The sequence below is a fragment of the Scardinius erythrophthalmus genome, assembly GCF_964197995.2.
Source record: "Scardinius erythrophthalmus genome assembly, chromosome: 15".
Classification (NCBI taxonomy): Eukaryota; Metazoa; Chordata; class Actinopteri; order Cypriniformes; family Leuciscidae; genus Scardinius; species Scardinius erythrophthalmus.
In genome coordinates, this window is record NC_138235.1 from 14,779,183 (window position 1) to 14,923,361 (window position 144,179).

Genomic DNA, 144,179 nt, shown 5'->3' on the forward strand with positions numbered 1-144,179 from the left:
AGCTTCCTCAAGAACCAATGAGGTTCATTCTCGTGTTACGCAGCACGTTTGAGCTTCCTCAAGAACCAATGAGGATCATTCTCGTGTTACGCATCACGTTTGAGCTTCTGCAAGAACCGATGAGGTTCATTCTCGTGTGACGCAGCACGTTTGAGCTTCCTCAAGAACCAATGAGGTTCATTCTCGTGTTACGCAGCACGTTTGAGCTTCCTCAAGAACCGATAAGGTTCATTCTCGTGTTACGCAGCACGTTTGAGCTTCCTCAAGAACCAATGAGGTTCATTCTCGTGTTACGCAGCACATTTGAGCTTCCTCAAGAACCAATGAGGTTCATCCTCGTGTTACGCAGCACGTTTGAGCTTCTGCAAGAACCGATGAGGTTCATTCTCGTGTGACGCAGCACGTTTGAGCTTCCTCAAGAACCAATGAGGTTCATTCTCGTGTGACGCAGCACATTTGAGCTTCCTCAAGAACCAATGAGGTTCATTCTCGTGTTACGCAGCACATTTGAGCTTCCTCAAGAACCAATGAGGTTCATTCTCGTGTTACGCAGCACATTTGAGCTTCCTCAAGAACCAATGAGGTTCATTCTCGTGTGACGCAGCACGTTTGAGCTTCCTCAAGAACCAATGAGGTTCATTCTCGTGTGACGCAGCACGTTTGAGCTTCCTCAAGAACCAATGAGGTTCATTCTCGTGTGACGCAGCACGTTTGAGCTTCCTCAAGAACCAATGAGGTTCATTCTCGTGTTACGCAGCACATTTGAGCTTCCTCAAGAACCAATGAGGTTCATTCTCGTGTTACGCAGCACATTTGAGCTTCCTCAAGAACCAATGAGGTTCATTCTCGTGTGACGCAGCACGTTTGAGCTTCCTCAAGAACCAATGAGGTTCATTCTCGTGTTACGCAGCACATTTGAGCTTCCTCAAGAACCAATGAGGTTCATTCTGGTGTTACGCAGCACGTTTGAGCTTCCTCAAGAACCAATGAGGTTCATTCTCGTGTTACGCAGCACATTTGAGCTTCCTCAAGAACCAATGAGGTTCATTCTCGTGTTACGCAGCACATTTGAGCTTCCTCAAGAACCAATGAGGTTCATTCTCGTGTTACGCAGCACGTTTGAGCTTCCTCAAGAACCAATGAGGTTCATTCTCGTGTTACGCAGCACATTTGAGCTTCCTCAAGAACCAATGAGGTTCATTCTCGTGTGACGCAGCACGTTTGAGCTTCCTCAAGAACCAATGAGGTTCATTCTCGTGTGACGCAGCACGTTTGAGCTTCCTCAAGAACCAATGAGGTTCATTCTCGTGTGACGCAGCACGTTTGAGCTTCCTCAAGAACCAATGAGGTTCATTCTCGTGTTACGCAGCACATTTGAGCTTCCTCAAGAACCAATGAGGTTCATTCTCGTGTTACGCAGCACATTTGAGCTTCCTCAAGAACCAATGAGGTTCATTCTCGTGTTACGCAGCACATTTGAGCTTCCTCAAGAACCAATGAGGTTCATTCTCGTGTTACGCAGCACATTTACATTTACATACATTTAGTCATTTAGCAGACGCTTTTATCCAAAGCGACTTACAAATTAGGACTAAATAAGCGAGTCATCTAAAAGAGGCAAAAACAACAACAACAACGCAAGGAGTGCTCAAAATACGAAGTTCAGACATTATTCAGAGTAGCATAAGCCTGATAAGTGATGTTTCAAAGGGAAAGGAATTTTTTTTTTTTTTTTTTTTTTTTTTTTTTATGAGGTTAAGTGCTCACGGAAGAGATGGGTTTTCAGCTGTCTTTTGAATGTTGTCAGGGATTCTGCTTTCCGGATGAGGGAGGGGAGTGCGTTCCACCAGCATGGAACTGTGAATGAGAATGTTCTGGAGAGTGATTTTGTGGCTCTCTGTGATGGAACCACGAGGCGTCGCTCGTTTTCCGATCGTAGGCGTCTGGTAGGGATGTAGGCTTGTAGGAGTGAGTGAAAGTAGGAGGGAGCTGAGCCTGTGACAGATCTGTAAGCAAGCGTCAATGCCTTGAACTTGATGCGAGCAGCGAGAGGTAGCCAGTGCAGAGAGATGAACAGTGGAGTGACGTGTGCCCTCTTGGGCTCGTTGAAGACAAGGCGAGCTGCAGCATTCTGGATCAACTGTAGGGGTTTTGTTGCACATGCTGGAAGTCCAGCCAGAAGAGCATTACAGTAGTCAAGCCTAGAAATGACCAGGGCCTGGACGAGAAGTTGTGTTGCATGCTCAGTTAGGAAAGGCCTGATCTTCCTGATGTTGTGCAGTGCAAACCTGCATGATCGAGCTGTCTTTGAAATGTGATCTGTGAAGGTCAGCTGGTCATCAAACGTTACTCCAAGGTTTCTGACCGACCTTGATGGGGTGATTGATGATGACTCTAGCTGGATGGTGTAGTCGTGCTGTAGAGACGGATTGGCAGGGAGGACGAGAAGCTCAGTCTTTGCCAGGTTGAGCTGCAGGTGATGTTCCTTCATCCATGTGGAGATGTCCGCCAGACAGCTTGATATCCGTGCAGCTACTGTGGGATCATCTGGTTGAAACGAGAGGGGGAGCTGTGTGTCATCAGCATAGCAGTGGTAGGAGAAGCCGTGTGCCTGTATGATGTGTCCCAGTGATGTGGTGTAGATGGAGAAGAGGAGGGGACCAAGAACTGAACCCTGAGGAACACCTGTGGTCAGCTGATGTGCTCTGGATACCTCGCCTCTCCATGCGACCCTGAAGGACCTACCTGTGAGATAGGACTCGAACCAGTGGAGAGGAGTTCCTGTGATGCCCAGTGCTGAGAGGCTGGACATAAGGATCTGATGATTCACTGTGTCGAAGGCAGCAGACAGATCCAGGAGAATGAGGACTGAAGATTTGGAAGCAGCTTTTGCGATCCGTAGGGCTTCTGTGACTGACAGTAGTGCAGTCTCAGTTGAATGCCCTTTCTTGAAGCCAGATTGGTTGACATCTAGCTGGTTGTTTAGAGACAAGAAGGATGTTACTTGGTTGAAAACAGCTCTTTCAAGTGTTTTCGCAATGAATGGTAGAAGAGAGATAGGTCTGTAATTCTCTACAGATGATGTGTTTAGCGTTGTTTTTTTAAGCAGTGGAGTAACCCGAGCCTGCTTGAAAGCTGTGGGGAAAGTGCCAGTATGGAGGGATGAGTTGATGATGTGTGTGAGTGATGGTAGAAGTATGGGAGAGATGGCTTGTAGAAGGTGTGAGGGGATGGGGTCTAGAGGGCAGGTGGTAGGATGACTGGAGAGGAGAAGTGTAGATACTTCTTCCTCGGTTAGCGAGGAAAAGGAGGACAGAGGAATATTGGCTGTGGAAGGGGTCGGTCTGGGTTCCTGTGTGTGTGGTGCTGAGAACTGACTGCTGATAGCTGTTGTTTTGTTGGTGAAGAAGTTCGCAAAATCGTCAGCAGTTACGGAGGAGGCGGGCGGTGGTGGGGGTGGACAGAGGAGGGAGTTGAATGTCTTGAAGAGTGATCGTGTGTTGGAGGAACTGTTGATCTTGTTGTGGAAGTAAGAAGATTTTGCCACATGAACATCAACAGAAAAGGACGAGAGGAGAGATTGATACATACTCAGGTCAGATGCATCTTTTGATTTGTTCCATTTCCTCTCCGCTGCCCTGAGTTTAGTCCGGTGTTCACGAAGAACCTCAGACAACCAGGGGTTGGAGGGAGTAGTGCGTGCTGGCCTGGAGGAGAGAGGGCAGAGAATGTCTAGAGAAGAGGTTAGAGTGGAGCATAAGGTGTCCGTTGCGGTATTCACATCCAGAGATGAGAATTGTGAGGGTGGGGGAAGAGAAGATGACACGGCAGAGGAAAGATGGGAGGGGGAAAGTGAGCGCAGGTTTTGCCTGAAAGTGACTGGTGGTGGGGTTGGTGGTGCAGGGGTAGAGAGTTGTAGGCTGAAAGTAATGAGGAAATGATCTGAAACATGGAGGGGTCTCACCAAAATGTTCTCTGTGGTGCAGTTGCGTGTGTAAACCAGGTCCAGTTGGTTGCCTGATTTGTGAGTACCTGAGGTGATGAGTCGTTTGAGATCGAAAGAGGTTAGGAGAGAGATGAAGTCTGTTGCATGCGGCTTTTCGAGATGGATGTTGAAGTCACCGAAGACTAGAAGTGGGGTGCCGTCCTCAGGGAAAGTGGACAGCAGCACATCCAGCTCATCTACAAAGTTACCCAGCTGACCTGGGGGGCGATAAATGACTACAATATGGATCTTAATGGGAGTTGTAAGTGTAATAGCATGATATTCAAATGAGTTGTTGTTGCATAGAGAAGAGAGCGTGGAGTATTTGCAATAGTTAGAAACGAGAAGCCCTGTACCCCCACCTCTCCCAGACTGGCGAGGGGAGTGGGAGAAGGAGAAATTGCTAGAAAGAGCAGCGGGGGTTGCTGAGTCTTCTGGACGAATCCAGGTCTCAGTCAAGCCCAAGATACTAAGAGTAGAATGAGAGGCAAAGGCTGGAATGAAGTCAGCTTTATTGACTGCTGACTGACAATTCCATAGACCCACGGAAAGAGAGAGAGGAGTGTATGAGGATGAGAGAATGGGACGCAGATTGGCAGTATTGCGCAGCCTTTTGCGAGTGATGAAAGGGCGTTGGCGAGAGATAACAGGAATGTGTTGAAAGCACATGTTGAGTAAGGTGAACAATAAGATAGAACGAGGGAAGGAAGAGGGAGAAGGAGATGCTTAAGTGCCTTTCTGGTGTCCTTGCTCGGTGGAGTCGCGCAGGTAGAGTCGATGGTCTTTACCCGAGTCGGTCTTCACACGATGAGGCTGAACACGAGAGCTGAACGCTTCCGCTGACGCTTCCGCGACAGCGCGCAAATTACACCGATATACTGATAATGCTTTCACCGCTTGAGTGAGTACAGCTGTTTCGGTCGGCCAATTAAGTGAATGACGCGAGAATGGGCCAAATCGAAAGTGCTAGGAGCAAAGGCTTACGTGCAAATTAGACTGCAACAATAATAAGTTTCACTCGCGGCTGTTTGTTTAATGTGGCAACGCGTCTAACTAAAATACAGAATTATGTGAAGTTAAAAATACTAAATAAGCAGAGAATCGAAGATGGCCTTACCTTGACTAAAATGCAGCACTGAAATAACAGGAGAACAGAGTATTCTAGAAAAACACACTTGCGCGCTCTTGCCGTGTCTCTTGTATGCTGTTCGCTTGTCCTGAAGGAATTTGAGCTTCCTCAAGAACCAATGAGGTTCATTCTCGTGTTACGCAGCACGTTTGAGCTTCCTCAAGAACCAATGAGGTTCATTCTCGTGTTATGCAGCACGTTTGAGCTTCCTCAAGAACCAATGAGGTTCATTCTGGTGTTACGCAGCACGTTTGAGCTTCCTCAAGAACCAATGAGGTTCATTCTTGTGTTACGCAGCACATTTGAGCTTCCTCAAGAACCAATGAGGTTCATCCTCGTGTTACGCAGCACGTTTGAGCTTCCTCAAGAACCAATGAGGTTCATTCTCGTGTTACGCAGCACGTTTGAGCTTCCTCAAGAACCAATGAGGTTCATTCTCGTGTTACGCAGCACGTTTGAGCTTCAGCAAGAACCAATGAGGTTCATTCTCGTGTTACGCAGCACGTTTGAGCTTCAGCAAGAACCAATGAGGTTCATTCTCGTGTTATGCAGCACGTTTGAGCTTCCTCAAGAACCGATGAGGTTCATTCTTGTGTTACGCAGCACATTTGAGCTTCCTCAAGAACCAATGAGGTTCATTCTCGTGTTACGCATCACATTTGAGCTTCCTCAAGAACCGATGAGGTTCATTCTTGTGTTACGCAGCACATTTGAGCTTCCTCAAGAACCAATGAGGTTCATTCTCGTGTTACGCAGCACGTTTGAGCTTCAGCAAGAACCAATGAGGATCATTCTCGTGTTACGCAGCACATTTGAGCTTCAGCAAGAACCGATGAGGTTCATTCTCGTGTTACGCACCATAAACAAAAGCTAAATTATCTATAATATGAAAGTAGAATTTTCACCTTTGAAGAATTTTGTTGGTCAATGTTTAATTTAATTTAGTTAACTAACCATAAATAAAGACGACTTTAAATCCGTATGCATCATATTTTCTCTTATGTACTAACAAATGCTAGAAAAATGAATACAACCCACAATAATTTCTGCAGTCATTGAAGCTAGCCAGTATATGTTCTGCACATCAACACTCTGGGGTCAAGTGAAAATACTACTCGTTTTTTTTGTTTGGGCAGTGTTATTTGCTTTTTGTAAAACTGAACGAAAGAAACCATAATTTTCGATTAGACAGATATAAAAAATGCACTTTAAATAAATGACACAGTCTTTTCACTGTTTTCATTGTACAATGACCAATTCGTTCATCCACAACAATTTTGTTATTTTACCTAAAGGATAACGACAATATACTCATGCGCTACCAGAACAGACAGATGGACAACCTGATTGAACTCCACAACAAAACTCCAGTTTGGAACGACGACACGGCTTCCTATGTCCTCAACTTCTCTGGACGGGTCACACAGGCCTCTGTCAAGAACTTCCAAATCGTCCACAGCAAAGACAGTGAGTGAGACTGCTGATATTGCCATTCCTGCCAATGTCCTTTACCTCTACAGCTGGGCTTACACAAATGTTACAACTTTTCAAAAGGACAAAATGTCACAAATTGAACATTTTTGTTCTAATTCTATATTATGCTGGAATTGTGCTGGTTTTGGAATTGTAACGATGAATGTAAAAACCCGAACCTTACTGTAAATGCTCTCTTTTTCAGATAGCTACATTGTGATGCAGTTTGGAAGGGTGGCAGACGATATGTTCACTCTGGACTATAATTACCCCATGTGTGCAGTTCAAGCCTTTGCTATCGCTCTGTCCAGCTTTGATGGCAAATTGGCCTGCGAATGAACATGAGGCACGGCATTATATGACCAAGAGTCACATCTTTGCAGTCAACACAGAATAACTTCATCATCAGTGTGGAAGATGAAGAAAGATGTGCTATCTGATAACGTGGGACATTTTTATAATTTTCGCTGTGCCTGAATGCGATTGGGATACATTTAGCTCAGATGCAGAACAAGAACTGACACCAATGCTAGGCATTACATATACACATGTGCTGCATAGATTCATGGGGTGACTGCAGGCTACATAAAATGACTGAAAGACTATTTGATTATATTGAGATTTATGAATGTGTGGATTTTTTTTATATCAAAAGTAAATGATGAATGCAAATCATTGTTTTTTATCTCAAACACCTGAGGTGCAAAACATATGGAAACATATATATATATATATATATATATATATATATATATATATATATATATATATATATATATATATATATATATATACACCCAGCTGTGGTCAGAATTAATGGCACCCCTGGTAAATATGATCAAATATGGCTGTAAAAAATAAATCTGCATTGTTTATCCTTTTGATCTTTCATTCAATAAAAGATCAAAAGGATAAACAATGCAGATTTATTTTTTTACAGCCATTTTTGATCATATTTACCAGGGGTGCCATTAATATATGTAAGGAATAATTGACGACAGGCCGTTGAATTATTAAAAAAATAATGCACACCCGAGGTGGTAATGCGGTCACGACGCGAAGCGGAGTGGCCGTTCACCTCGGGTGTGCATTATTTTTCTAATAATTCAACGGCCTGAAGTCAATTATTCCGCTTATACTACAGTTACCACACCTCGAAACATTGTTCAGATTATGTATTTCAAGACGTTTGTAAAGTTTTTGTCATTAAAACGCTCTTGTATGTAGGACTAATTTCTTACGCATCTAAACCAATGCCTCCGTTGCTAATTCCAAAACGAACTACTAATAAATAATAAATACTACCCGTTTCATTTTTTTTTTTTTTTTTTTTTTTTTTTTTGTTGTGTTTTTTTAAACAGTGAGACAAGCTGGAGGGGAAATGTGTAGCTGCAAACTACAACCATATTGTCCACACAAACAGGACTTTTGATTTATCACTGAGTAATTGTGATGAACTGGAGAAGTCGTCCTTAGGGTGGTGCTGTTTCAACAAGACGTTATGGTCTCAATACACCAGACTGCTGTGTGAATTCACAAGCTTCCAAGGTCTTCTCACCTGTTTAAATATGTCCAGTCTTCAACACACCCTCTCCACTATTTAATATTGTAATAAAAAGGAAAAATGAAAAATATTCCATCCAAATCCCCCCTTTGAGTATTGTGCACTTTAAAGTAGCAGTATAAAAAATAAAATTTTCATACAACCTGTCAGATATCATTGGAATAGCCTACATGTCCTGAGATATGATACTTATCTACAGTATGTGGCAGTCTTACTAAGCTTGTAAACACAGCAACCAAGAAGTGTAACACGTGGCCCGTGTTGACATTAACCAATGAAGTGATTTCGGGGCGGGACTAACTGTTTGATCGACCAATAGCAGATGGGGGGAGTGTCTGGGAAACCTCTTTGGAAACAGCTATTGATGCAATTACTTTTGATTGCTAGTGGTCATAGAAATTGCCCACAGCAGCTTAAATTAGGTGTGTTTTAATTTGATATTTAAAAAAATTATTTTTGTCTTGATACAGGTTTAATTTTTTTTTTTCGGTAAAAGATCGGTAACATTTTACATACACACTGTACAATACTGCTAGGCCTATTCTTTTATATTGAGCTACACAAACTAACAATGAACAGTTGTATTTTAATAACTAATGTTTACAAAGATATACTGTAACAGATGTATTGCTCATTGCTAGTTTATTAACTGATAAGACCTTATTGTGAGGTGTTACTTAAAATCTAATAAATACGGAATTTATAGCAAAATATAACATTCCTTAAAGCGATAGTTCACCCAAAAAATGCAAATTCTGTCATCATTTACTCACCCTTATGTTGTTCCAAACCTGAGTATTTTGAAAATGTTGTTAACCAGACAGTTGGAAGTTGCCATTGACTTCCATAGTATTTTGGTCTAGCTACCAGCATTCTTCAACATATCTTCTTTTTGTTCAACATAAGATAGAAACTCATAGGTTTGTAACAGTGAACTATCCCTTTAAGTCATTTATGGTCAAAATATTGTATTTATCAAGCTAGTTAGTTAGTCTAAAATAAATGAAAATGTGCTATGCTCGTGATGCACCTATAATGTCCCACATACTTGGCAAACTAGAATAAAATAGAATTAATTAATATGAAAATATATTTTTTTTTTGTTAGCTGAGTCAGTTATAGGACAGTCATGAGCCAGTCATGCCCAAAAAATGCAGTCTAAGTAGCATTCTAGGTTTTGAGAAACACACACACTCACTTTTTTTTTTAATTCTATTCTTTTTTTTTTTTTTTTTCTTTTTTTTTTGGGTTTTGAAGAATTGCAACTACAGTCAAGGGGGTACATTGAGTAAACAAACGAAAAAAAAAGAAAAAGAAAAAAAAAGACAAATATATAAGAGAAACACACGCACATACACACAGCCAATGAGCGCGTCTCAAGTGATGTCCACGCGTGAGATTTGCTCGTGAAGTTTGAGTGGGGTGGAGATTTCCCGCCTCCTTCTTCGTGACTCCTCCTCCAGCGCTCCGCTCGGGTTCGCCGTGATTTCATACCGAAGTCATACTTCACATTCCAGCTTTACTGTCAAATCAGGAGAAATATTTCTTCAAAAACACCAGCGTGGTTTGCATTTGTAAACGAGCTCATGAGATAGAGCTTGGAATCCATTTTTTTGCGCACAGTAGAGCAGAGGTTTGCGTTTAAGGTAAGTGCAAAACTCTTGTTGCTCCTTTGTTTCATGCAGTCACCGCGCTCGCGCTGCAGTTTTTACATCATTCTCATTTTTGGCATTTTTTCGGAGCTGCTTCAGTGATGTTGCATTACACACTTACACACGTGGGTTTACAGATGTAAACGTATTACTGATATTTCAAAACAAACATGCATCTGTAGAATAAGCACTGTATGCGTGTGAGAAAGTTTGTCGCCTACTACTAATTCAGTGGAGCAAATTATTTTAATCACATATGATTATGGTTTCATGGTTTGTATCTCTATGTATTTACAATACAATAGAGCAAATACAGCTTTTGTTTTGTTTTTTAACTAAATTGTGTCATCTTCTTTTCATTTTAATACATTTTAAGTTATGTTTTTATGCATATAGAATGATCAAATGTCTAGATTACCTTTTTTTGTATTTTCTAGTATACTTTTCTAGTATTTGTCTACATGCTGTAAGTAAGCTGTGTGTAATGCATAATTTAGTTTAGTCATTAAAACAGGGCCGCTGTACATGATAGGCCTAATCAGAAAACAAACAATTTAAAAAAAAAAATACTGTTTATGATATAAGAACAGAAGTTTAAATGGAAGTTTAAATAGTTTATTGTGCTCTACAAAGGTGAACCTGTGTAAATGTGTTTCAGGATGATTATTTTTGGTAAAGAATTAATGTAATATTGCAGCGTCTTTGTGTTTCATGTAGGTTAATGAGCTTTAAGCCTGTAAGAATTACTCATAAAACCCAGCCTATTCATGAAGAAATGAAAATCCTCCTTTCTCTCTTGAATTCTGATGCCCTGCATTGTGTGTATAAAATGATCAGTCTCTAGGATGATTCAGTTACAGCTGTTAGAGGGAGTGTGTCCATCCCATTCATCAGAAATATAGTCATTTAAGATCCCTTGCATCTTGGTTCAGTCATCACGCGTGTCAGTTCAACGCACCCCCTCAGTTTCGCCGTGCAGAGATTCAACAGGTTCTTCAGGTTGAGTAAGGTTACAGTGAGCAATCAAAGGAGAATTTCTTGTAACAAATGTGACCGAATATAACAGTGGTGCCAAGAAAAAAAAATCCAGACATTTCCTTCAAGAGCTCTTCTCTCACATTAATGGACTAACACATTAATAAAAAAAAATAATAAAGTTGCTGCCTTAAATTAGCCTAAGTACAATCAACTTGGATATTTAAGTCACTTCAACTTAAATTACATTAAACTGACTTTAAAAAATTGAGTTGAATCTTGTATAACTTATTAAAAAAAGTTGCCAATTACCTAACTTGTTTTTTTGAGTTAAAGCAATGTAAAAACATATGTTGTCATAACTGTAGAGGTTTCCAATTATATTCATCATTATTATTACAAGAATAACATCTTCATGATTGCCTTTTTTATTAGCAAGAACACCAAACAGTTCCACAGAAGTGGAGAATTGCATGATTTTTACACTATTATCTTCATTCACATGGGCAATAATATTATAGAAGGTTTTCTGAATATATTTACAATGTATTTCTTCTTTCTCTATGAAAAATAACCCAACGAGAAGGGGAATTTTCTTAACACAAGCTGTGAAGCTTCAAGAGGGCCATGAAAACATGACAAGTGTGTTCGGTGAGCTCACCGCTTTAAATAGCGTTGCAGTGTGTTTGTTGGGCTTCAGGCCGATACTCTGTGAGGAACGATAGCTTACTGATCCACACAAGCAGTTCTGTCATCCTTTAGGGCTATAGATTTGAGGGTTGACCCTCTTTTGTGTCTCTCGGCACCAGAAGACGTGGAGGTCAGTGGTGCGCCTGTAAATCCAGACTTCAAAATTGTCACTCTTTGTACAATTTCCTGTTGATCATCTGGTGTTGGTCGATTTAGTCTGAACTTAGACATGTGTGACGAATTCTTTCCTCATGCGGTGTACAACTGCATTGTTTTCTTAGCCATATGGAAGAATTCAAGTTCAGTTTTCTGGTAAAGGTCTGTCTGGAGGGCATTTTTAAGAGGTGCCCTCAAGACTGATGCTTTCTTCTAAAATCTCGTGAGTTGTCTCGCTAGACAGCGTTTTAAAAGTCTGTCATCATTTACTCACCCTCATGTTGTTCCAAATCTCATCTCCTGCATACAAATGAAGGTATTTTTTATATACTCCTATCATTTTTAATGAATCGAGCATTAAAGTCTTCTGTAGAGACTTGCAAAAGTAAACAAATGTAGGCTTTTAATCATATAACAGTTGATCAGTGCACATACAAAGAGCTCATCAAATAAACACGGAAGCTAATCCGTACTGGCTTGACGCGCGAGAACAAAAATCATTGGTTCTCGAGCATCAAACAAGTTTTTTTTATATGTACTATATGCTTATTCGAGTATCGCCTTGTTAGCATAGCAACGCTAGCATCAAACTCTATTGAAATCAGGTGAGTTGAGTCTCCGGAGCAGGGGAATGTTCTTGTGGAGTGTTTGTAGGATCTGTGATCATCTTCCTCAATGGTGATTTCACTTAAGTCTGGTTTCATTGGCTTTCGACAACTGTTGCCACGTGAATTGAAATGCTATGGAATGGCTACATATGTTGTTGGCCACATGTTAGCACTCACAAGCATGTTGGTCGGGATCTAGGGGTGTATGAATGTCTGGAGAGGAAATTGGGTGATGGACAGAGAGCATCTGGGACTCTGAGAGGAAGCCCCGTTGGAGATCATTATAATTCATATGTAAACATGCAATATAACTGATGGTTTAGGACGGCTGCACGTTAGGGTTTACAGCAGAGAAAACCACTAAAAAGCAAGGATTTGTGAAAGAGATGTTCTGTCATGCATCCAAAAGCTGAGTAAATTGTAGCTTTTGATGTCCCGTACTTTAAAGCAGGCATTCGTTGACCATTGGGCAATGATAATTCCAGAGAGGCAGGATCAGTTGCGATTTTAGAAATTACATTTCTGTAGTCCCTTTGCTCTTTCCACTCCCTAAAAATGGATCATATCTTTCTTTAGTGTGTTTGCACCTTTATTTAAAAAGATACCTGGTGTTGAGCTCCCTGACATATTGACCCTTGGTGCTCATGTGGGAAATGGGAGTTCAAATTCTGCTTGCAACATTCCTATTCATCTCTTCTTTGCCATATAATGTCTAGTCTTCTCTCTACTATCCCTATCAGTAAAAGCGGCAAAAACTTTAAAGATGAAGATCTCAGTTTCTTCCAATTTAGTCCGTTTCCTTTGCTCGGCAGAGCGAAAATGTGTCCAACTCGATCTCATGAGAAAATGGAACAAGAGGTGGCGATTTTGAATGAATTCATACATGTGAAATTGCACAAATTCATATGAAATCTTATGAATTCTTACATAATAGTATCCATTTGTATGGAATTTCAATGTTATTCATACAGAAATGTAATTTAAAAAAAAAAAATCCTGTCAGTGGGCCAAAGGCAGATCGTACTAAAACATATGAATGAGGATGTACGAATTCATTCAAATTGCCCTCAAATTTGCTAAAACATAAGTTACGTAATGCCATGAAAGTGTGTTGATATGTCCTATAATGTTTATACAACATCTCAAGTCAAGTAAGTGTGGACTTTCTTGTTTTCTTGTGATCCCAACATACGTTTTTTAGCGCAATTTTCCACCGGACAAATTGCGATTGTTAACTCATGATTTCTGTTCTGTGCGTCTGTGCGCACCAATCTTGCACTTCTATCTACTCCTCAACCAGACCACCTAGAGACTTCGGGTTTTCGGCATTATGTTAAGGAAGGTCTAATCTCGGGAACGCACAAAAAAAATCCAGGAAAAGTTTACTATCTCTTAGTGTTGTGATCCCATGAGGTGAGAAAATTGCGCTAAAACACTCACCGAGTTTTTATTACTTGTTTTTTTTTTTCATCTCAAGATTACGACTTGCTTTCTTGTGATCACAACATTGATAATGATAAAGTCATTGATAATGACTCACTTTTAACTTTATGATCAACAAACAAAATAATGAATAATAATAATTATAATAACAAATATTTTTCATGTTGGTTTGTTATGCGCAAAACCTGTGTCATTTCCAAAAGGTTATCATTTAGAGTGAAAAAATTGAATGATTAATGACTTCTTTTTCCAGTTTTTATTTAAGTGTTCATTGTGCAAAAATAACAATAAAATTGGATCAGTCGCTGCTGGTTTTTTTTTTTTTTAGTGACAAATCCAGTTTTATTTGTGTATTTAACATTTTTAAATGCTAGAAACCGATACGTGCTGGCAGTGTGCCTTCAGTTGACGGATGCCTCAGACAAAAATTCTAAAATTATTTTAGTTCCTTGGGTTCAACCCAATTTATTTTCTTTATTTCCTCATCCGTTTTAAAATAAAATGACATATATATGAGATATGAGATGTATAAATATATATACGTGTGTGTGTGTGTGTGTGTGTGTGTGTATATATATATATGTAAGTATTCCTTAAGTATGAAAAATGCAGTAAATTTAAATGATGCTCACTGAAGGAGCGGGGGTTTCCTTAGACTCTGAGAAAACTGCAGTAGCTGGTTGTACAGGTTTGACATGGGTTTGGTCCATGGAAGAAAGAGATAGGCACTTCAATCTTCCCTCTTTGTAACATGACTTTATCTCTTTTCTTGTCTTTCCAATGTAGAGTCTTTGACCTAGCATATGTAAAGTGCTTTATAGTGGTCAATGCCAAAGCTCGGCTGCCAGCTTTTTGGACGTGTTAGTGTAGTAGCTGTCCTGCTGTCCTGTTATCAAGGAAGATTTGATCATTTGATATTTGAATGTTGTGGTTATGCAGATTAGATACAAATGTGTTCCTGAAAGAGTTTAGGAGACGTTTTGTAATGTGTTACTCAAAGCCTCAAAGCATTTTGGTTTAGACATTTTTGAAGATCATACTCTAAAATAGGCAAAGCACTTCTCCTTGTAGGGCAGTGTTAGCAGGATCTTGTCAAGTTGCCTGGTGAAATAAAACACTTAAACCCATGTTGAAACAGCTTTTATATTCATATATTCTCTTAAACCATCAGAGAGTTCAGCATTGCTTGGCCATGCCTTAAAATGCCGTCCTTATCTGTAATCTGATCTAGGGCAGCAGCTGCTCGCCTACTTGTTGCCCTGTTGTTCTTTCTGAAAGGGTGTGTGTGCGAGTTGGTGAGGAGTGTGCAAGAGGAGAGTTGTTGATGAGCAAAGGCCTTTTCCCTGTTGACAAGCATTGCAGCTGTTTTTCCAAGTCTCCGAAGAGAACAGTCTCCTCCTGTCTGTGCTGCTTAACCCCTGTCAGATAAACCAAGACTGCATTGGTGAATTGCACTCAGGTTATGCTTAAACAACAACGATGGACTAAAAACGAAAACGTTTTTCTTTTGCATTTTTCGCGTAAAGGCGGTAACATTGTCAATCCCCGTTCACACGGATCCATGAAAACTATTAAAAACGCTGTATTATTCACGCCAGGCCAGTAGATGGCGATGCCACTTTGTAAAGAAACACTCCACGCCTATAGACTGAATACGTAATACACATCCGCATGAAGTCAACGTTTTCACAAATTCACGTTTTTGTAGTTTACATTGACATGATAGCAGTATTGTTTTCAAAAACTTGCACTTTGAAACCCTTTTTCAAAAGTTTGTGTTTTCAGGCCCCCAAAACTCCATTATCTTGTACATAAATGGCCAAAACGCATAAAGTTTTCCATTTTTAGTTAAAAATGGTGCTGTGTAAATGGACCATAAATATTTTGTTATTTATTCATCTTGCACCATGATATGCAGTATTAGCTCAGAATATATTGCCACAGTTAAATTTTGCTCTGATTTCTCTCATAAAAACATTTCTGGCTCAACTCAACTCAAAGTATCAATCAATCAGTTAATATATATTACATTACTATATAAAATAATTATATATATATATATATATATATATATATATATATATATATATATATATATATATATATATATATATATATATATATATATATATATATATATATATATATATATATATATATATATATATATATATATATATATAAACAGCGTAGTTTAAGGGCAGGAAAACAGTTACTATGATGGGTAAAGCTTTTACAATATACACTATTGTTCAAAACTTTTGTTTCAGTAAGCTTTTTTTTTTTTTTTTTGAAAGAAGTCTCTTAAGCCCTGTGTTTTTAAAACGCTGTTTCTTGCACAAGATCACAGAGGTCAAACACATCCGCCTAGCGTGTTCACTTAAAAAAGCAATGGTAAAGTAGTGCAGTGAAAAAAAAAATCATTGATACAGCTAACAATAGAACATTAGATTGTTCCTCATTGTTGTGTTCCCACTAGCTGCTCTAGCGAGGAGATAGACTTGGCAGACTGTGTACAGCTCACTCAGGGGAGGAGCTAAGCTAACAGGGCAGATTCTGTCTACAGTTGTGGGTGGAGCCTGTTACATTGTGATGTCACAACGTGACAGAAAACGCGACTTATGATTTATGGGGAATATATGAAAGGAGTGGGCGGATTTTTACCAATGGGTGGTCGTGTACACACTTCAAACTCACATTTATGTTCAAACACCATGTAAAAGTGAATAAGATAGGGTAAAGACTACATTTACTGACAGGAATGTTGTTCCGGGATCAATAAAATATCCAGGAACATGTCTTACCTTGGCAAAATCACGGTGACCAAGGCCCTGTTTACACTAGGTATTAAGATGCGTTTTGGTTGATCGGATAACAAGTGGACGACGCCTAACTTACAGGAGTAAACGAGTCTAAAACGCATGAGCTTGTCCACTTTTGACCACTTTCAGAGGTTGTTGAGAATACAATAGTGTTCAAACACCCACAAAAGGCCATCTAGGCTACTTTCCGCCTACTGACCTAGAGCATAAACATTAATGCAAGCTTTGTCGGCTGAAGACCCAAGTTTGGTTTGAAGATGAAAAATGTACCAAGCACATGGTAATGTGTTCTCTGACCATTCCTGATTTCGAACACACACTCACAGCGTTCGGCTGGTCTTGCGGCTGTCAGAGTAGAAACTAAAGCTGCTTCTCTCTGTGTTGGAGCCATTTGCTTTTCATATTTGGACTCAATGGACTGATTTTCATTAGTTTGCAAACATTTGCAAATGATCAGATAGAGTAAAGTAGTGTGAGTTTTTGGCGTGCTGTCCGGGGGAGGGCTCTGAGCTCGGAATGTGGCCCAAACCCAGAGTACTCCCCCGTATCTCTGGTTAGGATAGTAACCAGGCGAATGTGAGGAGACAATGTTGGAGGGATGCAGAAAAAACTGTTGAAGAATAAAGATGAGTCGGCTATGTATTTAAAGACCACATCTCATGCTTATTGGGTAGATCATTTGAATGTGCTCCTCCCAAACTTTGTTAATAAAACATCATTAATAATTTGAATATAATCAAGTTTATTTGAGTACTTGCTCTGTGGCGGGTGTGTGTGTGTGTAATTGCTATGGCTCAACTGTTTTCTATTCACTTTTATTCTGTGAAAAAAAAAATAATAATAATAATCTAAAATTCTATGCTATACAGACTCACTTGTCAATTGTTCTCCCCTATCTGGACAGCGGTTCATTAAAAATGTGCTGCAATATGTCGCCTGTTTTCCAAAGTCTTTTTTTGCTCAGACAAATGCACCCTCCCTTGTTTTTATAATAGCGCAATGTGATAGTTAAAGGTTTAGACAAGATGCTTCTTTAATGAACACTGGTTATCCATCAAGAGTGTTGGATGCTTTTGGTTTGTCACTTGATTCTGTAACCCGATGTCTCTTCAGAGGCCAGGCGCTGCTGGTGTTGGCAGGTGACCTTTTCATGATGTCTGCTCACAGATAAGGCAACTTGTTTCAAACCAAGGTCAATATTTACTCATCAGCAAACACAAGCACAACAATCCAAGTCTGCAGAAGGACCATCTTACTAAAATGTTTGATTATTATTCTTAAGCTGCTGGATTCCAAGTTTCGGGTTCTGAATTGTTTCAGGTCTAGTAAGCTGATATTTAATAAAGTAGACCTTTAGCATATTCATTCGTTTATTTGTGTGTTATTTGGCATTCAATAGTATGTTACCCAGGTCTTGATAGCGCGGGCTTGCAGGAGTGCTGTCTGTGTTATGAACCTAGTCCACGTAAAACAGCAGTATTGTCCTTGGGGAGCTCTGTGTGTTTCTTGAGCCTTAGTGGATGCCTAAATTGGTCAGGCAACCCTCACTCCCACTCCCACCCCCTATGATTTTCCTGTTCTTCAGGCCCTTTTTTGGACTGGGGTGCTCGTAAGTGAGAGGGAAGGGGAGAAGAGGACGGGAGGGGAAGGACAGGAGGTGTGAGTGACACAACAGATCTCCAGAGAGAGAGAGAGAGAGAGATGGACAGAGAGTGTGTTAGCGACACTGTAGCTTTCTTAATAAGGGCATGTCTGGAATGTCAGCCCTTCTCTCTCTCTGTAGGTCCATACCAGTGGTCTCCTCTAGTACCTCCTTATGATAACCGTTTTGGCTGTGTCTGAAATCCAGTTGTGGCTTTTCTTGCATATTTGCCATATTATGGTTATTACAGTCACTAGTTGGGATGTGTCCTAAAAAAAGTTGTTTAACTAAACAATTTGTAAATATTTCAGAGTTCGCACATCTGTGAATGAATGCTGACGTGGAATTGAGCTAGAAAAATGTAACTGGGAAAATGGTGTTTTCACCAGTTAATAATCCAAAATATAGTTAAAAATGGCTTCTTCTTTTTTTTGTCTTGACTCCTGAGAATGTTGCAGTATCATTGAATGAGGAGGACAGAGCGCTCACCAAATCCATGGCCACAAAAATGCTTTGTGGGCAGTTCTTATTAGTTTACTCTGTTTTTCAGATTCATTTTGCAAATGGCCTCAGTGACTTTGCTGAAGAATGAAGGCCTAAATGGTAATTTCCTTAAAGGTCCCATGACATGCTACTTTTTGTAGGCTTTAATATAGGCCTTAGTGGTCCCTAGTACTGTATCTGAAATCTCTTTCTAAAAATTCAGCCTCGGTGCAGAATTATAGCCACTACAAGCCAGTCCCAGAATGAGCTTCCTTAAGACAGGCCGTTTCGGTGTCTGTAGCTTTAAATACTAATGAGGAGGAGAAAGGCAGCGCAAGGTGGAGGGTGGGTGTGGCCTTGGCCATCTTGCGCAACGGTACCGTGGCGTGCATGTTTACGTTGGATATAGCAATGGCACGAAGACACGCAGTCTTTCAAGCATTTCAGTTTGACCCAGAATCTGATCCGGTTGGAGAAGCAACGGATGAAGAAGTTGCAACTCAGCGGCTCCAGCATTAAAAAATATTATGTCTGGATATGGTACTTTATTCGGATGGCTTACAGTTATTATCATGTAGCTAACGCTAACCTACTGTTGCCTTTTCATGAGAGATCTGTAACGTCTGTATTTATCTTATTACAATTACATCAAACTCTGCGATCTTGAAATGCGGATATCGCGCGCGCCATATAACCAACAGGAAAACGGTTATCCGAATAACAAAGAAGTGTACAACACTCGCGTTACAGTGTGTGTATTCACACACATACTTGATGCTGTCTACCTTTACATTAGCGCAAGTAACTGCATAGCTAATGTTACAGCCACATTCTACGTGTAACAATCTAGGTAACCATAAACAGTAAAGCAACACACATATATCATTAGTTGACTTACTGTTCCGAGGTGTGTAGCTGAGCCAAAGAGAGTGGTCCAGACTTTAGTTTCAGACGTTCAGCAAGCCCAGCTCTGTATTAACCCTTCGGTGTTCATTTGTACATCCAATTATTGAGCAATTGTTATGCTTCACTCGCTCAAAAGCCATGATATCTCTCGTGGACAAACTAAAATCGCGCGCGCGCGTTCGTTCCTACTTCCTAGCGCATTTTCTCATGGGCGGAAAATATTCTCTGGGCGGGCAAAGCAGAGACAGGGGAGGTAACATTCCTCCTTATAACGTCATAAAGAGGAGATTCAAGATCAGCGCGTATGAGCCTCCATTTTCTCAAAGGCAGAGAAAGATAGCAAAAGCTCGATTTACACCGATTGAAATTTCTAGAAACTTGGTGACCATATACAGGCTAGGGGAACTCATATTAATGTTAAAAAACCTCAGAAAGTGAAAATTTCATGTCATGGGACCTTTAAGATGAATGCCAGCCTGTTTGTTTTTAGAGAAGTTAGGGCCTCTTATTATAGATCACAAATTCTATATACTGTACACTACAGTTGAGAAGTTTAGGGTCAGTAAGATTTAAAAAAAAAAGAAATTAATACTTGTATTTAGCAAGGACACATTAAATTTATTAAAAATGACAGTAAAGACATTTATAATGTTACAAAAGATTTCTATTTCAAAAAAAGTTTCACAATTTCCACAAAAATATGTAGCAGCACAACTGTTTTCAATGTTGATAATAATAATAAAGGTTTCTTGAGCATCAAATCATTATATTAGAATGATTTCTGAAGGATCATGTGACACTGAAGACTGAAGTAATAATGCTGAAAATTCAGCTTTGATCACAGGAATAAATTACATTTTAAAATATATTCAAATAGAAAACAGTTACAGTATTTTGAAATGTTAACGTTTCATAATAGTAGTTTTTACTTTATTTTTGATCAAATGCAGCCTTGGTGAGCATTAGAGACTTCACCAACCCCAAACTTTTGAATGGCAGTACAGTAGAATAATGTTGATTTTGTTTATGTAGTGCATTGAAATGTTCATTTTGGGGTTGCAGTCACAAGATATTCAATATGATTTTGTTAACAGTATAAACAATTAAGAAAGTCAAATCAAGTCACCTTCATTTATATAGTGCTTTTTACAGTCCAGATTGTTTCAAAGCAGCTTTACAGTGATAATAGGAAATTAATTCAACAAATATTGTTTTGCATGGCTGTACAGCAGATCTAGAAGAAAGTCATTGTCTAGCTTAAGTAAGTTTTTAATTGATTAATTTCCATTGTAAAAATCATTCGTTATTAACTTAGGGGCCACTTACACAACACCGTTTCCAAATGAAAACAGAAATTTTTAATGCGTTCGGGCTGTTCATTTACACGACAGTGGCGGTTTGGTGGCCTGAGTACGCAAACTGTTTAATAGTTTAGAGTATTTTTAAAAGTGCAAGTTTGAAAGCGATACCGTTATCATAAACTTCAAAAACGTGAATCTGAACACGGTGATGGCATGCATTATATAAATATAAATATATCTATTGCGGTGACTTTAATGTGCTTTGAATTTGGCCAAGTTTGGTTCATTTTTGCAAATAATTTCTTTTGAACTGTCTGTTTCAGTTAATTGAATCAGTGATATCAGTTAGTTATATATAGTTATATATATATAGTTATAGATATCAGTCAAAAAAGGACACTATTGCATTAAGAAGATTTGGGAATTGCCAGCTTCCATTGTCTACTTTTACCCTGATGTTAGCCAATATTGCTCAGCCAGTCTTGTTGACACCAAGGCAATTTATTTAGTGCCTTCAGTAGATTCTCTTGATTTTCAATACCAGTGCTATTAATACTGTACCCTCCAGCTCACGAAAGCTGTAAAGCACGTCCTTGAAAATCTGATATCTCGTCACCTGAACTTCACTTGACATCAGGAGTCTGAAAAATCTGGCGCCTTGCTCGGCAGCTCGGTGTGTCCTCTGCTCCGACAGCCATTTTGTCTTTCCTGTCCAATTCTCCTCTTTCCGCCGTCGCATAATGGGATAAACTGATTGACGAGGCATATGCAAATGATTACATGATCCTGAAAGATTCTTTATTTAAAGTAGGGGTGGGAAAAGCTCCAGCTCCAAAGGGAGATTCATGATCACACCATCTGGACTGATAGTAACTGTCAACCCCTCCTATTGGTCTTGAGCCGTCTCAATTAACCAATCATTGTAAGACAGTCTGGAAGGGGCAGCTGATGCTCCTCTAAAGTCGGCTGGGAGACGTTTGACTTTTATTCGCTGAAAACCTTCCCCTCCAGTGATCTGTTAATTCAAGGACAATTGCGACCGGTTCAATAAGATGAATGATTCATCAGTTCATTCATACATTACACAAACTGTTCAGTCCGATTTGTGACTCAGACAAACTGGTTATTTGACTGACTTGTTTCTAGAGTTGACTCAATGATCTGTTGATCAACAGCTAACAGATTCTCAGTGAATAAAGACACAGAGTTTTATGTTGCTTTTTTTAATTTGTGGAGCTTACATTTGCAATGAAACGGATTATCGAAAAGAAAAAATGCAGTGTGGGACTTGGTTCTGTGCATCAGTTGCTGATTGGATGGAGGAAGATCTGAATGTGAGCTTGCAGCCACTTGTAAAAAAGGGGCGGGATTTAAGTGGACCAAATGATTCGAAAATTCACCGAAAGAGTTTTTTTAATTTAAAAATTATGAGTTCAAAAATGTTTTTTATTTATTTTTATGTATGAATCGTTCACACTGAGATAAATAACATGCATTTAGAAAATAGTTAATTTTTAATTTCCAATTTCATGCCCAATAGGGTGGGCGATATGACCAATTTCTTATTTTAAGATAACGCTAAATATCACAATATAGTTATTTTATCTCATTTCTGTTATTAAAAAAAGAAACAAAGAAGCAAAATACAAACAATAGGACAAATACAAAAATATGAATGAAACAAATTAAGTTTTTCAGGTACGTTTATTTAACTTGTAGTTAGAATTAGTACAGAAATTTACTAATAAAATATTGCATAGTCCTCACTCTATGAATTAAATATAAATGTATTATTATTAAAGTTAAATTAAGTTGTTCAGTCAAGAGCAGTAAGTTCTTTTGTTTTTCACATTAATGACACTGAGATACAGGTGTATTAGGCTACTGTCACTTTAAGACCAAATGCACAGATCCATTATACTGATACACATCCGGTTTACACCCAACTGTTTACATTCATTTAAAACAGAACCGGCTGTGTTTACATGAATACTCCACACGATGGGCATTGTGACATAACTGCGTGTGTATTCGACCATTCAAGCGCAATGAAAGAGAACTGAATTTGCAATCGCATGCTGAGAGAATTTTCTTTTTTAAATGGCAGAATTTAACATTTTTTAGTAAACTATTCTTTTGATATTGTGACCTCCTGTTTTAATGACATCTCTCTCTCTCTCTCCTAGTCCTGGGTGTGAGGGCTCACGTAGGGGCCCAGGTGGAGCCGCCACCATTGCAGCCAACGAGTGGAGCGCCAACGAGAGCCCGGAGGAGGGGCAGGAGGATGGAGTGGATGGGATGGACAAGGCCGGAATGGAAGGGGATGCGGAGGGTGTCTGGAGCCCTGACATCGAACAAAGTTTTCAGGAGGCTCTGGCCATTTATCCACCCTGTGGCCGCAGAAAGATCATACTTTCAGACGAAGGAAAAATGTATGGTGAGTCTCGGAGAGCTGAACACCCCCCAGCGAGAGTCGCTTGCTTGTTTTGTGCTCAGAACACTTTGCAGGCAAAGCATTAGAAACTTGAGAGAGTAGGACAGTTTGCTTGAAGTTGTTTTCTCCCTAAAACGGATCAGCTATTTATTGCAGCAGTGCTGTTGTTGGGAAAAAATGTAGTGAAACAAGGTAAGGACAAACAGGGCCAAGTCATGTTGTTGGAGTTTTATTGAAGTGAATCAGAGGGTGAACTTATGACACTCCCCACCTCCAGATTTTCCCGTTCTCACACGGGATCCACTGACAGGAATGCTGTGTCTCCCATTTAAGTCAGCATTCTCAGTAAAGCATGAGTCAGCCTCCTGAGTCAAGTGTGACATTTTTTTCATTACTGGCTGTATGATTCAGACATGACAATAAACAGACTCGATCCATTTCAGTCTCATCAACTGTTAAAAATACTTGATAATTTAAAGGAGTTGATTCATGTTTGTTTGGGTTTTATAGTGTATAAATTACTGCATATCTACATAGATGTGTCTGGCTTCTACCAAGTACAGCTTTTCTAAAAGCAGGTCAGTTTGTTACTGTTTACAGGGCAACTATAGTTAGAGAAACCAAACATTATCAGTTAAATATTTATTTTCTAGTTAAAAATGATGGATTATAATATGTAGAGTTCTAGGTTCTAAAATGTAGCCTTTAAGCCATTATTTATAGTCAGCGGTTGTTTGCACTAAGTGCAAATAGCATATTTTCTTTCTTAGTGATAGATTCTATTTACACTAAGTGAAAATAGTAGCATTTTCATAGTGATAAATGCTATTACACTATGTAAAAATAGCAGTATTTTCTTTGCAATAAGTGTAAATAGTTGTTAGATGTTATTTATACTTATAAATAGTGGCAGATACTATTTGCACCACAGTTGTATAGTACATTAAACAGTATGCAATAATAACGTGGTGTAAGTGATTATATTTATTCCAATTATTAAATGGATGCCACCTTATTGGGACAATAAAGCCCTCCCTACACCTACCCCAAACCTAACCGATAAACATGTCATTATTAAACAAACGTTAGACACTTTATTTCCACTTTTTGAATATTTTACTTCATTTTTATTGAAAATAAATGCCTTTCTGATCTGATATGTGATGGGAAAAGGGAGTAAAGCAAGTTCGGCAAAAGCGGATTCGAACTAGGGTCGATTTGCCTCAACTTTCTGCCACGCACCTTAAGCCTACACTATTGCTACTGTTGCCAATCCAGTGTCTTTTCGTATGTCCAGTGTCTTTTTTTATTTTTAGTAGGCGGAGTTAGTGTAAAAAGCCTCTGCCAACAACGCGGGCTATTTGCACTTAATTTAAATAGACACTCCATTATTTATATTAAGCAGAAATTTGTCACAAATATTGTACCTTTTATTTACAGTAAAACAGTAATATTGTGAAATATTATTTCAGTTTAAAATAACTGTTTTCTATTGTAATATATTTTAAAATGTAATTTATTCCTCTGATCAAAGCTGAATATTCAGCATCATTACTGCAGTCTTCAGTGTCACATGATCCTTCAGGAATCATTCTAATATGATGATTTGATGATCAAAAAATATTTCTGATTATTATCAATGTTGAATGTTGTGCTGCTATGTACTTTTGTGGAAAGAGTGATACTTTTATTCAGGATTCTTTGAACAGTGTTTACTGTCATTTTTGATCAGTTTAATGCATCTATGCTGAATGAAAGTATTCATTTCTTTAAAAAATATCTAATGGACCCCAAACTTTTAAACATTAGTGTATATAAAATCCAATTTTATGCTATAATTTTATTTGACCTCTATTGTATCATTCCAGGATTTGACATTGAGATTGACATTTTAGCGGTAGCTGTGTGAATGATGAGTGTGATTCACTACAGTTTAGGTTTTCGCAGAGCCCAACTGAAATATGTGTTGCAATCATTGTGAATAGTTTTGGGTCAGAAACAATTGGATAATTTTTTTATAGCAATTCGATTTGTGTTTTCACTATTGGTGTAATGCTGGTAAATTGACATTGTCTATACGAGCAGATACTCTAAAGCTGCGTTCACAAAAACCCAGCAATATTGCATGAGCTAGAAAGGACGTTGTTTATTGTCAATACAGTGTAGCGAATGATGATTTACAATTGTGTTGCAAGGTATGAAGTCACTTGCAAACCATTCAGCATTTTGTTGCCCAACGCAACAAACAAATTGAACCCATTGCAAAATCAGTGTGGGAAAATATTTTGCACTCATGCGATATTCACGTTTGCCTGCGAAAATGTGTCGAGCAATTAACGCACCTTGAGATAATACTTTTGACACATTTGTGATTTTACAAATCATTAGCACGAATACTCAGTAATTAGTAAGAACTGGGCCAGGATTAGACTATGTAACATCGATAAACTAAGCTTTATGACTTACCCCTAATCCTTTTGTTATCTGACTGTGGAACGCATCAGGATTTAATATATGATTGCTGGCACAAATGAGCTCAGTTGGCTTTGGGGTGTTTTGACCTTTGCCCCTCTCTGTAGAAAAGGCTTATGGAGTCCGGCCCATATTCTTTTCTTTTTTCCCTTGGCTTGAAGGGGACACACATTCCACAACTCCGTGGCCTTGTCCTCGGCTGTAATACTCCACCCACGTCTGTCACACAAGCTCTAATCCCCCTCGCAACAGATGAGGAAGGTTTGTTTCAACAGCCATGCATTTTGTCCTTTTGTGGTAGCATGGGCTGTCAGGATCCGTTCACTCTGTGTGTCCGCTTATGTTACCCCGCAGAGGCCCTTGGGCCCTCTCTCTTCTCTCCGTATGACAAGATCATCCCCTTCCACTCTCTTTACAAACAACCCTTTCTCGGACCAGTTACGTTACTCCTGCCAGGACCCTGATGTCAATCTCCAAAAGCGAACAGCGTCTCCTGATATGCCCCCTCTCTCTTCCACCCCCAGTGCACACAAGTTCATTGGCCGCAATGTATACTTTGACTAGACAGCACTAAAATAGTCTGGCTATCTGATGCAGGCAGAAGAGAACTGGCCTAGTGACTTTGTGGATTTGGTTTTTGTGCGCCCAGGGTTTGCTATAGACATTTTTCGAAGTTGTCACCAGATGTCTAAACACAGTTTAGTCAAATAAACATAAACCTCTGGATGAAACGTGAGGTATTTTTGAATACGATTGAGAAAATAGTTGGATCTAAGCGTTCACATGCTTAAAAGTCAGCATGAAATGGAAGATACGACAGTCTTCCCTATTGCACAAGAAAAATGTAGGGCTGGACTTAATTTTGTCCATGTGGGATTGGATGATTGGTTGTGGTTTGCTATTGGTTGATCTCATGTGAGTGACAGTTTGCCCCACCCTCACATTATCAGAGAGGAGATGTCCCTGCAAGAGGGAGGGGAAGTTCTTTTGATTTAAAGACTACGAGGGCTCAAATTGTTTAAAAATAATATTTGAATTGGATTTTAGAAGTAGAGATGAAATAAACCTTGCTTTTTTGTAGTTAATCGAAGATAGGCTAATTCTCATTCTAGCCCGTATAGTGTACATATCCGGGCCTCATCTGGGCCAACTATTGCAAATATGGCTCAGTTCTGGCAGCGGCAATGGCCGTATCTGGCCCACACACATCAAGCCGGTTTCAGTTTTAGTTGTTGCTTGCTGTGTGTGACCCGGATGTTGCCTGTGTGACCTTTTCCGCTGCCAGAACTGAGCCATATTTGCCATAGTTGGCCCAGCTGAGGCTATTGCCAGCCACACTCAGGTTGAGTCAACGCCGTCATTCCATGCGGTATGTGGGCCAGAACGTGGGAGATGTGGGCCACAAGTGGGCCAGATGTCATTTGCTATCTAGGAGAGAGCATTTGATTGGACAAAACTGCAGCATGAGTCATCAATATTTTAGGTCTATTTTTCTTAAAGTGAAAGTAGACTAACAGTTTTGTGGCCATAGACCAGCAGTTTAAAATTTGTTTTAAATTTAGTATTAAATGTGCTAAAAATGAATTTCGCCATCGTTTATGGATACACTAGCAGATAGGCTCGAAGCTTAAGTTATTTTTTCATTTCATCTCATCATTCATGCCTTAAAATGCTATCTGTGTAAGCAGGTCACTATATTTTGGATTATAAATGTTTTATGTTTTGCCTCAGGACACTGCATGATGTGGAAACTGAAGGATCGAGTTTTATTTTGTCCTGATCCCTAGCATTTAGTGGCCATTAATGTTCCTCAGAGCTTCATTACTCACTGCAAAACTCCTGCTGTCTTCTAGAAAAAAGCAGCTCTTCTAAAAAAAGTTCACTTTCATTGCACCGTGGGAAGACTGGTTAAACAATCTGATCTTCCCATCCAGGACCTGGCTGCTATAATGAGCTTGATGTGTCATCCTGCACCTGTGATGTCTTGCCAGGTTTCTTTTTTAAAGTCTCAACCTGCAATCATTTTAGTTTATTGCCAGTGTGTCAAAGCTGTTGGGTTTGAGGAATACAATATCAATGCTAACGCTTAGCAAATGATTTCAAGGTCTTTTCTGAATTAGGCTAATTTGTGGCTCTGTTCATCATTATGCGTCCTTTTATGTTAGTAGCTTTTTATTGAACTTGTTGATAGTTACGGTCGTGTTTCCTCATGAAGTTTTGAATTAGAACCATCTCAGATAGGGCGCATGACATCATCTCAGTTGCACAAGCTTCCCAGATGTGATGGATCTTCTGAGGAGATTTCACTGAGAACTGCTGCTGAGAGAAATGAGCTAATTTGCAAGGGATGGGTATAAATGTCTGGACCTTGAGGCACCAGTTATTGAATATTGTGCCATGATGCTCAATTGCATGATGCTGGTTTGAGTCTGGCTTGTGACATTTACTTTCTCCCTCTTTACTTTATACATTTGAACTCTTCCCCGCCATCGATCAAATTTTCCGTCATTTATGACAAAACCCTTTGCCGCCATTGACACGATTTTCCGGCAAACCCATGTTTTCACTTTTTAATAGTTATTTGAAACTTAGCAAACTGGCAACTCCAGTAGTAATGAAAAGATTGATCTTAAACTGTCATGGAAACTAGCATCGACATCTGGAGAGATGCATTATGGGTATTCACTAGCCGTTGAGTGAACATTGGTTGTACACTTTTTATTGCAGTGGATTGTGAGATTGAATGAGTTTACTCGATAACGTCCACTATGGTTACGGACATCACTCCAAATGGATACCCCCTCAATTAGTGCCCTGTTGGGTATGGGGGTGATTTCGGACATAGCCCAGGGCTGTATTTAACTCTATTTTTAGACACTCGCGAACTTCCCTAAGCACTTGCCCTTGGTGGAATCCCCGCCACCAATTTGAAGTGCACTCAACTTTGCTAAGTGGGCATGGTAAGTTTATTTGGACAGACCCTCGACCCCTCAATTTTGATAGAGGGAGTGAGTCTACTCATATGTTAACTGCAGGTAGATTCATAGACCACAATACAACGTGATTATGATGTCACAACTGATGTTTTGATCATTGTTCTGAATCCGATCTGGGTGAGGTCTTTGACCAAAATGTGATCATCTTCAGCTTTTTTTTGTTTTTTATATATACATTGAATGTTTAGATATTCATACAACAAAATATTCTGGGGGTCATTAAATATTTGTGAACATGATCAAAAATGCTTGCGCTGGCAAATTAAAAATAAAACACTGCCTGGGAAAGAGTTAAGTGTGACCTAAGTGTCCAAAATTGTTACTCTTAATCAGTATGATAAAAAGAAAAAGAAAAGGAAAGTACTGAAGAAAACAACGAACGTAATGGGACAGACTACAGCGAACTGGGGAGGAGCAGAGGTTGAGAACTGAAGTGTCAGTAGGAGGAGGTTTGTCAAAAATAAGGGTGTGGACACTGTCCTTCGGTGTTTTAAAGGGTTCGAAGGGTTTCATTTAAGGAAGAGAGACTTAATGCTGCAGGATCTGTGTTATTCAGGTGTTCTCCACTTTAGATAATTGCTAGCCTGAAGTGATATTGTGAGATGGTATCATTTGAAAATGTTTTCGCCCTTTTAATCTCTCTCAGTGCAGATGGGCCAACTGTCCAGTTGCCTCCTGCTCCAACTTGCATGTTTTGAAAATGTAGGTGTGTGTCCGTATCTGTTTCAGAACAAGTTGAAACATGTTCTACAGGATTTCCAGTGGTTCAGACAGGATCTTCCAGAAATATCTATCTACGTGTGCATGTAAATGCCTATCTACGTCATATTGCTAATCTACGTAATATTTCTAATGACTATTTACTTAACTTCAGTATTGTCTTCTGGTACTGGGTGAGCTTATAATTGCATGTCTTTCCCTGAATCTCAAGAAATCACCTCAAGAAACTGTTTCTGTATTAGGTAATCCAAGTTTTTATTCTGTCCTCTTCCACAACATACAGTTATATACTAAGAGTGTAAATATGTGACATATTTATCGTTCCGAAGGTATGTTGTAAATAAATCACATATTTTAGTTGACACTTTGCCGTAGGCCATTGTGTACTTAAAGGTGCACCAAGGAACTATTGTCCACTTTCTAAAAAGTATTTTTATCTTTACTTATAAATATATTGGTAACACTTTACAAGTTTAATTCATTAACATTTGCTAATGCATTGGGTATCATTTACTTAAAATGAACAACTTTTACAGTATTTATTAATCTAATGTTAAAGGGTTAGTTCTCCCAAAAATGAAAATTCTGTCATTAATTACTCAACCTCATATTTTTCCAAATCCGTAATGCCCGGTGCGATTTTGGGCTGTCGTAGCCTACGGTTCAATTGGTGTCATCATCGTACATTCTACATATATGTCGAAACCAAGTTTATTAGATCAGTGCGTACAGTGTGATTTAGGATTGCTGAAATTGCACAGTCTGTAAGCAGGCATAAGACATTCATTCATCTTCGGAACACAAATTAAGATATTTTTACTGAAACCTGAGAGTTTTAGGACCCTCCATTGACAGCCTTCGCAACTACCACTTTAAAGCCCAAGAAAGATAGTAAAGACTTCATGAAAGGAATCCATGTGACTCCAGTGGTTGAACCTCAATTTTTTAAGTGATGCGAGTGCTTTGTTTTCACAAAAAAATTATAAGAAATTTATTGTAAATATACTTTATTTACAAAATATCTCCAACACGTGTTCAAGTAACAATGCCTAGCCTCGCGTCCACACAACACGCATGTGTCTTGGTGGTCTCGTTAATGCAAGTTAGAGGTGAATATTTTGTAAATAAAAATAAGTTTTTTAGTTTTTTTGGGGTTTTTTTTGCCATTAGGTCATGACTGCCCCCACATATGCATTATAAAATGATTAGTAGTATGAACCCTTGCATAAGATGAAGTATCCAATCAGCCAGGCCAAGAAAATATATTTTAGGTTACATGGGGCGACTCACCTCTCATGCTGGCAGCCATGCTAAGATTATACGAGCATCTGAACACTGCTTACTTGATCTCAGTCACTCCTATTATCAGACACTTTCCATTGCGGAATAAGTCATGCCTAGGGTTGCTTTATAAATGCATCATTTAAAAAAAATCGAAATTTTATTTGCAAATGCTGCATCCGTGACTGTAGGTGTCAGTATAAGATGGCAACAGTTCTGTGAGAGTGTAATTTGGATGACATGGCACCTGTTTTTGATCAGCCATTGGTTTGGTTTGGTTTTTCCTCTGTTTGGCAGTTTCCAGTCTTTTACTGCAGGAAAAAAAATAACAACAGGTGGGTGGTGGGAAGGTTATTAAAACGCAGGTGGTTTTCGTCAATAAACATACGCACTTAAACAGGGTGAACTTTGGGAGGAAACTTTCAAGGTGAAAAAATATCTTTGAAAGAGAGGGTAAATAGAAGAGGTAAGGTGCTAATCATCATCCTCACTGACTTTTTTCTACAGGCTTCTTGCCAAGTGACCCACAGGACAAGTCCAAAAAGTCTTGCAATTAGTTTAGCACTTCTAAAGTATGTCAACAAGACCTTCACCTTCAAATGCTTGACAATATGGTACAAAAACATATGCAAACACCTTTCACTCGCCATGGCGATCCATCTCACAAACTTATCCCAGCTGCAGCGCAAGTTGTTCTTTCTGATTTCGGGAAAGGATGATAGGCCAGAGCCATTAAAGGGAGCTTTTTTGGGGGGATAAATGTGTGCGAAGCAGGTTTTATTTCACTCCTGCTTTTCCTGGACGTACTTTAGAGGAATCTGGGAGCAAATCAGCACTTTCCTTTGGCTCAACCTCAGACAGTTCTGCGGGAGTATTTATGCAGACATTGATATGAAGTGGAAGTTTATATATTTTTATACTCAGCACTTTTTCAGTGAAACTGTCAGCCTTTAATTTCCCTACCAAAGAGGCAGGTAGTCAATTTTAGCTCTTAATGAGACTGAAAGAGTTGCTCTTTTGTACTTGAAGGCAGTTGTTGTAAATGGTCCTGTGCTGGAGGGTTAGGTGTCCTTGTCTGTAAGCATTGCCTGGTAGACTTCAGTTGGAAGCAAATGGAAGTTGGAAGTTAAGGGGGAAAGGGATAGAGACACAATGAAGGCTGGATTCATACCTGAATGTCACACATGACCATGAAGCGTCAATGTGTCTGAAGCACTTTGAAGTATGTCAAGTTCTAGGCCACCGCTCCAAAAGTAGGAAGCAACTCCTCCCCTACACTGAAAATCTGTGTTTTAAGAAGAACTTAAGAACTTATGGCCACAAAAACCTTAAGACAGCAAGTCTATCAAGTGTGCCATTCAGAACAGGGTCATTGAAGATCTTTGGTAGTAATAGTAAGGTTGCAAGGTTGGGTCCCACACAGGTACCCATGAGTATTACCATCATGTCCTTAAGAAAAGCACATCATGACGCCTGTAGTAGCGAGCCTCTAGTTTCTCCAATGTGATTGTTTCTTGATATTATATCAATAACTGCAACTAGATATTATAACTGCACTGTAAGTCACTTTGGGCAAAGGACTACTTGTAAAGATGAATAAACCTACCAAGGGACCTTCATAGATGACTGTACAAGCGTTGTGAAGCTAGAGGCTTCTGTGTTTCTGATTTACATCCCAGATTTCTTTCTGCTTCTCCCTCGTCATGCCCTCCTTTCATCGTCTGTCTGCTGACTTCTTCCTCATTCCCTTCTACAGACTCCCAGTCGTATCTGTCTTTCTTTCTCTCCAAGCCTCCCAGGAAGTGCAGCATTTCGTTTAGGGTCGTAAACACGCTATTTGTGGGCTGGGGGGTAGTTAGGTGCCCTTTGAAAGCTTTTGGATGTGGATCAGGAGTTCAAGGCTGCTGGGTACGAGCCAGAGTCTCTCTATCTATCAGAGTCTCCTCTGTGTGTCTGGAACTGAAGATGTTTGCCTTCTCTTTTACACATGTTCTGTCTATCACTGTCTGGATGATTCTCTCTTACTCCGGCTGTCTGACTGGCTAATCCTCTTTGACATTCGCTTGTGTTATCATTTCATCAGTAATAGATAATTAAATTAAACTGGGGAGGCTCTAATTTGTTCTGGTTGGTGTGACAAAACACTGGACATCTCTCGTATCATCTTGGCATCACACACTTACTCCAATCAAACTTTTAAACAACAACTGTACAACCTATATTGGTATTTAAATAGTCGAGGCTGATATGTAGAGAGCTGCTGGTATATGCATGATGTGTGTAATTTCTGCATTAAGGGGTTTTTCACAATGGGGGAAACCCCCTTAATGCAGAAATTACCGAACCCTGGTGCATTTGTGTTAATCTTACGTCATAACAAACGTGCATGATGCTTGATAGAAAAAATAACTCTGGTCAATATATTGATATTTGTTATTAATTTGGTGTTATTATATGTAGTACAACACTTGTGCCACAGAGTGTGCGTCACATTGAAGGTGGCTTTCTGCTGCTTGCAAACATACTCTTTAGAGGAGAAAGCTAACTGTGAACCATTCATTTAACGCAGATTGCACGTACTCTGCATGATTACACTGTATGCTCACTCTCGCTCATATCCTCAGTAACTCATCACCATTGTCATCCCCTACTTGTGTTTTGGCTACACGTCATCGGCTAAAATACATGCACATTGTTTTACTTCCCGAACAAGTGTATGACCGAGTCGGAGTTGCTTTCACGTTTACCTGAATCTCGCCACAGTTCCAGTGCAACCAAACTCAGATCAGGTAGTCTCGGGTTTGGTAGCCCGGTGCACTCATGTGTCCAAATGACAGCTTTCTCATTACCAATTTTTCACGCGAACCGTGCTCTGTTTTGAACTAAACTGCCAGTGTGAAAGCCCCCTAAATTATATAAAGGTCTATTTATTGAGAGTCCGTTCTAACAACATTGGCTCAACCAATGGCTCACCCCAAGTTTGGGGTGGGACTGTCCATTCTATATGACCAATGAAAAGAGGAAATTGTTTGAAACTTCTTTTCAAATCTTTGTGGTTGTTGTTAGCGCCACTAGTGGTGGCCAATATATATCAGTCTATTACCACAAATAATGGATATTTTTCCTGAATTCTTCTGTCCCATGTAGAGGAACAGGATACTTCATTTATATTTGGGTTGACTTATCACAAATCTCTCTATTTGTTTGCGCATTCACAATGTCCACACATGTTGTTTGCTGGTGACATGCTAGTATATGAGTCCCTGGTGTTATTTGACTTGTGGTTAGGGAGCAGGGTCTCCTGTGTTGGGTCCAGGTGGTCCGGCTGTCAGTGAGTGGGATGCCAGTGGGAGGAGGGTGGGGGTGTCAAGAAAGATTCACAGTTGAAACTTTGCACAGCTGTTCACAAGGTCAACCCTTTATAAACTGTGATGAAATCCTCTTTATCGCTTTACCTCAATTTATCTTCCTTGTTTCCTGTCCCTTTTCTCATATCATTATATTAATGCCATTACACAAACAGATTTATTATTGTACTCATTTAATAAATAGCTCTTTGTATGAAAACATTTGTCCACTCAGAGCAGCTTGATTGGTCAAGCCCCTGACACATGGTGGCCCTATTTTTTTTTTTGCCAAGTCACCACCCATATCACCTGACTCATCTGTCACAAGCCTTGTCTTTCAATGGTCTATTAATAAACTAATGGTCTCATAGCAGGCTTTACACCCTACTGTGATATTGCTGGTGGAGGCATTACTGCATTCCATGTGCTTTTCAGTGTATAGGAGTCTTCGCTCCCACCAGCTTTAATTAAAAGTGTGTTTTTAATGTGAAGAGAAAAATATTTTATGGAGTCGCTTTTATTCAAAGTGACTTGCATTGCATTAATCTACACGGTACATTTGTCAGTTAATGTTTTCCCTGGGATTCGAACCCATGACCTTGTGGTGGTGGTAGTGCAGTGCTCTTCCAGCCAAAAGCTATTTCTTAACATGTTTTATGTAATAAAATGCACCTTATTGTGTTCTAAATGTTCATATCTGTTCAGTTACATCATTAATAATATGATTAATTTGACTACATTTTTGCTGATATTGTGTTTCTTATTGATTCTTTTCCAGGTCGTAATGAGTTGATAGCAAGGTACATAAAGCTGCGGACAGGGAAAACCCGCACACGGAAACAGGTAATGTGATAGTGTTTCTAGTACCACTTGTTTGAATGGGTACAACAGAGGTCAAGACAAAGGTTATTACCATATTTCGGGTTTAATTACCGTACATCATGTAAGGGTTAATGCCCGACGAGGTGTCCATTGTCAGGTATTAATGGACGACGGCGAGGCGTGAACCGTCCGACGCGCAGCGGAGGTCCATTAATACCTGACAATGGACACCTCGAAGGGCATTAACCCGCTTATACCATGGTCACTTGCCAAATAACACATTTTTAAAACATTAGTTTATATTTTAATTAGTTTTACAATCGAAATCTTGGTTTCCCTGGTTACGCCTGACGGTTTATTTACTACGTGTCCTCTATCACTTTTTAATGGACACCCTGCAGCCAATCAGAATCAAGTATTCACCCAGACCATGGTATAAGATACCTGTAATTGATGCAGTCATTAATTCAATCTTTTTTTGGCTTGTTCATAATAAAACTTGATTACAGTTAGCTATGCAATGTATTTCTGTTATCTACGTTTTGATTTAACTACAGTGTCTCCCTGCACCTTGTTTGTGATAGTACTTAAATTTGATATTTTAAAAATAGTTTTTTGTAAGAATTTTTGTTTAGCTGATTTAAATAACAGCGATCTCTATACTGACACCTATTGGTGTGGATGCTGCAAGTTCTCGTGGCATTTATGAGATTTTTTTCCCCCATCACTGTTCACACGATTAATTTATTATTTTTATTATTATTAAATGATATGACTCATGTGAGTTAAATTTAAACATGTTTGGCAAAATTCTATTCAGTTATTTAAGTGTGCAACTGGGAAAAATGACATAGTGCAACTTTAATATCACACTATAAATAGAAACTAGAGATCAGTGTGATAAACAGAGTATTTGCCTACATATAAAGCCGGATTCACACTGTACAATTTTAGCCATGATTTGGCCCATCTGAGACAAATTTTGTGAATCCTTTTATTTTGAATTAAACTGAATGAATTAAACTGCTCATAAACATATTTTATCACTGGAAAAAAAACTGAAACAATTGATTGGATAATAATTCCACGTTTAACGAGACATTTCTCCTTATATAGGACCTTTTAGGGTTCGATATAAAACCCCATTGAACCTTTATTCTTATTCTAGTGTAAGTTTCATTGGTATAGTCTTAGGTTCAGTGGTTTGACAGATTTGTTGTTAAGATATACAGTATATGTTGGATGATATCAAATGTCTGTGGCCCTGTTTTGCCTCAGGTGTCTAGTCACATTCAGGTGTTAGCCAGGAAGAAAATGCGGGAATATCAAACAGGCATTAAGGTATGGCTGTGGCGCCACCTGGTGGCTTCTTTTTTACTCACTGTCTGTTCAATGTCTCTCTTCTCTTCTCTTTTTCCCCTGCCTTCCTTTCTCCCTCCTCTGACTTCCTTCCTGCAGGTGTCTAGCCATCTGCAGGTTCTCGCGCGGAGAAAATCTCGCGAGATTCAGTCTAAGCTGAAGGTATGCGCTTCACTGCAGTCTGCTCTGCTCTGACCTTTGCTGTTAACTGTGTTCAGAGTGCTTTGGCTTTTCCTTATACCATCACCAAACCTTCCTATCTGTAACACGCCCTCAATGTTATAATCATTCATGATGACTTGAGCATGCAGGTAACTTTTGTTGTGTGCATGCATTCATCGAAACAAATACATTGGATGGAATGAGGGAATTGAGCAGTATGCTTTCAAAGTAATGGCTTCCTCTGGTGGCTGACTGAATATTGCATCAATATTGTTGTAGAACCTGATTCCACCAAGTGCAACATGTTCCTGGATCAACATTCCAATCAACCAATCAGATTTGAGGTTTACAGATGATGTCAAGTTTAGGCTTACAACCAGTGTTCAGTGCTATCCACCATCATTTCCCTCTGATTTTAGGGGTAAGTTATGGGTAGGGATAGGGTTAGGACTAAATTTTCGGACAGGTATGTTGTTCTAGAATCGACAAACTTTGTTGAGCCAGGAACGCGTCTAACTCTGCAACATCAGGTCGTGCTGCTGTGCATGCAATGCCTGATTGAACCAAGAATTATTATTATTATTTTATTATTATTATTTTTTTGCTCCTATACTATAAATTATCTTGACCTTCATAACTCAAACCTCTACTCATCTCTACTTTTTCCCCCTGTGATTTAAATGTATACTCCGTTTTAGGGCTTACATTTATTGAAGCATTGCACTATCCAAATTTAAATTTGGTGTAGCACTACTTGTTTTGTTTTGATTAATGGCTTCTGCTTGTATAATTTTCATTATACAAAAGTCAGAATATATAATATATAAAGTCAATTTGCATAAAAATGCAAGGCATCCAAAAAAACAAACAAAATCAGCATAGACCAGCAAACCATCATATGATGGTTGTTGTCTCTTTTAGTTTTGCCTTGTTTTCCCACATCATCACCTGTATATATGTATGTATGTATGTATGTATTGATTGATTGATTGATTGACCAATGAAATTTCCAGCAGAAATGTTTTATTATTCCCACCATTCATTGATTCATCAATTTATTAATTAATTTATCTATCTATTCTATAATGTCCAAAATTATTTTATTTTTTTGACACATTACATACTGCACAACATGTATTGGTGTATTTAACATTGTTCTATAAACATCCTTATTTGATACATGAATACATATAATAAAAAAGCATATTCAGATTTTTCGCATGGTTAATAATCCGGCTTTTTTCAGCCGAGTCCGGTAAGAGGGGAAGTAAACACATGACCTCCTTAAAGATGTGAAATGGAGAACTGTGGCTGTTCTTTCAGGAAGTCATTGGTTCACTTTGTAGTTGAAGAGGGCACTATTCTGCGGGATCTGAACACACACACACACACAGTGTCAGAAGAGAAAGCACAGGCCTCTCGACATACCTGCAGTCAGGGTCATTTGATCAGTGTGTCATCTGATCTGTTTGTCTCCGCAGCGGTTTTTTAACAGTTTCTCTTCCTTTCAATTTTTAGGCCATGAACTTGGTAAGTGAAATGTTTTGTAAGTCTGCTTTGCCTGCAGAGCTTCATGCGCACCGACGCCTGCAGACGCTCAGCTTTCACTGATCTGAGCTTCAGTTTGCGCAGCTCGATGCTTTGGCTGCCAGTGTCGCCCGTCTCACAGGATGAATTTAGCTACCACTATTGCTGTTTTCCATTTCATTTTTGGCTTAAATATTTGTTTTTGTTTTTTATACCTGCAAACTCAGAACAAATTATTTTGAGAGTTTTATTCTGTCATTTCATGTGAGGGTTTATTACACTCATTATCTTTTTTGTACCTGTGTACAAAACTCAGTCATGGACTTAACTCTTAAAGATATCTAAAAGAAAGACATTGTTTACATCTGAACACTTCAGCTGGTTTATTTAGCACTTTTTTTCCTGGTTGGGACAGACGTCTGTTCTGTCGCCTTCATTCTGTCTAATTCTTTGTCTTCTTTCTCTCGACTGAATGTTGGAGCTGTTCAAGTCCTGTTCTGTTATTGTGTGTAATAATGTATTTTGTTTTGGTGGCTGGATTCAAATGCAAGCACAATATCATGCATCACATGTGCATGATTTCTGCATGTTTGTCTAAACCATTTAGCATGTAGCTCTTGCACTAAAATTACAATTCAAAGGTTTACGGTTGGGAACGTTTTTTTGTATTTAGATTTTTGAAAGAAGCCTCTTTTGCTCATCAAGGCTGCATTTTTTTTTTTTTTTTTTTTGTCAAATACAGTTTAATGCAGTATAAATAGTAATGTTGTAAAATGTTATTACAAAATAGAAGAACTGCTTTCTATTGTAATCTATTTTAAAATGTAAATTATTCCTGTGATCAAAGCTGCATTTTCAGCATTATTACTCCAGTCTTCAGTGTCACATGATCCTTCAGAAATCATTCTGATATCATGATTTGATGCTCAAGAAACATTTATGATTATTATCAATGTTAAAAACAGTTGTGCTGCTTCATATTTTTGTGGAAACATGGTCCCTTTTTTCAGTAATTTGATAACTATTTGATATAGAAATCTTTTGTAACATTATACAAGCCTTTACTGTCAATTTTGATCAACTGAATGCATTCTTGATCAATAAAAGTAAAAAAAAAAACTTACTGACCCCAAACTTTTGAACTGTAGCGTACATATCCTTGAAGTATGTTTTTCATAAAGATTGCATATTATCATATACTAAAGTAAGCTATTATTAATATGTAGCAATACTAATACATTTAGTTTTGTTATTATTACTGTTATTATTATTATTATTAATTTCTTTAAATACATTTCTTGAATGTTCATTAAGTATATTAAGTGTATATATATAATATAGTATTGTGTCTGTGTATGAGAATAATTTATTATTATTAAACAACATTCCAACAGTAAAATGCATCTGAGAAGTGGTATTATGAAAGTTCTGAAGTTCCTTTCAATCCTGGGTAATTTCTGATAATTTTTATTTTTTTTAATGAAGCCCTTGTTGCGTCTTTCTCAGGATCAGGCTTCCAAAGACAAAGCCCTGCAGAACATGGCCGCTCTGTCCTCCGCTCAGATCGTTTCTGCCAGTGTGATGAAGAGTCAGATGCCTCCTCTTCCTCAGCACCCCTACCCTCCTCCAGCCAGGGTTAGTTCAGGGTCCAAGGACCAGTTACCCTCACTTCTCTAACTTAACCCTCAAACTTCCATTGTTCTCTGTTTTGTTGTGTAGTTTTGGCCCGGCCCCATCCCAGGACAGCCTGGACCTTCTCAGGAGTGAGTATCTCTATGAAACTGATTCCTGATCTAATCAACAGTGTTGTTGTGAGAGCCTGCTGATCGTTCTCTGTGTTTTTCTAGCATCAAGCCCTTTGCACCGAACCCGTACTCCAGCCTTCAGCCTCCACTGCCTACGCCCATATCAAGTAAGAGCAGTGCTGGGATTATATCTGAACTCAGACTGACCCACCCGGGCCTAAAGCAGCATGTTTTCTCCACAGGTTATGAGCAGTTGCCCACCTCCCTTCCCCCGACCAGCACTGCCATGCCTGTGTGGCAGGACCGGACCATCGCCTCCGGTAAACTCCGCATGCTGGAGTACTCGGCCTTCATGGAGGTCCAGAGAGACCCTGACACTGTGAGTGAGCGTTTTGCTGAGAATATTGGAGACACCGGTCAAGATGGTGGCGTTCCCCATAGCGTCAATACCAAGATGCAGTGAAACGTTGAAAAGGAACTTAGAAGATACATTTATTAAAATGAAAAACCGTCAAATGTGAAGTGTCACTTAAGGAAACTCTAGGAATGTCAGTTTACAGCTTTTCACTGTAAATTATAAGATGATTTGTCCTCTTTACTTCCCAAAATGGTACATTTAACAGTATTTTACTGAATGTAAGTTTAGTTATTACTTAACAAAATGTAAGGTTAGAGATCTATTACAGTTTTTCTCCATATATAGTATAGTAGTTGCATTTTACAGTAAAAATAGCAATTTTTTTTTTTTTTTTTACAGTGTATTATAGTAATTTCAATATATTGAATTGGCTTTTATTTTAAGCTTTTTATTTTTATTTTAGCTTGTTTTAGTAATTTTTCACAGAGCCCCTAAAGGGACATGTTGGTGGAAAAAAATATGGGAGGAAAAATAAAAAGTCAGTGCTTTTGCAATCTCTCGCCAATGTGAAACTTTGCATTCGCTCGCAAAACGCAAAGTTTCTTGGTGGAATGCAAACGTTTTTGCAAAGGGACGCACATTTTCTCGGGAGAAAGCAAAACGTTTGCAAAAGAACGCAAAAGCATTGACAGATCAGTTTTTTTTTCCATCTCATATTTTTTCCTTCACCATGTCCTTTTAGGGGCTCCGTAATTTCGTTATGTGATTTTGACATTTTGATTAGGTTTTTTTTTTTCTAATTAGCTTTAATTTATTTTTATTTCAGTTATCAAATTAGCAATTTGACTTATTTTATTCATTTCATTTAGAAGCCAATACAACATTTCTAATTTTCATAAAAAATTAAGTTGAAGTTTTTCATCTAAAATGTATATTTTATTTTATTTTATATTATATTTCAATGATTTTCAATAACACTGTTAGGGGCCGTTCACACAGAAAGCGTTTTTTCATTCCACTGCGTTACTTTTCCATTGTTTTTTTCAATGTAAACACGCTAGATGGCTTTCTAAAAACAGGACGTTCAAGTTAAAAGAAGTTCAACTTTTAAAAAACACTTTAGTTTAGACCTTGCCCTTTTTTTCCTTCCACTGCCCTGCGACTTTAGTTTTTAACAGCAAAAATGCATTCTGTGTGAACCGGCCCTTACAAGACAAAAACATACATAAAGTGTTTCAGGAATGGCAATGTTCCATGCATTTGTTTCAAAGCGCATTAAATGTTACTTCTTCACCTGTTAATCCACAGTACAGCAAGCACCTGTTTGTCCACATCGCCCAGACAAACCCCTCATACTCAGACCCTCTTCTGGAGGCCGTGGACATCCGTCAGATCTACGACAAGTTTCCAGAGAAGAAGGGAGGGCTGAAGGAGCTGTATGAGAAAGGCCCTCAGAACGCCTTCTTTCTGGTCAAGTTCTGGGTGAGTTACTCTGTTAATCTGTTCTTCAATACTGAAGTTATTAGTTTGCAAATTGATATGTCATACATTCATCTCTTTATATAACTGAGATAAGTGATTTTTATGTCTTCTGTTTCAGGCTGATCTGAACAATAATAACGTTCAGGATGGCGCAGGCTCGTTCTATGGGGTCAGCAGTCAGTACAGCAGTGCTGAAAACATGACCATCACTGTGTCCACTAAAGTCTGTTCTTTTGGGAAGCAGGTGGTAGAGAAAGTTGAAGTGAGTTCACCATTTATTGACCATGTATGTTTTTGGAATATACTGTAGATGGTAGTGGTTTCCAAGAAATAGTATCAGCATCTATAGTTTGCCTTTTTGACCCCTAGACAGAGTATGCTCGTGTGGAGGGCGGGAGGTACGTTTACCGGATCCATCGCTCACCCATGTGTGAATACATGATCAACTTCATCCATAAACTCAAGCACCTGCCAGAGAAATATATGATGAACAGTGTCCTGGAGAACTTCACTATACTGCAGGTAAGCAAATGAGAGAACAGGGCATAATTCTGAATTTAAAAGAACACTGTAACTTTTGGCCCTCTAGCAGATAATAAATAAATAATAAATAAAAAAAATAAATAAATAATAAATAAAATAACTCAATGCATTTTGTGGAAGAACATTGTTTTGGTTGTGCTTTGTAGCTTTACCCATTAATCGACACGGTACTTCCATGAAAATGAATTCCAGCACAGCGCTACAACAACCATAATGAAATGAGCCTTTCACAACAGATAATGCTTTACAATGAACTCTGTTAGAGAGCTACATATGGCAATTTATCTGTTCAATAAAATACCTGTTGAATAATACGTTTATTATGAGCTTTGTCGAGTTCTACTTTTGCAAGCAGAAGTTCCTTTGTTTGTTTTTTTAACTGGGTGATTCCCCGGAGGTAGGAGATTTGGAAGAAGGATTGAGGGTATATTGAACAAAAAAAGTTACATAGTGCACCTTTAATATTGGGCCACTTCCAATTCATGAGTGATTTTGAATGAACTGGTCACATTCCACAAAGGACGTTGAATCAGAATAGAAGAATAAAGAATTTACCTAATCACTGCAAACATATTCAACACATGAAAGGAATTTACAATTTATTTAAACTAATTCCTGTTTATTTCATGATATATGTAGAATGTTTTGTTATTATTTGACACTACTGTCAAAAGTTCCCTTTCGATGGAACTCGACACTGCATCACGCCCCCCTGTGAGTTTACACCAATCTATTGGCTGACAGCAGTCCAACGACGTCACATGGAGAGCCTGAGCGTACAAAAGGCTTGTATTACCTGCCAACAGCTTCGTTGTCTTCAGGAAGCCGCTTTGTTTGTGTGAAGATAAGAGCTCTGTTCTTGCTTGATTTTTTCTCGAGGGATAGATTTGAGTGTTTGATTGGTGCGTGTTCGAGGGAGTTGGATGCTCTCATAGCGATGCATTTTCAGTATAAAGCTCTGTTCTTGCTTGATTCTCTCTCAAAAGGGAGGAGGCAGTGAGGGAGCTCTTCTCTCGCTTGGCTGTTTTCTTTAGAGATGACAGTCAAGTGTCTGCACCTCACGGGTTAGGCTAGTGGGGATCTGCACACCATGGAATCCACCCATTCTCCACTCAGCAGCGCTGCCAGAGTGTGGTGTTGGGGTCTGCCTTCATGGACCTGCAGGTGTTTTCCAATGAAGGAGTTAACGAGGTTGCCTCTCCAGGTTGCTGGGCTTGGAGATTACAGCAGACACAGATTATGTCTGCTTGCTTCTCTAGGAGGGCCTTGCTTAATGCTAACATCCTGCTTTTGCAGGGGCTGAGGTCAGAGCAAGAGCGTGGAGTCGCGGTGAGATGATGTGATCTGCTATTTTATCTGGTCCAGAGCAATGCTGTTGTTCGTATGCTCCTCTGGAGCTCAAGTCCAGAGAATGGACTAACGCTAAGTGAGAGTGTAAAGTCACGGTGAGATGAGGCGATCCGCTTTCTTATCTGGTGTGCTGTTGTTCAGCATGCCCTCTGATGTAAGGTCTGCTGAAGGCCACTGAAGCTGTTGATCACAGTGAGAGGATGCAACCCGTTCACTTTTAACTGAGGGGTTGTTAGGCAGAATGTGGTGTTTCCTAATGGTTTGCGAGGAGTAATGGAATGACAGAGCACTTTGGCCAGAGGTAGATATGCATTTACATCTCCTTGCTAGAACTGTCGGAATGGGCAACCATCAGCCAATGAAAGTAGTTGAGAGAGGAGCTACGGCGCCCTGCTCTCTTAGTAGCCCCTTCCGGTTTACACTGGAGGTAGTAGCTTGATGGGAATACGTTGGCTCATTTCTGCTAACAAGTAGAGTGCTTCCCTAGGGGTTCGGTGGTAAAAGTCTTTCAGTGATAGTGAACTTCAGAGAAAGAAGTGGTTGTTATCTGCTTGAGCGTCCCTCTTTCTCCGTGGCTCCCTCCAGCTGATGGAGGTAGCAGGTGTTGACTAGATTCTTTGATGATCGGCGATGGAGAGAAAAGAGTGTAGCGCTGCCATAGGTACTCCATTCTCAGTGCTTCCTCACCAGATCTCTTGAGAGCACTATTTCTCCTTATTTCTATTTCTCCTTCAGGAGGATTGAGGGTAGAGCAGACTGCTCTCTCCTCAGGCCTCTTCTAGTCTTTAAGGAACGGGATGCTTAATTATATGCTCCCTTCACTTAGGTTGCCTTTTAGATGAGGAGAGCTTGAAAGCTGAGATTGAGTATGGAAACTTCACTCTCTCACTTTTTGTCTTCCACAAATGATCATATTGGGTATTGAAGCAGGATTGTGCTCCCTGTAATTGGGTTGATCCCAATCCCCAGGTTACTCGAAGGTCGGAGCAAAGCTTTGCAGAATAGTTTGTATCGCAGTTAGCAACGCATTCTCTGTTGCCTCTCCATTTCTTCAATCTGGATATTCTTCCTTAAGCTTGTATTCAGGTCTGGTAGGATTATATATAGAGTTGCTGTGAGCGACTGATTCACTGATCACCTGGTGCAGCTGCCAGATGTAGGACTATGGAATTATCTGAGGCTATGTCTATAGTCTGCCCTGTTAGCTCTGCTCTTAGGGGCTCTGGGCTGTCCTTTAGCTGTGGCTCAGACCCCGTTTCAGAAACGGTTGAGCATGGACGTTTCAGGGCTTTTTTTTCCTAGCGCCTGTAACACTGAGCCTTCTAGAGAGCAAGGATGTGGTGTCACAGTATGCATTCTGATTGGTTGCCAATGCATTTAGGTTACTCTGGGTCAAGGTCCATCAAATCCTTCAGTGCTTAAGTCTGACAAGATTGTGCTTGTTTGGCATAATAGGTATTACCATCCCCATAGCATCAGCAACTGACGCAGTGTCAAATTCCCTCGAAATGGGAAACGTCTTAAGCCAGGTTCAGACTGTCAGTCCTAATCCGATTTTTGAGCATATCCGATTGGAATTCGATCATTCAACCATCTGAACAGTTGCAATACACAATGTGGACAGTCAATAATTTAGATTTGAATCAGATTTGGACTGACAATGTGAACATAGCCTCAGGGTTCCGTATGTAACCCCAGTTCCCTGAGAAGGGAATGACACGCTGCGTTCTGTTGCCATGCTTCTGGTTTGCCTGTGCGTCTTCCTTCAAACAATTCAAATCTGAGGATTTGTAATGCAGGCATTCTTTTATAAGCTCAGGGGCTCCATGTGACGTTGTCGAACTGCCGGCGTCCACATAGATTTCACATGTGCTTCAGACACCATCCCCGTAGCATTAGCAACTGATGCACAGTCTAGTTCCATTCTTAAGGACCTTAACCCTAAGACGTTTGTTATCAGTATGCATTTTTTTTTTTTTTTTTTTTAAGAAATAGTTTTATTCAGCAAGGACACATTCAATTTATCCAACATGACAGTGAAGACTTTTACATTGTTAGAAAATACTTTTGTTTCAAACAGTCTGTTCTATTAAACTTTCTATTCATCAAAGAATCCCGGAAAGAAACATTTTTCACAGTTGCCACAAATATTTAAAGCAGCACAACTGTTATACACAAATATTTCTTGATTATCAAATCATCATATTAGAATGATTTCTGAAGGATCATGTGACACTAAAGACTGGAGTAAAGATGCTAAAAATTCAGCTTTGCGTCACAGGAATAAATTCCATTTTACAATATATTCAATTAGAAAATGGTTATTTTAAATTGTAATAATATTTCACAATATTATTGTTTTTACTGTAATTTTGATCATATAAATGTATTTAAAAATCTTACCATCACCAAAATGTTGAACGGTAGTTTATTTGTAAGCTCAGTACTGTCAAAACACAGCTATCAGAAAGATTTCAGTTTTGCTACTGAACACCAGAAAAAAAAAAAAATGTTACATTCTTATCAATATTGAATCAATTAGAATTTTTGAATATAATGATGTCTCATTTTTTTCTTAGTTTCAAAATTAATTAAATTATACTACACTTGCTACTTCAGTTCAAATTTGAATAAGGCACCGAATTTGACTTCAAAAACATTATTAACGGTGAGTTGTATGTGTACAGTATTGATTAAAAATGTAAATCAGGAGAAAAAAAACACAGAATCCAGTGAAAGTATTTTATCATTATGGTTGTAATATAAATAAAAATGTATTTCCAAGCGTATGTCATGCTTTCATTAAAGTTTGTGTTACTATATAGTCTTTTACTACAGTTCTCCCTAAAGTGTTTTTCTCCTCCCCAGGTTGTCACAAACAGAGACACACAAGAGACTTTGCTCTGCATTGCATTTGTGTTTGAGGTGTCTACAAGTGACCACGGAGCACAGTATCACGTTTACAGACTCGTCAAGGACTGAATGACCGCTGTGCCAAAACACCTCCAGACGCTGGTCATCGAATACGTACGAACAAAAAGAGGAAAAGAAAATTAGACAAACCTGAAGCTCATAAACACAGTCATGGACAAAACACAAACCAGGATCCTCTGCACTAGGTTGTGTTGTATATTTAGTCGTGTTCCTTAAAAGGAAAAGAAAATGTACTTTCAGGGATAATTCTATTTCTTCCTTTTTGCTTACCGTTTTTGTGAGAGGAGAGGTTTTGGAAATCTGTGGTGGGTTTATTCTGACTATGACCCTTGTCATGTTTATGGTACTAGACTCTGAAGGCACAAAGGTCTTTTTAAAAGTGATCGTAAGCGAATTGGAAAGGAATGCTGGTTAATACAAGTCTTTCTCTAATCAGGAACTTTGTGATAGCATATGTTTGTTCTGACTGTCCTTTTTTCACAATCTTTGGTTTAGACACAGAAGCATGCTACCTCTGACCTTTGATCGGGGTTCAGATTGTGCTCAGAAGGATGAGAAAGTCTTGAAAATAGGATTTTTTTGTATCGGAAAAGACACTGAATGTTTGTTGTGATGGAAAGCGCAAGTTACATGAATGTTACACACTTTTGCAAGTTTTGCTCTCTATTTGGCTTGATTTTTCTGTTTTGGAAAGTGCAAATGTGTGAGTTATTTCTACCTCCTGGTGTTACACGAAGTGCGTTTGGAGCATTTTTACTGCAGAGTTTTGGTTTAAAAAATGGAAGCTTGTTTCTGCCATGGAATAAAACAAAAAGGTAATTGCAACATTTTATCTCACAATTCTGAGATAAAAAGTCACAATTATGAGATATAAACTCACAATTGTGAGGAAAAATTCAGAATTGTGAGGTGAAAAAAATTGAGGAAAATGTCTGAATTAAGCAACATGTACTCAATACACTCAAAGTCAGAATTATGATCTCACAATTGCGAGAAAAAAAATGGAAAAGTCTAAATTTTGAGATATACTCGAATTTGTGAGAAAAAAGTCTGAATTGCAGCATGTAAATTGCTCGCAAGGAAAAAGTTAGAACTGTGATAAGAAAAAGTCTGAATTGTGAGATGTAGACTCGCTTTTACGAGAAAAAGTCAGAATTGTGAGATATAATCTCACATTTGTGAGAAAAAAATGGAAAATTCAGAATTGTGAGATATAAACTCGCATTTGTGAGGAAAAAGTCTGAATTGCGGCATGTGAATTCACAATTGTGAGAAAAAAGTTAGAACTGTGATAACTCACAATTGCGAGGAAAAAGTCAGAATTATGATAACTTACAATTGCTAGAAAAAAGTCTGAATTGTGATATAGACTCGCTTTTGCGAGAAAAAGTCAGAATTGCGAGATTTTTTTTAATTCTGAATTGTAAGATATAAACTCACAATCGTGATTTTTTTTTTTTTTTTTTTTTTTGAATTGTGAGAAAGTCAAAATTGTGAAAAAACTCGCAATTGCCAGAAAAAAAGCCAAAATTGTGGAATTGAAACTTATGGAATTGGAAAAAGTTTGAATTGTGATGATAACTCGCTTTTGCGAGGAAAAAAAGTAGAAAAGTCTGAATTGTGAGATATAAACACAACTGTGGATTTTTTTTTTAAATTGTGATTTAAAAACTTACAATTGTGAGAAAATTGTGAGATATAGACTCGCTTTTGCAAGGAAAAAGTCCGAATTATAAGATGTAACTCACAATTGCAAAGAAAAAGTCTTGAATTGCGGCATATAAACGTACAATTGCGAGAAAAAAAGTTAGGATCTTGAGAAAAGTCACAATTACTATTTTTTCCTCCTGGTGGAAACAAGCTTCCAAATAAAGCCATTTTGCCATAATGATTATTGTGAAAGACAGTACATATGCATGGTTTTACTCCATTGCCCTCATTTTGAGTGCCTTATCACTTTTGTGTCTACCTTCGCCATACTGGCGAGTAAGCAGGAAAATTCAGTAGATCGGGTTACATAGTCCAAAGCAAAAGAGCAGATTCACTATTTCATAGCAAGACAAAACAAATCTCAGCATGTAACACTTGCTTTTAATTTCTCAGTGTTTTTAATATAAGAACTTTATGCTAATTACACCATCGCCAAAGCAATTACACTTAACTAGGTGCTTGAGTATTTTCCTAACAAAAACATTGTATTTTAATGTAAAATTGTAACACATTTTTGAGTGTGGTAAGGCATGTCATTGGTCAACAGGGGATTTTAAACAGCACAAAGTGAAATTAACATTTAATTCCATATCAAAATGTGCAATAAGATCCGGGCTATTCCGATCCATGTGTTCTCAGGTTCTTTCAGTAATGTAGAAACACTCTAGGTTTGGAATGTTAGCATATACAGTATGAGGATTCAATACTCTTTTTATCGTTTATGATCCACACGTGGCATCCAGCTTGGTGTTGATTTTTCTAATCGATTTTTATTTCGTTTTTTTTTAAACCCGCAATCACCTTCAGTGGTTAGTACATATGATTTTAAAGACGAGCGCCTTGACACTGCGTCGGACGTAATCAGTGACAATCATCTGATTATTTATGGCATCATATTTGGTACATTTGTATGCATTATGAAGAGCACATGTTGCATAAAAAGGACTGTTTGTTTAGTTGTACATTGAAGACTAATCTGTAATATCTTAACCAAAGAATCGAATGTGAACAGCATCCCCCACAAAACCCAGTCTTGCCTTATTGTGTGCTTCGTGTCTTCTACGACATTTTAAAAGAAAAAAATCATGCTTCTGTGTGAGAGTGTGTATTTGTGCACTTGAGTGCATATCTGTGTGTGTGTTTGTGTGTGTGAGAGAAAAAAAAATAGAAATAATTTTGCAATTCTACAATGTATATTTTAAGAATGTTACAGGAAAGGTTTTTATGTCTATTCTTTTTTTCATCTTTATTTTTATTTCTTTGTTTTTTTGCTTTGTTCCAATATAATTTTTGTTCTGGTTAATATTAAATAAGGGTTGTAACGTCTACAGTGTTTCATGTATTTGCCAATTAAAGTGACATTGGAGCCCTGGAAGCTAAAATCTCATCATTAAATCCAACAAAAAACACAATTTACACTATAGTGTATTGATATCATTAGGATAATCAATACTGGGCAACAGATGTGACATATAATTACACTACTCTCATGGGGTCACATTTAATTGTGTGTATACATTGGGGAAAAAACATGCTAACATCATTATTAACTGGTTTGATTCAAAGAAAACTGGGTAAAAATTGCTCTTAAAGGTAACAATTGATGTTTTTTACAGTGTACTTACTGGGCCATATGTATTTTGTGTAAATTATTAATCTCAAATATCAACAAAAAATATATATACGGTAAATATAATTTTTAATTTTATTATTAAATATTATTAACTCGTCTCTATCTCTAGGTCATGTCTTAAGACCGTTCAAGTTGGCAGTTATTAAGCCTCTCGTTAAGAAACCACAACTAGACCCAAATGAATTAGCAAATTACAGACCCATTTCAAATCTTTTTAGGTTTGATAGGTACTAGGGTGCATCAAAAAACACAATTCTTGAATTTTGATATGGCTGGGTGCTAAAAGTGTTCCAATATATGTAGAAACAACACATGCAAAATATTTTTCCTGTACATGATGATTTAGGGGTGCCACCGCACATCTGTTTTTGTTGGATAAAGTGGTTAACAGTGCTCAATGGAGATCATGGAGATCTGAGGTAAACAATACTACAGCTCAAGAAAACTGAGGTGATCTTTCTGTTTGAGGTGATCTTTCTGTGTTGGGTATGTATTATTACATATTACTATCATATCTGTAGTTGTGTCTTTGTATACTTTGTATACTCATAAGTCATTTAAGTCATATTTATAGGTATTACATCTAGCTAACGTTAGCTAGCAACCGTTTGCTATCTATGTTAGCTAAGCTATTAAGCTTAACATCAACAGTATTCTAGAGTGGACAATGTCATATTCAGAGTATACAGTGGGGAGAACAAGTATTTGATACACTGCCGATGTTGCAGGTTTTCCTACTTAAGAGGTCTGTAATTTTTTATCATAGGTACTCTTCAACTGTGAGAGATGGAATCTAAAACAAAAATCCAGAAAATCACGTATGATTTTAAAAAAATTAATTAGCATTTTATTACATGACATAAGTATTTGATCACCTACCAACCAGTAAGAATTCCGGCTCTCACAGACCTGTTAGTTTTTCTTTAAGAAGCCCTCCTGTTCTCCACTCATTACCTGTATTAACTGCACCTGTTTGAACTCGTTACCTGTATAAAAGACACCTGTCCACACACTCAATCAAACAGACTCCAACCTCTCCAGAATGGCTAAGACCAGAGAGCTGTGTAAGGACATCGGGGATAAAACTATAGACCTGCACAAGGCTGAGACGGGCTACAGGACAATAGGCAAGCAGCTTGGTGAGAAGGCAACAACTGTAGGCGCAATTATTAGAAAATGGAAGAAGTTCAAGATGACGGTCAATCTCCCTCGGTCTGGGGCACCATGCAAGATCTCACCTCGTGGGGCATCAATGATCATGAGGAAGGTAAGGGATCAGCCCAGAACTACACGACAGGACCTGGTCAATGACCAGAAGAGAGCTGGAACCACAGTCTCAAATAAAACCATTAGTAAAACACTACGCCGTCATGGATTAAAATCCTGCAGCGCACACAAGGTTCCCCTGCTCAAGCCAGCGCATGTCCAGGCCCGTCTGAAGTTTGCCAATGACCATCTGGATGATCCAGAGGAGGAATGGGAGAAGGTCATGTGGTCTGATGAGACAAAAATAGAGCTTTTTGGTCTAAACTCCACTCGCCGTGTTTGGAGGAAGAAGAAGGATGAGTACCACCCCAAGAACACCATCCCAACCGTGAAGCATGGAGGTGGTAGCATCATGCTTTGGGGATGCTTTTCTGCAAAGGGGACAGGACGACTGCACCGTACTGAGGGGAGGATGGATGGGGCCATGTATCGCTAGATCTTGGCCAACAACCTCCTTCCCTCAGTAAGAGCATTGAAGATGGGTCGTGGCTGGGTCTTCCAGCATGACAACGACCCGAAAGACACAGCCAGGGCAACTAAGGAGTGGCTCCATAAGAAGCATCTCAAGGTCCTGGAGTGGCCTAGCCAGTCTCCAGACCTGAACCCAATACAAAATCTTTGGAGGGAGCTGAAAGTCCGTATTGCCCAGCGACAACCCCGAAACCTGAAGGATCTGGAGAAGGTCCGTATGGAGGAGTGGGCCAAAACCCCTGCTGCAGTGTGTGCAAACCTGGTCAAGAACTGCAGGAAACGTATGATCTCTGTAACTGCAAACAAAGGTTTCTGGACCAAAAATTAAGTTCTGCTTTTCTGATGTATCAAATACTTATGTCATGCAATAAAATGCAAATTAATTACTTAAAAATCATACAATGTGATTTTCTGGATTTTTGCTTTTTGCCTCTACATGCTTTGTAAGAGGGAAAACCTTAAAAATCTGCAGTGTATCAAATACTTGTTCTCCCCACTGTAGATGTCTCATGTGTATTGAGAGTAGCATTGTAGTTGTTACAGTAAATTAACAGGGTAAGGCCACGTGAACATGTCCCATTGACCTCCATTCATTTTGTCTATATAGGACAAATGAATGGACAATCTTGAAAGTTGAATTCTGAGAAATGCCCAAGTTGCCCAAAGCGCAAACAAACAACTTTTACTTTGATAACCCTATAGAACATGTTACTGTATAAAAGGTCACTGTACTCAACATTTCCAGGTCAACCTTTTGGGAATTAGACAAAAAATTGCACATTTTTCGTAATTTCGCCAAAGTTCATGTGTTAGGTGGCACCCCTAAATCTCAATGAAATTCCTCAAAACTTTGCAAAAGTCATTTTTATGTTAATTGGAACAAAATGCAATGCCAGCCAAATTGATATTTTGAAATTAAAATTTCCCATTCAAATTTGATGCACCCTAATAGGTACGGTTTAGATCGAACCTATCAAACCGCTACCATTTTGTCTATTTAAATGGGGAAAAATCGAATATAATGTCAGTAAATTATGGAGTGCCACAAGGAAATCTCTAAATTATTCGAGTTAAAGATATACAATACTGGATGACCTGTCAGTTACTTCTATTATGTTCAGATAAGACTGATATATTACTTATTGGACCAAAAACCTGTACACAGAATCTCTTAGAATTTGCACTTAGAAGGATGTCCTGTTACTTGATCCCCTACAGTTAAAGACCTGGGTGTTATATTAGACTTAGCTTGTCCTAACAAGACTACTGCATTTTGACAAAGACTTTGAGTTAGATTATGGCGCAGGCCCTTCCAGTTTGGGCAAGTCCCACTCAAAAAGACTGAAACAAACCATTTAAAATCATAAGGTTGTGCTACAAATAGGCCCAGTTCTTGTCTGTCAGTCAGTTTGACTGAATGAGCTGTACATTTCCCTTCATGTTCTCATGTTCAGACTTCAAGAGAATAAGGTAACGCTTGGTAATTTAGTGTGACGTGATGACAAGATTTGTTCTCCTCAAATCCTCACGTTTCTTTCCAGGTTTTGTTTTCACACGGATGCTTTAAAATGTAATTGTCTCCTTTTTACTTCTTATTCTTATTAGCAGTGTGAATGTTTCTAAAGCAAGTACATATTATTTATTTTCTGTTAAAATGATGGAAATCAATGTTATCACTCAATGTTCCAGCTAATATGCGTCTGTGTAGGCCTATACAGTGATGCTTAACAAGTACATGTGGAAATAATCAAGCTTTTGGGGTTATTTATGCTATTGTAGGCTACTAGTAAATGCTTTTTACACTTTTAAATGCACTTTTAATGTTAGATGGTGAAGAATGAGTAGAATGTAATTTCACTGTACCCATTTTTGTATTATTGCGTTCATAGAGCGAACCTTTCACTGCTTGTTTACAGTTTAACAAAAGTTACTCCCATAATTCGCGCAAAGCGACATGTGGCGTAGGAAAAATGTGAATAGCTGAGAAAATACGGGATTAAATGAACTAACTACATTACCCACAATGCACGCGGGTATTTATAGTATGTCATGCGCACGGGCTATGTTGTGCTGTGTAATGTTAGGTGATACACTTGATACAGTGGAGGTCATTTGACTGGACGATGATGATTATCGACCTCTCAATGCGAGAATACGGTCACGCGCTCGGAAAGAGAGCTCGCGGCGAGCGCGAGGCGACTGTAGTGCGCGCGGAGCATCGATCTGAGTGGCAGTCCCATGCAGGTATTTACATGACTAAAGAGAGAGTAGCTTATAAAGTAAGCTTAACACCATTTTGGTGAAGCTATTGTAGGTGTATAACCCATTAGATAACATAGATCAATATAAAATACGATTGTAAATACTTTTAATAAATGAATAAACAGTAGGGTTTCAAATGTCACTGAGTTTGGCTGCTTTGTGGATTAGTTTAAGCTCCGCCCCCAGTGTGTGTCTGTATGTGTGCAGTACACTGGGCTTTAAAGCGCACTCAAATGACTCTCGCTCCCAGGAGCCGGTGAAGCCTGAGCTGCGCGGAACCATGGCAACAGAGCGGCCCTCCAAACTGCGCGTGTTCTCTCTCAACTGCTGGTGAGCGACACGATGATGCTTCCGCGTCGAAATGACGCGCTTATATATATATATATATATATATATATATATATATATATATATATATATATATATATATATATATATATATATATATATATATATATATATATATATATTCCTGTTCCTGCGCTGCGAAACAATGTTCACTTCTTTAAATGGGTCAGAAATGTAGCTCGCTGTGTTTATTTATTTATTATCTACTTCAAACCTGCGCTTTGCACTTAGACGTGTGCAACAAACTCATAAAATAGTATTCGTAAGCAAATACATGCATATTTAAATATTAATGTATGTGCTTACGAATAGGCTATTGTATGGGTTTGTTGCACACAAGTGCAAAGCGCAGGTTTGAAGTAGGCTAGATAATGTAGTTACATTTTATTTTATTTTTATTAAGTAGCTTAATTTTATTTGGTATTTGAGTATTTAATTGAGTATTTTTCGTTCATATTTGAGTTTTTTTTTTTTTTTTTTTTTTTGTCATAAGCTATATTTCATCAGTCTGCATTCATGTGTATTTGGTGATGTTGGCCTACAAGTCGATTTAACTATAGGGAAGTAAATTGAAGTGTTCTGTATTTAATTTGAATAGAGTTTTTTGAAGGAGTTTGTTGCACATTCAAATGTGATGTACATTTATGTAATTAGCTTAGATGTATATATATATTGATTTTTCATTAATTCACAGTTGTTTCTGAGCTTTAGCAACATAATACAATCTCACTTTCTTATTCAAGCATTTTTCCAGGCCTTGAAATGTCACAGAAATTAATAAAATCTTAAAAAGTAATGGATACTTTTTTTCGGTAACACTTGGCAATTAGTTTAATTTAAGTTATAAAACTTAACTAACATTAGCTAACAATGACATTTCTCACAGTATGTATTAATCTTTAGCGTTAGTTAATAAAAATACAACAGTTCATTGTTAATCTTATCTCAAAATAACATTAACAGATGCAACTTTTGATTTTAATAATTCAGTTCAATTCAACTTTATTTCCAGACTCAAGGTCCATTAAAAACATATAACAACCTACACAAAATTACATACAATACAAAACATTTAAAATAGACAATTAAGCCAATACTTTCTCATAGATGCGCCATTTGCCTCATACTTTAATAATGTATTAGTAAATGTTAAAATGAACTTAAACTAGGACTAATAAATGCTGTTTAATTCTTTTTCATTGTTAATTCATGTTAACTAATATAGTTAAATAATGTTAACAAATGGAACCTTATTGTAAAGTGTTGACATTTTTATCTAGTTATGCTCAGCTTAAAAAAAATAGTTTATTGTTATAATCTGCTCTCTTATAAAAATCCTTAGGACACGTTGTAAGAGATCAGAAAATATTTGCATTGCACTTATGAAAAACCTTTATTAAATATCTCTATTATTCTACCATGCTAGCTAGACCAAGACATTTACTGATCTACTCATCTTTGAAACATATATGTATATATATATATATATATATATATATATATATATATATATATATATATATATATATATATATATATATATATTGTTAGTGTGAAGGGTAAAGAAGCACATGAGCGGTCACATGACATAACGTGTGTGTGTGTGTGTGTGTGTGTGGGCCTCCCGCTCTGCTGATGCCAGCACCGTCAGCACCATGTTCCAGAACAACAGCCCAATCTTCAGCAAAGGCGCATTAATGCAGATTGTTACTGTACAGCTGAGACAGAAAATGTGGTTTTCAGTACTTCCCCCTGATTCAGATGACGCATCACTTTATTAAAGCGTGCATGAAGCTGTGACCTGATGAGGTCAGCTGTGTTTAGAGGATAATGACTGCATGTGTGAGAAGTTATGGAGGTTTTGTACTGTATGTGGGTTAGAGGTAGATCGCAAGACTGACTGTGGTTTGATGTTTTTCAGGGGAATCCGATTCCTCAGTCAACACTGCGCGCTGCGGTACGAGATGATCGGGGAATTACTGGACCGAGAGCAGCACGACATCGCCCTGTTACAGGAAGTGGGTATCACTGTACACTTTTAACACACTCATCATCAAGGTTTCATTCAGCCCAGTGCCCTTGTGGCTTTAGCACTTCATTTTGCACTAATTTCCCTGATGGTCTAATAACACCAGGTCCTAACATCCCACCAAAACTTCTTTTTTTTTTTTACTAATCTAGGTTTCTTTGACATTGTTCTAGGTATGGAGTGAAAAAGATTTCCTATTCCTGAAGGGAAAGCTGTCCTCCTCTCATCCTTATACTCACTATTTCAAGAGGTCAGTTCACCTCACTATGACATGGAGGGACTTTGAATGTTGCTTTGTACTTCAAAGCGATTGGGATTTTGAAAGAGAGACTTTGAAACCTTCTGATCAGCGATCAAGCGGCTGGACGCTCTCGCACATTCCAGAGTAATGCATAGAGAAAAAAAAAGATCCTGGTCAAAAGGCGGGATATAAAATACCCACATAAAGGGATAGTTCACCCAAAAAAACTAAAGTAATTCTGCCATCATTTACTCACCCTCATGTCGTTTCAAGCCTGTATTCTTTCCTCTGTGGAAACACAAGCCCATGATAGCATTCTGTCAGGAATAGACCAACATTTAAGTTTTTATTTGCTAAAAACAAACTAACAAATTTGGTGTGTAACATTTGGTTCCAAGACACACAAGAACCATTCTGCTTTCATTGTATGGAAAAGAGCAGGTTGGACATTCTTCAAAAGTTCTCTAGAAAAAAGATAGTGCCACATGGTTTTGGAACAACATGAATAAGTAAAAAAAAATTGTTTTTGGGTGAACTGCCCATTTAAAGGTACAGTAAGTGATTTCTGAGAAACACTGTTAAAAGTGGATCGGACTGAGCAGCACAACACACTTGTAGCCAATCAGATGGGGGAGGAGAGAGAGTGAGCATATCAGCAGTAGGGGACATGTTCACTCATGATGGGGGAGGAGAGAGAGTGAGCCAATCAGCTGTAGGGGGCGTGTCCATTCATAATGGGGGAGGAGAGAGAGTGAGCCAATCAGCAGTAGGGGGCGTGTCCACTCATGATGGGGGAGGAGAGAGAGTGAGCCAATCAGCTGTAGGGGACATGTTCACTCATGATGGGGGAGGAGAGAGAGTGAGCCAATCAGCTGTAGGGGGCGTGTCCACTCATGATGGGGGAGGAGAGAGAGTGAGCCAATCAGCTGTAGGGGACATGTTCACTCATGATGGGGGAGGAGAGAGAGTGAGCCAATCAGCTGTAGGGGACATGTTCACTCATGATGGGGGAGGAGAGAGAGTGAGCCAATCAGCTGTAGGGGGCGTGTCCACTCATGATGGGGGAGGAGAGAGAGTGAGCCAATCAGCTGTAGGGGGCGTGTCCATTCATAATGGGGGAGGAGAGAGAGTGAGCCAATCAGCAGTAGGGGACGTGTCCACTCATAATGGGGGAGGAGAGAGAGTGAGCCAATCAGCAGTAGGGGGCGTGTCCACTCATGATGGGGGAGGAGAGAGAGTGAGCCAATCAGCTGTAGGGGACATGTTCACTCATGATGGGGGAGGAGAGAGAGTGAGCCAATCAGCTGTAGGGGACATGTTCACTCATGATGGGGGAGGAGAGAGAGTGAGCCAATCAGCTGTAGGGGGCGTGTCCACTCATGATGGGGGAGGAGAGAGAGTGAGCCGATCAGCTGTAGGGGACATGTTCACTCATGATGGGGGAGGAGAGAGAGTGAGCCAATCAGCTGTAGGGGGCGTGTCCACTCATGATGGGGGAGGAGAGAGAGTGAGCCGATCAGCTGTAGGGGACATGTTCACTCATGATGGGGGAGGAGAGAGAGTGAGCCAATCAGCTGTAGGGGGCGTGTCCACTCATGATGGGGGAGGAGAGAGAGTGAGCCAATCAGCTGTAGGGGGCGTGTCCACTCATGATGGGGGAGGAGAGAGAGTGAGCCGATCAGCAGTAGGGTAAGAAACGCTGTAGAAAGCGAGATGGCTGAGAGACATTACAAAAGAGAAAAACTCTTCAAAAAGAGGAATATCACTGATTATTATCAGGCAAGAGCTTTATGACACTGGTTAATATTAGAAAAGCTTTCCAGCGCTAAGCGGGATACTTTATTTTGCTTCACTTCAGCTATGATAAAGAGACATCACTCTTGCATTGCATGTTTCTGCATTTTGTGGGTGGAGCAATGAAGGGAGGGCTGTGTTTGTTTGAGTTGATCTCAAATATCAACAGTGTTTCTCAGAAATCTTTTACTGCACCTTTAAGAAGTTTAAAGTCTTATTTTGAGATATCTGATTAAATATTCCATCATGAACTGAGTATCTTCAGTCGACCTTTATGTCTTATTCTTATCATTATGAGACAAGAAAAAAGCATTGATCTTATGGCATGCAATCAATAAAGCTGAATTGGCAGAATTTGTAATCATTTAACTTATCTAGGAAGCAGTACTACTGCAGTTCCTACTAATACTCAAAAATGAGTGCAGCTTCCTGCTTGCTGGTGTATACACAGCTGAATGTGTGTTTTAATAGATGAGAGATACCTAAAGGAAACTGTTATTTTGTATCTGATACGCTGTGTTGTGTTTCCAGTGGAGTCATTGGCAGTGGTCTTGCTGTCTTCTCCAAACACAGAATCCAGGACGCTCTGCTCTACCAGTACTCTCTCAATGGCTACCCATATATGGTAAGTTATTTCAGGATACTACTGTAGCTATGTATACTGCCATCAGACATTTTTGCGAAACTATAATTGACTTTTTGTCCTAGGTACTGATTTATAAAATACTGAAGCTGAATAATACTGAATAATTTCATTATTATCTCATTGTGCTTTATAATATTTTTTTCAAATTCTCTCATATAACTCTGCATTCTCTTTCTTCTCACATAAAAAAACAGTATATATATGAAAAAAAAAACTGTACTTGCAGAAAACTGTATATGGTAACATTTTATTTTACAGTGTCCTTGTTACATAGGTTACATGTACTTACCATAGCAATAACAATAAATTATGCATAATTACATGTGTTGAGGCAAAAACAAGTAACTAACAAAATAGCATCAGGCATAAGAGACATCAGGATTCAAATTGTCCTTAAAAGATATTTATTCTTGCAAGAATGTTCCCAGTCCATCCACAGTCCAGCTGCAGGTGGAGTGAGACCCAGAGCAGAGGTTGACCAGCTCCTTATAGTGTTCTATTCAAAAGCTATCTCCTACAGCCCCCACTAAACAAAATAACAAAAGGGACCCCCCCCCTTGAACCCTTCACAGCACAAGGAACAAAAGGGACCCCCCTTGACCCCTCCCCAGCACGGGAATCTCCTTACCTCTGAAATCTCACACACACACACACACCCTGCAGCTGTATCAATATCATAAAAGAAACTCAAAATACAGCCAAAGAACGCATGGCATTCGTTTGTTAAATCGTTGAAAATAAAATACAAAGAAAAGATGAATTTTTCCACAACATTTCCTCCTCTTTATCATTCTCTGATAAACAACATAGAAAAATTCACTCTTGTTTTCTAATCAAACCCATTATACTATTAAATCTTTAAGAATAGAATTAATTCAAGTCTTAATTCAAGAACAGTTATACCCTTCATGTATATCAATACTAAGCCCTAATTTGATTCAATCAAATAAAATCGCAAAACTTTTCTTCAACCATTAATTGGTCAACATTTTCTCCAGATATGTTGATCATCTCGTTGCCTCATGGACGTTCCATCTTCACCAATATGACACTTTGCATGCCGTAGAGAGGATTTTTTTTCCAACGTTGGCAGGGGAGATTTGTTTCTAGCACATATCATTGATCCCCTACTTTATTCTTTGCGCTGGCGTGTGAGGTTGTTGATGTTGGTTGGTATAGTTTAGGTCAGATGCTCGGACCCAGGTCTAACATCCTTCAGTCATTTTCAAATCCTTACAAGATTTTCCCTTAGATCACGATCGCACCCCCACTGGAATGAGTCATTTACTGTCTACTGTCACCTGCGAATGGAGGCCTTAAGTGATTTTGTTAGTGAGCGCGTGTCTTGTCGTTCCTTTGGTGTGACCTGTGAAATTTTCAACCTGAAACATATCACCGGATAATTTCTTGCTCATTGAATAGCACTCAGGGTCCTTGTTCCCCTGAAAAAAAAAAAAAACATTCAACCCATGTTGCTTATGTTAACAAAACAATACAGAATCAGTTCTGTTTGGTTCAATCCATCCTGACATCCTGCAAAATGAAAATTTTTAAGTTAGGCATTACACAGGGTTAGGCAGTGTTTCTTCACTTTGCTCATGCCATGCGCAAAAGTCTGCATCTTCTGTAAAGAAAAACAAATGTTGAGGTTATTGTCACAAATTTTCTTTTGTCTGCTGTGCTGCCACATCTGCTCCGGCGTTTCCTGTCAAAACAATTCTTGTTATTAGCACACTTAAAATACAAACAATGCACACAATTAAACCCAATGTCCTCCCAACATTTATCTTCCCACCTGTGCGATGGCTTTCAGCAAATGTGAACCCCTTAGTAAACCAGATCTAGCTGGTTAATACAAATAAAGTTCTTCAAATAAACCCCTCCTGGACTTTTACTGTCCTCATATACCGATGAGGTCAAAGCTAGATAACCTCTCGGCCTGCTGTGAAGACAATGGGTTTAGCCCTTCCCCCCTGGATTTACTGTTTTTCCCACCTGTGAGGCCGAAATGTCTTTGTTTGTGGCCTGAATACAAATTATCCATACTAAAAAGTTCAAAGACTCATCTGACCACTTGTTTTACTGTGCGTTCTCCTGTTCCCGCCATGAGCATATTCATCCTCCTCTTGATGCACGACACCCATCTTGTGCATAAATTTAACATAATAAAATTCTCTTACTTTTATCAGACGCTTTTATCCATAGTGACTTCCATTTCAAAGTACACATTTACATTCTTATCAGTTCTTGCTTTCCCTCGGAAATTGAACCCATGACTTTGGCGTTACAAGCGCTAACGCTCTACTGTTTGAGCTATAGAAAACTGCAATATTTGTTCATATTTATTTGGTAACATTTGTTTGGATAAAGTTTGCTAACCCAAACGTTGTCCTTCAGCCAAGTTTCCCATCTTTCTCTGCCTCTGAAATAAAAATATTACTTAAAGCCACAATTTCATCTTCTTATCAAATTGTTTTTTAAGGCAACGGCCCCTAGTCTCACAGCGTTTCTTGATTTTTCAGGCCTATTGTTTGGTCTCTTAATCAACTGTCATCTACGAACATTCTCCAGGTCATCAATTGGTCAGGTCAGGTCGTGTACACTTTGTCAGCGTCAGTACACTTCGTCAACGTCAGTCGAATAACAATCTTCCCCTTTTTACAATACATAAATGTTAAGGGCTCTCTGGATAATCTGATATTTACTTAGCCTACTGTACGTGTTTGTTGCTGTCAAATTTATAACTTTTTCTCAACACATGACTGACGGCTATCTACGACTTCACAATTCTAATTTATCAATACTTAAACCTGTCCAGAAAGTAATTCAAATCTACTGCACATCATGAATGACCAAAATAATAATTAACAGACAGAGCTCGATGATCAATCAACTTAAAGCTCGTCCTGTTCTGTGTTGCCTTCTCATCAGATTGACTCACAATCCTCAGCTTACTTTGTCATTTGCCTTAACCCATCTATAATGCTAAAACACTCTTTCCAGAGGTTAATGACACATGTATACACACTATTCAGACAGAATAGTTGTCCTAAACTAACACATACTGTACAAAACATGAATTCACACTCACACTCTTCCCTGACTATGAACCGCTCATATTTCTTATTAATATCTTTTATCTAAAAAGATTTAAATTCTAAGTGACATTCTAACCTTTTCCTGTATCTTTTATCTAATGTTTTATGGCCTATTAACCAGTTTCAAAGCATGTCTGTTCATTATCCATCTGATTTTAGAAAAGTCAGCTGGATTGTTTTGGTGCATTATCTTATTTTGCTCCAGCTTTCTTTGGCTGACTGATAACAGAAGAACAGACAGAGTACCATCCTCTTCCTCCACTCAAGCAGTCTCTTTCTCTCTCATTATAAGCAAATAATCTTTTCAACAGCCTCCTAGGACTGTAACTAAAATAATCATAGTCATATTCAATCGTTCTATGATCTTTTCTAAGGTTATCTTTAGTTTAAATACTCAATTTACCTAACCTTTGTTTTCCAGAAAATTCTCTTGAGTCATCTTTAGCCACCACCATGTCTTATAGTGGTCCTTTGTCATGTCTAAATGATCTACAGGAGTCAGAACTGACACATTAGTTCAGCATCGACACAAATCTCTGTGTTTTCCTTGCTCATCAGGCAACTAACATTACAATTTTTTTTTTTTTTTTTTTTTTTTTTTAAGCTGTCTCCACAACAGATAACCACTAGTTCAATGGTCTCTGCTGGCTCCTGAATGCCCATTCAGATCAGCTCTTAACCTATAATTGTCTTTTCTTCAGGGTGTTGTCCCCTGGCATAGTTGCAGACACTTGTCAGAAAAACAAGCCATTCAATCAACGCGGTTTCTGGTGAGTGGTATATAGAGGAACTCACATTTTCTGGGTCAGACGGCCGTAACTTCTCACAGCTCATCTCGCCTCTCAATGATCTGCTGATGCTGGTCGCCACTCAGTCAATCAGCGCCACTCTCATATCCATCTCACATAAAAACACCTCCATCAGGAAATGCCCAGTGTTTTTGCGTGAATTCCCCTGTCTTAGGTTGCCCTTTTGGCCAGAGGGTCTTACCCGTCTCTGGGGTAAACACTTCGTACACACGTGGTTACCGCTCTTTACCATCACAGAATCTGTGACCGTTTTCTTCAACATAATCTGTTGTTTTCTGGAGCTTAGGAAAAGGCGCATTCAAGAGTCATCAGAGCCATTCTGACCTAATAGTGTTCACAGGGAGACAGGTTAATAACAACAGTATTTAATCACTTAAATTCATTAATCATCTTAAAGGTAGCAACCTGCTTAGATTATAGTCAGTGAATTTAGATCACAATCGTACATTCAGTGTACTGTTACTTCTGTAGCCGGAGCCATCAGCCCTGTTTTATGGTGGAGGCTAAAATCAGACAAAGAAGCGGTCCTAAAATAAACTAGTCAAAAATGTCACTTCTATCATTTAAGGTCTGCATTATTATTTTAAAGACTTCTTTCCACATCTATGAATCTTTTCAACTGAAACACTGTGCTTTACACAGCCTCAGACAACAGCTTTCAGCTGATATTGAATGAGAGAGAGACTCTTGAGGCATTCAGGACTGGTACACTGCATTCTCATAAACTTTTAACTTCAGACTTTATCTACCATCTTTTTCAACTGTAGCCCATCTTAAGGCATCTTTTCCATGAATTACATGTATTGTAATTTAGACATAATATCCACTTAGAATGAGTCTCTGTTGCACTGAAACTGTGGCAGTTTCAGTCACAGCACGTGCCAGATTCAGATAAGCAAACCTGTTTTGGCCAAATCACAATCTTATCTTTTAAAATCAACATTAACAAGCCTTTGTTTAATCAAATGCCTTTTACACATTTTACATTTAGCAACTGTTAATCCTGTAACACTGCTTCTGTTTATTTTATCTTAAAGAAATAATACGAATTATTCTAGTTCTTAATAACAATTTCATTTCAATTTTACTTCAATGTTTTCTCTAGGAGTTTATCAATCTGCTTCTATGATTCACTTTTGAGGCTGCTCCCTGCTTGTGATACATTTTTTTGATTATCATTATAAATCATTCATTAGATTTGTCTCTCCATATCATCTAAAACCTTATCAAAGCATTTCATTCAAAAACACAATCATCCTTTTAGTGACCGGTACTTTTAAAATATTTTGCAACTCATTTAGTCTTATCCGTAATTTTATGTCAACCGGTACTTTTTATAGTTCTTTCCTTTCAAAAGGAATTCCTTACACTTAAATCTTTCAATCTTCTTACAACTTTCAAAAGTTCCAACTATCAACTTTATTTCTCCCTCATTTACTTTTACAGTCATACAGTGCGCATACAGTCACTGAATGACCCAGCTGACTGCAATAAAACACTCTCTGTTATTCTGCCTTTTATCTTTCTAACAGCTTCACCCTATTTTGCACTTCTGAAACATTGTGTTGTATTCAGGAAATGCAAACAGAGCCACTGATAAGTTCTCTGCATTCTCCCCCACTGTCCCAGCTGCAAATTCAATTACAATAGCCGAATTATAATCTTCATCATATTAACATTGATCTACTTTCTAACCCATATTAACACAGACTTTTCTTTAAATTTGTGTCATTTTGGCACTTTCTTTCTTTGGAGCCAGTTAAGTTATTGTTTATCTTTCCAATCACAATCAAACTTTTACTAAACATCATCTGCAAATCTCTTCAGAGCGTGAGCAGAACTGCTTACAGCATTTGCTCTCTTTAATTTCACTATTTATCAGGACTGTTCAGTTACTCTTCATACAGTATTAAAACTTTAACGTGTCATTAATTTCATCAACACTGGTTTTTAAAAGCTTATTCTTCTATCAAATGGTTAGTTTGCAGATTCAACTTAAATCACAAAATTGTATTATAATTATTCAGTCCTACTTATCTCTACTGTTTCACAGAAAACACAAGATTCTCTAAATCTTCTCAGTCTCTAAATTACACAGACAGCTATCTTAGCCGCTTGCACCTTCAACTCTTGTTACAAAAATATGGCAATCTATTCTTCAATACTCTGTTCTCTTTTCATAACATTAATACAATAAAGCACATTCACATCACTATTATTGGCAGAACATTAATTTTCATAAGCGACACGGAAAATCTAAATATTCTAAATGGGTTTCACAAAGTTTCTGATTAACTTTAGTCACACGTTTCTGGGGAAATTATCTCCAACCCATAATTTCCTTTATAAAACAATATATTTCCTTAAATGGCTTAATATCAACAAAATATCCAATCTCTGGACATTTTCTAATTTGATATTATCATCAACAACACTGATTACAAAACAAGTATACATTTAACATCCAGAAGCTGGTTTGAACAAGCAAGCGCTGTTGCTGTACTCCCAGCATAGCTGGACCCTTTAGGTTCAAAAGACAATCGTTTTACTTAATGAAACATTCCTTATCCTTATATCATGCCAATCCCTGTTAATCATACTCAACGCCCCATTTCCATCTAAAACTCACTTTTCGTACCATTTCAACTTAATTTGACTTAATCAGGCGTTCATAAATAGTTCCATGAACTCTATCGTTCCCTACATATCAGTTCCTTCTGCATCGACTCTGTTCTCTTTTATCTGCTTCTTTCCCATCCAACAATTCACTGTCCGTTCACAGTTTTACACTCATGAACAAACTTCAACAACCCTTTCTGACTAGTAACGGATAAGTTAGCATTTCAGAAAACCCTGTAGGCTACCTTTGTACAATCTCATATGCTCATCATTCACAACACTGCTCAAATCATCAGTCATAGCTTTGCTCAAAGTTTCATCAGCCACACATAAAGATTTCCAACCGTTTTTTTTTTTTTTTTTTTTTTTTTTTTTCATTGCAGGTAGCAGAAAGTAAATCAGCGTATGCATTCGTGTGTGCGTCCTTTACACACATGTTTAACACACACATAACAACCATTCTGTTTTCCCTCGTTCTTTTCTATTGATTCTTTTACGACATTGAGTCTTATCTTACTCAAGGTTCCCGCCTCGGGGAAATACATTTACATTTACCACCATCATTATTTCTCCTTTGACAGAAAATTGGTGTATAAAAATGATCTACTTTACTGTTAGATGACCCCATTTTGGCTGAGTTCCTCTTTTCTGGATTTCACAATTCGACACGTGTCTTACAGAATCTGTCAAACGTCTTCGACAGACCCGATCTTTCCCTTACCCCAAGATCGGTCGGGTGGTTTGTAATTACGTTTCACTCAAAAACTTCCTATAAGCACTTTCCAGCGCTCGATTAATTCTGATTTGACGTGGCTCTTCCGTCCACCTAAATCGAAATATTTTTTTTTTTTTTTTTTTGGTTACTAGCACTTTTGAGTAAAACTAATTAATCAATAACTGTGATTCCCCTGAATCTGTGATTCCCCTGAATCTGTTATTCCCCTGAATCACCTGTGGGCTTTCCGTCCACCAACGAGCTAAGTGAGGTAGAAACTGATCCGAATTCCTCAGATCAATTCTTTCCCTTACCCCAAAAAATTTGTGATTCCCCTGAATCACCTTTCGCTCGTACCAAAAAGCAAAACTCAGCCAACATGGTTCATGTTCACTCACAATTATCAAAATAATTTAACTGTCTCTTACCCGAGATGCTTTTACTGCCTCCGAGTTCTTTCTGAATCCAGTGGGTTCCTCCTGGCCCTGATAGCAGTTTTGGCTCTTCTCTCTCAATTCTGCGAGGTAAGACTAAAGCCTTTTGTGCTTTAGGGTGATCAGTCCGTCAATACGCTTTCTCAGGGCCAGAAGAAACCTCATGGTTCGCACTTCTGACACCAACTTGTTGAGGCAAAAACAAGTAACTAACAAAATAGCATCAGGCATAAGAGACATCAGGATTCAAATTGTCCTTAAAAGATATTTATTCTTGCAAGAATGTTCCCAGTCCATCCACAGTCCAGCTGCAGGTGGAGTGAGACCCAGAGCAGAGGTTGACCAGCTCCTTATAGTGTTCTATTCAAAAGCTATCTCCTACAGCCCCCACTAAACAAAATAACAAAAGGGACCCCCCCCCTTGAACCCTTCACAGCACAAGGAACAAAAGGGACCCCCCTTGACCCCTCCCCAGCACGGGAATCTCCTTACCTCTGAAATCTCACACACACACACCCTGCAGCTGTATCAATATCATAAAAGAAACTCAAAATACAGCCAAAGAACGCATGGCATTCGTTTGTTAAATCGTTGAAAATAAAATACAAAGAAAAGATGAATTTTTCCACAACACATGCAACTAATCTACCCTATAGTAAGTACATGTTGTTGATTAATATTACTCGGTAGTCGGTACATAAATATGTAATTACACTGTAAAATGACACCTTATGCATGAAATTGTGAGTTATTTTGAATTGAAGTTGAAAGAATGTGAGGAATGTGCTTAAATTACTATTTAATTATTATTATTGATCAAATCTAGTAATTTAAAAAATAAAATAAAAATCTCCCAAAAAATTGCATTAAAAAAAATAGAAAAATATGAAATAAAATATGTGCTTTAAATAAGTACACTTATTTTAATGTGTTTACTAACATACTAAAGCAGATGTAAAGTACATGATTATAATTTTAAATGTAGTGTGTTATTCATATTTTAAATGTACTAAATTACATTTACTCATTACAAATGTGTTACAAATTTAAATGTACGACATACAAGTTACAATAGAAATTAAGTTAACCATAATTAGTTTACCATAAATCCTTGTCAGTGCATTCAGCAGTAACTTTAACCATATTTTTCAAAGAAAATAGAAGTTATTATAAAATTACATATAAAGATGTGCTTAAGTGGGTCAAAAAACACTCTTAAGTTTAACTAACTGCATTTAATATCATTTTCATGAAACATTACATTCAGTTTGCACTTACATTCCTTTAAAGTATATTATTTCTGTAATAAGCACTCTTTTTGAAAGTGTACTTTTTCACAAGGGACATAATGTGACTAGGTAGATGAATCTGATATGTGTTTTGTTTCTTTATACTGATGGTACAATGATTCATGTAACAACTTTCTAGCTTGAAGAATTACATGATCTTATATATGTGTGTGTGTGTGTGTGTGTGTGTGTTCATCTCAGGTGCGTCATGGCGACTGGTTTGGAGGCAAAGCAGTTGGACTGGTCATTGTTGACGTTTTTGGGTTAAAGGCTCACGTCTATGTTACTCATGTAAGTCACAGTCTCTAAAGTCTGATCCGGCTTTTTGTTGTCCATGCTCAGTCGCGTAACTGGAGACGATGCACCTTTAGTAATGACACTGCTTTGCTCTCAGTTGCATGCGGAGTACTCCAGGGCTCAAGATGAATACCTGCCCCACAGAATAGTGCAGTCCTGGGAACTACTGCAGTTTGTGCGGTAAGAGAAAGTGCGTTTTCTAGAGAAAAGAGGTCACATTTCTTCAGGAAACTCATATCGTATGGCTTCTTTAGCCACACGTCCTGTGGAGCAGACCTGGTGATCCTGGGAGGGGATCTGAACATGCACCCTCAGGACCTCGGGAACCGTCTCCTTAGATCCCACACTGGCCTCAGAGACTGCTATACTGAGACAGACATGTTTGATGTGAGCGCACATTCCTTTCACATGTGTATTCAGTTTGTTTGAGTGTCCTGCTTTTCTCTGAAGCATCACTTTCTGTTGCTCTCGGCAGGGCTGTGAAGACGGACACACGCTGATAGCAGACAATCACTTCACAAAGAAGCAGGATCTCATTCCTTTTGAGAAGGGCATCAGGATTGACTACATTCTCATCAAGGTAAATTCTTCTCAAACGATAATCTTATAATCTTATATATGAATTAACTTCCCCACCAGTTTACCAGTTACCAGCCACCACCAGAAATTTTGATAAAAATGATATATATATATCAAAAGAAAGAACAGACCCTCTGCTTTTGGGGTAAAAAAAAAATATTAAAGCTTAATGCATTCTTTTTCTTTTTTTTTTTATCAGCACTTGAATATATATAAATGACTTACATTTTTTTTAAAGAAATGAATGAGATTCAGCAAGGATGAATTAAATTGATCAAAAGTGACAGTGAAGACATTTATAATGTTGCAAAAGATTTCTATTTCAAATAAATGCTGTTCTTTTTAAATATTTTATTCATTAAAGAATCCATTAAATAAAATGTAACATGGTTTCCACAAAAACATGAAGTAGCACAACTGTTTTAAACATTGATAATAATAATAATAAATGTTTCTTTAGCATAAAATCTGCCTATCAGAATGATTTCTGAAGGATCATGTGACTCTGAATACTGGAGTAATGACGCTGAAAATTCAGCTTTAAAAATGACATTTTAAAATATATTACAATTCAATTCACATTTATTTGTATAGCGCTTTTCACAATACACATCGTTTCAAAGCAGCTTTACAGAAAATGAATGAGTCCACATTACAATTTAGAGTGTTGATTCAGAGTTTGTGATAGATACAATAGAAACAGTTATTTTAATGTGTAATACTAATAATATTTCAAAATATTACTGTTTTTACTGTATTTTACAAAATAGGAGATGTTATATAAAGTATTCATGCTTGCTCTTCCCTATAACATATTTAACATTAGTCTTCTTCTTCTTGTGAAGGGTTCCCATAGAGTGAACATGAAATGTGAGTCCCTGTCCACTACCAAGGGTTCAGTGGCTGATAAACCCTTCCCGTACTCTGACCACGAGGCCCTGACCGCTGACCTGGCCCTGCTGCGGTCACAGGACAGCAGGAACGGTGAGTACAGAAACTCGCGAGGGATTGTTTCAGCGGTTTATATGCACACCTCTAACTCTCATTGTACAGCTTGAATCGTAAGAGAACATGCGACTTCTATAGTTTTCTTTCCCCAATTATAATCACAGTGTGTTTAGGGGTGGATGATTACTTTTACACTGGAGTCATTCAGTAATAACAGTAATATTGTGAAATATTATTATCATTCAAAATAACTGTTTTCTAGTTTAATATATTGTAAAATGTAATTTATTCCTGTGATCAAAGCTGAATTTTCAGAATCATTACTTCGGTCTTCAGTGTCACATGATCCTTCAGAAATCACTCTGATATGATGATTTGATGCTCAAGAAACTTTTATTATTATTATCAATGTTGTAAACAATCGTGCTGCTTCATGTTTTTGTGGAAACATATATTTTTGTGGATTCTTTGATGAATAGAAAGTTCAACATTTGAAATAGAAATCTTTGGTAACTTTATAAATGTATTTACTGTCACTTTTGATCAATTTAATGCATCCTTGCCGAATAAAATCATTATTTAAAACAAACAAACAACAACAACAAAAACATTAGTGTACTTTTAGGTTGGACATAGTGTGTCATTTCTTGTGATTTTACCATCTCACAAATGAGTATGGCTTCTCATGAGACCCGATTGACATCAGCAATGGCATTTTGGTTTTATTTTTCCTTTCTGTTTAGGCGTGATGTGTTGGGGAAGTAAATATGGAAGTAGGGACAAAAGCTACATGCCAATATATTTGTCATTATAGTAGCTACAATATGAAATTCATAACATTTGTGTGATTCTTCTGCACATCGTTCGGTCAAATACCATGTGATGGTAGCCTACAGTACATCAAGATGTTGGGTCTGGCAACTCACCATAGACACGGCTCAATCCGATGGGCGGGATAAACGGCTGTCCTTCAAATTCCCTCTGCACGCAATAGGACAGCGCTTCAACCAACCAGAGCGTTTTCCCAACAGCGGAGCTAACGTTAGTTGATAGGTTCAACTTTTGAATCTGGCCGGCAAAACTACGAACACATCTTCCTTTTTTAAGAATGACTTAAGTGCCGTTCTTTGCTCTTTTCTCAAAGAAAAACTTAACTCCAAGTCCTCCAGAGTCGCGGACAAAACCAATTCGAAAGACTGTTCTCCAGCAGCCGCCGTTCTTTGTTTTCAAGTAGCAGGGAACCGTCGCAACTCTGTCGTCTTTATGTTAAGCCCGCCCCGCCTACTCTATGCACGATGTGATTGGCCTGACCCAATTTAGGTTTTTCCAGCTCGAAAGTCAACGGAGAGTTGCTAGACTGCCCTGGCTGCAAAATACATTTTGCTGCCGCTAGGGTGCGTCTAGATTTCTAGGCTAATGTCATGGAAGACCTAGATGAAATTTTGAAGACAATTTACAATAAAATTACTTTCCTTTAATAGTTTACACTAACTTTTCTTTGTCCAATAACAAACAAGATTTCAGGGAGTCCTACAAAAAAGCGGCATTCTGGTGGTGCACAGAGACATGCTGGTGACATTTACTCTGTGATAAAATTTGCATTTATATAAGGTACTGTAGATGGAGGTATTTTGTGTCAGCTGACAAAAAGGAATGTGGGAAAACTGGAATACAGGACTACCTACAGAATAGTGGATATGTGATTGTTATGAGAGTTATGGTATGTTGGTTTCACTGGTTTGAGGAGTGTTTGTGATGTATCACAGCAACCCATCTTTCCAATATACATAGCTGAATTATTGTGCATAATGAGGGCAGTTTAAAGGGTTAGTTCACCCAAAAATGAAACTTATCCCATAATTTACTCACCCTCAAGCCATCCTAAGTGACTTTTTGAAGTTTTTGAAGCCCCCCAAAAAGTGCATCCCTCCATCGTAAAAGTAATCCATACGGCTCCAGTGGATTAATAAAGGCCTTCTGAAGCGAAGCCATACGTTTTTGTAAGAGAAATATCCATATTTATAACTTTACTATAATCACTGACGAGTCTAGTTCCTAGACTCGCATTGAAAACCCCTAAGAGACTTCTTTTAGAAACTAAACCAACCCTAGACTTTTGATGGGCAACCATATTGAAACAAACAACATACAGTGAAACCATGATATTGTAATTTCAATAAAAGCAATTCTATGTAGAATAGACCTTATTCAGAGCAGCGCCATGACAGGAATGAAAGTGAGCCTGTGAGGGATAGACTTTGTTTTAAATGGCATCCGCTGTAAAAAGTTGTGTAAAGCTCCTTGATCACTTATAACTTTCCACAGCTCATGTTTGGAGTTTTTTTTTTTTTTGTCTACTAAAGATATTTTTTACAGTGTTTCGTCAGCAGAACAATCCCAAAACACATTAAATAACAGTACAACCCACTGAAGAGATGTACCGTACATCTATCTCTCACAGCCTCTCTTTCATTCCCGTTGAAAATCAAAGATGGCGCTGCAGTGAATAAGGTCTATTGAATCATGTTTTTATTGTGTACCCTCCAGCACTTCCTGAATCAGAGCGTATGGAGGTGGTCTCAGAGGCGCGTGCGGTGGTGAAGGAAGGCCTGCGTCTAACAGAAGCCCTGCGGGACAAAGCATTGCGTCTGATGTGCGGTGCTCTCCTGCTCCTGCTGCTGGTGTTCCTGCCCTGCCTGTGCCACTTCTCCTTCACCACCACGGGGTTTGTGGGAGCCGTGTGCACTGGCGCTCTCCTCTCTGGAGCTCTGCTCTACCTGCTCTTCACCACACACATCAAAGTCCTGAAAGAGACTGAAGACCAGATGCTTCTGACCTCAAACGAGCTCACAGGATGTAGAGCGTCTGGATCTTCATCTTCCGATGGCTCTCCAGAGCTCCAGCCGTCGAGTTCCTTTAAACGGGAGGAATAAGGTTGACCACTAAGGCCTTGTTTACACCTGGTGTTCAGATGCGTTTTGGTGGATCGGATCACAAGTAGACGAGGAAGACACATTCCCGTTTACACCTTGTGTTTTAATCCGCCTCTTTTGTCCACTTTCAACCACTTCTGTCCTGATTTTTTCGAGGGGAGGGTCTATGGGTGGGGAAATGTATGTTTTTTTCAGATTTTTCGATCTAACGCACAAAATAAGCTCACACAATTTAAATTTAAATTAAATGAAATAATTTAATATCAGAGAGACAACGGGAAAACATACGGCGAGCATCAGCTTTAGTTTCTGCTCAGACAGCCGCAAGAGCAGCCGAACGTTGCGTGTTAGAAATCAGGAATGGTGAGAGAACATTGTGCTTGGTATGTTTTTCATCTTCAAACCAAAATTGGGTCTTCAGCCGACAAAGTTTAAATCCCATCTGGCTAGTGTGCTTCCAACCCGATCTCACGGCAATTCATATGAATTTTATGAGGTGGCTAATTCGGGTGAATTTGTACAAATGACCTACACCTGACCCCGCCCCTAAACCTATCCGTCACTGGGGTTTAGACAAATCGTGCGAATTCGTACAACATATGAATTAGCCACCTTTTACTCACTCGTACGAATTCGTACGAATTGGTTGTGAGATAGCGTTGAGCGCTTCCCATAATGTTTACGCATCAGGTCAGTATGTGGAGAGAAGTCGGTCTTCTTCTTCTGATCCGATCGACCAAAACGCATCTTTATACCAGGTGTAAACAGGGCCTGAGTGCTGGTCCGGGATCAGGTTACTGTACCTCAGTGTTACATAATAGCTATTAGGATATAACTTGAAGAGCTGACCCGAGATCAGTGCTCTGAGGCTATACCTACCTCAACTCAGTCAATGGAGGCGTTAATTGTTACGGAGCTGCTGCTGTTTTGCATTTCGACAACTCAAAATCTGGAAGGCTTGAATGGAAAGCCCTGTTCGTTTTCACGAGGGCGAGTTATTCAGTTCTGTGCTTGTCACTGCTTGTAAAGACACCGCTTACTGATATTTTAATGAAACTCGAAAGAGACGATTTTTTTAACGGTTTGTTGTTAAAGTATTACTAGCGCCACATTTTAGGCAATTATGGACACTGTTTGAATGTCATTTCATCATAATCACGAATAAATAAATCACTATTCTAAAGCATTTTCATATTTACTGTTGGGTGTTTTAAATAATTATCTTTCTTTCCACAAGATAGTGCTGTTGCTCTTGTGTGTAAGAACACAAATGGGCCAACTTAAGCAGACAACTTCTTCTTAACCCTAAATTCTAAAACATAAATATTAAGTCATTGTTATGACATTGAATTCGGGTAGCACTTTATTTTACAGTCCTGTTTCGCATGAACATACTATGTACTTATTATAGTCATTTCAATAACTGGTTAAGAACTAGGTATTAACCCTGAACCTACACCTAAACCTTACCTTAACCCATGTAGTTACATTATATTACCAGTAATTTCTTAGGTAAATACACTGTAAGTGCACGTACTGTAAAAGAAAGTGACACCGAAATGTGTATAATGAAGTGAATATTTCTCTGGTTTGTGGAACTAAAGAGTAAACAATACCAATTAAGTTTCTAATTTTGTTTCTGTTTGCTGTGGTTAACAAGCTATTTTTATTTTTAGCTTTCATTTGGTTCCAGTGGAAGTCTAAACTGGTTCCAGTGAAGATACAAACAGCAGCAACTTTTCCTTTCAATAAATTTGAAGGTAGTAAAAAGATAATGTGTTTTTTACTTAATAGTGGGTAGTCGACAAATAACATATTTGGGTTAATAAATTTATACAATGTTATTTACATTATATATTTAATTATTAAATTATATATTAAATTATCTATATACAAACAAAGTACAAATATTCTGTCTCATTTAACAGGAGGTCGTAAATCCACATGCAAGATAATTATACACAAAAAGAACATTGATATTTTAGCACTATAGCTTATCATACTGCAGGCCACATTGATATTTTATTAACTAGCTAGCCATACAGACTTCAAAAGCAACTGGCTGAAGATTGTGGCTTAGTAGGTCTTTACCATATTTAATGAGCAGTTTGGGAAACCATTGCCATAAGTAATATTAAAAAGCAAATTAACGTCTTAACCCTTTTGTTAACAGCATGAGAAAGTAGTATTTTCGGGTGTGGCTGTAAAAGAAGGGATAATTATAATATGGAGTTCCAACACTTTTCAAGTTTCTGTGTGTGAGTCACGGAAGGTGAAGCACTGAAGCGTGTGCAGGACCGTGTTGTTCTTCTGAGGGAATGTTTGGACTCTTATTTGAAATCTGTCACTTAGGTGTGAAGACAGAGATTGAGCACTAAAAGATCTCTCATCATCCACACTGCAGCACGAGAACATTGCACAATCCTATAACCGCATGTCACTTTCTAATGAACACAACACAAGTCTTTCCATAGGAATAGCTGAGTAACAATTCTGAGGCTCATTTCACACAGAGACTCCGTAACTTCGTGCATTCCACTAGCTGGCGAACCATGGTCTATGTGGCGAACGACAATCCCGGGTCGTGTTTGCGTTCAGAAGGCGTTCTGGTAATTTCCCGGCAATTTCCCAGCAAATGATCATTGCGCTATGTGAAAGGGGCTATAGACATCAATATCAGATATTGAGGAGGAAACTTCTAGATATTACTCTAAAACCAGGCATAATGTAAACTTTTTGAACATGATGTTTAGTGTAGCTACTTTCAGTTATTTATTTGTTTGTGAAATACAGGCTGTATGTAAATGTTAAGTAAAGCTTTATTGGCACAGAACAGAACTAGAGGTTTTTGGTAAAATTGTGAGAAATGTTTCAAATTATATTGCAGTGATTGCGTTCTCTTGCAAAAGGCTTGCGCTCCCCTAAGAAGATAGATAGATAGGCCTACAGTCAAACCAAAATGTATTCAGACACCTTCAACATTTCTTACATTATCATAGTTTATTCGCTATATAGTTTAGAAAATGGTTATAAAATATGACAAGAACTCAAAGTTTTCAAATCAGTTGATATTTCACTGTTTTTGTCCATCCTTCTGTTTGACTGTGTCACAAATGAATTAGCTTGAATATCTGTCAGCTGATAAGTTTAAGTACACAATTAGATAATACCAATTTATGTCAGCCAATTACCAAGCAATGCTTATTTTTGTTCAGTCTGTGGTGTAAAAAGGTCGCATTAGCAATTCAAGAAAAAAAATGCTTTTAAAGCAAAACATGGTCAGGTCAAAGTGTCTGAATAATTTTTGGTACCAATTTTTTATACATTTTACTGGTTGTCCATGCACTGTAGGAAGAATGTGTGGGTATAATATGTCACAGTTTACTTTATTTGAATATCCTCACTTACATAAATTAACTATAGTGTCCTGCATGTTCCCAATAGTAAAAAAAAAAACAAAAAAAAAAACACAATCACAAATATATTCTGGTGTCTGAATAATTTTTGGTTTATAGATAGATAGATAGATGTGTGAACTACAATGGTGCTGTTAACAGGGTTACAGATGATTGACAGGTTTAAAAAGTGAATGTGGGCCTGTGATTGGCCAGCGGCTCGACAGCTCCAGTGGGCGTGGCCCAGGTGTGGTTGTTCCCCACAGAAGTGCACGGACTCTCCGTCAGTCGACGCAGCCATACAGGTGTCCGTGTTGTTGGAAGACAGACAGCCTGTCGGGTTTAACCGAAGGTGCGAGCAGAAGCACTGAAGCAGCGATGGCTGCCGAACCGATTCGCTCGGCTATGGTCCCCTTGTCGACCGAGGACACCTCGCTGGTCCTGCCGTCCGACAAAAAAGAGCGCACGGGACAGCAGCGCGTGCTGGAGCAGGTGAAAAGCATCAAGAGAAGCAAGTCGAAGATGGTCAAGAGTTACTCCCTCCCGTCGCCAACAAGTAAGTGTGCTGTTTATTTGCACAAACGCATAAAGAAAGCCTAAGACAAGATGAAACAAAGCTCACAGCTTTAATAATCTTCACTTGCTAACCTGCAGGTTTGTTTGGCAGTATCGTATTACTGGGAAAATTACTGAGAAACGAAAATAATTTTACTAGAATTTTAAAGAACTGAGAAAAGAAATTACTGTGTTTGACCAATTGATTTGTCTTGACAAAATGTATAGTCATCTCAACTTTTGGGAGTAGGTAGATTTAAAAAAAAAAAAAAAAAAAAAAAAAAAAAGGCCCATGCAAAAAGAAATAAAATATGATTTTTTTCTTACCGGATGAAAAATAAATAAATTCAGAAGCAAGTTGAAGCAGGTCTTTGAGGCAAAGCTGCATACATTTGTAATTAATATCACAAACACAATTCTTTGACAGGGGTGTGTCTCAAAATCTTCTGAGATAGAAGCCCATACCCATACAGTATTTCTGGGTCTGATGCCCAGGCACATTTCGCCCAAAATGCTGCAGTATGTCGCACTGTAACATTAAATATTAGTTCTTACAATTAGGGAATATTTACTGTGAAATCACATCCAGGTCATCGTGTCTTATCAAATTACTGCAAAAATAACCATTTCATCTATTGTGGGATAGTAGTGTAGTTATTTGTGTTTTAAAATCAAGATTGATTAATATTGTATTTGACTGCAAGCATATAAGCAACTTATAAAGTATGATAAAAGAATATACTTATATAGTAAGAACTCGATGTAATGTTTTCAGACACTTACTGCGTGTCATTTACAATTAAATGAAAATGTCTTTTAGTTTAGATTTATATCAAATGCATTTAGTCAGAATTAAGTTCACCTTTATACGTCATATCATAATTACTTCTATTGAAATATGGTTAAAGTTATTACTGAATGTACTGAGAAATTATGGTAAACTAAAATGTACTTTAACTCCATTTCTACTGAAACTTGTATGCCATGTCTTGTATTTAAATATAATTGTAATTACACAATTTAAAGTTGCCGTTTAGTACATTTCAAATACCTTTAAATTTAATATCACAATACAGTTAAAATTACAATCAAGTTCTTTACGTGCTTTAGTCAAGTGTACTTCCATAAAGCTTGACAGAATATTATTAAATGAACTTTAAAGTAAAACATTCTATTTACAATTAAACACTTTTTCACAATATTAAAACATAATTTATGCATGCCACAGTGCATGCTGGGAACTTAAGCCTCAGCATAGTAGTCTGTGATGTGGACATTGCACTGGGACAGTAAATCTGTAAGAGATTACTGTAACTTCCGACACAATAATTATTATGTGTCTGTGTGTCACAGTGTACAGGCACCATGCAGTTGTTATAAATCTTACAACTGCAACTGTAAAAATTGCTGAAAGCACAGCAGCCGTTAGGCAAGAATTTAATGTAACGCCACATGAAGTCCACAGTGCTGTCTAAATAGGCAGCTTAGAGGCTTTGAAGCACAGACATAATATTGGGACCCACCCAGTGTTTAGATGTGACGCACTGTCTAGAGCAGAAGTTTGCTGATTTGCATTAATTTGCCTTTAATATCTCAAGGGTTTGTGCTGTTTTGATATATAAAATGCATGTATATATGTGAATGTAAAGTTTATTTGAATTATTATTATTTAATTTTTTTATAAAGTATTTAATATTTTGAATGGGGGTTGCTGACAAACCATAAAATGAACCTTTTTGCATTAAGATTTTTAATATGGTAACACTTTACAGTAAGGTCCCATTTGTAAACATTAGTTAACATGAACTAACAATGATATAGGCTACTTATTCATTGTTGATTTCAACATTTACTAATGCATACAAGTTGTTAAAATCTGTTGATATTATGTATAATATATAATTATATAATATATAATATTATATAATATGAAAAAAATTGTTAGTTTATGCATTAACTAATGTTAACAAATGGGAACTTAATGTAAAATGTTATCAATAATATTTAGGAGAAAAGTGTGCATTTAAAGTGGTCACCATTTTTTTTACGTTTACACATATATTTAATTATCCCCTTCATGTAACAAAATAATTTTTCAAATTAACATGTAGTATCTCAATTAATATGTAGTCAACCGTAATAGTGTTTGTGATTTTTATTTTTTTTATGAAATTTATAATAAAGGGTTAGTACAAATAATAGCGTATCTATTTAGAGAAACTATTCTCTTAAATTATAGTAAATGTGACACTTTTGAAATGTGTTTTTTTGTACATGTTTAACTGTGTGCATTTCCTAAAGTGTCCGTGTTGTGTTTTGTCTGCACCTTCTGCAGCTCCGGCATCAACGACAGAGTTCAGTGAGCCGAAATTCCAGTTCTCGCCTGGAAAACTGAACGGCACATCCTTCCAATTCTCCGAATCCAGCATGATGACAAGCCAGAGAGTGGTAAGGACTTGACACACTAAAACTGCATGATTTACTGTACATATACTGTACAGCGTGACAGCAGTGATTTATGATTGTTGCCTATTTAAAGTTTCATTGACACAGATACGGTTTATAGAGGTTGTGCATATTTTCCCAACAGACAACTTCTCCTTCTTCTCCATGTAACCTCAGCAACTTTTCCAATTTACTTATAGTAGTATATTACTAAATTAGAAAATAATCATTTTGTCAGATGGACATTTTATATATATATATATATATATATATATATATGATAAAGTAGGGGTTTTGGCAGTGTTTGATGTTTGATGCATATAGTATGAATTAATAAAACAATGTTGTAGATTATTAGCTTCAAATTAGCTTACATTTTTTTAAATGAATAAAAATGCAAATAAACAATTTATTAGTCGTAACTTTTATTTCTATAGTGCTTTATACAATACAGATTGTTTCAAAGCAGCTTTACAAGTGTTGGCAGAAAAAGAATGCATTTCGACTGAAGTCTGTTCAGTGTTGATTCAGGTTCATTTTGAAAATCATCAATTATTAAATGAGTTAATTTCATCTGTAAAGCAGTTCTGCAGAAAATGATGTCATCGTCCAGCTCAGTTCTGTTCTCATTCAACAGCGTCAGTACAGTCAGATCAGTAATGTTGAATATTAAATATTTACAGAGCTTTGCGTGCATGACATTTTCAAGCTTTTTGCAGTCGTTGTTGTCACGAAATTAAGTACTGTATACATGTCCCGGCCTTTTTGTCCCCATAATGTTGGGTTTACCAGGACACACACACACAGACACTCACACACACAGACACTCACACGCACAGACACACGCACGCACAGACACACGCACAGCACATCCACACACGTACAGACATATCCACACACACACACACACATATATATACTGTATATACACACACACACACACACACACACACACATATAATGTATATACACATATATATATATATATATATATATATATACAGTATATACTGTCTACACACACACATGCACCATTGTAATCATTCTATTGTGGAAAAAGATTAAAAAGTATATATTATTTGAATTTTAAACATTATTTACTAAATGAATTGTTTGTGGACCAATATATTACAGTAATGACAATGTAAAAAAAATGATGAAGAATTGCATGCAAACTAGTAAAACATCCAGAAATACTGTATTACAGTAATGAGAATAAGATTTTCTTTGCATTATAGTAATGATCATTTGTTCTATTGATTGCACACCATGAAAATATGTTCACTCTGAAAAAAAATAACGTATTAGTACTAATAAAATAGACTTTTTCATTTTTATTCATGCATATATAATTTGTATGTATATTTTGTTATTTTCATTTTAGGCTGTAATATGACACAAGCATGATCAACTCGTATCTGTGATATTCACACTTTTAGCACTGTCTGTCATTTTCAGTAGATAATTCACGTAGAGAGTTTGTGGATTAGCACACTCCGAACTCAGCAGTCTCCTGCATTGTTCACTTGAAATAGGTTATTAAAACAATAAGGGCAGTGGAAGAGTTTTGTTCCCTGTGTGTGTATTCTTAATCCAAGAGTGTTTTGTTTATGCTGAAACTTTAGTGTGATGCCTGATAATATGCTCTGTCGCTCTGTGCTTGGCATTAGCCATTTGATTATACTCCGTTGTTCTGCATGAAACGGCAGCTTCAAAAAAGAGATGATAGTTTGTTTATTATTGCAAGATACAAGATGCAATCTGAACCAGGCCCATTTATTATGACTTAATAGCATTTTATAGTTTAACTTTGTTCAGACCGGCTGTTGTTTCTTCCCAGATAAGAGTGGTGGGAATGGTGTCAGATTTTTCAATTTATGGGTTTTTCTATTTACATATTCTGGCTGTTCATTTCACTGTTCATTTAACAGTGTTTTCGGGGCCAGAAACGAGGTTCAAAGTGCACGTTTTTGAAAATGATACCATTATCATCTATGTGTAAACTACAAATAGTTGATCTTGTGAAAATGGTGACGTCATGCACATGTGTATTGTTCAGTCTATATGTGTGTAGTGTTTCTTTACAAAGTGACATCGCCATCTACTGGCCTGGCATGAATAATACAGCGTTTTTAACCGTTTTCATGGATCCGTGTAAACTAGGATCACTTTGACAACGTTGTAGTCTGCACGCGAAAAACGCAAAGTTTTTAGAACAGTCGTGTAAACGTCCACTTAGATGCCAGCATATTGAATACATTTGTATTGAAATAAGAAAGCATAAAAAGGTTTTGTCTTTCAAAGCCATCAAAAGCAGCATTTGCATTACAGATTTGCACAAAACTTTTGCGATATTTTCTAAATGTCGATAAAAACTATTGTGATATGACGATTTGGTAAAAGTGTTCTGATAAACACTGTGTAAAAAAGAAAGGAAAAAGACGGAAAAAAATGCATGTTGTATTTTATTTTTAGTGTTCAGTCTGGTTTAGCCCAGAGATGGTGTATATTCCATGCTTGGTCATACAATTATTTTTATTTTATTTTTCTTGCCCTAAACTCCCCATTCCCCCACCCCAGGTCTATTTTTTTTTAAGATGGTCCCATACGTGCTTTATACTGTGTTTTCAATGTATACACTGCAAGAGTCGTGCCTTTTTACTCCAAATTATTTAATTCTGTATTTTTTTAATCTTTTTTTTTTTTTTTTTCAAACAGAAGTAAAAAGTTATTTTCTAATATTAGGGTGGTTGTTAAAAAAAAAAAAAAAAATTTTCAGCGTTTCCATTAACCGATGTTATGCAACTAAAACGTAATTTTTTTTCCTCTCGCGATAAGTCATCCCATCAGTTACGCCAATGGATGTTGGGAGGTTTACGTACTGTGATATCCAACTTATATATTGTCTTTTATGAGTTTAATGAAGATCTCGTCTCGTCTTCTGTCCAAATATACCGACTTTTACGTACACCAGGTACGACAGGTTTCCATTGCAGTTGTGCGAAATATTCCTTTTTCGTATTGCCTGAAAAAACACCTCAAGCAAGCGTAAAAACTGTTTTGCGATGTATCGGAGTATTGTATCGATGTATTGACTGGTTTCCATTGGGCGTATTTTCAATTTATAATTTCAATTTGAAGGGTAATGGACACTCGGACTCAAAAGTTTGTTGTGAAATGGATTTGTGCATTCACGATAAGTGTCGTAACTTCTTATAAACTTTCATTCATATTAAAACCGTGTACAGTTTTATTTGTTTTGTTTTTTTACAATCTCTTGGACACATTTCTCAATACTTAGGTCACTTTTTTAAAACTCTTCACAATGTGAGCACAACAGCAGTCTATGTGAGCTAAACTGTGGATCATTTATCATTGCTTTGGCACGAAATTCAATGATTACATCTTTACATGACATGAATACATTTCTCACTTAGACACAAACACCACCAAACCTTAGTGTACTGTACCAACATGCCAATTTGCATGTGTACATACTCTTTTCAAAACTGTTAAACTTAAGTTCAAAACCTAACATAATACAAAACTGAACATGACAACAAGTTGCTACAGCAATACCATATTGAAATATATTGTGAATCTTCAAAAGGAAATACTATAACGAACTATTAGATGAAGCTGATTCTCTTCCTTTCTATTTGTTTTCTACTGTACGGACTCATTCACTTTTAGATGGTACATTGCCAAGAATGCACACATTCAACGCTCAACCAAAACTTAAAGTAAAAGGAAACTGAATTACTTTATAAAAACAGTACAAACATGACAAGTAATGCAGTTTTCATAATGCCATCAACTGTTATTTAGTATTTTGACAGTCAGTGGGCTATGATTGATTATGTGTTCATGTTGGGTATTGTGCTTTGACAGAATGATTGCATTTTGAGTCGGGTTTGCTGTTTTGATAGAGTTAGTACATGTAGAAAAAGGTTTTAGCATTTTGAATGAAATTATGCGTCATGTAAACATTTTTTCATGATTACTCTAAGCCAGTTAAGCTCATATTCAGATTTCTAGATATTCAAATAAGATAACTGGCATAAACCTACAGTATATTAATCTGAATTCTTTGTCAAAAAGCTAAATTGCACTTTTCTTTGCTAAGTAATACATTTTTTAACCAGAGTATAGATCTTTATGGAACAATGATGTTCATGTAAACAAGGTAATTGAAGAACAATTTGATGTTTCATCTAGAGTATGTTTTGTTCTGTCTTGTTTAATTTTGAAAATGATCTATTTCACAATTCCTGGATATTGATACTGTAAATCAACAGATTGTAAATTTGAGGGTTAAAGTTAATGATTAAGTTTCTCTTTACCTGAGGCAGTGTGCAGTTGCCAATGAAACACAATACGCCAGGGAAATGAAACGTGTGTATGGTCAAATGTCCAGTAAATCATTGATTTTATATTACCTAAATCAAACAGGAAAACTGCAGTTACCAAAGCTGCTCTTTGCCAGTCTCAGAGCTTCAATAACCAAGAGCAGGTCATCTAACAATTCATATTCAATTACAAATCAGGACATCAAAAATGAAATCTTTAAGGCTAAAAAGATTTATAAGAACAAATTGGAGCAGGACTTTGCAAATATGAATACCAAGTAAGTCTTTCTGTGAGTCAGGACTCTTACTGGACAAGCCTTTAAACAGACTACTTGTGTATCGGATCCTACCACCTTTGCCATTAATCTTAATTTTTATTCCCATTTTGATACCTCTGATTTTACAGCAGAGTGTGACAGCCTTTTGGATTCTTTGCCTTTTCAAGATTTGGATTACAAGTCCCTTCTAACTAGGCAGGATGTCTATTTCCAGCTCTTTAAGTGCAAACCGAATAAGGCTCTTGGGCCGGATGGAATTTCTGGTTGGGTCCTGAAAAACTGTGTCCTGGAATTAACCCCTATTCTTCAGTCTCTCTTCCTTCGATCTCTCTGTACTCAAATCTGGAAATCATCAATTGTTATTCCTCTCCCCCAAAAAAACTCTTCAATCAGAGTTAAATCACTACAGGCCTGTATCATAAACCCCTATCATAATGAAATGTTGAAAATTATTCAAAAACGTTATGCTTCCATATGTTACACCATTTTTAGATAGTCTCCAATTTGCAGAGGAGAGATACAGATGATGCAGTGGCTTGTCTATTGCACTGTTTAGTGCATCTGGATATCGCTGAAAATTTTGTCCGAATTCATTTTATTGACTCCGTTTTTAATTCAATTCAGCCTCATCAGGTAATCATAAGGAAACTACAGTGTCTGCAAGTTCCATCATCACCAATACTTAGGATTTATAATATTCTAGAGCGCAAGTGGTAAAGGTGGACAATGCGTTATCGCCAACCAGTATTCTCAATACTGGCGCCCCCCAGGGGTGCGTACTCAGCCCATTTCTTTATATTCTCTACACAAATGACTGTCAGAGTCCATTTACCACTACTCGTTACTTTTAATATGTAGATGGTACAGACTACAGACATTCTTGCACTGCTTAATAAGGGCAATGACAATGATTTTTAGTATGTGGTGTGATGATACAGTATCTTTCTCCACCTTAATATATATATATATATATATATATATTTTTTTTAGCTCCTCCAAAATACAGAACCCTTCTTCTCCAGTATTATCATTATTGAAGAGATGGTTGAAAGGGTGTAGTATCTCCTGATTACATTGGATCAACTTCTAGGTATAAGTGCTGTCAACAGAGACTGACAGTTAGCCTATTTGTAAACGTAATCTCTTCCTTCTGGCCATAGATTACCCATGTGTAGAAAGGCCAGTTATAGTATGCGTTATGTTCCTGTAGCTATAAGAGCTTTAACACGTAAGAAATCGGCCACTGATACATCATCTTATGTCCTTGCTTTTTGTGTGTGTGTGATATGTCTGTGATGCATCAATAGCAGCACAAGTGTTTTGCCTTAGAACATAATAAGTGCATTGTACTTTTTTTTTTTCTGTTTTTTTTTTTTTTTTTTTTTTTATGTAAGTACATAGTTAAAGACACCTAATATAGTGTGACCAAAAAAAAAAAAAAAAAAATCAAGCTTAACATTTCTAGTTAAAGCATTTGGTTGCAGAAACTAAGGGACGAGTCATAATTATTTTCTGATTGAGCTCAAGTTGTATAAACATAAATATTGATAATAAATATAATTGAATCGTATTACTGTTTTTTTTTCTTAATCTATTAGCACTTTATTCATCACTGCTTTTTATTTGCCCAGACTGGTCGCAGCTTGTCTTTGCGCAACACGGTGAGAAAACAGACCCAGAGGGAGTCTCGGAAGAGCTTAAATGTGGAATCTCAATCCAATGGGATGAAGACCAGTGGCAGTGACTTTGCCTGGAATAAGACAGGTGGCAGAAATACCCAGAAGTTCCAGTCCATGAGGCTGGAGAATAACCAGCAGATCAACGCCAGCCAATCACAGCTCATTAACATCAAGCCTTCCTCCAGCCAATCACAGACAGGGTGAGTGTGCAAGAAATTTATTTCGACAAAAACATTTGCGTCCCAATACTATGCAAAAGCACATTAGATGCTTGATAGAAACATTTCATATAAGATATTTTGGTAACTGTTTAATTAAAGCCTTTATGTATGCCTTTAAGGTGAATTATAATGTATTATAATTGTAGTTACAATTATTCATGTGACTATACAATGCATTATACGGCGCATTATAAGGTAAACTATAGTACTAGGCACTGTAAAGTCAAAAAAATTATCTCGCATCCTCTGTCTGCTAGTGTGCGCCTAAAAATACCTTTTTCCAAATTTTCTTCTAGAGAAAAAAAAATGAATTTGTCAAAAAAAAAAAAAAGAGGAGCTAACTTTAATTTTGTGTCTCTTACATATTTCAAAACCATGGTTCAGTGCGAATGGTGCCTGTGGAGAATTGCCTGATATTACTCTGGAGGAAGCAGTGAGGTATCTGACACTCTCGGATGAGAGCGATCAGCTGCGTGGAGCTTCATTCATACAACACAAAACCTTCACAGAAGAAAGAGCCAAAGAAGAGGTCAGGAAACTGCTGCATGTGCCAAGATTTTAGTTACAATTAAATTTAGTCAGAATTAAATGATTGGTTAATTTGTCAGTTAATGTGTTGATTATTCTGATAAAATGCTAAGATCTATTTATCTGTTTGTCTATCTATTTTGATCGGCCACAACATTTTAGGAGCAGGTGACCAGTCAGTTTTTGAATTTCATGTGTTCGAAGCAGGAAAATAGTGCAAGCGAAAAGATCTGTGTGACTTTGACAAGGGCCAAATAATGATGGCTAGACAACTGGTTCAAAGCATCTCCAAAACAGCAAGTCTTGTGTGGTGTTCCTGGTTAGCACTGGTTAGTACTTATCAAAAGTGGTGCAAGGAATGACAGCCAGTAAACTGGTGTCAGGGTCATGGGTGCCAAAGGCTCACTGATGCATGTGGGGAGTGAAGGCTAGCCCGTCTGGTCTGATCACACACAGCTACTGTAGCTCATATTGATGAAAAATGTAACCCTTGTGCATCCTTATGGACATTTTTATCTTTTTCAGTTTTGTTTTGTTTTTTGGTCATTTTTCCTGTGTTAATTTTACTATTTCACCCCCATTTCCTTTAATAAATCTATTTTACACAAAGTACACAAAATAGTTACTCTCAGGACCTTAAGGACAAAAATGTCCCCATTGAAACTGCAATTTTTAATCCCAGGGCCATTTAACTATAAAACGATGTAGTCATTGTCCCCCTGTGTTAAAAATCAAGCTTTTAATGTTGTTTATATGTCTATGTGGTGTTTTTAATATGCTTTAAGACAAACCATGTGCAAATTCATAAGCCAATACCATTGCTGAGTATTTTCTCCTTAAAACTGCAGTGAACCAAAGAAAGTGATCTCAAAAACACGGTTTGTGTTTCTGACGTCACAAACTACCTTGTTACCAATCAGGTCAACGTGTGATCGTTAACGAGTGGATCTCTGAGCTGCTGTGAGTGGGTGGAGGCGGGGCTAATTTGCATATTCATAGAACCGCATATACTAAATGAGGCTAGGGTGTAGTTAAATTCAAGCTATTTTAAGGTAGATGATGACCCCTGTCCATTGCCGAAAGAGCCTACAAGGGGCAAGTGAGTGTCAAAACTAGACCATGGAGCAATAGAAGAATTCTCTTTTAGATCAGGAGGATGGACAGGTGATTTTGCATCGTTTACTTGGTGGAAAAGATGACAACAGGATGCAGTATGGGAAGAATGCAGAGCTTCGGAGGCAGTGTTGTGCTCTAGAAAATGTTCTGCTGGGAAACCCTGGTTCCTGGTTCGTGTGTATGTTACTTTGACACGTACCACCTACCACCTAAGTTCATCCCTTATGGCAATGGTGTTCCCTTATGAAAATGGCCTCTTTCAGCAGGATAATGCACCCTGCCACACTGCAAAACTTGTTCAGTAAAGGTTTGAGGAACATGACAAAGAGTTCAAGGTGTTGCCTTTGAATCCAAACTCCCCAGATCTCAATCTGACTGAGCATCTTTAGGATGTGGTGGACCTACAAATCCGATCCACGGTGGTTCCATCTCGCAACTTGCAGGGCTTAAAAGGATCTGCTGCTAATGTATTGGTGCCAAATACCACAGGACACCATCTTGTAGAGTCCATGCATCGACATTTCAGAGCTGTTTTGGCAGCAAGAGGGAGATCTACATGATATTAGGCAGGCAGTTTTAATGCTGTGGCTGATTAGTGTATATCTGTCTATCCACCCATCTGTCTGTCTTAAATGTACTTAAGAATAATGCTATTTAAATAATTCACTAATAAGTGTTGTTTGGTATCACTAAAAGGTTTGGCGGTTGGCAGGGATTCCTGCTCTGATTCAGTTGCTGAAAAGTGACAATTTACACTTGCAACAGACAGCCGCCTCTGCACTGCGCAACATAGTTTTTAAAGACGAAAAGAACAAGCTTGAGGTGGAAAGATGTGAAGGACTAGAAGCCATTCTGACGTTGCTCAGAAACACCAATGTTGCAGAAACCCAGAAACAACTCACTGGTAAGACGTGCCACTCTCACTCGACTCCTTCCTGTAGCTCAACATTTTAATGTGTCGTGTGTCATTTGTTGTTGTATGACCTCCTCAAATTTCAAGTTTCAAGTTTGTAAACAAGGCTGACCAAAGTGCTGAACAATACACAAGATGAAGAACAAGGACAAACCACACATTCATGACAAAAACTCACAATGAATTAAAAGCTAAAGAAAAAAAAAAGGTTTTAAGAAAGCAGTTAAAGACTGAGCCGCTCTGATGTAAACCGGAAGGCTGTTCCACAGCCTAGGACCGGCAATAGCAAAGGCTCTGTCTCCTCTATTCTTTAACCGTGATCTGGGGATGGACAAAAGACTCTTATCGCCAGACCTCAGGTTTCGTGTGGGATTGTGTAGACAGAGTAGCTCGGACAAATAGCTCGGTGCCAGATTATTTAAGGATTTAAAAACAAGGAGAAGAATTTTAAACTCAATTCTAAAATGCACAGGTAGCCAATGCAGCGATTTTAAGATAGGAGAAACATGATCAAAATCAGCATTCTGTACTAATTGGAGACGAGCAATAGAGTATTTGGAGATGCTAGAGTAGAGAGAGTTGCAATAATCCACCCGCGATGTAATGAGCGCATGGATAGCAATCTCTAAGGTTTTCTCAGAAAGAGAGGATTTGATCTTAGAGAGAAGATGTAGCTGGAAAAAATAAGAACTAATCACTGCTTTTATTTGAGGTTCTGATCCCAGAAACACCTAAGTTCTTAATGCATGATGAAGTAGAAGGAGAAAGGTAATCCAGGTCAATGCTACTGCTCTTAAAGTTTTCATGGGGGCCAAAGACTATAACCTCGGTTTTGGATTCATTCAGAAATAAGACATTTTGAGAAAACCACAATTTCACTTCATCTAGGCATGCAAAAAGAGATTTCAGAGCAGCACGTTTGTTGCGTTTCAGAGGAAAATAAATTTGGGTATTATCTGCATAGCAGTGAAATGATACACCATGCTCTCTGAAAATGGAGCCCAGAGGAAGTAAATACAGTGAAAAAAGAATGGTGCGAGATTTGAACCCTGTGGCACTCCACGGGAGAGTTGAGCAGGCGAGGAAGAAAAATTACGCAGTTTAACAGTATGATCTAAACCAACTGAGGACAGTTCCCTGGATGCCCACAAAATATTCTAGTCGGGATAAGAGAATTTTATGATCAACTGTATCAAAAGCCGAGGTTAGGTCTAACAGTATTAGGATCACAGAGTCAGTCGCTAACAGTATATAATTCGAAACCCTTAAAAAAGCAGACTCAGTGCTGTGCAGAGGCTTAAAACCAAACTGGAAAGTTTCAAGAATTTGATTTGAGCTAAGAAAAGACTGGAGTTGAATGAGAACCATTTTCTCCAATGCTTTTGTAATAAAATGAAGTGTTGAGATTATTAAAGTCCGTATCATCAAGTGAAGGTTTCTTGAGAAGAGGTGTAACAGTAGCTTGTTTCAGGCTATCAGGGATAGTCCCTGTGCTCAAGCATTTGTTCAGAAAAAAACACCAAACATGTTCCAACTGAGTCAAAAATTTGGGCAGAAAGAACACCTCATCACATTGTATGTTAATGGTGTCCTTTATAGTTAACATGAAAGAAAGTGACGCGGTTTGATTTTGATATTAATGTGTTTATCAAAAGCTATTTAAAAAGAACATTGTGAAGGATACAGCGTGACCTTTGGTGTCGGATCTGTTCAGGTTTGTTGTGGAATCTGTCCTCGGCTGATGCGCTAAAGCCAGAGCTGATCAGGGACGCCATGCCTCTGCTTACAGAAAGCATTGTGGTGCCATACAACGATTGGACTGACAGCAAACACATTGACGACGATGTCTTCTACAACACCACCGGCTGTTTCAGGTGAGAGTTGCACTGTCTGAGTCCTCTAGAGAAACTGACTGTTGAGTCCAAGGGCATGTGATATCCGAACAGATGATGAATAGAATATTTTAAGTGCTTTAAAGTGCCTCTATTAAGCTATTATAAAGTAAATACTTACAAATAAATACTTACATTTTCTCATACATTCCGGCATGACCTCTTTTCTCAGCGTCTAAAACGGTTTGATAAAGGATTCAGACTCTCTAAAACCCCTCCTTTGCACCAGCCTACTCTGCTCTGATTGCTCAAATGGCTCAGTCTGTTGTGATTGGTCTGGTCTGCTCTGATTGGTCAAATGGGCCAGTCTGTTGTGATTGGTCTACTCTGCTCTGATTGGTCCGATGGCTCAGTCTCTTGTGATTGGTCTACTCTTCTCTGATTGGTCAAATGGGCCAGTCTGTTGTGATTGGTCTACTCTGCTCTGATTGGTCAGATGGCTCAGTCTGTTGTGATTAGGGCTGAACGATATTCTGTTTTAACATCGACATCGTGATGTGCGAATGAGCGATAGTCACATCGCCGGAACATGCGATGTGAAGGGTAAAGTTAGTAGCACACAGTAAACACCAGATTGTTGTTTGGCTTTTTGCTGGGGTGACATACGCGTTCCGCGTGCCTGCACAGTGATTGGTTCGCTGTGCCGCGCTCACCGCTCACAGCCAACATTCACTGGCAATCCTATAGCTAAAAATGCGCTACGAAGAGGATCCGCCGCAAAAAAGTCAAAATCAGCTATTTGGGACTAGCCTATTTCGTCTACAAAAAGGAGGATGTTGACCAAAAAGAGGTCGGCTACTTTGCTGGAGTGTTTTTTTAAAAAGTCATTTATTTTTTCGTGTTCACATTTATGAGGAAAAAACAATGTTACGTGACATTACGGACACAACCGTTATGAAAGCGGCACTAAAAGACTGCTAAAAGTATGTCAATCATCATTAGAAACTTTCACAGAGACCTCAAACAGAAAGCACAAAGCCTTTCTTTAAAATGAATTTCGTTTTGTATTAATTGTATCTTAATTTTAATCAGTATTTCATTATCCAATTTCCTGGATTTAATAAATAGCCTAAAAATTAAATATAGCAGCCAGCGCCTGAACTGTGGAGATTAAGCTATCATCCATGAACCGAAACTCAGCATAAAAGGTATAGCCTACTCACCTCACACACCTAAAAATAATAATAATAATAATAATAATAATAAAATAGAAATATAACTATTATCCAGAGATCTCTACTTTTAAACCGAACCATAAAAAAAAAAATCTGTATAAAAAGTGCATTTCTCCCGATCACTGCTGCGAAGATCGCGAGTCAGTATTGTCAACTTCATCTTTACAGAAAACACTTGTTTATTACTAAACAATTAAAATGTCTCATTGCAATATTTTACATATTAATCATTACTTTTGCTGGTTCTAGGTGCCGTTTACATGAACGCGTCACTGAATTAGCACAGAAAACATAATTTTTCGGGTCCTAGAACCTAAAGAACGTTAGGTCCTGTGTAGAACGTTCACCGAATTCTGAGAGAAATATGTTTCTGGAATAAAATATTAAGTGGCATTTTTGTTACTTGTAATGAAGCTTGCTTATTAGTGAAATTATTAATAACATGGAATGGTAATTATTGACTTTAGACTGAATATCGCGATATATATCGTTGGGAAAAAAAATATCGCAATGTAATTTTTTTCCAATATCGTGCAGCCCTAGTTGTGATTGGTCTACTCTGCTCTGATTGGTCAAATGACTCAGTCTGTTGTGATTGGTCTACTCTGCTCTGATTGGTCAGATGTCCCAGTCTGTTGTGATTGGTTTACCGCTTACAGCACGTGTCGGAAACAAAATGCCAATTACCATATCTGAATTTAAGCTCCGGATCTTCCTCAGCACTTGATAAACAGTGATACAAACTGTAACAATTGCATCGGTTTTACCTTTTTCATTCAAGCGTGAGTCCTTTAGAATTGCATGTAAAGTGGATTTGCTTCCGCAGCACTGAAAACAGCGTCTTTTAGACGTGTCAACAACATGAACCAAACTCTTCCAGTCTCAGCTACTGCTACAGTGTTTGAGGGTCAAAGTAGACATTGTTCACGGGCAGCCAATAAAGACCATAGACTGCCATTATGCACATTAGTTACAAACATATGTAGATTTGGGACTGTAATTACTAATGACTCATTTCAGGCAGTTCAGAATCGACTCTTTCATTTGAGAGACAATCACTCCATTTATCTTGCACTTTGATCTTTGAAACTTCCCAGACCTTTTACATTCACAAACACCTATATTACACACTATATGAAAGTTAATATCCATAAAACCATAATAGAAGCACTCCTCCAGCACAATCATAGTCTGCAACTCACAATAATTCCTCACATGGGCGCAGCGGCTTAGAAACACTAAACCCCCTGCAGTTGATTTCATCTGTGTGATGCCTTAAAGGTCCCATGACATGCTATTTTTTGTAGGCTTTAATATAGGCCTTAGTGGTCCCTAGTACTGTATCTGAAATCTCTTTTCAAAAATTCAGTCTCAGTGCAGAATTATAGCCACTACAAGCCAGTCCCAGAATGAGCTTCCTTCAGACAGGCCGTTTCGGTGTCTGTAGCTTTAAATACTAATAAGGAGGAGAAAGGCGGCGCAAGGTGGAGGGTGGGTGTGGCCTTGACCATCTGCGGCAACGGTAGACCATGCATGTTTACATTGGATATATTGCAATGGCACGGAGACACGCAGTCGTTCAAGCATTTCAGTTTGACCCAGAATCTGATCCGGTTGGAGAAGCAACGGATGAAGAAGTTGCAACTCAGCGGCTCCAGCAGGACGTTTCCGAATGGTTAGTTTAAAATATTATGTCTGGATACGGTACTTTATTCGGATGGTTTACAGTTATTATCATGTAGCTAACGCTAACCTACTGTTGCCTTTTCACGGGAGATCTGTAACATCTGTAATTTATCTTATTACAATTACATCATCAAGCTCTGCGATCTTGCAATGCGGATATCGCGCGCGCCGTATAACCAACAGGAAAACGGTTATCCAAATAACAAAGAAGTGTACAACACTCGCGTTGCAGTGTGTGTATTCACACACATAAACTGCATGGCTGCATAGCTAATGTGACAGCCACATTCTACGTGTAACAGTCAAGGCAAACATAAACAGTAAAGCAACACACTTATATATCATTAGTTGACTTACTGTTCCGAGGTGTGTAGCTGAGCCAAAGAGAGTGGTCCAGACTTTAGTTTCAGACGTTCAGCAAGCCCAGCTCTGTATTGACCCTTCGGTGTTCATTTGTACATCCAATTATTGAGCAATTGTTATGCTTCGCTCGCTCAAAAGCCATGATATCTCTCGTGAACAAACTAAAATCGCGCGCGCGCGTTCCTACTTCCTTCCTAGCTCATTTTCTCATGGGCGGAAAATATTCTCTGGGCGGGCAAAGCAGAGACAGGGGAGGTAACATTCCTCCTTATAACGTCACAAGGAGGAGATTCAAGATCAGCGCGATTGAGCGTCCATTTTCTCAAAGGCAGAGAAAGATAGCAAAAGCTCGATTTACACCGATTGAAATTTCTAGAAACTTGGGGACCATATACAGGCTAGGGGAACTCATATTAATGTTAAAAAACCTCAGAAAGTGAAAATTTCATGTCATGGGACCTTTAAAATCTATCTGTGCTAATCTACAGCAGAGTTCTCAGAGCTGTCGTGTTGTGCCATGCATGTTTTCATACCAACGTTGTACTGTATTACCTATCTTGCTTCTTATCAGAGGCATATCACGAGATGTTTGTTTACTTGGGTTGGACTGATAACTGTGACATCACAGACTGGCACACATATAACCAAGTGTGTTGTTTGTTTTCTAAGGATAATTTGGAAAAGTAATTTTTGTTTTAATGCTAAGTTTTGGTTGTGCTCTCACAGAAACCTCAGCTGCGCAGGCGATAATGAGAGGATATCTATGAGGAACTGCACGGGACTTATCGACTCTCTCGTGACGTATATTCAGACTCAGATGGATAGAGGAGAGCCAGATGATAAGGTTATCATGCTTTCATTTTTTTTTTCTGCATGATCTGCAAGCTCTTATTCTAGGTGGAAAAATATGTGGACACCAAAAACAATGTCCCAAAGTTGGAAGCACAAGGTTCTTTAAAATTTATTTAACCTCTAAAATTAATATAAATATACATGTAAAATTTTATCGTATGCTGTAGAATTAAGACTGAAATTAAGTGGTGGTTTATTAAAATGTTTTTTTGTTTGTTTGATTTTTAAATAGGTTTTACTTGTATTAACCCTGTAAAGCCTGACATATAAAATAATATTTAGAAAATGTTGTTTAATGAAACTTTAAGCATAATTTAAAACAATATTTTTTGCTGTTTATAATATTTGATGCATCCAGATTTTATGGTTCATATTGTATGATATAGGGGAGAATATTGAGCTCATATTCGAGGACAAAAAAATCCACATCAGTTTTATTCAGAGGCCCAAACTGAGCAAAAATAGGCAATTTTATGATCAAAGCTCTGTAGTTTTTATTGATGGGCAAAACATTTAATGAAAAACAATGCAATGATGATCAAGAGATAAACCTTAATAAACCTTCCTCAAAAGCCTGACGGATCATATTTGATACATTTTAACACATTTTTTCTAAAAAAGGAAGTAAACTTAAGGTGTTCTTGAATTCTTGAATTTCAAGACAATTACTGGACTGAAACACCTTAAGTTTTCTTCTTTATTACTAACCATTTAAAAGTTATTCTTATATTTACTTAATAAAAACCAGAAAGGTTTTCACAGCAAAAAGACATGTGAACCATGATCTGAAGGGGGATGTTTTTACACTAAATGTATGTTTTTATACTGAATTATACTAAAAGGCCTTTTACTTGCTAAGAAAACTATCAATCAGATAATAGAAGGAATGTAATAAAATACAATAAAGTTTTCATCATTTTGAAAATCTATACGCCTTTTTTTTTGCACATCAATTATGATACAGCAGACTTTGTAGGGTCAAGCATATTCATAGAATTTTAACTTCAACCAGAATACTCCAGAATATTGCCAAAAATGTAGTGCAACAAGCTAAAATTGACCTTTGTGTCCTTGTTCTCTGTTTATGTGATGCGGGGAGCAGTCAGTGGAAAACTGTGTCTGTATACTCCATAACCTGAGCTACCAACTGGAGAAAGAGGCTCCTGAACAGTTCGCAGAGTTATCTAGCCCTGGCGTGAGCCCACATGAGAACAAAAACAAAATGGGCATCTTCAACCCCAAGAGAACCAAGACTCAAAAGGTACAAGCTGTTCCTGATGAAACAACTAACATGCAGTATGTTTTAAATGCTGGTCATGGGATGCTGACTGAACTTTAAGGATTAGTTCACCCAAAAATGAAAACTCATTACATTACAAACGCGTTTGACTTTCTGTGTAAAACAAAAGGAGAAATATTAGGCTTCTGGAACTTTCAAGCTTTGTAAAGTCATAGAAGAAACAGACTAAAATATATGTTTTGGGTGAACTAGTCCTCCAAGCAGCAATACTTTCTGGTCATTGCCATAGATATGCTGGTATACTCAAAAAAATAACTCTTTGTTTGAATATGATTCAATCATGGACAGTGGTTCCACATGATTGAATTAAAGGGTTAGTTCACCCAAAAATGAAAATTCTGTCAGTAATTACTCACCCTCATGTTGTTCCAACCCCGTAAGACCTTCGTTCATCTTCGGAACATAAATTAAGATATTTTTGATTAAATCTGGGAGCTGGATCACTCCTCCATAGGCTTCTAAGGCATTATAACTTGCTGGCCCAGAAAATGTATTAAAGACATCGTTAATATAGTCCAAGTGACTACAGTGGCTCAATCTTAAGTTTATAAAGCGACGAGAATACTGTTTGTGCGCAAAAACAAAACAAAAATAACGACTTTATTCCACTATTCATTTCCTTCTCTCTGGGCCTCGAGTCTTTTCACGTAGTGTAATAGCGTAGCGCGTCTGTGTTGTACGTCACACGGCTCAATAGTGGCCGACGCTGGTCATGTGTGTGATGCGTGTGACGTACAACACAGAAGTGAACTAACCCTTTAAGTTATTTGGACACAATTGAATCACGTTATTTGGACACGATTGATTCAAATTATTTGGAACTGATTGAATTAAGTTATGTGTACGTGTCTAATTTTGACTGAGTTTACTGAACTTGCTTAAGTTCATCCAACATGAAGTATTTGAGTTGAGATAACATGGTTCCATCATGTGGAACCACTGTCCATGATTGAATCATGTTTAGCCAAAGAGTTTTTTTTTTTGTGTGTGTGTGTAGAAGTGACCCAAACAACACTAACTAGCCTGAACCAATTTGTTAAGCGTTTAAAAGGTGTGTTTAAATACATTCACACTCCTTTTTGTGATTAGGCGCTCAGCTTCTCAGCCATGGAGATGGATAATCCTGAAGGAGTGAATTGGTTGTACAACCAGAAGTCTCTGCAGCTGTACATGTCTCTGCTGCGCTTCAGTCAGAAAGAAGCCACTATGGAGGCGTGCTGTGGAGCTCTGCAGAACCTCACAGCTTCAAAGAGCCCTGTATGTGCTGATACACGGAATACAGTTGACATTGAACTTGACACGGTCCCAGCGGACTAAAATCAGTTGTATTAAAGCTAAGGCCATAAAAAGTCTTAAATATCTGAAATGGTATAAGAAATGTAATTTGAAGAAGTTTGGGGACAAAAAACAGTAATCGCAATATGGCTTAATGTGATTATTAAACTTCAAAAGGCAATGATTTTAAGGTGCTGTATGTAACTTTAATATGTTTGCAGATATTTAGGAAACATGCTAAGTTGACATACTCGTTTCTCTGAAAAACACTTCTACGGCCAGTTACTTTGAAATGTGCGTTCCGTGTCGGAATGTCTGTTTTTGTTTTGGTCTGTGTGACTCCGCCCACTGCCACTTCACCCAATAGTATTTTGACACCCCCGGGGATGCCAGTTGGCAGGAAACACAGCGTATTGCAGCCAGCAAACAAACTGGGTCAGAGATTGCAGATTCCACACAACCTAAAAAGCCTCGGTATCCATCTAAAAATCTCTATGAATGAGAGCATATTAAAACGCAGATAAATCAACTCATCAACTTACAGTGTAAGTCTCCTCAGCGTTCATTGTCAATTGCACTCGTTCTTGTTGCGTGTCCTCAAACTGGCTACCCATGTGAGCGTCGAGTCTGAGGAGGAGGGGGCGGGGGAAACAACGATCTCTGATATTTTAAATTTGGACTGCAGTACCTATTTCGACCACTAGCTGTCATTCTTACAGACTGCACCTTTAATAAAGAAAATATGAGCACTGCACATTTCAAAGTAAAAAACGCAGCACTGATGCAGGTTCTTATGGCTCACGGTTTCAGTGCAGTTCACAGTCTATAAATACTGCACTTTTGCTTAGCGATTCCTTATGAACTACTGTTGATGAATTATGACAGTGTTTACTTTGTGTTTATATCATACCTGCAAACTAGTGGCATTCATACCTTTTCTTACTAAATGGTTTGAAGACTGAAATGTGAGGTTTATCATTTTATGAAACTTTTTGTTTTTGTCAACCTGTATTATTTGAGCTGTAAATTTGTTGAGATATTATTTTCACAGTTATTTTATGGTTTAACCCTCTGGTGAATGAAATGAATATACAATTTTTTTTTTTTAGTTCAATAATGTTATTTTATTTAATATTTTGTAATTTTAGGGGGTTTTATGGTACTAAATTATATTTACGCAGTAGTTATAATCCATATATTCACTCTTTTAATATAGACCTGAAAATGAAATCTCCAACTAAGGGTACGTTTACACGACAACAATATGCTTAAAACTGAGAAGTTTTCCTTTGAGTTTTCCGCGCACAGACGACGGCACAATTGTCAAAACGATCCCTATTCACTCGGATCCATGAAAATGACTAAAACACTGTATTCTACCATTAGATGGAGATGAAACACTTGAGACTGAAACACTAGAATGTAAAACGCTGTTGTCGTGCACGAACGGGCAAAACGCATTAACAGTTTTGTTTTATTTGAAAATGGTATCTTGTAAACAGCCCCTTAAACTGTTGTAAATCTTGAATGCTTTGGAGCACAGACTCAAGTTTGGTCTCTCTTTGAAGAATCACTTGACATTATTTTTTTTTAAAAAACTTAAAAAAAAGTTATGAAAAATGCACAAAAATACTAATTTCATTTTGTATATAAAATGTATACTTTCCAAAACACGTGTTACTCAAAAACTGTGAGAAAATCAAAGCCATAAATATAATCAAGTTGTGTTCCAAATTTGAGCTTGATATAAAAAAAATATTTTTTTTTTTGGCGCAGTACAAAACGTTTCCACCAGGTGAAATTCGTTTCCCATTCGTTTCCAAAGCTGTAATTTCTGACCACAAGGAGTACAAGTGTGACACTTTTTTCTTGTCTTCACATAGCAGGTCCCAAAATCTTTACCAGGTTTCATACCATTCCGATGAAGTAAAAAAAAAAAAAAAAAAAAAAACGTAACTTTTTTTCGGTAAAAAAATGACAGAAGAGCATCAGAGGTGCTTATGTTATAATTTACCTTAGACATTACCCTACCCTGCCCATATGGTGTTAATTTTATTTGTGCAGGTCATAAAAAGGGTCTTAAAAAGCCTTAATTTGATTTTAAAACCCCTAAAATGCTCTTCTTGAGAAAAAAGAAGTTAAAATTATATTAATTGGATCTCTGCCACAGGTGTCCACTCTGGTGAGTCAAACCATCATAGAGAAGCAGCAAGGCCTGCCTGTCATTTCCCCTCTGCTGAATTCTACAAACTTGGGCCTACAGAAGGCCGCCATATCCTTAGTGGGCAACATGTCCCGGGTGGCATCTCTACGGGGAGCTATGGGTAAGAGTCTTTTTTCACATTTTCACAACTTACGCACTACTAAACAGTTTTGTGTTGCACTATTAAACTTAGTTGAAGCGTAACTCTACGTATAAACTAAATATTTTTGGAAGCATCCTAGTAATGGTAGGAAGTAAATAGCAGACTGAATGATCTGCATCAATAAGCTCTTGTTTTACCCGACAGACTTCAATCCTTAAGACATAAATGATCATTTTGACATTTACACTCGCTTACATTTTACACACTTTCATGACGTAAAACCGTTTTGACTGTCGGGTAGAAGTCTGCTCCGGAGCAAACTTCTGAAACCTAAAATGACAAATGGAACAACCTACGGTCTTGTAGACTTACTTGACATGTACACACTTTGGCCATTGTAAGTCCACATGACCGCAAGTGCACATGAAATGTGACATTTAGGACAGGGTCATTTCCGGCATTTCAACACAACTTCTGCTTGCGTATATAAAGGCTGCTATCGGATCATTAAATGTCAGGGTAAATGTCATATTATGCGACTACGCATTACTTTACAGAGAGTTTACGACCTATACGTTCTGCCTTTAAAGAACAAATGCTGCAAGCGAATAAAGTACAGTTAGGGTGTTCACACTTGTAGTTCAGTTCGCTCAGTTCATTTGGTCCAGATTCATTTGTTCATTTGTCTTGGTCTGCTTAGCATTCACACTGGCATTTTAACACCAAACATAAAGATACCGAACCTAAAGGCATAGGGATACGTTCACAACCTGATTGGTTGGCTTTTATTTCACGACGGGACTTGTCGAACATCCGAAACAATGCTGTGCTCCGGAATAAATGCACTCGTTGTGTGTGCGTAACCTACCTATGATGGTATTTCGACCAGCTGAGAACTCGTGAAGAGCTTATAAATGTGTAAAGGAGTCAAAACCGTGGCAGCAATCGCTCTGTCACAAACACAGAGCAACATCACGACTACAACGAGAAAAAACAGGAGCATTATGTCCTTTTTAGGGTTGCGTCTTGTGACATCATGTCCTGTTTTTGGTTAGTCACACCAGAGTTTGTTTTAATCGAACCAAACATGCCAACTGTGAACACACCCTTAGTTACAAACCAGCTTGTTGTTACTAAGCTTCTATTGTGGACTTGACATTCCAATTTAAGTAGGAACTTACGATTGGCTGGTGCAACCCCACCCTGAAGCTCGCTTTACGCACTTGCAGGACTCGTACAATTTTTGCTCAGTCACTCAACAGCAGGTCTGAGTGTGTGAATTGTGACACTAAACTGACAGCAGCAGAATGTCAACTGATACCCCAAGGGCAGTAAAAGAGACAAAATATCTTACCCAATGCATTTTCTGAACATAATGACCTAATAAACATAATGACAGTATTTACTAAACTAATTAAGCCAACTGATATGATCACTACATGTGGTATCTTGTATCTAAAATATATGTTGTATGGTATTGCTTTTATGCAGCACGCATTTATTAATCATACATGAAATATACTATATTAATATAATATACACTGCCCGGCCAAAAAAAAAGAAGTCGCTGTTTGGATTTTAATAGGCAACTACTTAAGGGTCTATGACTGGATCATTATTTCAGTGTTTATTATGTTTCTTGCATGTTATATGTTTGGCAACAGTTCTTCTAACCCTAACTGATGGAGTGTGTAGCTTTTCATTTCTTAAACAGCCATGTAGGAAGACACATCATGGCCATATGCTATATTTACACATTTATAATTGGCACCTTAAATTCATTTAAAGTCTTTGGGATGTGCTGGAGGAGACTTTACAGAGTGCTGGACTCTTGCATTGTCAATGCCATCACAAGATTTATTTCCATGAAGAGGTGCATGAATTTTTAGTCAAGATCATTGTTCAGCACTCTGTAAAGTCTCCTCCAGCACATATCAATGCCAGTTAAAACATGTCATGCTAGTGTGATATTGCTTTTTTGCAAAATTGTGATTTATATTCTGTATGCAAGACATTTACAAGTAATTTACTGAGCCCAGTTACCTAAAACATATGACATGTTAGTGTGATATTCCTTTTTTAAATACAAGCAATATAGGGGTAATTCATATCAAAGCCAGTTATTTAATATATGTTTTCTTCCTCTAATGGAAAAAAGCCCAAGCATCAAACTTGCACGTCACTAAAGGGGTCATAGAATGAGAATTCAAATGTTCCTTGATCCTTTGACAGTTAAGAGTTCATTATATTATAAAAATACCTTTCTTGTTATTCCAAAAACTGCTTTTATTGAAACCAAGGCCAGCAAATGACAGGATCTAAAAGGTGGAGATTTGTGACGTCACACTTCAGCTTTGGCCCCGCCCACTGGAGCGTTAGTGAACAGTGACATCAGAACGAGAAAAGATCGATACAAGATACCATTACCTTCCAAACGATCCTAATGCTAGGATAGTGTTTTTTTTTTTTTGCCCCCAACAATGTGAATGTCTCAGCAGAGCATTATTTGTTTGTATTCGGTGTATTTCACTGTGGATTAATTGGTAAATTTTGGCGGAGGCGTTGCAAACAGACTTTTACGATATGGATCTGCCAGAAAATAATATGAAAATAATCGTATTTAAACTGTGATTAAATTATATAAAGAAAGCGATCAAAGAACGCTCCCTTTCCAATTGCCCAAGCTGTCAATCAAACAGCGCAAGTTTATCTGGACACTTGCCAAAACTCGTTTGAAATCAGTCATTACAAAATCATGACGCTGTTACAATGTACAGTACAACGAAGCTCTTACTGTATTTACATCGTGTTTGCATTGTTATTTGGTGAAAGCCAGAGGTGTAATTTCATACGCGATCAACAGACTGTCCGTCATCTGCTGAATGCTCATCACTGCAACCTTTCATGTGATGGGAATAGATCATTACGATCAATACTTTTCACGATTCCTTAATCTCGATAGCTGTTATAGTAAAAACGTAGCAAAAGTTTTAGAGAGAGTTCCACATGTAATGCTAGCTATTTCATATGGAAACATGTCAGCCAATCACAGCAGTGGGCGTTTACACTGAAGTTTCACAGCCAATCACAGCAGTGGGCATTTACACTGAAGTCTCACAGCCAATCACAGCAGTGGGCGTTTACACTGAAGTCTCACAGCCAATCACAGCAGTGGGCGTTTACACTGAGGTTTCACAGCCAATCACAGCAGTGGGCGTTTACACTGAAGTCTCACAGCAGACACGCCCCTTCAAACAGAGCGTTCAAATCAGAGGCTAAAATTAGGCTTGGAAAAATGCCATATTTTTATAAAGTGACAATTTTTGATGTTAAAATCATACTAACATTATAAGGGCACCCCAGGAAACATTATAAAAATAATAAAATAATCCAGGTCTTTGACCCCTTAAAGGGGTGGTAAAACACCTTTTTTCGAAGGCTTGATTGTGTTTGTGGGGTGAACTGTAACGTGTTCATGCTACGTTTTAAAAAATGTGCATTATTTTTCACATATTTAACCATTATTCTACACTGCTCTGTCCCTCCTTGTAAAAACGGTCGATTGATTTCCGGGTTCTATGAAGCCCCCCTCCTCAAAAATACGCAATGGGCTCAGATTGGTTAGCTGGCCCAGTGTGTTGTGATTGGCTAACTGCCAAGTGCACATTGTTCGGAAACGTCACGCCCCTTACCCTTACCGGTAGTTTGTGCTTCGGTGTATAATAAACAAAGGCATCAATATTGCCATACCAATTTGACCAATGTTAGTGGAGAGGAACCTGTTCAAGAACGGCCGTTTCAGAATGGTATGGTTTTTTTTGTTTGTTTTTTAAGACTGCAGATCTATTGTGATCGCTACTGACTATATGGCACTGTCATTTTTGTATTTTTAGAATGATTGTAGCCAAATATCTGTCGCCTGAACTATTAACCCAATACGAACACTAAACATTGGCTTTACAACAGTAGCCAAATCAAACACAAAACCATGTTTAGCATGCCTGTAGATAAACAAGCATGTAGATAAGCTATAAAGCTATAATCAAAGAATAATTTACACTGATCACATAAACGACAAAAACCACAAACATTCCAAGTTCGCTGCGCTGGTGAATCAAACAGAAGTTTGTATGTGTTTGTCGGATAAGTATGAATAAGCATTTAACAAACTGGTTTGTGGAGCCAAACAGCGTTGTCCTTCGTTTACTTCCTCGCTACAACGTACAATTAACAATACGAACTATTACAGGAAAACACATCAACGAAAAAATCATACTTACAGGTTGTGGCTCGTAAACAACAGCTTCTGTTTTTAAAGTTGGAACTGCTCCATCTTTCAGGACAAGCCGTTGTGCGAATCCTGCATTGAACTCGCGTGGATTGAGGAAGCTTTCCTCCGGAAAATGTGCAGCACAGAGAGCGACAATTTGGATTATAATTATGAGGGACCGAGTTAAAAATAAATTGTTACCATTGCTCTCTAACTCCACCGTCCTTAGGAAGACTGAACAAAGTGGACCTGCAATCTGGGTGAAAATAACAGCGTTTCGACGGCATAGGGGCAACGACACTCTACTACCACAACAACTCTTCTCCAAAGCAACATAAAATGGCCTCGCCCCCTTTATTTATTGTGTTCCCAGCAGAGGGGTTTATGTAAATGTTGGGGATAGTGATGTCACTAACCCTGGAGAAATGTCTTGTAGTCCCTACCGGCCGTTTGCTGTAGTCCTTAGAAATTGATTTCTTTAACCCTCAGAGAGTCTTCGGTCACTTCTGACCGGGAAGGCACTGAGTGTGACTGCTAAACGAAGACTCTCTGAGGGTTAAAAGCAAATATCTCCCTTTGTATTGAACTTTGAGCGTTGTAACTTTGCAGATGTTGTTTATGCTCAAACAGCAACATTACACACTAGCTAAAGTTAAAAAGGGAAATCACATTCAACCACCCCTTTAAGTAGCGTACAGACTGCATTATGGATTATTTTGCACAGTACACTGTACTGCACTTGCAGCATAAACATTGCTAACGTTCATGTTGTTGTTTTCAACCACAGCCAAGGAAGTTGTTCCCAAAGTCAGCTCTGTGGTCTCGAATGTGAACCTGAAAATGATTGAATCGGACAGCACCATCGCTACAGCGTGCCGCGTGATGCACACACTCATGCTGGCAGAGCCTGACATTGGGAAGAAGATTTTGAACCCAAAACTCATCGACTCCCTGAGCACGCTGAGTTCAAATTTGTAAGTGTGTCTAAAGGAAAATGCATGTTTGACAGTGAAGGGATGGCATTAGCAAACATTAGCAAACTACTGGTTGGAGTTTTAGGAGGACAGAAATGATAAATGACTCTGTGACATTCACCCATGGATGACAGGTACTCTATAAGAATTTGATGTGTATTAGCGGATAGCCTTCTGAGTTTCTCTCTTGCCTGCAGAAATTTCAACTCAGCCAGAAAAGATGCTGGAGTTCTTCTCTGGATTTTGTGGGCAGAAAAAGACTTCCAGAAAGAGCTGAAAAAGGTAAGACCGTCCCACCTCTGCCCAGAGGAGGTAAAGCAGTGTATATGCAATATGCTATACATGTTAATTTCTTATAATAATTATAATTATAAGACATTATAATAAAAAGCGCATATGCATTATATTATGCATATAGTATTTAATTTAATTATTTAGTTTTAATTGTTTTATTTATTCTTTGCCTAATTAATCTGACCATTTTTTTTAAAAATTATTATTTATTGGTATATAATTCAATTATTGGATATTTAATCGTGCTCAAAACAACAACATATGAATCATAAAGTGTATATACAGTAAAGTATTAATGCATTATTGCATGTGTTTTATTTGTAAAGCAATCAAAATAAGTAAGATACATTTATGAATATTTTGAATATTTACTATGTTTTGAAGTAATATCACATACAGTAATTATTAGAATATTTACAGTAGACGTTTTATTATGAGTGGATGCAGGGGTAAATTCATTGACACCAATGAAGGGGAAACCCGAAAACATCACTTCCTCTTCCATTGGCCTCTAAATAAATATAGGAGTATGAGTACAAAACCAGATACTTGGTTAATGAAAATTTCGAATAGAGAGTGATGGATAAGAAAATGAAAGCAATATCTGGTTAAAAGAAAAGAGGGTGTGGAAGGGTGTGTACACACATGTGGCGCGCACTTTTTTTTTTCCTGCTTTGAGGTAAAACAAAAATCCCCAGGTTTTGCTCCATATCTCTGTCTGCATGCTGGTACACACACACACACACACACACACACACACACACACACACACACACACTCTTCCAGGCCCTGACTTGTACTCCACCCAACCCTTGAAGAGGTTGATGGGGGTAAGAGAGGAATCCAGGGAGACGAGTTCATTCTCTGCCTGTTGGTTTTGAAGGGCATAGGTAGGGCAAATTACTATTCTAATTAATTGTGGGAAAATACTTTATATTCAAATCTTTATATTAACTGATTTCTATCATTGCAATACAGGTAATTACAAACCATCTGTGCTCTTCGAGTGGTTTACATTATGGACATTTATGCATGTACATTAATTTACTTAAAATAAAAACTAACATAATTGGACAGGCTCAGTTAATTGTTTTTCGTGAGTAAGAATGTGTGGGTAATTGGAGGACACAAAGGAGACACTTGATGCATCCTATAAAATGGGCCAAATGAAGGATGCAAAACAAAGGCTGCCTTGAAAATATCCTTCCAATTGTGCAACAGTCGGGTTCCGAAAGTAAAAGCTTCTCCATAGAGATTTTTAATGGTAACTTATAAACTTTCAAAGACCGGTTAACAAGCTACAAGGTTGTTAATCAATGTTGTTTGCGTCTGTTGACCGACAGCCCACATTATTTTTTGATTTATTTAAGTTTTATATAATCAACATTTGTAAATGAGTAGTTTTATATATCTCCATTGTTTTTAAATTGATTATGCTGTTCGCAATGCATCATGGGATTGTAGTTCTCTTCCTCACTAAAGCCATCACACAGTCTTGTGCCTTTGTATTTGTGTCCGATTTTCAAATATTGTTTTGCTTCAAATCAAATTTGGAGTGTTGTGATTCACCTCTGTTACGAACTGCTCTGACAGTACTTCACAAGCGTAATCCAAATGACTGGCAAAGGGTCAAACCACAGGATTTATAATCCAACGAACAATAGAGTCCAAGACACAATCAAACAGGGAAAGCCAGGAAACAAGTAGCGATGGCAATTTCAATTTTACAGTTTATACAGTTTTATACATTTGTAGACGTTTTAATCAGACGTTAGTATACTGCCCTACAAAGCAAAAAGGCAGTAACTGCATTTTTGGTCAAAAATGAGTTATTATCATTTTCATGACATTCAAGGCATCCTTTGTTATGTGACAAAACATTTTATCTCAAATGTGTGTCGTTTTGGAGAAAAATGGTAGTCGTTTGTACAGTAACTGCAAAAAGCCCTCGTGAAACAAAGCATGAGTACAGTAACATCCATTACTGTGTTCTTGTTATGTTTTACCTAACAAAAAAATAACCGTGTTGCTGCGCAGTGAAGTTACTGTTGCCATGGTGAACACACACAGCTGATTTCGCGGCATCTTCACGGGTAGTGTTGTCAAAAGTACCGGTACTTCGGTACTGAATTTTTTTAAATGTGACGATACCAGCATTTCTGTAATAGGAGCTGCAGTTGCTTCTATGTTTATCTAAGTGCATATTGACGTAGCCGACATATACCACGATATAGTGTCTGTGTATAATATATTAAACCGCAAAAAGACAATTTAAACATTAACCCTGCATGTTCTGCTTGTCTCTGTGAATGAATGGCGCAGACGCGCGGTATTTACGGTACCTCTCTCTCTCTCTCTCTCTCTCTCTCTCTCTCTCTCTCTCTCTCTCTCTCTCTCTCTCTCTCTCTCTCTCTCTCACACACACACACACACACACACACACACACACACAAGCATGAGTGACGCTCGCGCTGTTTTCAGTCTCTGCTGCCTCACGATATGATGGCATGATGAAATTCATATCCAGAGCCGCTCTGAGAGTCACTTCATGAGCATTTTACCGTTTAATTTGAGAAAAACTATCGTCATATCATACACACACAGAAACTCAAAGGTCTTCACGGCAACCCGTCAAAATAAAAGTTCGGTTTAACTTGAAGAAATTGACAGAAATAATTATATTAGGCTACTGTACACTAGATTTAGCCACGTCTCCATGTATTAAAAATACTACTACTACTACTAAAAATAATGTGTGCATAGAAGGTTGCTTAATTTTCACTTGATTTTTTTATAAGCAATATTTACGTTTAAACAGCATGTAGCCTTCAATGCTTATGTATTATTTACTTATGATCACCGTCATAAATATTTTTTTTTCCCAAACAGTTAAATAAAATAGAAAAATTTCAACAGATTTTGCTGTGGTACCGAAATTGGTACCGAGAACCGTAAAATTTGAATGGTATCGGTACCGACTACTGGAATTTTGGTATCGAGACATAGGCCTACTCACGGGACGGTTTTAACATTTGCGATTTCACCCTTCTAACTTCACACAAATTAGAAACACGTAGGCAAAATGATTTTGTTTTGCTCTAAAGAAAAGTTGTTTTGCAGTGCTTTAACATTAATGTGATTTGTAGGTATAGCAGATACTACATTACAGATACAGAAACACCCCCAGACACACATTAATCTAATACTCACACATAATAATGTGGTCCTTTTTAAAATAAATGGTCCCCATTTGGACCTTGATACAGCTTAGCAATGTGCGACTTTAAGCAGCCGTTTCAGCACCAGAACAGCTTCCGGGTGGAAAATATTTACCTAAAATGGTCAAATTAGTTTGGGATTGGTATATCCATGTTCAGGAAAACAAATGGTTCCAATTAATTCAAATACAGTGTATCTAACACACCCAGAGCCCAAGTTGTGGCAAAATAGTTTTTGGAGAATCTGTAGTTACTGCTTTTTTCCTTGGTATGGTGCCACGATTTTAGTAAGTAATACAAAGCAAGAATACAGTAACTGCAAAATAGGGGTAAAATATCAAATTAAATATGAGGATTGATATGTACAAAGAATAAGCTAACATAAAGTAACAAAACAGCCACATGTCCAATAATCTACCTACAACTACTTAGGCTGGATGACAGGATAACTTTAAAGTCATTTTTCTCAGTTCTGCACTCTGCGTAGTTACTGCCTTTTTGCTTTGTAGGGCAGTATAATTAAAATGAATAATGGTAGCTAATGGTCTCTTACTGGCCTGTTTAGTTGAGCCATTCATAGAACAAACAAAACAAACCCTGACAATTGATTTAAAGAACATATAGACACTTGATAATCTTATTAGAAGATTAGATAATTGCATTTGAAAGATTTAAAGGTGAACTAAGTAACCTTTTTTACCTTAACTGAACAGCTTCGGAGTCATTGGAATGGTTATATTACTTATTTGGGGTTGGATGGTGGTCGTTTCGCACCCCCCTGGTGCCCGTGAGCGGAAAATACGCACTTGCAACTTTGAGCCGGCGGGCCGCCGGCCGCCGCGTCAGGAAGTCTCGCGTGATATCAAGTCTCGCGATGTAAACAATTGCTTTACGGCCAAAAGAAATCTGCTAAAATGCTGTCATTATTGCGCTCCCTCACGCTGTCCGAACCCGAATGAAGAAGACGTTTTAAAGAATGTCCCATCTGCTTTGATGTCGTTGATCTATAGCCTCTGGTGTCTGAGAATCACCAACGAGTTTTTACAACAGTGTTGTCAAATATCTATTCCGAAGCTGTGGGGGGAGCTCTAGAGAGAAACATGCGAGCAAAAAGCGAGAATACAGCGAAGAAATCCCGAAGCTACTGAGTGCTGCTTTAACTTTCAACAAAATTTTGCAATAGATTTGTAAACGGTGTTTTTGTGAATGTTTGGCCCGGGGTTTTGTTGCATTTCCACTTTTCTGACCACTAGGGGTCACCGCGGAGACGGGTGTCGGATTGTTTCAAAGCCTCGACACGATACGGCACATTTGCTTCAACTGTTTCAGTGTTCCACGAAGCCTCGATCTGAACACCACTAGAAACAAGGCAGAAAATCAAAATAAATCGTAACACATGAAAACCAGGGAGAGCGCACTCATAAATGCAGTGTAATGCAGACTTTGTAAAGAGTGAGTGAAAACACAGGGCTTATATAGGAAGAGCTTAAAGGGTAACTCTCGCCAGAATGCAACCTAGGCTCTTTTTGTTAATCTACCTGAGGCAAACTTTCGTTTGAAAGCATAATTAGAATGGAAACGCCACTTTTAAGTTTGACCGTATTTTCGTTTTAGGTTAAATGCCATGTGAATGGGGCACTTTTATGATAGCATCAAAATCGCTATTTTTAAAACACTAAAAAGGCTCGACACAACATGAAACTTTGCTCGAAGTATCACCAGAGGCTCTACACATGAACTCCAGCATTGAGAACATTGTTTGTGTACACAGAGTTTACTAAAAAGAAAGATTTTGAATGAATCTCTTGTTTTTGACCCACTGACAGCACTTTTGTAAAGTCTTTATGTAGTTGTCCATCAGCCAGCCCATAGTGACAGGTTGAGTTCCACGATGGCTGACTTCAGCATAACTGCCATGAAGAGCTCAGACAGGCATGTGTGTGAACACGTGATCATGAAGCAGTGATTCACTGCAGAACCATGACATGCATTTGCTTCTGAGAGCTTTCACACTGTTAACTGTGATGGTCTTGTGTGTCATTTTGAAAGGACGACGACGCTCCATTTATAGTTTTGACCTTTCGTTCTTTTGCAGCAAGGGATGATCAAGGACACGTTTATAAATGACGTCACTGCTACGGCGTACAAGGCGGCAACAGACATGAAAGGAAAAAGATAAATGTGCAGGTAAGTTTTATTTTATTTTAGTGCTTTGATTCTGACACCTTTTTATACTCTTTCTTTAATTTGATTTTTCAATTTGGGTTTTGCAGTTGAGGTCTCCTGGAAGCCACAGAGAGAGTAGCTGGATTTGGGAAAAGTTTCCAGCCGAAATGTATTGCAAGGCTTTATGGGTATAGATTTAAAGGGAAAGGCGCCACACCATGTCTTCCCAAACCCAAATGATATTCTTCTGTGGAACTAGAGGGCTGTCAAGTGCCAAAATTGCACAAGGACCCATAAAATGATCATAAAAGTGTCTGTATGACTCGCGCGCTGTATTCCAGGTGCTTTGTGTGAGGAACACACTGAAAATGAAAGGGATAGTTCACCCAAAAATGAACATTCTCTCATCGTTTACTCAACCTTATGATGTTCCAAACATTTATGACTTGCTCTCCTCTGTGGAAAACAGAAAATAATATTTTGAAGTATGTTGGAAACCAAACAGTTTTTGTTCATAAAATGGAAGTCAATTGGAACCAAAACCACAGAAAAAAAAATAGAAAGTGGTAAATGAGTGAACTATCTCTTTAAGTTTTTCTCTGAAAATCATTTTCTGGTCTTTTCAACGAAGCAGTTCACAAAACTGCTCAGATTCATTCATTCGTGAATCTGGAATTAAGCTTGCGAGTTATATGGACTTTTTATTTTTGTATGATGTTTTTCTAGAATTTTTGAGCTAGGCATCCCCAAATTGTGTAATTAATCCCATTCCATGATAAAATGAGTGGATGGTGTTTCATCTTGTCGCTCTCTGCACTGCTAGTACAGGCCTGTTTAGCGCCTAACACACAGATGTGCACTTTTACCATGGGAAACGTCTTACACTTAGGCTTGACAGACTTACACTACTGGTCCTGCAGAGTAATGATTCTACTCTTCTTATGCTGCTTTCCTTCTCCTCCTGTGTTGTATATACAAAAATGCTGGGCATATTGGTAAAGGAAGCAATATTTTAATGCAATATTTTACAACATTACAGTACTGTACACACTGGTTGAATCTTTTGCATTTTTTATTTTTTTGCAATGATGCCTGAATAGTTGTTAGAATCGAAATATGCTTTTATATTGTTAAAACCTTCTGAACCTTCTAAAAGTTGTTCTGAGGTAGCGTTAGGAATTATATGGAAGCTTGTTTCCGCCACAGAATAAATATTTTTAAAAGTTTTAAATTTTTTATTTTTTTTTAAATATTTTCACAATTCTGACTTTTTTTTTCTTGCAATTGCAAGAAATAGTCAGAATTGTAAGATATATATATATATACTCAAGTTATTTCGAGTCCAATTCTGAGTAAAAAAAAAAGTTTATATCACAATTAAAAGTCGCAATTACCTTTTTTATTTTTTATTTCATGGCAGAAACAAGCTTCCATAGTATGAAAACTAGCACATTAAAAAAAATAAAAAAAAAAACACTTTCACTTCCCAATGGAACGTGACCAACCTTCAACGTTGAAATATGGTTGAAATGAAGTCAGATGTTGTTTTAATAGAAATAAAAAAAACATGTTTTACACTGTGTCCTTACCTATGGAAGCTTGTTTCCGCCACAGAATAAAACATTTTAAAAGATAATTGTGACATTTTATCTCACAATTGCAAGTTTAGATCTCGCAATTCTGACTTTATTTAAAATATTTAAATATTTCCAGATACATTTTGATTCCATACCTTTTTAAAGCCAAACTTGCCTTTTTGATTGCTATTTGCTTAATGTGTGTGATAGTGTATTTTGTGAATATTATTTTTATTTGACTTTAGTTTGGCTAGATTGTGATTTTTTTTTTTCTCTCTGCTTATGGGAAAATGTCTAGATAATTTTATCATGTTGACAAAAAAATAATATTTTTGTAATAAAATATTAAATATGGCTGTGTAAAATGACATTTGGCATCTGCATGACCAAAAATGTACATTTTAATCTTGCATAAAACCTGTATTTCTGAAATAAAAGTGCAATCCAAAAAGAAACGTTTTATGTTAAGGTATGTTTCCTTTTTAACTGTATTTTTTACCGTGTAGAGTATGTTACACATAAATTTGCTGAAATCATGACATTTATAGTTTGGTAATAAATTGTCAATTATTTAAAGTACAAGCAAATTCTGTCAAAAGAATTATGGGTAACATTTTATAATATGTATACAGTAATATGATGAGCCTTGGGTTCCCAACACCCGGTCGCCGGTTTGTAGTTTGTCTCTCCTCAGGATCACTGTTGGTAAATTCTCACCACTGCTGACCAGGAGAAACACACAAGTCTTGCCGTTTCAGACACACTCTGACCCAGTCGCTTTGCCATAACAATTCAGCCCTTGCCAAAGTCGCTCAGATCTTTATTCCTGCCCATTTCTCCTGCATTCAACACGTTTATTACGACGAGGAAAAAAACCTCTCCAGTTTTCACCTCGAATCAATCATGAGAAATGTCGGTTTACTGTGTATGATTTCAATTCCTTTTTGGGATTTTTTAAAAACACAACTGGCATCAACAGTCGTTAAACTTCAAACATATGTCTTTATTATAGAGACAGATTATGGAATGTCATTTCACTATCAGAAAGCAGACTTCTGAAGAAAGCTGTTGTATTTATTAGTCATATTTAGTATGTTTACTCGTCTCCACCCTACACTAGAAATGCCGGGCTGTGAGCCAGGAGACGTTTTATGACACGCACAAATATCCCAGAGTAATTATAAAGTTCCTGTTGTAACGTTGGAGAGATTGAACGCTGGGTCATTTTGGTGCTGCGTTTAGCCTGTTCTGCTCATGGAGTCATTTTTTTGTATGTTTATTGAGTTTTGTTTCAGATGGGCACTCATCAATGTTAAAGCACTAGCACATGATGATGATGTGAATAGCAGAAAGTGTTCACACTTCATAGAGTACGTGCTCCTGTGCCGAATGGAAATATTTGCATATCATTTGGGAGGAGAATCTCTTGACCTCTTTGCCTCTTAAACCACATTTTTGACCATTTTGGGTCAAAAATAATTCAGACACTTTGACCTGACCATGTTTTGCATAAGGGTTTTTTTTTTTCTTTAATTGCTAATGCGACCTTTTTACACCAGTGACTGAACAAAAATAAGCATTGCTTGGTAATTGGTTCACTTTAATTGATATTATCTAATTGTGTACTTCAATTTAACAGCTGACAGATATTCAACATAATTCATCTGTGACACAGTCAAACAGAATGATGGACAAAACCACTGAAATATCAACTGATTTGATAACTCTGAGTTCTTGTCATTGTATTACCATTTTCTACACTATAGCGAATAAACTATGATAATGTGAGAAATGTTCAAGGTGTCTGAATACATTTAGTTTTGACTGCAAGTGAATTATGTTTTGTGGCTGCATTTATTTGATTAAAAAAACGATACTCGGTTACTCACGTAACCTCGGTTCTCTCTAGAGAGGGAACGAGTATTGCGTAAGCTTGCTTACGCTGCGGGAAAGTCTTCTTTTCTCGAGATACTGAAGCCAAAAATTATCCTTAATTTCATTTTTTGTCAACGCAGTGCAGCTGCGGGCAGCTGAGCTAGAGCGGCATACTGCGCGCTCATTGGCTGCCGCGCGGCAACTGCTTAAGCCTACCAGTGAGCCTGGCGTGACGTCACGCCCAATGAGGGCGCGCACGCCCAATGAGGGCGCGCGCGCCTAGCGCGTCACAGCCCGCCAGAATGGGCGGCGTCAGAGCATATATAAGGAAGGCTCGTAGGCTATATTCTCTGTTTTCTGTCGAATGAAGCGACACGAGCTACAGGCTTCAAGCACGGCAGGGAACGCAATACTCGTTCCCTCTCTAGAGAGAACCGAGGTTACGTGAGTAACCGAGTATCGTTCTCTTACGAGAGGTTCTCTCGTATTGCGTAAGCTTGCTTACGCTGCGGGAACCCCTTGTCCACGCCGTGCGAGCCTAACAATCACATATGACTCTATGAAGAGCATAGAGGTGAAAAACAGGTGGCCAGCGGTGCGGGCCAACACATGTTCATAAGCACATCTAGGGAACGCAAGAACGGCAAGGCCGGTCTATGTATACTGACCCTGAGCGTGCAGCTCAACAGACAAGCTAGTCAATAGTACAACCTGCGCATATGGGCAGGACATGAACATGACTAGACTGACAGAAGTTTCGCCTGCAGAGCGGGAACTTCCAGGTTATAAAACCTAACAAAAGTGGAGGGGGACGCCCAGCCCGCCGCCATACAAATGTCATGAATGGAAATCCCGCTGGACCATGCCCACGATGAGGCCATGCCTCTGGTGGAATGAGCCCGTATGCCCAACGGACATTGCAGGTCTTTTGACGCATATGCTGCCGCAATAGCGTCCACTATCCATCTGGATAGCGTCTGTTTCGAGGCGGCGCGACCCTTAGCGCGCCCTCCAAACGAAACGAAAAGCTGCTCTGAGAGCCTGAAGGCTGCAGAGCGCGTGACATAACACCTTAACGCCCTGACCGGGCAAAGGCGGTTGACACCCTCCTCACTGCCGGATGACGGCAGGGCCGATAGGGTAATGACTTGAGCCCTAAAGGGAGTACCTAACACTTTGGGGACATAGCCGTGCTTCGGTTTGAGAATGGCTAACGAGTCGTTAGGTCCAAACTCGAAGCACGACGCGCTGACAGACAGCGCATGCAAATCGCCCACTCGTTTGACTGAAGCCAGAGCTAGCAGAAAAACGGTTTTAAGCGTCAGGTATTTCAACTCCACAGAGTCCAAAGGCTCGAACGGATGCACTTTCAGGGACTCTAGGACCAGGGACAGGTCCCAAATAGGGACTGACGGGGGCCGGGGAGGGTTCATCCTCCTGGCCCCTCGCAGAAAACGGGTGATGAGTTCATCCCTGCCCAGTGAGCGGCCGCGCGCCGAATCGGCGAACGCTGCTATGGCCGCGACGTAAACCTTGAGCGTGGAGGGGGACCTGCCCGCGTCCAACATCTCTTGGAGAAAGTTCAATACCTGTGGGACTCCACAGGACTGAGCATTAGAACCCATTTCCACACACCATTTGTTAAACACTGACCATTTAGACGCATAGAGCCGCCTCGTCGAGGGGGCTCTGGACTGCGTGATCGTGTTAATTACCCCTTCTGGCAGATCAACGAATATCCGTTGATTTCCCACGCATGCAGGGACCAGTGCTCTGGATGGGGATGCAGAATCGATCCTCGAGCTTGAGAGAGAAGATCTCTCCTCACCGGGATCGGCCATGGGGCTGTGTCTGTCAGCCTCATCAGCTCGGAAAACCATGGTTGGTTTTCCCAGCGCGGGGCTATGAGGAGCGCTGCGCAGTTCGTCTCCCTGATCCTCGCTAGCACTTGGGGCAGCATCGAGATCGGGGGGAACGCATACAGCGGAACGCTGGGCCATGTCTGGGCCAGCGCGTCCTCGTGTTTCGAGAAAAACCTCTGGCACTGAGCGTTCTCGCTCGCGGCGAAGAGGTCGATCTCCGCTTTGCCAAAGCGATGCCAAAGCGCTTGGACCGTCTGGCGGTGTAGAGACCATTCCCCTGGGGGAACGTTGTCCCTGGACAGTCTGTCCGGGCCGTCGTTGAAGCGACCGGGTACATGAGCTGCCCTTAGGGAGCGCAGCGGGCCCTGAGCCCAGGATAGGAGGCGCTCTGTGAGAGCGCGCAGGGCTCTGGATCTGATTCCGCCCTGGCGGTTCATGTAAGACACTACTGACATGTTGTCCGAGCGGACTAGCACATGGTGTCCCCGTAGGAGTGGTAGAAAGTGCTTCAGCGCTTTCTCGACCGCCAGCATCTCTAGACAGTTTATGTGAAGGCTTTTCTCCGTATTCGACCACCGGCCGCAAATCGGACTGCCCTCGTGAGTCGCTCCCCAACCCATGTTGGACGCATCTGTCGAGACCACTTTGCGGTGTGCGATGACCCCCATCGACACTCCCCGCTGAAACCATTCGGCCGCCAGCCAGGGCTGCAGGGCTGAGACGCAGCGCTGAGTCACTCTGACTGGTGCACGGCCCGAAATCCATGCTTTGCGGGACACTTCCGACTTTAGCCAGCACTGAAGCGGGCGCATTCGAAGTAAACCCAGCTGCAGGACCGCTGCGGCTGACGCCATATGGCCCAAAAGCCTCTGAAAGGTTTTTAGGGGAAAAACTTTTCCCACCTGAACGGAAGCGGCGAGGTGCCGAACACGGCGCGCGCGCTGTGTTGACAGTCTGGCCGTCATCGCCGCCGAATCCAGATCTATACCCAGGAAAGTGATAGACTGGCTGGGGGTTAGAGAGCTCTTGTCCCAGTTCACGGAAAGACCCAGGCTTTCCAAATGACCGAGAAGCGCTTTCTTGTGAGAAACTAGTTCCTCTGTTGACTGCGCTATAATGAGCCAATCGTCCAGATAGTTCAGAATTCGCATCCCTTTCGATCTCAGGGGTGCGAGGGCCGCGTCCATGCACTTCGTAAAAGTACGGGGTGCCAGGGACAAGCCGAACGGCAGGACGGTGTACTGATATGCCTGACCGTCGAAGGCGAATCTCAAGAATGGCCTGTGACGGGGAATAATTTGAATCTGAAAATACGCGTCTTTCAGATCGAGAGAGATGAACCAGTCCCCCGGGCGAATCTGCGCGAGGATTTGACCGGTCGTGAGCATTTTGAACGGTCGTTTCACGAGCGCTTTGTTCAAATATCTCAGATCTAGTATAGGTCTGAGCGCTCCGCCCTTCTTGGGTACGAGGAAATAGCGGCTGTATAAGCCTGCCTCGGCAGCCAGAGGGTGAACCCGTTCTATGGCACCTTTGTGCAGTAAATTCGCTATCTCTGTGTGAAGCAGATGGGCTGCATCTGCTTTCACTTGTGTCTCGACCCGGGCGCGAAAACGCGGGGGGCGGCGAGCGAATTGAAGCGAATAGCCCTTTATCACTGTGTTTAATACCCATTCCGACATTCCCGGAATAGCTTTCCATGCATTCGCACTCATAGCTAGGGGTCGGATAGCCTCCGGGTCCCGCCCGCCGCACAGCGCGGGACGGGGAGCCTGTGGCGGTATGTGCGCGAGTCGCGCAGTGACAGTGAGGGGAGACGGGGGCTCGCTGATAGCGGCAGCCGGCTGAATGACGCTGTGAGAGAGCGTTTTGAGCAACGGCTCGCGGCGCGGAAGCGGGGCGGGCTCGTGAGTGTGTACATGAGAGCGTGCGTGCTGTATAGCGGGCACAGGACTCTTTATTAACGCACAGCCGGCGGTGGAGTGCTTTCGTCCCCGAATGTGTGAGGCAGAGCGGGCACTGTGTAGGTGTGAGCACTGGGTTGTGGGCACGTGACCTACAGCTAACACTCGAGCGGCCGTAGCGCGCTTTATGTGAGTGCACTCTGTGGGGTACACAGGGGGGATTGTGCTTGTGTGTAGTGATGAGCACTGGGGTGTGGGCATGTTTACTACACTCATAGCACTGACGGCGTGAGCCGGATGACCAGATTTTACACTCTTTATTCGATTTATCTGGGTCGCCGTAAAAACGGCGTTTGTGTGCAGGCGAGAGAGTTGAGAAACTGGCTCGTTGGCTGCGGTGGACACTACTGCAGTAGCCTTTATCAAGGGGACTGGCAGAGGGATACAGGTTAGCTTCGACGGCGGTCCGGCCGCGGCGGGACTCAACCGTCTTTTCCTCCTTGCGAGTGCTAGGAGGATTTCGCAGGCTCGGTTTTCAGCGAAACTCTAGGCCGGGGACCCCGCGGGGGTGGCGGCCTGTGTTGGCTGGTGGAGCGGGACCTGGGTCGGCCGCGCTGACGCTGCTGCGATGCTGGAGGTCGGGAGGGGCGCCGCGTGGGACTGCGTGCAGGAGGCTGAGTTTTAGAGCGGCCTGCAGCGGAGCTCGAGCGGCGGGGCAGGAAGAGGTTCATGGCCTGTGACGCCTTCTGAACTTCCGAGAAGCTGTCCACGAGGCCACTTACCGCGGGGCCGAAGAGGCCGGCGGGTGAGAGCGGGGCGTTGAGAAAAACGGACCGCTCTTGCTCTCCCATGTCGGCTAGCGTTAGCCAGAGGTGGCGCTCAATGACAGTCAGCGCAGCCATAGATCGTCCGATCGCTTGGGCTGCTGTTTTCGTCGTGCGAAGAGAGAGATCCGTCGCACTGCGCAGGTCGGTCAAAGCAGATTTATCAAGTTTTCCCTCGTCGAGCTGGCTGAGGAGGTCGGCTTGAAAAACTTGTAAAACCGCCATAGTGTGCAGGGCTGAGGCGGCTTGCCCAGCGGCGGAGAAAGCGCGGCTGGCAAACGCCGAAGTAGTCCTGCAGGCCTTGGACGGGAGGGCAGTCTTTGAGCGCCATCTCGCGGATGGGGGGCAAAGATGCGCTGCAACCGCTGGTTCGACCGGTGGGATCCGGTCATACCCTTTCTCCTTGGCTCCGTCTACGCGAGAGAGAGTAGATGAGGCCGGAGAACGGAGTCTGGCCGAAACTGGAGCGTCCCAGGATTTGGTAAGCTCCTCGTGAAGCTCCGGCAGAAAAGGCGCTGGCCTGGACACTGGAGCTCGTCGACTGGCGGGCAGAAAGCACCCGTCGAGTCTGTTGGGCGGAGTCACCGCTGGCGGGGACCATTCGAGGCCCAGGTGTTCGACTGCTGCCGTGAGGAGGCGGAGAAGCTCGGCGTCCACACTGGCGTGAGTCCTGCTGGACGCTCTGGTGGAGGAGGCGGAGCGGACAGAACCGGACCATTCCTCGCTGTCCGACGCCATTAGTGAGCACGTGTCCAGTAGCGCGTCATCATCCGCTTCATCCCCTGAGGCGACGGCATCGAGGGCGTGAGCCGTCGGCTGCGCGTCGGGAAGCGGGGGCGGAGAAGGAGAGAGCGAGGCTCGCGGGAGAGGCTCCGGCGAGGCCTTGGCTCGAGTCTCGGGCTCCGGTGGTCGCTGCGAGCGGCGTTTCTTCTTACGCGGCCCGAGGACAGTTGGAGCAGATTCCGTGAAGAGGGCGAGTCGAGCCCGCAGGGTCGACATCGGCAGCTCTTCACAGAAAGCGCAGCCGCCCGTGGAAAGCGCGACGGCTGCGTGGTCCTGGCCCAGGCAGAGAGCGCAGAGAAGATGGCGGTCTCCGTCGCTGAGCGCGGAGCGGCATGAGCCGCACGTGGTGCGAGGCATTTGCAACAACGCCTCTGCTCTTTTAGAAAGTGCTGCGGAAGCAAGAACACACACAAAAGAGCTTGCAAAGGATATTCGCCGGATAGCTGAGCTGGCACGGCAGGCTGAAGGCGGCGAAGATCGTCCGGCTTCCTCAGGCTGACCTAAGCTGGCTCGTTAGCTGGGCCTTGAAGGACAACGGCGACGGCTTCCTCTCCGAGATCAGCGATGCGAGTGCTTCGCTGAAAAGACAGAAATCAGAGAATATAGCCTACGAGCCTTCCTTATATATGCTCTGACGCCGCCCATTCTGGCGGGCTGTGACGCGCTAGGGCGCGCGCGCCCTCATTGGGCGTGACGTCACGCCAGGCTCACTGGTAGGCTTAAGCAGTTGCCGCGCGGCAGCCAATGAGCGCGCAGTATGCCGCTCTAGCTCAGCTGCCCGCAGCTGCACTGCGTTGACAAAAAATGAAATTAAGGATAATTTTTGGCTTCAGTATCTCGAGAAAAGAAGACTTTCCCGCAGCGTAAGCAAGCTTACGCAATACGAGAGAACCTCTCGTAAGAGAACTGTATTTTGTTGTTGTCGTCTGAATATATTTTGAAATGTAATTTTTCAGCATCGTTACTCTTCACATGATCTTTCAGAAATAATATGCTTTCTATTATGAATCTATAATATGCTGTTTTGCTGCTCAAGAAACATTTCTTATTCATTTTGAAAACAATTTTTTATGGAAACTGATACAAATATAAAATAAAATAAAAAGGATTATTTGATGAATAGTCCAAAAGAACAGCATTTATTTTAATAGAAATCTTTTGTAAGATTACAAATGTCTTTATTTTTTATTTACTTTTGAACAAGTACACAACACAAATACCATTGGAGCTTCATTTTCTGAGTGTTTTTATTATTATTTATTGGTTCTTCTTCTGTGTGTTCAGTTGTACACAGACACAATCTACAGTGTTTATTCAGTGGACTAATTAAAGCAAATGAATCAGTGAAGTAGTATACACAGCTCTCCTGGACGTCCTCTTCATGATTTCTGTGTGTTTGTGAGGAGTCGAGTGTGTCTTTGAGCACAGCGTTCACTTCCTGAGGCCTCTCTTAGTTCTCTTTGTCCTAGAAGAAAAAATAGCCAAGAAAGCAACAGCCTTTAGTTTACATCACCGCCATGAACCATGTTTTGTTAACTGATTTTTTTTTTAAAGTCAATATTTAGAAGTAAGTAATAGTATGTATATAATTATGTATAGTATGTCGTGAGTCTGAGAGAATCATTGGCTGCCATCTCTGTATACGCTAGTAGCGTAGTGCTGTTTGGCGCGAAAATGAGTGGACATTTATCATGCTTTATCAGCGGAAACAACGGGAGAATTAGTACCTGTACTGCTGAACAACAGAAAAGATCTGAAGCCAGAACGCAGAGAAACGTGCGTAATCATCGGTACGGCATCCAAGAAATATTTGATGATGGAAAGATGCTCAAGTTACTTATTTAGACAGGTAAGATCATTAATTATATATTGTGTTAATTGTCGATATTTAGAGTTTTATAAACTATATTCACTGCTTCCGGTAACAGCCGTACTTGAGTATAGTTCCGGCAGAAGAGTGACCTCTGACCCGACTCATGACATATTGATGAACAAAACACCGGTCACGAATTAGAAGTCTAAAACGAGAATTTTTACAGAGAAATGTGGGAGGAGCTTGAGTTTGTTGCCCAGCCCTGTTTGTTTGAACCACGAGAGGTGTCGACTCTCACCTGAGCTTACGCTACTCCTACATGCTCCACTACTCCAATCTTTCAATTGAATGCCACGTTTCTAGCATCTGTAAAACCGCATTCTTCCATCTTAAAATATATATCTAAATTACGAAATTGCTTTCAATGAAGAATGCGGAACAGTTAGTTCATGCGTTCATGACCTCAAGGCTAGATTATTGTAATGCTCTTATGGGTGGTTGCCCTGCACGCATAATAAACAAACCACAGCTAGTCCAAAACACTGCAGCTCGAGTTCTTACCAGAACCAGGAAGTATGACCATATTAGCCCGGTTCTGTCAACACTGCACTGGCTCCCTATTAAACATTGTATACATTTTAAAATATTGCTGATCACGTACAAAGCACTAAATGGTTTAGTTCCCCAGTACTTGAGCGAGCTCTTAACGCATTATAGTCCTTCACGACTATTGCGATCTCAAAACTCTGGCCAGTTGATAATACCTAGAATATCAAAATCGACTGCTTGCAGTAGATCCTTTTCCTATTTAGCACCAAATCTCTGGAACAGTCTTCCTAACATTGTCCGGGAAGCAGACACACTCTGTCAGTTTAAATCTAGACTAAAAACACATCTCTTTAACTTGGCATACACATAGAAAATTATACATTACTATTATTCAAACCAGTTAAACGATTATTAAGCTGCATAAATTTGGTCAGCTGGAACCGGGAACACTTCCTATAACACCCGATGTACTCGTTACATCATAAGAAGAATGGCATCTACGGTAATGTTAGTCTTTCTGCTTATTCTGAGGTTTACTGTAATCAGCTGGATCCAGGCCGTATCCAGACCAGATGGAGGACATGCGCCTGGACACGACCACAACTTATGATGTAGTCAGCCGGATATGGGCCGTATCCAGACCAGATGGAGGACCTGCACCTGGACACGACCACAACGCATCCCTGAAGTGTCAGCAGAAATTGTGTCACCTAGACTCTCATCGAAGGCTTCATCGATACGACAGCCATCGGCACTGACCCTCAACAAACCCGTCTCCATCCCAGTGTGATGACTCTGATCTTAAACCAGATGGAACTGGATAATATTCTGATTGTTCCAAACCAATCTGACTTCTGACCTATAATGCTGCCTGAATCATAATCATACACTGTTCATTCATTGGCCAGAGGAGAACTGCCCCCCCCCCCCCCCCCCGACTGAGCCTGGGTTCTCCCAAGGTTTTTTTTCTCCATTCTGCCACCTGATGGAGATTTGGTTCCTTGCCACTGTCGCCTTTTCCACCTTTGTTGCCATTGGCTTGACTTGCTTAGTTGGGGACATTAAATTTAACATTTAATTTAATATTCAACAATAATATTGATCTGCTTGCATTGACACTATTATATAAGAACTGAACTGAAAATTAATTGAGCAGCTAATTACCATTTTTCTTAATGTGACATATACGTCACATCAAAATTCCACCTACTGCTTTAAGGTTAACTGCCCGATGTGACATATGTCACCACAATATTTTAACTGGTTTTATATCAATTATTTCAAGAAATGTATTAAAATCAGGTTAAGTGTAATCTAGGATATGTTATTAAAACATTAGAACTGTTGCATGGGTTGAAACATACCTTTAGTAACAAAAACAAGTGTTTTTAAAAATTGCTGACACTGCAACATGTGCTAACCAGACAGGCCATCATTTTGGAAATGTTGCCATGGCAACAAAAATGCACACATTGTCACATGACTGAACCTGGGTGTTCCTTATATGTCACTAAGGGACTTCCTGAGTTGAAAGTAGGGGATAATGCTTTAAAAAGACCTTTCCAGATAATCACCAGTGTTTGTGACACCCGCGTCACCATGGGTTCTTATTTAAAACAAAAATGAAACGTCACTGAACTTACTTAAGCTGGACTGTGATGCTTTTTCCTTCTGGAAACAAACTTTTTAGCATTATTTTCCTGTTAAAGCTGCTTTGAAACAATCTGTATTGTAAAAAGCGCTATATAAATAAATGTGGCGACATGTGTCGAGTCAGAGGTCATTCTTCCGCCGGAACTAGACTCGCGTGCAGCAGTTGCTGGAAGTTACTATTCATTCCCATTGTAAAGCTGGGAATATTTTTTTAATATAACTCTGATTGTGTTTGGCTGAAAGAAGAAAGTCATTTACACTTAGGATGGCTTGAGGGTGAGTAAATCATGGGATCATTTTCATTTCTGGGTGAACTAACCCTTTAAACTACACAAAGAATGATCTTGTTTAAGATAAGATCTAAGAGTGCACCAATGTCTTAAACTACTGTCAATATAGGCAGCTCACTAGGTTTTGGAGCAGAGCTTCTCCCTCTGCTGACTAATCATGTGTGTGAGAGGTTAGTGCTGGACATGCACAGGTACAGTAAATGCTGAGTTTGCAGTGCAGTAGATTGCAACTCAATGCCGTCATGCCCTCTAGCGCTTTAGTGTCGGTCTCCCACGATCATTTTCTGCCTCAGAAGCAGCTCTGCCATCTGACAGGTCTGTCACTCTGTCTGACAATGCATTCACAAACACTCTGTGTCTGTGTCCCAAGCCTGAGGCAGGAGTGGATGAGTCAGAGTTTGATTTGCATGAGAAAGTCCTCCAGCAGGGTTAAAAAAAAGAAGCTATACCAAACCCTGAGAGAATGGCACAGGTATATGTTAACCAAAGTAATGCCAGAACCAGTTGGGTGGACAACTATCACAAACTTGCCGACCTTCTGAGTGTCAAGTTTATTAATCTTCATGCAGATTTGATGATGAGTAGATTGACTCCTTGTGCATACAAAAATCTCACTGGATTATTACAATTAATAGCAAAAGGAATGTTTGGACATTTAAAACAATATTTCCTACTGACACACTACAGCAAAAGATATAAATAACTAGCTTAAAAACTTATTTTGGGGTGAAACTATTAATGTGCCTCACAGTACTACTGTATGCCAGCTTTCTGTTTAGAAATGTCAACAAGACAAAAATGACAATTATACTTGCGGTTACTCCGGTGACATTATCACAGTGGCTTTCTCCAGTTCTCTGGTTTAGTTTGGGAAGCTTATTTTATGGTTATAAGAAAAAACCCTTGAGGGTTTTCTTCAAGTGAAATCGAAGAATCAACTGGTGTGACATCATTTAGAACAAAACCAGGCCAAAACGAAGTTCGTTTGGAGTTCAATTCGGGACTTCGAAACAGCTTGCCAAAGCGAACTTATCCGGAAACTTTTCAGCTAGTAAACAACTTCGTACTACCATTGGACCGGGGTGATTATGTAATAATACGTTTGGCTTTCACTTGGAAATCTTTTCTATTTCATTTCTTCTGTTTAGTCCATCTAGATAAAACATGAACAGAGTGGAGAGCTGCTTTATAGTACAAATTAAAGTGTAATTCTCTTTTAAAAGCAACACTGACACTGTTTTTCATGGTCAATACTGTAAAGCTGTTCTATTCTATAAAGTGCTATATAAATAAATGTGATGTGACATGACTGGAGTGCCGAAATGCAGAGCTGGTGCCAACATCCTCATCGCTATGATCTGATGCTTTCTTAAAGGATTAGTTCACCTCAAAATGAAAATTTCCTGATAATTTACTCACCCCAATGCCATCCAAGATGTCCATGTCTTTCTTTCTTCAGTGGAAAAGAAATTACAGTAAGTCTATTGAGGAAAACATTTCAGGATTTTTCTCCACACAATGGACTTCAATGGCAACCAGAATGTTGAAGTTCAAATCAATGCAGTTTCAAAGGGCTCTGAAGTGCTTCAAAGGGCTCTGCACGATCTCACCTGAGGAACAGGGTCTTATCTGGCGAAACGATTGTTCATTTTCTAAAAAAAAATAAAAAATGTAGATACTTTTTAACCACAATTGTTCATCTTGTGCTGGTCTGCGACGCGCCACGCATTGCGTCATCACGTTGGAAAGGTCATCAAGGTCAAAGTTATTTGTCTGTGTACTCCGGTTCAAAAAGGTAGGGAAGGGCGAAAAATTCCATCTCATTTTCTCTTCCAACTTCAAAATCGTCCGACATCTTTGTTTTAATTTATTATTATTATTTTGTTCTTTTTTTTTTTCGTGACCTTACCAACGTGATGACGTAATACGTGGCGCATCGCAGACCAGCACAAGACGCACAATTGTGGTTAAAAAGTATATGCATTTTTTTTTTTTTTTTTTTAAATGACCGATTGTTTCGCTCGACAAGACCCATATTTCTCGACTCGGATCGTGCAGAACCCTTTGAAGCACTTCAGAGCCCTTTGAAACGGCATTGATTTGAACTTCAACATTCTGGTTGCCATTGAAGTCCACTGTGTGGAGAAAAATCCTGAAACGTTTTCCTCAAAAAACTTAATTTCTTTTCCACTGAAGAAAGAAAGACATGGACGTCTTGGATGGCATTGGGGTGAGTAAATTATCAGGACATTTTCATTTTGAGGTGAACTAATCCTTTAACTGCTGTTTTCTCACATGTGTCACTTTTGATGTGTGTTTATTTTGTTACTGACAGGAAAGTGCGCCCTGCACTAGTACAATATAATATCACATAAACAGAATTGTCAGAGTCTGAAATCGGACTGGATTCATCCAGACTGATGGAAGTTAGTGCATATGAACATACATAATGACTGTAGGTTTAGGGGTGGACCCTCATGCTTCCTTTCATACTAATCGCATCGTATGCATTCATTCAAAATCGCTACCTCGTGCAATAGTCGTTTTTTCATGAGATCAGGTTGGACAAACATAGATGAACTCACGTTTTCTGGTGGTCACTGACTCTGTTCCTCAGGACATTGACCTGTAGAGAGATGCACAATGAAAAACATGAAATATCTCACTGAACAGGATAATAAGATCATGATGACTTTTTATTCTTTGAATAACGTGCACTGATGACTCGTACACATAGAGACTAGAAAAAAGTTTTAAGAAAGTAAATAGGGTTGTTTCTGATTTCATGTTGAGACTGTAAAACTCCAGGTGATAAAGCCTTACCTCATATTTCTGTCTGGTAAACTGGTACTGTAACTCAAACTTCTCTGCTTCTAGTTGACGCATCCAGCTCCACAGTTCGTTTGCTTTCTCCCTGATGAGAAATAGAGAGAAAGTGTCGTTCTCTTATAGTTAAATCTGCTTGATTGCTATTTGTATAGAATAGTAATCTAAAAGTTAAGGAGTAGTAAAAAAATCTGACTGGATGAGACAGAGTTGTGCTATTGAACTACATTACTAGGTGGGGGAATTTGTTTGTTATTAGGGTTGTCACAGTAACAAAATTTCAGTAGTTGGACTTGGTACCAATGGCAGTAAAATGTTGAGCTTCTCTGTGCCAATTTCAGTTCCAGAGAAAAAAAAACTGTTGAATTGTCTCGTCCGTTGATTATTACTGTCAGTCATTGCAGTTTCCAATTCAATGGTCCCTTTTGAACATTCTGTTGACTATAAGTAACTTAGCAACTACATGTCAACTCATTAGAGTATTGTACACTGTGAATACCTGCTAAAACTCTACTAATACACTAATGAGAGTTAGTAGACATGTTGGTGCAGTGTTACTTATAGTCAACAGAATGTATTAAAGGAACCATCAAAATAAAGTGAAACCACGGATTCTGACTAACTTACTGACTGGCATCTCTAATAGGCCATTGCGTTCACATGCTCAACAGATATGATTGTGATTGGCTACAACGCTCAACACTTGTAAAACATGCTGTAAATAGAAACCTTTGATGCTCAAGGAGCGCTCAAACAAACATGAAGGATAGTGTTTGAAAGCGTCTATCAGTGTGTACCGAATATATCCGGTACTGCAGAAATGCTGGTATCGTCAATCTTTTTTTATTACTGACTGTATTCTACTGGTACGTTTGACAACTCTATTTATTATTAATAATAAATGTATTTTTTTATCATATTAATGTTGTTTTTCTGCTTTGTGTGCTTTTCTCTCATTATCTCATGTCTTTCACAAAAACTACATGACTTTCTTTTTTGTCTATTCAATGGAAGTCATTGGGAAGCAAAACTGTTTGTGTTCCACAGAAGAAAAAAGAGTAAATTATGACAAGTTTTCATTTCTGGGTGGAGTTTTCCTTTTAACTGTGGACAAACTGAAATGCATGACCTGATGTAGCACTACACCTGCTCCTACTTGTAGAATGACTGTTCAAACCTGAGAATGGAGTCGTTGGCATTATCGATGTCCAAAGGTTTGCGCCGATCGCCAAGAATCTTCTTCTTCTTTTCTCTCTCAGTCTGTTTCTTCCCACTCCGTCTCTCTATCTGCAAAACATTTTTTTTGATACATATATAAATGTTGACAACATTTCTGTCACTCAACATGTTGGGAGACAAAAAAAAAGCCTTTTTCTGAGCGAGATTCATACTGTCTCAACTCTGACCTTCTGCATGTAACCACCGAAGTGCAGATTGGTGAGCGTCTTCTTCTTCTTGGCATCATCCTCTGCTCTCTTTTTGGCTTCCTCTTCCTCCTTGCGAGCTCTTTCTTCCTGAGCATTTGGACACAGGAAAGGATTTGCAAAGCTAATACCAGTTTGCTTGAGTGCTCAACGTCCCAGTGCGTTTGGTTTCTACTGACCTCCACACGCTTCTGTCGTTCCTTCTCGCGCTCGCTGCGGATCCTATGCTGCTCTGCTCGCTCGGAACGCCGTTTCTCCTGCGGGATCAGTCATGTTACAACTTTGACAGCTTTATATGCAGGGAGAGATCACTCAACAAGAGCTAATGGTGGCGTTTATTCTTCAAAATGACAGAGCGGCTGATTGAACGACAGATCTGATTGATTCGACACTTGTCTGTTGAGTCACATTCAGGCTTGAACTGATTATTAATGGACCTACCGGAATGTTTTCAGTCTGGGTCACATTTGTCTCAATGGGCGCATTCTTGTCATTTCTCTGTTTTTGTATTTTGTAAGTAATTAATTTGTGAATAGAAGCTTTACATAATAATGAACAGAGGCCATGTGATGGGACAGCATTGTTCACTCACAATCCTGTCTGTTAGGCTGATGAGTTCTTCCTCCTCCTTCTTACGGCTTACAAAGTGAGCTTCAATCAATGTCTGGAGCTCATTCAGGTCCTTCTCCATACGCTTACGATGAATATCCTGTGGGGGGAAAAATGTACCTTTGAGATTGTATCTGTGACAGGTTGCCTGAAAATTTGTGCAGGTTCAGATTGGCTAGTGACTACGAATGAATGTTTTTATTTAGCAAGATATTTCAGTACTTTCTAATATGTATATATATATATATATGTTTTATTTTTTATTCTAGAGTGGTTTGACATTAATTATAAAAAAAACTAATCCAATTCAATTGCAAAGTAATAATAATAAATATAGCCGCCAGCATCAATTATCGGGGTTCAAGCAATTTAAGGCCTTAAAGCACATATGTGTAAAAAGATACTAAGTTGTATTTAGCAAGCATGAAACCACTTAAATCATAGAAGAAAAAGACAATTTTCAGCCATTACAGGCAATTTACTAAAGAAATATATGTTTTTTTAAAGCTTTTTAACAGAACAGTAATTCATTGGCCGATGGCGGACATGTTTTTTGAGATACATCAATGTACACATAGACAATAGTGGCAGCTCGAACAAAGACACGGCATGCCAATTTTCAAGTCAGTCGGACTAGTGGTGAAGTAGTTATAGCCGTTTTCATGTTTTTTCTGCCACGTCCTTTCAACGTGACCACAGAATAAGCTCTTAAATAGTTGCGCTGAGTTTGGTGAATTTTTGTGAGATTTGGTGAATCTCATTCCGTTATAACCATTTTAGTAAAAGTGTCTCCTCCCACTTCGAACGTTGTGGCCGCCCTTAGGGACCGTGAACCAAAAACCTAGGACAAGTTCGCAAAAGTAGTTTTTTCAAAAAAACAAAAATACCTGAAAACTTCGCCAAATGACAATTTGTCCGCCTTGATTCAAGGATTCCAATGATATAATACACTTGAGCCTACGCCTAATGGTTTAGGAATTATGAGCCATTTTGTACTTTTGACCGTTGTAGCGCCCCCGTCAGGCCGATCAGGGCGGGCCTTGGTGACGTTGTAGGCGTTGTGAGTACTAACAGCCATCAAAGTTTCAAGTCTCTACGACTTACAGTTTGGTCTGCCCGATCACTTTTAGGGGGGAATGCTGATCCTTACAATAGGGTTTCAGCACTGCGCGCTTGAACCCCTAATGATGATAATAAACTTTAGATAGCAGAACTGAAGTGAGGGTATGGTGCTAAAAGACAAGTGGCAATCTTGAACCATCATAACCAAAGTAGTTTAGTCTCAGTAAACCTCCTGGGGATTTTACTCACATCAAAATCAACTCTTTCTCCATCTGGAATCTTTGGGGGCACGAGGTTCGGCAACATGAAAGGTCTGAAAAATATAACAATGGGCTTTCAAAATTCTGCATGACATGAAATCGTGTACTTTTGATCTTGATCTTTAGAAATGTAACAAATCAACTTACTTTAGGAATTTGGGTTTGGACTCTTCTGAAAAATGAAACATGCAATCAATCAATCAGAAGTCATTCAAAGTGATATGAGGGATCTTTTTACTTCTTTTTACTTTACAGTTTATTTGCACAATAAACGGTTATAGATGCTGACGAATATGTCATTAAATCCGCAAACTAGGTTACAACCAAAACAGCTGTATTTTTTTCTCTCTGTAGTGAATGTTATCATAAAAGGATTTGGGATGATCTAATGCTTAGTTTGAAGATACAATCAGAAGGGTGTGTGTGTCATAATACAGGTTTCAACACGTCGCAAACAATTACTGGAGTGCGGTAAATCTCAGGTTTCCTGACTTTAACCAATGCAATACCTCCTCCATCTTCTGTCGCATCTTCCCCATCTGAAAGAAAGATGGAAAGGAATTCAGCATCACTGACAGTGACATAGAGAACAGAGTGACAGAAGGAGAAACTGATGACAGATGAATGATGGGGAAATTACCATGCTTCACTTCAACTAGGCTATATACATGGAGCAAAATAATCATTTTATGATTTCAGTTAAATATCATTTGATGGATCAGTTCTAGATACACTGATATACACATAAGATATTAGTCATTTAAAAGGTTAACAACTATATAAAAGTGAAAATTATATTCTGAATGATAATGCATATTTATCTGTTGGGGGAAAGTAACCTTACAGTTTATCGACTTACCTTAAAATTGATTTTAAAGTTGATTTAAAACTTTTAAAACTAAAATACCTACGATTTATCTATACAATTTAATTCTGTGGAACAAAATGAGATATTTAGAATTTTCATTTTCTCACTTAATTAATTTCCTCAGAAAGTGTTTTCTGAATTAGACAATAGATGAGCCTGATGAACCCTTTTTTGCTATTTGATTCTATTTATTGGTTTATTTGGTTTAGATCTTTATCAGTGCAAACAATAACCCTTTTACAAAAACAGCAACGCTTGGATGAAACTTCAACATGGTTCTGCCCACAGATTTAATATAGATACTATCTATCAAGACTCTGCCCAAACTTTCTCTTTCTGCCTATAAGGCATTTATGTGGCTATAGGTCATATGTTTTGATAAGTCATTTGGCAGATGGTACAACTGAATATGAAAACAAAGTGCAAATTCCAAAAGACTGATGTTTCTTATATTCTTTTTTCATCTGCTTCTGGTTTAACCCTTAGTGTTGCTACATGGAAGATTTGCGGAAAGTTGTATTTTATTTGTATTATAAATATGCATTGTTTAACTTTATACAAAATATTTTTAACTCTGCTGCTCTTCTTTTTTTTGGGTTTGTGATTATTAGATTTGTTCCTGACTTTAGCCAAGCCAACCTTTGCTATGACCATCATGCATAATCATAACTTCTCTCCTCAAAACTATTTTATTTGGAATAATAAAAATATTGGGTATTTAAACAAAAAGAGATTTCACCCTGGCTTCAGAGCGTCTCTAAAGCCACGCCTCCTACAAAACACATGAACACACAGCAGATTCTGCAAATCCTCACGAGAGACGGAGTTAAACTACCTCATGTCTCAAAGCACGTAACATTACAATAATAATGAATGTAAACAACATTGCAGAGTTCTAGTTGTACCACCTGACTGCTGCAGATTAGCATTGATAGTAACACATAAATCCAAGTCTGAGGACGTGAACATCAACGGGTTGCCATCTCATTATTACGGTTACGACATGGCGTGAACGCAGCATAAGCGAATTGTTTTGGTTCAGGAGGAACTGTAAAAGGCGACTGCTGTTTGTTTGCAGCGCTCAGTGACTGACGTCTGTCTAATGGAGTAGGGTATGGAAATACATGGTAGCCAGGTAGGAAATTGGAAATTGAAAGCCAGGTAGGAAATTAGTCCGAATGCAATGATTGGACAAAGTTTTTTTTTTTTTTTTTTGTCCTGAGACTTCCACAGAAGATATATGTACATGTTTTAATATTTAGACCACTTTTATTATTGATTGCTATCAGAATATGAAGAGAGTTTCAAAAAGTATAACAGAAAAAAAAATTAATAGAAAAATTGCCTACTCAACATTTAAATAATTTCCAACATAACATTATCTTCATAATCTCCTCCCATTGTTTATAATATTTGTTTATTGACCACATCTCTTCTCAACAGAGCTTAAATTTGTCTCCCTATCATAAGTTATTGGAATAATACTGTATAACTATTGATAAAAGATGTTTAGCAAGTCACTTTTTAGCAAGTTTTTATTTTGTCATTTCTCTTAAGACTTAAAAAAACTTACCAGAAAGAGCTTTAGAATTTGTATCATACATGTGAAACATCTTGTACAGCATGTAAAACATATTTTTTACTGTATTTGTGCAACTCTTGATTAACTTGTAGGACACAGCTATTGCAATAAATCAGCCTCAGCTGCTGACAGGGCATTAAATATTTACTAGCAATCTACATTTTTACATTGTTTCGCAAAGTTTCCAATGTTCACTAATTGTCTGATTGTTTGATGGAGGGGTTTGAGGTCAAACTGAGGGGTTCATCAACAGGACTCACCGTGTTCCTGGGTCTCTTCCTCTCCTCCTGCTTCCCTATCCTCTTCTTGAGCCTCTAAATATGAGAAAGTTGCAGGACGGGTCTATTTAGCTTGCATTACTGTCAACTATAATTAATTTGTGTCGAAGTGTCAATCTGCATAAAGATTCTTTTGAGATTAGTCATTTGAGAGTGTAAAAAAAAAAAAAAAAATCTGTGTGTGTAAGACTCTTTTGGGAGAGTCTTGCGGTGAACTCTTTTGTGGAAGATTGAGAGAGTTAGTTCCTGAGGGCATGGGCATGATGGGAAGTGGCAGGTCAGTTAGATTAAAGCATTCCTCAAATCTCTCAGATGGTTTCACACTCACAGCAATCTCTACCAGCCACGCAACTGTTGTCCGTGATATACAGTAAATGTGTCGGCATGATTGAATTCAGACGACACCTAAAAAGTATTGTAGTACAAATGATAATACCATACTTTGATTTATACAACAGTTGTCCTCCAACCACAGCTTCAACTTTGATTAATGGCATAGCGGTAGATGTGGTAAGCCAATACAAGTATTTGGGCACCATTTTAGATGATAAACTATACTTTGACACCAATATATGTGTAAAAAAGCTAATCAGAGACTTTTTTCTTAAGAAAGTTGAATGGGTTTAATGTTGATAGATCACTTCTGAAAGCTTTTTATTCATCCTTTGTTGAGTTAATTTTAACCTTTGCTATGATCTGTTGGTTTGGCAATTTGAGTGTAATTAAGAAAAACAGATTGGGAAAAACTGTAAGCATATGTCGGAAAATAATTGGCACTGATCTCAACAGCATTGAGCATATACGAGGCCAGAGCTACACAGAGGGCAATGGCCATTTTGGCTAACATCACTCACCCACTACACTCTGAGTTTTGCCTCCTACCATCAGGAAGGAGGTATACCTACCGAAAACGTGCCAGGTCCAACAGATATTTGAGATCATTTTTAGCTGTTGGGTTTCTCAACAAACTATAGGTACATGTGTATTTATGTTTTTATCTATTTATTATCTCATGGTTTTATGTGTTTTTGTGCAAATGTGTATGTGTTGGCTACTTCTTGTGAACCAAATTGCCCCTTGGGGACATTAAAGATATTTCAATTCAATTCAATTCAGTTAGTTGGTCCTCAAATCTCATTGACCGAGCCGTTAAAACTCTTCACTGATCGCGGTCTCTGTTTGTATCATTTCACTTTTCTTCTTTTTCCAGACAGACTGTAAGACTCTGAAATTAGCGGTAGTGACTCTTTCTGTAGGTTACATTGTTCAGTTTACATTGGTACTTTATGCGTGAGTCATTGGCTGCGTTTACATGGACCCTAATAAACCAATTGTAATCGAACTATAGCACAGTTGGAATTAAAAAGCCATATAAGTAACCACGTCAATCGGAATAAAAATTTCATTTCGCATTGTAAGGGATGTTTTAAACCTATTCTGAAAAAAACAATAATAATAATTCTATTAATATTAAAGGGGTACTTCACTGCTGGCAAAAAGGGCTTTCAATAAAACTTGGATGCCTCTGCAGTAGAAAGGCATTTTCAAATCAGTGCTATCTGATTAGATTAGATTCTTCCCTTTTGCCAGATAGGTAGGAACATTTCAACACTCATAATGCACTGGGCCTGTTGCCATCCAAGGCCATCCAAGGGACTCGACTACACATGGATTTGCTAAACCAGAGTCAAATACCTCCTTGCTTTAATAGGAAATACTTCTTAGCAAACTTTTAGTTATAACGGTGTTGATTTTAATTGTTAAAGCATAAACATTTATCGGTTTCCAGTGTAGGATCAAGCATGTTGTAGGCAGTCGCCAAGTGCTGCAAAGAATCGTAAATATGGAGAGAACACACTAACGGTCAATCTGAAAAAACTCTGTATTTGTAGTCAACATTTCCAACTGGATGGCTACGAACACAGTGTTTTAGGCCAAACGGAGGGGAAAAACACTGAAAGAAACTGCCGCTCCGTCATTGCGTTTTATTTTTGACAGCAATAAACTTCCAGCAGTGGCTATTTACATTAAGTGCAAATAGCAATAGATTCTATTTACACATATGTAAAAATATCAGTGTTTTCTTTGCAATTGCGTGTTATAAAGTCAGAATTGCGAGAAATAAACTCGCAATTCTGACTTTATTTCTTGCGATTGCGACTTTATATCTCGCAATTCTGAAATCTTTTCTCAGAATTGTGAGTTTACATCTCACAATTCTGACTTTATAACACTATTGCGACTTTATAACACACAATTGCGACTTTATATCACAAAATTATGACTTTATAACTTGCAATTGCGAGAAAAGATGTAAACTCGCAATTGTGAGAAAAAAAGTAGCAATAACGTTTTTATTTTTAATTCTGTGGCGGAAACGAGCTTCCATAGATATGTGATGGGAAAAGGGAGAAGAACGAGTTCAGCAAAAGTTCTCGGGTCGATCGCGCCAAAAGTATCTGCAACGCACCTTACTCCCTACACCACTGCTTCCAGCAGATTACAAGAGGGGTTTTTTTTTGTAATTTTGTCTTGGCCCAACCAGACATTGGTGGGCGAAGTTAGTGAAAGTAACCTCTGCCAACAAGGCGGCCAATTTGCACAAACAGAAACTACATAAACTTCCTGGCCTTGTTTGAGGGCAAATCAACGTAGCCAGCATTATGCAAATACGTTACATGGTGACATGGCTATAATGGCAGGACTATAAACGAGGTGTTTAAGGCAGGTATATGGTATTACCATGTTACTATAGTACTTTTTTTGTGTTAGTGAATGGGCTTTGACAGATAAGCGTTCACTACCTTCCTCATGCTGCGTCTCCTCCTGCACCTCCTCCTGCTCCTCTTCTTGCACCTCTAAGCCATGCAATGCAGGTTATAAGCAAACAAACACAAAACTATCACTAAGATGGAAGCTAAGAGATCTGTCCACAAGTGGCACTGAAAGACAAGGATTAGTGATGGTATGCAGATCATTCAGATATTTCCGCTCAACTTTTTCCATATCATTGTCACTTTTGGGTGTTTTGTTAAAAAAAAACGGTAACACTTTAGAATACTGTTCCTCCATTAATGAATAACTACACAGGAACAAATGAGTAATGCATTAGTAACACTCTAGTAACTACTATTAACTAACAAGAAACTCTGATTAACGAATTAGTAAGTAATATCGCTCAGTTGAATGTGGTAGTTCACTATTAGCCAATAAGTAACTACCATTTTTCATGCCTCACTGAAGACTAAGAACTACTATATACAGGTTCATAATTAATATTTATAATGCACAATGTTTAATATAAGGTAATGGTAGCCCATTAGTAATGAATCAAGTGTTACTACATCATTCTAAAGGAACTACTAATAATTTGGATCAGAATTCTAAAGTGAAAAGCTTAATAACTACCTAATATTGACTGAAGTCATTGTAAGCTTTTGAGGTTTTTGTAAGGTTTTGGATGGTAATGACTCAAGTGTTTCCACATCTTTCTAAAGGAACTACTAAGTATTTGGATCAGTATTCTAAAGTGAAGATCATGGGAACGCACTAGTAATGACTAAAGTGTTACCAAATCCATCGGAAGCAATTGCTATTCAAAATCTTACAAAAATCTCAAAAGCTTACACTGACTTGAGTCAATATTAGGTATTATCATGTTTTTCACTTTAGAATACTGATCCAAATAATTAGTAGTTCCTTTAGAAGGATGTAGTAATACTTGAGTCATTACTAGTGGGTTACCATAGAGACAGAGCGCAACGCGTCATAATCTGAAGACCACGCCCACCGGGGGGGGGGAAACAGTCCAACGGTCTCCATTGACTTTGCATTGCGAGAGGCTGCCTCCTTGTCCTTTCTTGCTTCTAACAAAAAACAGAATAATGCCTAAAAGCTGCTATGTGAAAAGGTGTTCAGCAAACAAGCTAAGAAACCCAGAAATAAGTTTTCATAAGCTGTCGACCCCAAAAAAACGAGCGTTTGAGGACATAAAAGTGGATACAGGCTGGAACGAATGGGTAAATTGTGGGATCCTGACACTCAGTATGCACTAAAAATACACTACGTGTGCAGTAAGTTAAACATTTGGTCACTTGTGAGTCAAATATCCAAATGTCAGTTTTATATATTATATTTCTGTAAGATAAACTATCTGTGTCGCCGATTACGGTCTCCTCCAGCGGGCGTACGTTAGTTCTCAGAGTAATGAGACACGTGACGCTCTGTCTCAACTGCCTGTAGGGGAGAGTGGGGTGATTTGTGCCAGGGGGGAAGTAGTTCCACCCTTGTTTCTGGAAAACCATAGAAGAAATTGGTCATGTGACCACATAATTTTGAAAAGCAATCACTTTTAGACCACCTAGACCTACATACTCACAGGGGATAATCTTGAGAAGTGAGGAGATGGGCATGCCTCATCAGTGTTTGACTTGGCCTGCCTGCTATTTGTTTAATTTAGCTAACACTGATTTCAGTTTTGAGTTTGCACTATGTTATTAAAGAGAAGTTTTATTCCGTTTTTAAGTGGCCTATGTCACAATAGGATGTTTAGAAATTAGCCTAGTCACTTTATTCTTATATGTTACATAATTGACAGACAGCGCTATGTCAACAGGCATCTATTGCCAAAGCCTTTTTGCCTGAAATGATTCACAAATATCATATATTGTGTTGCTATGGTGCTCTAAATGGTTGCTAGGGCGTAGCTTGATAGCTTCACAATGATCCTGAGAGACTTATTGGTCGTCTGAGTAAAATGAGCCCGCCCCTTGTCTCTATGACACTGTGATCCAGAGTTGTGTTCAACACAAAATCCCTATGCAATTGACCATAGTAGGAAAAACACATGCTATGGATATTCCAGGGTGACAATATCTAAATAAACATTAAATGAGTAATTTTGTATTGAATTTGTCTTGCTTTCATATAGCATTACGGTTCATAACATTAAAATGTTCTGTTTTACTTCAGAAATCACTGGCACAATTTACCCCCAATGTATTCCCCCAAAGGCACAACTTCCCCCGCACCAGGGGCAAGTTGTGCCATGAGACCACTTTTTCCCAAGAGCTATATTTCTGAAACAATTCATTTCAGATCCAAAGTTATTGTTCTCAGGGATGCACCACATCCTGAAATATATGGACATCCTTAAGTTGAAGGCATTACTGCCATGGCCTCACTTTAAAGTCACTTTGAGTAAAAACTGGCACAACTCACCCCACTTTCCCCTACACCTTGTCACACAGCAGCTTTTAGGCATTTTTCTGTCTTTTGTTAGAAGCAAGAAATGACAAGGAGGAAGCCTCTGGCAATGCAAAGTCAATGGAGACGTTTTGATTGTTTTCCCCCCGGGTGTGGGCGTGGCCTAAATACGCTCTGTCTCTATTACCTTTTATTATAAATGATGCATTATTCATGTTATTATGAACCTGTAGATACTAGTTCTCAGGGAGGTATGAAAAAACAGTAGTTATTGATTAGCTAATAATGAACTACTACATTCATCTGAGTGCTATTACTTACTAATTTGTTAATTAGAGTTTCTTGTTAGTTAATAGTAGACTAGAATGTTAATAATTCGTTACTCGTTTGTTCCTGTGTAATTATTCATTAATGAAGGAACAGTATTCTAAAGTGTTACCAGAAAAACTCACTCCAACTGACAAGAAAATCTCAGATTCACAGTCATTAATCTACATGACGGTTCTCAACACGCTTACATGTCCGAACTTTGTCCGAATATGTATGATTTTTGGTTTAAAATGGCAGGGTAACACATGCAAAACCTGATCCGCTGGTATGGTTTGAAGGTTTTACTACTGTCTACCATTTCAAATTCCAGTGTAATAACAATATTTTAACAACTCTGTTGTTACAAAATGTTATTTATTTTAGGCCTACATAAACCACAATATATAGCCTACAGTACTCCGTAGCTGCAAGGCTGATATTTCTGACCTTTTCGTAAGCAAAAACAGTGTATGAAAGTTATTTTATGAAACACAAGACTTACCCTCCTGCTCCCTAGAGAACAAGACAAAATAGTGCTGTTATTTCCATTGTTCTCATAGCTCAAGTGCTTTCCCAACAGCTGCATGAATTCTCAGATTAAGTATACTTATCAGATGAGTCACAAGTAGATGGTGTTAAAATACCCTATTGCATTTGTGACTGTGGTAGACAGTTAATGCACAGTATTCTTATTCGGACACTAATATCACTAAAAGAAATATTTTAAGAGACATATTTGTCACTGATGGATGGATGATAATTGAGAGATAAATTGATACACTTACTCGTACTCTTCCACTTCTTCGTTGTCAGACATTTTTACTCTGTATTAAAAAATATATATTGTAATTATTAATGTTTTATTATCTCTTAATGAATGTTAATAACATAAACTCAGAAGTGAACCAAAAAACACACTGTTTTTCTAAATCATCAAAAAAAAATCTTATTCTTATTTTAAACATACATTTTGTACATCATACTGTTAATTTTTTCTGTACATAATATGCAAGATATAATCCTCTTACCTGATATCCAGCTGAGATGCAGAAAGAACGGTGGTCTTAATGTCCGAGAGGCAAGCTGTGGCTCTCCTCTTGATTCTTATATGATTGGAGCCGGGGGTCTTTGTTGGGGTCATACGTCTCGCTCACTGTGTTTATTTTTACCCTCAGAGATAAGTGGAGAATGGTCTTGAAAGCGCTCCCTAAAAGGCCGCTGCCATTGTTATGGTGAAGAGAAGTGAGAGACAGCTAATGTCCATATCGACGCAACTCTCTTGAGGTGTCCTGTGATAACATGTGGCACTGCTTATTCTCTGACCAGTCACACCATTCCATATCTCTACTCCTGCCAACAGCCTGAGACTGAGACAGAGACAGAGCTGTGTTCAGATCTACAGTTTATTTCGGTTTGTATCCATGATCAAGTAGTTTTATATTCATGATCAAGCCTCGGTTTAACACAGTTGGAAGGCGAAGTTTGAAGGTTAACAGGCCTTATGTTGTAGACTTGAGTGTTTTGAAAAGAGATGTATTTATTTTTTGTTTTAAATGATGTAGGCCTTGTCAGGTGTTCTGACTGTTTTCAAGGTGGTAGAGAGAGAGAGAGAGAGAGAGAGAGAGAGAGAGAGAGAGAGAGAGAGAGAGAGAGAGAGAGAGTGTGAGAGAGAGAGAGAGAGAGAGAGAGGAGAGAGAGAGAGAGAGAGAGGAGAGAGAGAGAGAGAGAGAGAGAGAGAGAGAGAGAGAGAGAGAGAGAGAGAGAGTGTGAGAGAGAGAGAGAGAGAGAGAGAGGAGAGAGAGAGAGAGAGAGAGAGAGAGAGAGAGAGAGAGAGAGAGAGAGAGAGAGAGAGAGAGAGAGAGAGAGAGAGAGAGAGAGAGAGAGAGATTCTTGTATATTTAGCTCATAGAGCTGGCAATCATCATTCTCCAATTGATTGTAAATCATAATTACAACAACATTATTATTAATATTATTTTGTCATTAATAATAATAATGATAATCGTAATTATTATTTTCCCCACTTGTTTTTAAAGTATTAGTAGTAGTATTGTTATTATTTATAGTATGATACTATACTGTGACTATAATAATTATTAATAATGTTAATATATATATATATATATTTTTTTCACAAAGTCAGGCCTGCATCATTTGAGCTTTATTATTCAACATTTAATTAAACATATTTCTTCTAGCATGTCATTACTGAAGACACGAGACAACAACCATTTTTGGAAATTATAATGAGAATAATAATAATAACAATACAATTATTGCTCACACTTTAGATTAAGGTTCAATTCTCACTATTGACTAACTATTAACTATGCCTTTTCCCTCAATAAACTCCTAATTACTGCTTATTAGTTAGTAAGGTAGTTGTTAAGTTTAGGTATTGGTAGGATTAAGTGATGTAGAATATGATCATGCAGAATAAGGCATTAATATGTGCTTAATAAGTACTAATAAACCGCCAATATCCTAGTAATATACATGCTAATAAACAACTACTTTGTAGTGAGAATTGGACCCTAAACTAAAGCGTAACCATTAATAATAATACTACTTATAATAATAAAAATGAAATACATTTAAAATTTTCTCTCTGGCCTGCATCATTTAAGCATTATTAAGCATTGAATTGCAAATATTTCTATAGGATGTTATTACTGAAAACATGAGACGGCATAACCACTGGTATAAAAATTTTATTCATCTACAAGATAACCCTTCCGGGCAGAAAAGATAATTACATGACAGGTCTTTCAGTTTTCCCCAAAGTAAAAAGAAAAGGAAACGTAGGCTTGGTTGAGTTGGAATGGATTGAAGTCAGTTAGCAAAGGGCTTGATAGGACACATTTCTCCACTCAGTCATTAAATTACATTTCCAGATTGTGACTTAAATCTGCGGCAAGTCGAAACAACAGCAGCGAGAGCATGAATCAGCTTCAGCGTATGATTTTACAGCTTTATTAAACATGAACAGCTCATTTTAGAAAGTTCATTGAAACAGACATTCATGATATTACAGTTGTACCTTGGACTGTTATGAGTTATGGCTGAGATCAGGGGTCAGAGATTATGCCTCTTTCTCCTAATAACTTACTTATCGACAGCGCATATATCAAGTTAGAGGGAGTGGAGTGTCTGGCACCAACACAGAGAAATAGAGCTTGTGATGTTCAATTTTTGTCTATAAAGACACTGTAATACAGTACAGTCCATCAGTACACACATTCTCAATGATACAACCAGTTATGTAAGCCTTGAATTTACCCAAATAATGTTAATCAGTAAAAAGTGCTGAGGAATTAACCCACGTAAAGAAGCAGAAGGAAAGGAGTTTATAGACAATCCTTGGTACTGACTGTCTGAAAGAGTCGATCGTGCTTCCTTCAAAATCTGCGGAGACACATTATCAAATTAATCTCATGAAACCTGAAATGCAGAAACAATTACTAGAAATGTTCACATTTATACTTCAATATGTTTGTTTAGAGACAAACAATCGCCTCACTCGCCTTCAGCCATGAGAATGTCACTTGTGGTCCTGTTCTTCTCTTTCAAACAGACTTTTCTTAATGGAGATGTTCACATGTCTCAGATCCTGAGCAAGAACAAAAGTGACAAAAATATCAGGATATATTAATAGTGTCACGGGTGGTTGCTGACAGACGGATGAGGAAGACGTATACGATTCAATTCGAAAGGTTTATTCTCTAAAGATCCAACAGAAAGGCAAACGGATAGCAACACACACTGAACATTGACAATACCGGACACTGGACTGAAACATACAGGTGTTAATGATGACGACTGATGAGTGCAGTCTGCAATCTGATTGGGTGAGTCGCCTCAAAATAAAAAGAAATATGAAAAATCTAGTTGACTGCAACAAAGACAGCGAAGAAAACTGTTTTATAACTGTTTAAATACTGTTTTAATTGCAGCCTGTTCTCCACCTGAACTTGCACTGTTTACAGTAGATCTTTAGGCGTGACGAAAAAGGTTGTTTGAGAACATGTTTGGCCTTGTGTCGTTATAATGTATAATTATTTCCTGGGTGCAAATCATTCCACATTCATAAGATACATGACACATATTTGTGTGATGACTAACAAGGTCAACTGAGTGAATGAAATTGGCTCAGTGAAAGTGTAATACTGCCACCAAGCCGAAGACTGGAGAAGAACAGTGTACAGTGATATATATATATATATATATATATATATATATATATATATATATATATATATATATATATATATACACTTTTTTTTGTGAACCTTTTCTTGATGTAAAAAAAAAAATCTCTATATATATATATATATATATATATATATTTTTTTTTTTTTTTTTTTTCAATGATCGCCCGTTTTGCCTTCAAAACTGCCTGAATTCTTCATGGCAGAGATTCAACAAGATGCTGGAAAATCCCTCAGAGATTTTGGTCCATGTTGTCATGAAAGCATCAGGCAGTTTCTGCGGATTTGTCGGCTGCTCATCCATGATGTGAATCTCCTGTTCCAGCACATCCCAAAGCTGCTCTATTGGACTGAGATCTGGTGACTGTGGAGGCCATTTCAGTTTAGTAAACTCACTATCATGTTCAAGAAACCAGTTTGAGATGATTTAAGCTTTGTGACGTGTGTGTTATCCTGCTAGAGGTATCCATCAGGAGATGATACACTGTGGTCATAAAGGGATGGACATGATCAGCAACAATACTCAGGTCGGCTGTGGCATTTAAACAATGCTCAATTGGTACAAAGGGGCCCAAAGAAAATATACCGTTCACCATTACACCAGCCTGAACCGCTGATACAAGGCAGGACAGATCCATGCGCCAAATTCTGACTTTGCCATCTGAATGTTGCAGCAGAAATAGAGACTCATCAGACCAGGCAACATTTTTCTAATCTTCTATGGTCTGATTTTGGTGAGCCTGTGTGAATTGTAGCCTCAGTTTGCTGTTCTCATCTGACAGGAGTGTCACCGGTGTGTCTTCTGCTGCTGTAGCTCTTCTGCTTCAAGCTGTGACGTGTTCAGTGATGCTCTTCTGCAGATCTCGGTTGTAACTAGTGTTTATTTGAGTTACTGTTGTCTTTCTATCAGCTGAACTAGTCTGGTCATTCTCCTCTGACCTCTTGCATCAACAAGGCATTTTCACCCACTAGAACTGCCGCTCACTGGATATTTTCTCTTTTTAGACCATTCTCTGTAAACCCTAGAGATGGTTGTGTGTGAAAATCCCAGGAGATCAACAGTTTCTGAAATACTCAGACCAGCCTGTCGAGCACCAACGACCAGGCCACGTTCAAAGTCACTTAAATCACCTTTCTTCCTCATTCTGATGCTCAGTTTGAACTTCAGCAGATCGTCTCGATCATGTGTACATGCCTAAATGCAGTTCAGTTGCTGTTATGTGATTGGCTGATTAGACATATTTGCATTAACAAGCAGTTGAACAGGTATGACTGTATATAAAACAGCACAACTGTTTTCAACATTGATAATAATAAAACATTTCTTGACCATCAGATCATCATATTAGAATGATTTTGAAGGATCATGTGACTGAAGACTGGAGTAATGATGCTAAAAATTCAACTTTGATCACAGGAATAAATTACATTTTCAAATATATTCAAAAAAAAAAAAAAAAAAAATATATATATATATATATAATATTGAATTGTAATAATATTTCACAATATTACTGTTTTTACTGTATTTTTTTTAATAAAAATAGTGATGCTCTTCAGCTGGTAAGCAATGTAAGCTCATTTCTCCTACATAATGCAGCACTTACCGAAGGACTATGAGATGATGACACAGTAAATGATTGCTTCTGAACCCAGCGATTAATTCGATCAGAGATTCCTGAAGAAAAATTGCGAAATTCCTGAAACAAAGTAAATGATATTAACAAATGACTGAATGATCAGTTAAGATGAGCTTAAATCTGTTTTCTGACAGTGAAATGGTCATCACCTGTTTGGAGAGCACATGGCTTTTATCTGATCCCTCCTGTTCTTTCTCAAACAGCTCCCTCTTCCTTGACACCTCATCCACTAATCCCACAGTCTTAGGAACTGTTGGCGATTTGGATATTTCCCATTTCTGAAAGTTGGAAAGAGCAACAAAATCAAAATCCATTCCTTAAGCGTAATTTCTTTGTCTTCATTCATCGATATCTGGCACTGTTCACAAAAAAAGGCCTGAAACTCTTTCAACAACTGGTCAATGAAATGAGGCGCTAAGCATTTTATTATAACTTAATGTTTTATTTGCTCATTTTCTCCATTTATTTATTAATTGCAACCATATTAGCAACATTCGAGACATGAATAGATACAGTTTAAAAACCCTGCCTTTTTTTAGAAATAAATATTCAAATTAAATAGACAAAATCTATCAAATAAAAAACAATTTTAAGACATTTGATGCGTTTAAAATAGCACATTTTCATGCTAAGTTCATTTTCAGTTAAGATAAGCTTATCAAAACTATCTAATAGTTCTCGCAACAAAAAAACAAACAAAAAACATTTGTACAAAGTGTGGAAAAGTGGCAACTGTTTTGTAATTTCAGATGAAGCTGTGATGAGATTCAGACCTGTGAGGCTTGAGCCAGTCGTTCCATCTTCTCCTGAATGGTGCGAGATGATAGTCTTTGTCGGGAGCTTTTGAAACAGCACAGACAGCATTTCATTCATCACACCCTTATTTTACTGCAGCTACAACACAGACTATAAATGTAGTAATGCAGACGCACTCACTTCCTCTGAAATGGGGTCTGCTGTTCCTCCTCTTGGTTGGAGCTCTGTGGGCCAGAAACATCCAGAATAAGCTTGAGTTCATCGATATGGGATTGAGTCTGGACTGAAGA

General features: G+C 38.7%; 6 protein-coding genes across 14 annotated transcripts in view; 4 read left to right on the plus strand and 2 right to left on the minus strand.

Annotated features, from left to right (window-relative positions):
• The window catches only part of LOC308702839 (uncharacterized protein), a gene marked incomplete at both ends in the record, with an annotated part of 19,254 nt that extends 12,328 nt beyond the window's left edge, over positions 1-6,926 (plus strand). The window contains 2 exons of the mRNA XM_081385959.1: positions 6,410-6,581; positions 6,793-6,926. Coding sequence (XP_081242085.1) covers positions 6,410-6,581; positions 6,793-6,926 — 306 coding nt within the window. The remainder of the gene's footprint in view (positions 1-6,409; positions 6,582-6,792) is intronic.
• Positions 6,927-9,509: 2,583 nt separating this feature from the next.
• Positions 9,510-49,370, plus strand: tead3a (TEA domain family member 3 a). Of its 6 annotated transcripts, XM_081387003.1 has the most exons (13): positions 9,571-9,797; positions 23,016-23,266; positions 34,858-34,922; positions 36,360-36,422; positions 37,941-37,952; positions 39,456-39,584; positions 39,669-39,712; positions 39,797-39,861; positions 39,937-40,073; positions 41,361-41,534; positions 41,653-41,796; positions 41,904-42,056; positions 46,296-49,370. In XM_081387003.1, exons 2-13 carry the CDS (start codon positions 23,128-23,130, stop codon positions 46,407-46,409), a joined length of 1,239 nt encoding a protein of 412 aa, XP_081243129.1. In that variant the 5' UTR covers positions 9,571-9,797; positions 23,016-23,127; the 3' UTR covers positions 46,410-49,370. The 6 variants fall into 6 exon arrangements, with proteins under 6 accessions (XP_081243131.1, XP_081243129.1, XP_081243130.1 ...); XM_081387005.1 differs by lacking the exon at positions 37,941-37,952 and having other exon boundaries at positions 9,510-9,797; XM_081387004.1 differs by lacking the exons at positions 36,360-36,422; positions 37,941-37,952 and adding an exon at positions 36,180-36,242.
• A 4,138-nt stretch (positions 49,371-53,508) lies between these two features.
• Positions 53,509-74,247, plus strand: smpd2a (sphingomyelin phosphodiesterase 2a). 3 transcript variants are annotated; one of them, XM_081387608.1, is made up of 11 exons: positions 53,509-53,685; positions 53,954-54,033; positions 55,973-56,069; positions 56,254-56,330; positions 58,647-58,740; positions 67,927-68,016; positions 68,120-68,202; positions 68,277-68,409; positions 68,498-68,602; positions 69,447-69,585; positions 72,097-74,247. In XM_081387608.1, the coding sequence occupies exons 1-11, from the start codon at positions 53,680-53,682 to the stop codon at positions 72,480-72,482; spliced, it is 1,290 nt and encodes a 429-aa protein (XP_081243734.1). In that variant the 5' UTR covers positions 53,509-53,679; the 3' UTR covers positions 72,483-74,247. The 3 variants fall into 3 exon arrangements, with proteins under 3 accessions (XP_081243734.1, XP_081243736.1, XP_081243735.1); XM_081387610.1 differs by having other exon boundaries at positions 53,548-53,685; positions 53,911-54,033; positions 72,097-73,667; XM_081387609.1 differs by having other exon boundaries at positions 53,595-53,685; positions 53,872-54,033; positions 72,097-73,667.
• A 1,919-nt stretch (positions 74,248-76,166) lies between these two features.
• On the plus strand, positions 76,167-111,183 carry pkp1a (plakophilin 1a). Its single transcript, XM_081387611.1, has 14 exons — positions 76,167-76,433; positions 78,768-78,880; positions 85,136-85,383; positions 85,789-85,933; positions 87,745-87,952; positions 89,676-89,835; positions 93,804-93,921; positions 95,032-95,190; positions 96,319-96,486; positions 98,675-98,828; positions 103,868-104,054; positions 104,252-104,336; positions 109,662-109,753; positions 109,840-111,183. Exons 1-13 carry the CDS (start codon positions 76,256-76,258, stop codon positions 109,743-109,745), a joined length of 2,007 nt encoding a protein of 668 aa, XP_081243737.1. The 5' UTR covers positions 76,167-76,255; the 3' UTR covers positions 109,746-109,753; positions 109,840-111,183.
• Positions 111,184-119,496: 8,313 nt separating this feature from the next.
• On the minus strand, positions 119,497-138,690 carry tnnt2a (troponin T type 2a (cardiac)). 2 transcript variants are annotated; one of them, XM_081387612.1, is made up of 14 exons: positions 138,314-138,690; positions 138,065-138,109; positions 134,576-134,629; positions 131,754-131,807; positions 129,553-129,582; positions 129,191-129,215; positions 129,033-129,096; positions 127,705-127,821; positions 127,292-127,369; positions 127,095-127,202; positions 126,866-126,975; positions 125,686-125,776; positions 125,448-125,488; positions 119,497-120,022 (listed from the first exon to the last, which is right to left on the minus strand). In XM_081387612.1, the coding sequence occupies exons 7-14, from the start codon at positions 129,087-129,089 to the stop codon at positions 119,989-119,991; spliced, it is 636 nt and encodes a 211-aa protein (XP_081243738.1). In that variant the 5' UTR covers positions 129,090-129,096; positions 129,191-129,215; positions 129,553-129,582; positions 131,754-131,807; positions 134,576-134,629; positions 138,065-138,109; positions 138,314-138,690; the 3' UTR covers positions 119,497-119,988. The 2 variants fall into 2 exon arrangements, with proteins under 2 accessions (XP_081243738.1, XP_081243739.1); XM_081387613.1 differs by lacking the exon at positions 134,576-134,629 and having other exon boundaries at positions 138,314-138,518.
• Positions 138,691-139,978: 1,288 nt separating this feature from the next.
• The window catches only part of lad1 (ladinin), a 16,953-nt gene continuing 12,752 nt past the window's right edge, over positions 139,979-144,179 (minus strand). Inside the window, exons 9-14 of the mRNA XM_081386381.1 lie at positions 144,070-144,113; positions 143,907-143,973; positions 143,283-143,411; positions 143,101-143,193; positions 140,810-140,895; positions 139,979-140,690 (exon numbers count right to left, since the gene is read on the minus strand). Coding sequence (XP_081242507.1) covers positions 140,827-140,895; positions 143,101-143,193; positions 143,283-143,411; positions 143,907-143,973; positions 144,070-144,113 — 402 coding nt within the window. The 3' untranslated portion in view covers positions 139,979-140,690; positions 140,810-140,826. The remainder of the gene's footprint in view (positions 140,691-140,809; positions 140,896-143,100; positions 143,194-143,282; positions 143,412-143,906; positions 143,974-144,069; positions 144,114-144,179) is intronic.

Coding starts and splice junctions, on each gene's coding strand:
- tnnt2a (XM_081387612.1), bottom strand. CDS start 129,089: ATGTTGCCGAACCTCGTGCCCCCAAAGATTCCAGATGGAGAAAGAGTT. Junction 127,203..127,291: donor AACGACAGAAGCGTGTGGAG/GTCAGTAGAAAC, acceptor CCAAATGCTCAG/GAAGAAAGAGCTCGCAAGGA. Junction 120,023..125,447: donor GTCAGTGACCACCAGAAAAC/GTGAGTTCATCT, acceptor TTTTTCTTCTAG/GACAAAGAGAACTAAGAGAG.
- tead3a (XM_081387000.1), top strand. CDS start 23,128: ATGGACAAGGCCGGAATGGAAGGGGATGCGGAGGGTGTCTGGAGCCCT. Junction 34,923..36,359: donor AAACCCGCACACGGAAACAG/GTAATGTGATAG, acceptor TCCTTCCTGCAG/GTGTCTAGCCATCTGCAGGT. Junction 40,074..41,360: donor TCCAGAGAGACCCTGACACT/GTGAGTGAGCGT, acceptor GTTAATCCACAG/TACAGCAAGCACCTGTTTGT.
- pkp1a (XM_081387611.1), top strand. CDS start 76,256: ATGGCTGCCGAACCGATTCGCTCGGCTATGGTCCCCTTGTCGACCGAG. Junction 85,934..87,744: donor AAGAAAGAGCCAAAGAAGAG/GTCAGGAAACTG, acceptor TATCACTAAAAG/GTTTGGCGGTTGGCAGGGAT. Junction 87,953..89,675: donor AACCCAGAAACAACTCACTG/GTAAGACGTGCC, acceptor GGATCTGTTCAG/GTTTGTTGTGGAATCTGTCC.
- smpd2a (XM_081387608.1), top strand. Junction 58,741..67,926: donor TCAATGGCTACCCATATATG/GTAAGTTATTTC, acceptor TGTTCATCTCAG/GTGCGTCATGGCGACTGGTT. Junction 68,603..69,446: donor TTGACTACATTCTCATCAAG/GTAAATTCTTCT, acceptor CTTCTTGTGAAG/GGTTCCCATAGAGTGAACAT.